The sequence below is a fragment of the Ictalurus punctatus genome, chromosome 23 (genome assembly GCF_001660625.3).
Source record: "Ictalurus punctatus breed USDA103 chromosome 23, Coco_2.0, whole genome shotgun sequence".
Taxonomy (NCBI): Eukaryota; Metazoa; Chordata; class Actinopteri; order Siluriformes; family Ictaluridae; genus Ictalurus; species Ictalurus punctatus.
Window position 1 is genome coordinate 14,702,409 of NC_030438.2, and position 144,179 is coordinate 14,846,587.

At 39.1% G+C, this 144,179-nt stretch overlaps 9 protein-coding genes and 1 long non-coding RNA gene across 32 annotated transcripts in view; 6 read left to right on the top strand and 4 right to left on the bottom strand.

The window, feature by feature from the left end:
• The window catches only part of itga8 (integrin, alpha 8), a 109,291-nt gene extending 109,101 nt beyond the window's left edge, over positions 1-190 (top strand). The window contains exon 30 of the mRNA XM_017453733.3: positions 1-190. This exon is cut by the window's left edge and continues 1,476 nt beyond it. The gene's annotated coding sequence lies outside the window, so the exon portion shown is untranslated.
• A 2,680-nt stretch (positions 191-2,870) lies between these two features.
• On the top strand, positions 2,871-10,919 carry rbm42 (RNA binding motif protein 42). The gene is made up of 11 exons (XM_017453792.2): positions 2,871-3,017; positions 4,816-4,883; positions 5,067-5,214; positions 6,452-6,521; positions 6,617-6,685; positions 6,826-7,001; positions 7,636-7,794; positions 8,408-8,545; positions 9,610-9,727; positions 9,990-10,184; positions 10,383-10,919. Exons 2-11 carry the CDS (start codon positions 4,825-4,827, stop codon positions 10,493-10,495), a joined length of 1,245 nt encoding a protein of 414 aa, XP_017309281.1. The 5' UTR covers positions 2,871-3,017; positions 4,816-4,824; the 3' UTR covers positions 10,496-10,919.
• A 963-nt stretch (positions 10,920-11,882) lies between these two features.
• On the top strand, positions 11,883-70,709 carry arhgap33 (Rho GTPase activating protein 33). 9 transcript variants are annotated; one of them, XM_053674938.1, is made up of 25 exons: positions 11,883-12,135; positions 29,352-29,420; positions 35,836-35,873; positions 37,849-37,940; positions 41,543-41,627; positions 46,978-47,064; positions 47,264-47,401; positions 47,648-47,740; positions 48,240-48,362; positions 50,591-50,668; positions 52,704-52,785; positions 52,868-52,936; positions 56,132-56,281; positions 56,366-56,468; positions 58,872-59,016; positions 59,130-59,212; positions 59,522-59,629; positions 59,956-60,101; positions 61,569-61,725; positions 61,822-61,961; positions 62,624-62,698; positions 62,897-63,648; positions 63,821-64,001; positions 64,410-64,771; positions 65,739-70,709. In XM_053674938.1, exons 1-25 carry the CDS (start codon positions 12,117-12,119, stop codon positions 68,100-68,102), a joined length of 5,739 nt encoding a protein of 1,912 aa, XP_053530913.1. In that variant the 5' UTR covers positions 11,883-12,116; the 3' UTR covers positions 68,103-70,709. The 9 variants fall into 9 exon arrangements, with proteins under 9 accessions (XP_053530913.1, XP_053530914.1, XP_053530917.1 ...); XM_053674939.1 differs by having other exon boundaries at positions 61,825-61,961; XM_053674942.1 differs by having other exon boundaries at positions 29,358-29,420.
• Positions 70,710-73,258: 2,549 nt separating this feature from the next.
• Positions 73,259-82,980, bottom strand: upk1a (uroplakin 1a). The gene is made up of 7 exons (XM_017453904.2): positions 82,829-82,980; positions 81,722-81,922; positions 81,546-81,620; positions 80,534-80,641; positions 77,027-77,203; positions 76,812-76,895; positions 73,259-73,752 (listed from the first exon to the last, which is right to left on the bottom strand). Exons 1-7 carry the CDS (start codon positions 82,889-82,891, stop codon positions 73,705-73,707), a joined length of 756 nt encoding a protein of 251 aa, XP_017309393.1. The 5' UTR covers positions 82,892-82,980; the 3' UTR covers positions 73,259-73,704.
• A 3,365-nt stretch (positions 82,981-86,345) lies between these two features.
• zmp:0000000951 (uncharacterized) lies at positions 86,346-89,728 on the top strand. The gene is made up of 2 exons (XM_017453902.3): positions 86,346-87,395; positions 87,519-89,728. Exons 1-2 carry the CDS (start codon positions 86,500-86,502, stop codon positions 88,282-88,284), a joined length of 1,662 nt encoding a protein of 553 aa, XP_017309391.1. The 5' UTR covers positions 86,346-86,499; the 3' UTR covers positions 88,285-89,728.
• A 115-nt stretch (positions 89,729-89,843) lies between these two features.
• On the bottom strand, positions 89,844-96,039 carry zgc:101716 (uncharacterized protein LOC492784 homolog). Its single transcript, XM_017453903.3, has 6 exons — positions 95,841-96,039; positions 94,934-95,029; positions 94,696-94,839; positions 93,160-93,434; positions 92,363-92,495; positions 89,844-90,151 (listed from the first exon to the last, which is right to left on the bottom strand). The coding sequence occupies exons 1-6, from the start codon at positions 95,946-95,948 to the stop codon at positions 89,975-89,977; spliced, it is 933 nt and encodes a 310-aa protein (XP_017309392.1). The 5' UTR covers positions 95,949-96,039; the 3' UTR covers positions 89,844-89,974.
• A 1,386-nt stretch (positions 96,040-97,425) lies between these two features.
• On the top strand, positions 97,426-107,190 carry dcaf13 (ddb1 and cul4 associated factor 13). Its single transcript, XM_017453877.3, has 11 exons — positions 97,426-97,635; positions 98,119-98,318; positions 98,531-98,638; positions 98,790-98,879; positions 99,683-99,838; positions 100,470-100,547; positions 100,641-100,723; positions 100,832-100,996; positions 101,646-101,781; positions 104,634-104,797; positions 106,782-107,190. The coding sequence occupies exons 1-11, from the start codon at positions 97,566-97,568 to the stop codon at positions 106,867-106,869; spliced, it is 1,338 nt and encodes a 445-aa protein (XP_017309366.1). The 5' UTR covers positions 97,426-97,565; the 3' UTR covers positions 106,870-107,190.
• LOC124626225 (uncharacterized) lies at positions 100,866-106,771 on the bottom strand. Its single transcript, XR_006980924.2, has 2 exons — positions 106,661-106,771; positions 100,866-101,132 (listed from the first exon to the last, which is right to left on the bottom strand). It is a non-coding gene; the product is annotated as an uncharacterized LOC124626225 (long non-coding RNA).
• A 3,732-nt stretch (positions 107,191-110,922) lies between the features above and the next one.
• Positions 110,923-118,150, bottom strand: LOC108256258 (mucin-2-like). Its single transcript, XM_017452906.3, has 4 exons — positions 118,048-118,150; positions 115,181-115,372; positions 114,830-114,887; positions 110,923-114,708 (listed from the first exon to the last, which is right to left on the bottom strand). Exons 1-4 carry the CDS (start codon positions 118,048-118,050, stop codon positions 113,927-113,929), a joined length of 1,035 nt encoding a protein of 344 aa, XP_017308395.2. The 5' UTR covers positions 118,051-118,150; the 3' UTR covers positions 110,923-113,926.
• Positions 118,151-125,152: 7,002 nt separating this feature from the next.
• rims2a (regulating synaptic membrane exocytosis 2a) overlaps positions 125,153-144,179 on the top strand; it is a 208,532-nt gene continuing 189,505 nt past the window's right edge. For 8 of the 15 annotated variants that reach the window (XM_053675000.1, XM_053675003.1, XM_047150365.2 and 5 more), the window contains exon 1: positions 125,154-125,377. In XM_053675000.1, the coding sequence (XP_053530975.1) occupies positions 125,241-125,377 (137 nt within the window). In that variant the 5' untranslated portion in view covers positions 125,154-125,240. Of the gene's footprint in view, positions 125,378-144,179 lie in introns of all 15 variants that reach the window. The other 7 variants (XM_053674994.1, XM_053674997.1, XM_047150371.2 and 4 more) reach the window with 4 other exon arrangements.

Genomic DNA, 144,179 nt, shown 5'->3' on the forward strand with positions numbered 1-144,179 from the left:
GACATTTTGGAGAATATACAAAATTTAAGACATACCTAAACTATGTCATTAGCTCTAACTGAAAACTTTGTTGGTGCCTGAACAGATTTGCTTACCACTGATTGTAACTGTAAGGCTAATAAAGAACCAAAATGCATACTAGTAAAGAAATATTAATGACACCTGCTAATAAATTTTGTATTTCACTTTTTGGGAGTTTTGTGTTATTTATGTGGAATTCTGCTGAGCAGGTTAACAGCTCTGAGACAGCAACCGAACTAAACAGTGCTTCCTGTATGAACTCAACCTGAAGCCGGCCAAGCAAATATAATTTGCCGTTAAGTTGAATTGCCTTTTCCTCCTTGCAGATACAATATTATGCCTGCAGTAGGCACTCTTTCATCATTTTTTTTTTCTCATGTGGCACAAGAGCGTCTAATGACCATAAATTCATAGACTCAAAGTAAACTAAGTCATGAAGCAATCACATGTGACTTATGCTATAGGGTGCTATCTAGTGGAGCCAATAATAGCAGTCACGATTTGAATGAACTAGAACAAACCTAATACAAACATTTATTTATTTATTTATTCCATCAAACATCATGTACATTACAAATACACCATCCAGTTTTCCATTTTCATCTACATTATAATAGTTTCTAGCTGTCTTCACGTATTCCATATTTTTACAAAATATATATGGGTTGTACCGTATATGTTTATAAGAATGGCTGACTGTTTCTTCAGGTTTGTGCCATTAAAAAGGGGTGTGTGGGGGGAGGGGGTGGGGTCACCCATCTCCGAGGTTGAGGGTTCGAATCCCGTCTCCACCCTGTGTGCATGGAGTTCGCATGCTCTCCCTGTTTCAGGGGTTTCCTCTGGGTAGTCCAGTTTCCTCCCCAGTTAAAAAACATGCGCCGTGGGTTGATTGGCATTTCGAAATTGTCCGTAGTGTGTGAATGTGTGTGGGATCGTGTCCTGCGATGGGTTGCTACCCTGTCCAGGGTGTCCCCCATCTTCTACCCCAAGCTCCCTGGGATAGGCCATTACCGGTTCCAGGTTACCCCGTGACCCTGTGTAGGATAAGCAGTATAGAAAATGGATGTATCACTGGGCTCCGTGTTTATACAAATGTAGGTTCTTGAAGTCTTAGCAAATATGTTATTCGCTCCATTTCATAAATTTCCCACACCTTTTGAATCCACATATGGTATGATGGAGGCTCTGCCTTAAGTGATGCACTTAATAACTGCTACCGGTAGTATTTCTAATAAGTGCATTTTATTCCTTCCCTCAAAACCTTCTGGTATTACTCATAAGATGGACCCACCGTTGGGTCTTGTGGGACTTCAAAGCGAAAGATCTCTTTAATTGCGTCAGAGATGTCCTTGCAAAAGGTTTTTAACTTGACCAAAAAATATTTTGTCATTATCTGCGGTACAAGCCAGTTTTCAGTGAGAGAATACAAAGATGTAGTCTGGTCTAGAAGCCAGCGCCCAAGCACAGACAAATAGTGTAACAAAAAGTCAAACAAAACAATACAATTCCCTTATCTGAACAAAAAAAAAAAAACTGCTACCTCACTGTTTAATTTGGCTCATTTGTAAAGTCGTTCAGTCGTTTTTCTTTATAGAAATCAGACTTTATCATTTTTCTAAACAATTGGTGAAATGATGATGGCTTATGGTTGCTGATAATTGCATTTCAAAGACACATTAACAACCTAGCTAGTTAGGTAGCAAGCTAGATTAGTGAGCATACTCACTTACACTCGTGCTGTAAATGATACTGTTGAAACACCATAAGATATAGTACAGATACAGTAGGATTTATAGTTCAGTAATAACTCATCTATGGTGAAAATCTAGTAAAAAGGTATTTTTGAAGATTTTAAGATATTGATGGTTGTAGTGGTTATTAGTAGATCAGCATTTTTTGTTCATTTTTCGAGGCAAGATTCATAAATCGATTATTACAAACATTTGCAATTGTATGGGACAATGTGTCATTTACTCCCTTAGAGTTACAGAGTGATCTGCAGCCCATCCTAGAGTGGGGTCACTTCTCCTTAAACTGTATGCTGGATGTCGGGAATATCTGCAGAACATGGATAGGGAAGGGATGGACATGCCAAGGAGAAGATAAGGTCTGGGAGGTGGGAGGAAACCAGAAAACGACGAGGATACTCATAGGGACACAAGATGAACACACAGATGAACTCCACACAGACGATAACCCAAGGATGAATCTTCTGGATCCAACCGGAAACCCTGGTGGTGTGAAGCACCAATGCTCCACCATGCTGCTGAATTTTAACATTTATATATAATATAGTTATTTAGTAATAATTTTATACATTCAATAGAGGGTGCACGGTGGCTTAGTGGTTAGCATGTTCGCCTCACACCTCCAGGGTTAGGGGTTTGATTCCTGCCGCTGCCCTGTGTGTGTGCGGAGTTTGCATGTTCTCCCTGTGTTGTCGGGGTTTCCTCCGGGTACTCCGGTTTCCTCCAGACAGGCTGATTGGTGTGTCTGTAGTGTATGAATGATTATGTGTATGTGATTGTGCCCTGCGATGGATTGGCAACCTGCCTTGTGCCTGATGCTCTCTAGGATAAGCTCCAGGTTCCCAGCGACCCTGAAGGATAAGTGGTATAGAAGATGGATGGATGGATGTTCAATACTACATGCACTTAAGCATGAAATTCATGTTTTGATATATTTATTTTTTTTGCAAATGACGAAATTCTATTTCAGTTCAATTCAAATCTGATGTTATGTCACAAACTCAATATAACGACATTCGATTTTCGCATTTCATTTGAAATTTCTAATAGCCTAACTCTACAAACACGAGGAATCTCTTCCGCTCAGCAGGGGGTGCTATACGCCATGTTGTAATCATGTTAGACTCCATTATTTCCACAGAAGAAGAGCAATGACGTCTTTCTAACCAAATATTTCTCGTCGGTTTTATTATTTTTTTTATATCAATAGTCTTTGCTTTATTGATTGGAATATTGGAGGTGTTTAAGGTAATGGTATCATTTAGCAAACCTTACACATCAGATAACATTTTTTTAATAGCTCTGGCATGTAGTTTTCAGTTTGAACATTTTAGCTAACTAGCAAGATTGCTAACTGCAGGCTGCTAAATTTCAAACCATGTCCACGAGTCAGTTATTTCTCCGACTTATTTTTGTTTAATTTCGTAATTATAAAAGAATACATATTAGCAGCAGTCAATTATATTTCTATTTAAAGTTTTCTAGGTTTATATGGCTTAGCTAGATAGAGTTAAGTTAAGCCAAGCTAGCAGTGAGCACACACATTATTGACGGTGCATTGGTACTGCTAACGTCTTTACTTGTTCTTCCTTCGTTGGTCTTAATACAGCCTGTTAAAGTACCCATTAGGTAATCATAAATAAATAAAAATACGATATAATAAAAGAGAAACGTTGTAAATTGGCAGTGAGATCGCGTCTGTCGGAAATACCGTGTAGTCTCGCGATATTTAGCGTCACTGGCTAACAACAACAGGTTTCTCCTTTCAGTCTTCTCTTCAGGAAGTGAAATACATGTTCTATTGGGTTAAGGTCTGGTGATTGACTTGGCCAGTCTACAACCTTCCACTTGTTTCCCCACTGATAAACTCCTTTGTTGAGTTGGCAGTGTGTTTTGGATCATTATCTTGCTGCATGATAAAGTTCGTCCTGATTAATTTGGATGCATTTCACTATAAATTTTCAGACAGGATGTTTCTGTAGACTTCTGAATTCATTCTGCTGCTACCATCATGAGTTACATCTTCAATAAAGATTAGTGAGCCTGTTCCAGAAGCAGCCACGCAAGTCCAAGCCATGATGCTACCTCTGCCATGCCTCACAGATTTGGATCATGAGCAGATCCTTTCTTTCTCCACACTTTGGCCTTTCCATCACTTTGGTAGAGGTTAATCTTGCTCCCAGAACTTTTGTAGCACATCTCTGTACTTCTTTGTGAATCCCAATCTGGCTTTCTGATTCTTATTGCTGATGAGTGGTATGGTCTCTATATTTCTGCTCTCAAAGCCTTCTTCAAACGGTAGAGTGTGATACCGTCACATCTGCCCTATGGAGGTTGTTGGTGATGTCACTGACTGTTGTTTTGGGTTTTTCTTCACAGCTGGCGCAGTGTTTGTCATCAACTGCTGTTGTTTTTCTTGGCCAACGTGTTCCATATCTGGTTGTTAGTACATGACTGGTTTCTTTCTTTTTCAGGACATTTCAAATTGTTGTATTGGCTATGCCCAAAGCTTGTGCAATGGCTCTGATAGATTTTCCCTCTTTTCTCAGTTAAAAAATGGCTTGCTTTTCTCCCACAAACAGCTCTCTGGTCTTCATATTGTTTTATCCTTCTTAACAACAAATGTGTAGTCTTCACAGACATAACTCAAGGTAGAAATTCAGATTCATTATTATTTTTTTTATTTTTTTAAATCAATCTCACAGGGCACACCTGGGTGACAAGAAACGCCAATCAGTCATGTGTTCCAATATTTTTGATCACTTGAAAAAATGGTTCAACGGAAGGTGCCATTTTATAAGTTGTTTAACGCATTTAGATGTAAATATGAGGAAATGAATCTTTCGATCTCGAACCCAAATATCTTCGGTGTATAGCAAAATAATTGAAATATGCTTGTGGTGAGGATAGAGTAAGCTGCTCACATAAAGAACATGATACAAACACGCAGTCACAGACTCCTCGGTGGTGCGGCCATCCCGGAAGTAAACACGAGTGTTTATATGAACGCAGTGTTGTTCGGTAGTTGACCATGACTCTCTTCTAGGAGTCCCTCATGATGGCACTAAAATCAGGCGAGGAGCGCCTCAAGGAGATGGAGGCCGAGATGGCGCTGTGAGTACCGTTCTGGTTATGTACCTTTCTTCCATCATCTCACTATCTTATGATTTATTTAGTAGTATGCGTGTTATTCAGGCTGGTGTTGATGGCCTAATATATAAACCTGCGTGCATGGCGTTTATATGTCCCGAATATTTGCACTCAATCTTCATGCACTAAAGCAGGTTTTGTGTGCAGGTTCGAGCAGGAGGTTTTGGGAGGACCTGTCGCTGTGACTGCAGGAGGCCCACCTGTAGTGGAGGCTGTTCCAGTGGCTCTGGCTGTGCCGGCTGTACAAGCTATGCCAGTGGTCCGGCCCATCATAGGCACGAACACCTACCAACAGGTAAATATGTAAACCAGCCACAAATTGTCTCGAAGCCAGTTGTTAGTGATGGTCACTCAAATTCTTTCCACCTGATTGAACATAATTAATTTACACTACCAGTCAAAAGTTTAGACATGCCCATTCTTTATTTATTATTTTTATTTTTTCCACATTTTAGAATAATAATAAAAGTCATCAAAACCCTGGAGTAACACAAATGGAACTGTAGGAATTATGTTGTGATAAAAAATCCAAAATAAATCAAAATAATTTAGTATTTTAGCATCTTCAAAGTAAACACCCTTTTTACCTAGAGTTTCCAGAAATGGCATTTTCTCAACCGATTTCTAGAGGAATTTCCCTGAGATGCTTTTTAAGCAGTATTAAAGGAGTTCACACCGACGCTGGACCCTTATTGGCAGCTTCGCTCTAAGTCATCCATTTTAAAAAATAAATAAATACATTTTGTAAATAAAATGTTAGTTTTCTAATGAAAGAAATGAAGGTCTGCACAATTATATTTTTTGTCTACAACACTGATTTCAAACATTTAATCATTCACCTTCAGATCAAAAGATTTTTAAGATCATGAGAAACATTTCATTTGAGTGTCTCCAAACTTTTGACTGTTAGTGTACTTCTACAAAAGTAAGTGAAACTGTATAAACCACCAGGTTGTTTTTAGATATGCATTGCAATGCAGCAGCTTCACTGAAACTGCGTTTATCACAGATGTAACTTAGATTGTTCTATATAGTTACTTGTATAAGTCGGATATACAAGGCATATAAAGGCATAACTATAGGCATTTATTAAGCTTTGTCTGTCATGTCATTCAGCAAATACTGCTGATAAAGCATTTCTTGATGTAGTTTTCTAAGCCGTCCATAGTCTGCGATGCTTTTGGGTGGAAGTTGCTCTTAAAAGCTAATCTGATCCTAAATAACAGTTAGGCTTATGTCTAAAAGTAAAAGGAAACCGTGGAATGACCGTGGGAACTGATTTATATTTTTAATTTGCTATTTCTTATTAAGTCATCAGGCCATTTAAAAGTTCAGAAGGCACAGGTCGCTCCATTAGACAGCTAAAATAATGTTTAATTTCTTATTGAATGCAGATCCACTCAGCTTTGGTTTAATTATTCAGACGTTCTGCTTTGGAATCCGAAATATCTGCATGAGCATCAGTGAACATCGGCAGCTCGTATTACTTAGTGTTAGCTGTTTGGGAAATAATCTTTCCCTTCCTTCTACAGGTCCAACAGAGCTTGGAGGCAAGAGCTGCTACGTTAGTCGGACCTCCACCTCCTGCGTTCGTTGGTCCAGGTAGGGCATGCATCAATGGTTATATTGCTTCAAGTGACGTTGCAGCATAAGCACAGAATTAACATTGTTTGCGACCGATCCTTTTTTTTTCTTAGCCATCCCTGCAGTGCGACCTCCGCCAATGATGCGACCTGCGTTTGTTCCACACATCCTGCAAAGACCAGGTAACTGGCCAACAACGTATATCACTTTAAATTTGTTTGGAACAATTTTACTGATGTTGTCTAGCTAGATCTTAGTGGCAGTTTGGATGTGTGTCATTCTCGTAATCTGTCTCATTCTGTTTCTGTAATGCATGTCTCAGGGGGACAGAGAGTGCCAATGATGCGTGGCCCTCCACCACAAGGTATGATGGCACCTCCGCTGCCCCGCCCTCCTCCCCCACCACCAATGATGATGGCACCCCCAATGGCCGGACCCCCTCAGCATCCTATGGCTCCCATCGGACCACCTATGGGGCCGATGAACCAAGTTACACCTGTAAGGGCTTTCATGTCCACTGCACAAATAACGCCACCAACCGAAAAGAATAAAAAAACCCACATCAACCGAAACGTGGTACTCGTATTGGTTAGTTCCCAATAGTATCATGAAACAGTGAAGAAATGCAGGATGTCGTTGCAAACCAAAACGATGCAGTACCTTTTACTGTTACTGTGACTCCAAAATTGGTATAAAATTAACTTTTTATCCTGCAAAAAAAAAAAAAAAAAAAAACACTTTAATGGCTTTAGCAGCTAACAGTGATTTTAGTGTTACTTTGGAATCACAAGGTGTGTCATAAATATTAAGAAAGTTTCTAAAACATTGGCGAAAGATGATGTTAATAGCTATTCTTGTGTAAACAAAAACAATACATGTTTAGTTTGTTGTAAATGTAACGATTTATGAGGAAAAAAAAGATAGGGTTTTATTGATTTGCCAACTTTTCCACTTCAACCAAGCTTCAAACGTTTTTATTCATATATATTTCTGGTGTTTTTATTCAGGTTTTGGAATACAACGCTTAACACATTTCAATAATATTAGTTTTACTAGTGACTAATGGCTGGAGAAATGAATGCAAAATCGAAAAGTTCATCATTATTATTATTTTTTCTCTCTCCTTTGGCAGGTTGAAACAATGAACCCAGTGGTAGCGGCCCCACCTCGGTCAGTGACGCATGCGCCGCCCAAAGTTACCCCCAGCGTTATACAGGCAGCTCCCACCGTTTATACATCACCGCCCGCCCCCAAGAGACCAGACATGAGAGCCCAGAGACAAGCACGCATAGTAAAAACCTTTCACACATACACAACATAACACTTTAGAAGATTCATCCTTCCATGTCTCTTTAGAGAAACTTTAGAGAATGGAAGATGTTAGCCGTTTGTAAATAGTGAGACACACGTAAGGGACTGAAGGTAAGGAATAAAACATGACATTGTTCCTTTTGTACGACAACAATTTTACAATGATTAATATATTTTTCATTTATTAAAGAACGACGTTGTACTTTTTGAACCGTTCGTAGTCAGGTTTGACTTTATTATTTAACACATTTATTAATGTGTCAAGTCTCTTTGAACTAATGTTAGCTTTACTAATATTAGCTTAACTTAGAATTAATATAAGCTATAAGCCTTACGGCCGGATCTACCGTCTAAGCTGCTGTTATGGAAAATTCTCACCTTCTGATGAATCAGATTTGAGAATTCAGGAGTGCTGTGGTATAAAATATTTTAATTAAAAGGGAAGAAAAGAAAAAAGAAGCCTCTCACAGCTGTGGCTGTGCAGTTATAAGCATTTTACCATATCTCATTAAACATGATGTCGATCAAAACTGTTAAAATAGTCGAGCTATATCGGTTTTGTTAATCCTTACTCTGTTTGTAATGAATGCCAGGACGAGCTGGCAGCATTAGTAGCCGAACAGCAGGCAGCTGTGATGGCAGCCGGGCTCCTGGAGGCCAAGAAGGACAGCGTCACGGACGACAGCGTCATCGGGCCGAGCATGCCTGAGCCCGAGCCTGTACACATAGAGGTACTGAACTTTACTCCCAGTGATCATAAAATTCATAAGCGTCCATTATTCTTAAAAGCATTAGATGAGATTTGCTACTTGCTTTGCAGGTATGTGCTGTAGGGCTGGGTGATATAATATCGATATCGTGCTAAACGATGACGCAATACACTTTTACTAGATATCGTTGGTATGGTGATGTATTTATTTATTTATTTTTAAATTAATAATTACAAATTAAATGGTACTGAATGGATGCCGTAGATTCGACATAAAAAATTTGTTTTACTTAATCCTCTTTGATTTTGTAAGCATTAAAGTATCTTCAAACTCAGTTTATTGGATTTTTTTTGTTTGTTTATTTTACTGCTGTTTTGTGGATAGTTTGTTAGCAAAGTTATATATCGTAATGCGCATCATGTATCTGTCCTCGAGTATCGTGATATGATATTTTTGTCATATCGCCCAGTCCTAATGTGCTGTGTAATAACTTGACAACGTCCTAGCCATTACTAATGTTAATACACTGTCATACAAATCATACATTTATTAGCTAGCACACAGGGATTGTAAAAGTTCCGGCGTGCTGCCTGAGTTGCTTAGATACTAACTAGGTCAAAACACACTAATGTAATTAATGTCTTAATGTAACGATGTATGGCGAGCTAGTTTGCTAGTTACGTGGATTAATACAGAATAAGGTAAACTAGCGACCATGAGTATTATCTTATCTTTGGCAAAACACTTCGGCTATGAGATTTGGTTTTCACATCGAATTTTCACGACAAACTTAAAAGATACTAATCGAGTCCTGCTGGAGTGTTTACCGTCTCGTTTTACCTTTTAACCGTGAGGTAACTGTGTGTTTTTATTATATACTGAGCTTTTATTCAGCAAAAGATCATACGTCGTGTATGTATGTCATCTCTGTGTGCTACTTAATTTGTCCACCCTGTAATGGTTCGAACAGTTTGGATAATTCTCTTCATGTCCATATCTTGATAAAAAAAGACATAAAACAATGTGTTGGAGCAGCCATTTGCTGATTGAATGTGTGCGCCATGTTTAATTCTCTGCTTGTGTAGCCACCTGAGAGCATCGCGGAGGATAAGAAGAAAGGAAAACAGGAGAAGGTGAGGAAATGCATCCGTACAGCCGCAGGCACCACTTGGGAAGACTCCAGCCTAGCAGAGTGGGAGACAGGTATAAGCATTATCACTGGTTAGAGTGCCACATGAACATGTATGCAGCAGTACATTTACGTTTTAAATCCAGTAGCTGTTTTTATTACATGTTGAATGTATCACAGCTGAAACTGGGACTTTTCATATGTGAAACAAACATGTTCCCATTTCTGCAAAACAACTCTCGACTTCCCAGAATGAGACCTCGAGAGTAATACACACACACACACACACACACACACACACACACACACGTTTCTTCCGGACTCTTCTTTATTCAGATGACTTTAGGATATTCTGTGGAGATCTGGGGAATGAGGTGAACGACGACATCCTGACAAGAGCATTCAGCCGCTATCCATCCTTTCTGAAGGCTAAAGTGGTACGAGACAAACGCACCGGGAAGACCAAGGGCTACGGATTTGTCAGCTTCAAGGACCCCAATGACTACGTACGTGCCATGAGGGAGATGAACGGTGAGTGGAGATACAGCTCTTTGGAACCATATTCACGATACAGATTAAGTCCTGACCCTAGAAAAAAAGTCACGTTTGTCACTGTAATTTAATCCAAGACTAGGTTTTGATATTTATAAAGGACAGTACTGCTCTTCCTGGAACTACAATTTCGAATATCTGTCTTTTGCTACATCAACGCTTTTTGTATGCTTACAGGGAAATATGTAGGCAGCAGACCCATCAAATTGCGAAAGAGCACATGGAAAGACAGGAACCTGGAGATCGTACGCAAAAAGCAGAAGGAGAAAAAGAAGCTCGGGCTTAGATAAGCTCTGAGAGACTGAGTCAAAACTGTAATGCAAGTGTGAGAGTGTGTTTTACCTCCATCTCCTGCTACACACCGACAGCCTCAAGATGGAGAAGACTGGAATTTATTGATGCTCAAATACACAACTGTGGTAGCAGGAGATAGGAGTGGATCAGTAACGCTTGTTACGTAAAGTGTGATACCTCCTCTATTTGTGATGATCTGAGTCTTTTACAGTGGCATTCAACAGCGACTTTCAAACATATGTAGTACAATTGTGTTTTATCTTGATTTTTTTTTTTTTTTTGCTCGCCCAGTTACCAGAAATAACTATCATGTTCTCTTATTTTGATGTTAGAAAGAGCTGGTAAACAATAACTTGTTATAACAATAACAAGTTTTACTTTGTAAAACTTGTCAATAAACCTCATGTTTTATATTGCGTACCATTTTGCACTTTTGTTTCATCGATGTTGTCTGAATTAACTCCTTAGATAAAGGAGTTCTTGAGTTTTGCAATATAATATGCTATTTACGAACCCTGAGTAAATCTGAGGTCATGTGAGGTCATTTTATCACAGCTGTTCATCCTTAGGAACTGCCTGGTCAGGGCTGCAGTGGTTGAAGAGAATTGAGCTACTATGTAGTTTAGCTTTTGTAAAATAGAACCAATTAAAATGATTGGAAATATCAAGAGTGATGTAGCTGATGTTTGGGGAACTATCCGAGCCAGAATTCATAGATCATTCTGAAAGTGCTGCCATTTCTACTTCTGGGTGTTTGTTCCTAGTGTTTCCAGGGGCATAGTGGTAGTGTTCATCCATCCATCCATCCCTTTTCCATACTGCTTATCCTACACAGGGTCACAGGAGAGCCTGGAGCCTATCCCAGGGAACTCGGGGCACACCCTGGAGAGGGCAAAAACGCACCAAAACTCACACACTGCGGACAGTTTGGAAATGCCAGCCAGCCTACAACTCGGATATTTGGACTTGGGAAGTGTATTACCTAGAGGAAACCCCCGAAGCACAGGGAGAAAATGCAAGCTCTGTGTGCACAGGTTTAAATATGAATACGATTAGAAATTTGGAGCGCTCGGGATCGAATGCGGGACTGTGGCGCTGTGAAACGCTCATGTCGTGCCACCCATGCCTCCATCCTGGTGACTTTGAGACTGGAAAATGTGGTTGTTAGAGGACAGATACAGTAAAATGTTTGATTTGTTGCAACAACAACAAAAAAAAAGCATATACGAGAATTTTTTTTTTTTTTTAAAGCACTGAATTTTTTATAACGTATTTTGTCATTAGGACTGATGACAATTCCTAACATTTCCACTAGGAGGCGCACCGACATTGGATTTTATTCACAAGTCTACATCTTAACAGCGAATACTCCTTACTATTTTTTTTTTTCTTTTTTTTTACAGGAAACGCTAACCGAAAATAAGTTGTTTGCAGATGGTTCCTCAGAAAACAAAATGTTTCGTTCCCTGTCAGACATGCACTGACTACGAAGATCATGTGTTTTGAAAAAGCCTCATTTCCTAATTTCGGAGTGAGAGTCCACTTTTGCTTCAGTATGAAGCGAGCGGTTTTGACTCTAGTTACCGAGCAAAACGAAAACACACCATAGAGTCCAGGATGCACAGAAGGGGGACTGGTAGGATTTCTCACCGCTCCTTTATATTATATCTATACTCTGTATTTCAGCTTGTATTTCTATGTTCATTCTTTTGTCTTTCCTATTTGTGCAATCTTGAACTTTTCTAATGATCTTTTCAAAGTATTTATTTGATTCACATCTAAAAATGTATGCTCATGTCATTCTACTTGCTTTAAGACGCACAAAGGGAAGAGTCAATATTTTGGAACAGCAATACAAGGGTTTTTTTATTTTACATTTTTATTTATTTTTTTTATTTTTTTTTGCATGTGACAAAAACTCATGCAACCTTATTATCTCTAATTTATGTCTGTGCCAAAAAAAAAACGAAAAACAAACCATGCTAGAACATGTCTGTGTGCTGCAGTTCTAGAAAATGGAGAAGTGACGATTTGAAGTAACATTTATTATTATTATTATTATTATTATTATTATTATTATTATTATTATTATTATTGTTATTATTATTTTAATATGCACAATGCAAGTGTTCGAGAAAGCTCAAGACCTCATGAGGGATAGTAATTATGAAAAAATATTACGTTAATTTATATGGCAATATAAGGATTATGCACTAATATAAGGAGCTGATGATTAATAATTTAAAAAAAAAAAAGGATAACACGTGGAAATGAGATCATTAACTCATGGCCAATACTTAATAAGGTGAGAGATCATTAAGACGTGGCTAGAACTTAGTAACGCATGGGAATGAAATAATTACGTTGTGGTCATGACAGTACCACGTTAGAACAAGATATTAAAGTCATGGTTACCGTTTAGTAACAGGCGAAAACAGGTGAAAAAAGATGATAAAGTCATGACCGTGATTTAGTAACACATGGGAACGAGGTAATTAATTAAGCCATGGCCATGACTTAGTAACATATGGGAACGAGATAACAAAGTTCAGGGTATAACTTAGTACCACGTGGGAACGAGATAATTAAGTCACGGTCACTATTTAGTAAAATGCGAAAACAAGATAATGAAGTCATGGCTGTGACTTAGTAACACATGGGAACGAGATAATTAATTAAGCCATGGCTATGACTTAGTAACATATGGGAACGAGATAAAGTAATGGCTGTGACTTAGTAACACGTGAAAATGAGATAAAGTCATGGCCATGACTTAGTAACATATAGAAACAAGATAATTAAAGTCATGGGGATGACTTAGTAACACATAGAAACGAAATAATTAAGTCATTCCCACTTCTTATTAAGTCTTGACCATAACTTAATTATCTCATTATGGCCATGACTTATCTCGTACCCATGTGTTACTAAGGATGTCATGGATTAGCCTTATAAGATGTGCCCATGACTAATGATCTCATCCCCATGTGTTCCAAAGTCGTGGTCATGACTTCATTATCTCATTCCACGCATTTGGACCCCGTCCCCAAGCGTTAATAAGCTGTCCATGCATTGTCTTTTTAAAGAAGGGATGTCACCAGCAAGGCTCCGTACTAATATAAATTATTATTATTATTATTATTTTAAATAAAACCATTTTTTTTTATTTTCGTTTGTGTTTGTTTACTTTAACAAAAATACTAGCAAAAAGAGACAAGTCGGACAGGTCTAAGTGTGAAGTATCCAAAATGCCGACCACCAGTGAGAGAACATCCTCATTCTTCCTCCGCCCCGCGCTGAGAAGCGCGCGCCTGGATTCCTTTTGTCCGACTGGGTACATCAAGGGACGAACCATTCTGGAAAACATGACGGGGGGAGCAGTGGGATTGTTTATCGAAATATAGCCACAGCTAAACCGCACTGAGTTCTGTTCAGAGTAAAGACGTTGAAAATGTTATATCCACGATGGTGGTTGTTTATTTTGTGTCATTTGCGCTATCGTGTTATATAATAAAAAACGGTGTAATGTGCGCCCCCCGAACCCCGCCGGAGCGTCCTCGGCAGTGTCTAACAGACCAGACCCCCAGCTTTCCTCTGATTGGTTCGTGTGTTTAGACGCGAAGGATGAGAACGCTCAGAGCGGCGGCTCACATGGCTAGAAGATGTCTGGTGTAACCATGCAGTCACCGCGGGAAAAATGGCGAATTCGCTACTGACTTCTTCGAATGAAGCGTGTTTCACAGCAGCGTGGCATTGTTTAAGGAAGTACTAGAGCTCCTGGACGACACCATGCCGTTTATACACTGAACAGGCGTTTCGTTTCGGCTTGCCTCCTCTGCCCGTTCCTCCTCCTCCTCCTCCTTCTCCTCATCCCTCCTCCCTCTGCGTTTCCAGATAGCGGGCGCTTCGTCTCGGTACGAGTTATTGCACTCGTTTGGAAAGATCAAAATGTAAGGCAAAACTTCGATTAATGTCGTCAGGGAAAGAAGAGGCTTCGCGATCGTACCGAGGACCGTTATCTACAGACAAACGCGTTGATTTGCAAACGGAGGTCCTCAGTTCGCAGCTCTCTGATCTGGATCCCGGAATGGTGGTAAGTGTGTGTGTGTGTTTTCTTATTCGCCTCTAATTTTAACGGATCATATGGGAGTGATTCAGGGACCTCAGTTGGGACGTATGAGTCAGTGTTGTTAAGGAGATCACTCAACTTGATGTCTGTGCAAATGAGTTAGTTCACTAATCTAACTGGGTTAGCTGCTGTCTGAGGCTTTGTGTCCACAAAGACAACCCTGGTTTGTTGTCTGTGTTGCCAGTTAACCATCGAGACTGTGTTACTGTAGCACACTGGGTTTTGTCCTCATCTGATGCTGAACACAAAGCCTAGGTGATGGTCTCAGAGCCCCTCCCTTTATTATTTACTGAGAGTGTGTTCATGTGTGTGTGTGTGTGTGTGTGTGTGTGTGTGTGTGTGTGTGTTGGTGGTGATGAAGCACATGCTTCCATTGTTTTGATTCCTCCACATCTTCTAAAATGGTCTCGTGCTCTAATCATGACACCTCTGGAGATCCTGCATAAAGTCAGCATAGCGTGATCTCGACGATATAACCGCCGCAGAATCTGACAGCTTCACGCCTGGTCGGTTTTTGTCATCTTTTCCGTTCAGATACACGCTTCAGGTAGGCTGACGTTCTGGGAACGCATCCACTATAGACAGGATGTTTGCCCTTGTGGATGGTTTGCTCAGAGCCAGTGGATCAGCCAGTTCCACTGGATATGAACTGGCCTGGAAATGCTCGCCAAGGCAAATGGAGCTTACGAAGAAGTATTTAACGAGCAGTTTGCGCTGTCCTTGTCGAAAGGCCCCTGGGATAGGTGCCAGGCTCCCACATGACCCTGTGTAGGATAAGCGGTACCGAAAACAGATGGATGAATGTATTTTTCAGACGCCTTCTTGTGATTACCGTATGTTGCTTGGTTACCGTCGGTTCCACTGACGGTTGACCTCGGATCAAAAACAAACGGCAGCTCTGCATCTAGGATATCGTCCTCGTTAAAGTCGACCGGCGTAGGTGAAGGGGGTGGTGAGAAGTCCTCCACAGCTCAAAAAAAGGCTCTCGTTAAACTCCTTCGAATATCTACATATATATCTAGTTCAGCAAGCTATTGTCAAGTTTCTTTAGAGTCGGCAGCGCTATTGGATGTTGTGTAAATCAGTTAAGAACTTTACCATGTGCCGATTCTTGCTTTCTGCTTGAAAAGGAAATACATCAACAGATTACCTCAAATCACATCCTTTTAAAATTAGGCTAGAATATACAACGTGAGCTTCCTCTCTTTGGATAGATTCCTCATAGATAATAGATCATCTGCTATCTTTCAGGCCTCCTACGGATGAGTTCTGCACCACCATGGTGTCAGCGGTAGGCAATGGAGGTGTTTAATTACCTGCACAGCATCATTGTTCTGTTAAACCAGCAGCACGGGTTTGTAAGGAGTCTCAGGTGGTGTCTGCCACCAAGACACAAAGCTATTTTGAGTGCTTTGGCTCCATTTTATAAAAACTGGCCATCATCATGGATGGGAGACCTCCTGAGGAAAACTAAGGTTGTTGCTGGAAGTGGTATTAGGGAGGCCAGCAGGGGGCGCTCACCCTGTGGTCTGTGTGGGGCCTAATGCCCCAGTATAGTGATGAGGACACTACTGTAAAAACAGCATTGTCTTTCGGATGAGACGTTAAACCGAGGTCCCGACTCTCTGTGGTCATTACAAATCCCAGGATACTTCTCGTAAAGAGTACAGGTATACTGCGGTGTCCTGGCGAAATTCCCCCATTGGTCCTTCTTTATCATGGCCCCCTAATAATTCTCATCTCTGAATTGGCTACATCACGCTCCCCTCTTTACGAATAACTGGTGTGTGCTGGGCGTTCTGGCACACTATGGCTGCCGTCACATCATCCAGGTGGATGCTACACACTAGGCTTTGCTGAACTTAGTGTTTAGGCCAATGTGTGTTGGTCATGCTTTGTTGAGTTCCTTAGTGTGTCTTACATAGTTCATTTAAAAAATGTAGACCTGCTTTATCCACGTATCAAAGCACGGCCATGGTTTTCTCATTCAGAAGCTTTTTCTCACGCTGATGTTCCTAAAATATTTTCAGAAAGGCAGCCATGTTAGTCTTTAACTCGACCTGTGTTAACCAATGCACACTTTGGGTTGTGTGTTTATAGCCGCCTGTTGATAATTAGTCTAATTGGGGACCAGTCACATCTGTGGTCTGGGTTGCAAAGTATGACTGTTCCTCTTTAATCTAGTGAGCTCTTTGCATTTGTACGTGTATTTGGCTTTGGCTCAGGACTGTAAAGTTCTGTCTATATGTGAGAAGCCCAGTACCCACTCTCTTGTACACACAGCCACAAATGTAAGACCTCAGAAATGAGCCTATGTGCCTATGTGAGTCAGAAATATCTGTTGTGTAACATTTTGACTTTTAATCATCCATTGCCACTCGGGCTGTTGCAATTACATAAATAAGCCCTGAATGCTAAATGAAGTGAGACAATGCGAGTGAGCATAGACACATGGGGCAATAGTATACTTCCCAGCCCTCATCTCCATTTTTTTTCTCTCCCGCTTCCTGTTTAAATGCACAGTTGTGTGCCCAAAGTCGTTTTCTCCTGATTGCTTTTTGCCCATTTGCACCAAGACAAGACTAATCTGTCTTACTCCACACTATATAGCAGTTGTTTGCTACGTCTTAGATTGTGAAAGTGCAGGGTGTTGAAAATAACCTTAAATATCAGTTTTAAAGTTGTTCTAAAGATATTAAACAAAATTAGCTAATGCCAAGGAAATGGATGCCTGTGTATTTAGTATCAAACATGAATAATGTGGACCACGCCAACTAAGTAATCAAAGACTATTGGTTAGCTGGAATTTTTAGTCTTCTGACCTTTAGCCACACCCACCTCACAAACCATGGCACTTCAACAAACATAGCATAACAATCTGAACCGAGCGCTTATCATTCTAACTAATATCCATTATACTACACCATTATTGACTTCTCCTCTCTGATTGGTCTGAATGTGTTGCTTTAATTTTCTATAACAGCAGCCCATAAAATAGTTCAAGCTGTGCTTAAAATAATGCATTAGAGTTTCTACATTTATGATATGGTGAAACTTTTCAACAAGAAAGTAAACATTTATTTACCGTTTAAGGTAGGAGTCTCCAGTGTCCGTGCTTTGTAACTATCAGAGCTAAAGCTGTTCATGTAAGTTTTCCTCCACACGAAAGTCTAAGGGTGGAAGATGGTTCCTTTGATTTCTCTTTTTGTCTTATTTACATCACGATCGAGATAAGAGAAGCTGATTAGGGGACAGCAAGTTGTGCGACATTAAATGACTATAAACAGATCAAATGCATGATGTTATTTAATGAGTTGTAATCATTAGCCAACATTTACTGTGGTAAAAGCAGAATGAAACACTTTGGGACTCGCTGTTCTAGGAAAGCAATCAACTTCGGGGTGATGGTCATAATTGCCATTTATTTCCCCAGATATGAGTATGCCATATTATAACTTCTTTCTGGCAGAGCAGATTGACTTCTAGCTAACCAGTGCTCATTTAGAAAATGGATTTCATTAGCTAGCTACCGAGCCGTTGATTCCAACTGTCACCAGTGACATTACTATTCTTTGGGGCAAGAAAATAAATGAACAGATAAAGAAACCTATACTATAATTGAAACTATAATGGTACATTTATAAAAAGATACAAGATTAACTTGGCCGATTAGCTTAGTACTCGTTAGTTTGGCCACAAATCTAGCATCCACAAACAAGACCATTGCTAATTATGTCTTTTAAGTTCTAGCTGTGATCGTGCAGATGTGCTTGGATAATATTTATCCCAATTTTTGTGTTTTGGTTCCTGTTGGTTAGCTAAGTATCTAAAGTATTGGTAGCTGACATGTGGTAACAAAGTGTATTTAATACAACACTACAGAGAAAGTATATTATAACACAATTATGTGGTTAAGCATACAGTTTGTGACCAATCTGGAGCTTCAGATTTTCCTGAAAGAGAAAACAATGCATTTTTGTGAATGCTGGTGAATCAGAGTGTCTGTTTGGAAAAACCATGTAGTTGTAACATGTATTTTTAGATTTGAAGATCTAATTTTGTTTGTGGACCTTTTTACTGTGCATCTTTTGGTCATTTGGGGGGAAAAAGGTCTTTCATTAAATTGAATTTGCTGATACCTGCAGGTACACTGGTTTAATACTTTTGGCACAAGGTTTGTGCAAGGTATAGCTGTTATTTGTTGAGTTTCCCAAAAGCACCATGTCTCAGTGGTCCCCTGAGATGGTAGACTAGCACTTTCAGAGGCCAGGATACTGTTAGGAACCTCACTCCCAGTTCTGCTTAAAATAAGGTGCCTTGTTTATCGCCTCGAGAATGGAGGGAACAGCATTCAGTTGCTATCAGTAGCCTTTCTTTCTCAGTCCTGGGTATGTTGGTTGGTTTATTGAGCAGGGAAAATGCAAAGCTGAGCAATGTCATGTGGCACATTCTTCATCCATGACTGGACATTTAATCATGTCATCATGTGTTTTGGTTTAAAATGTATAACCAAGAAATTTACTCTGACAATGATGTGTTGACTTGTAAGAGGAATCAGGTAGGGTGTAATTAGCTTCAGCAGCCCATTGAGGTTGTGTTGTGACAGAAGCCCCAGCCGTGTCTTTGACCTCTTTCCCAGCCTGAGAGCTCACGCTGCTCCCTCGGGTCAGAGTCAGGGCTTATTTAGTCAACGAGCCACCCTCATGCCTCATCAATCTTCATCTCTCCAACCTCACACTCTCTCTCTCTCTCTCTCTCTCCCCCCCCCCCCTCTCTCTCTCTTTCACAGGAAGGCAAATCTGTCTGTTAATAGTTTGTCAAGGTGATTTGTTTAATTGTAAAAGTCCAATGAGAAACAAGAAGGCAGGTGTCATATTTTCTGAAAAACCAAGATGGAAAACTGCTAATTAAGTAGCAATCTGACTGGGAACACCCTTATTTTCAAAATGTCATCTTGTTTATATCCATCCATCCATCCATCAATCTTCTACCGCTTACTCCTTCAGGGTCGCGGGGGAACCTGGAGCCAATCCCAGGGAGCATCAGGCACAAGGCGGGGTACACCCTGGACAGGGTGCCAGTCCATCGAAGGGCACGATCACATACACACTCACACACCCATTCATACACTACGGACAATTCAGATACGCCAATCATCTTGTTTATATGCTAAAAGTAAATTAGCTAGCTAATGTTACGCGTTCACGGAACCACTGTGTACCTTTTGGCCATAATCACCAGTTGTTGTTTTTTTGCTGAGAAGATAGTGTGGAGAAAGTCTGGTTTGTCTTCTGCTATTTTCAATGGAAAGAGTCTCCGTGTAGACGGAGATAAAACAGGATTTTTGCTATCTGAAGCCTTTTTTCTTTCATTGTTAACTCTGGAAATTAGACTTTATTCCAGAGTCAACATCTAATCCTACGGATGTCTTGATTTGGCTGGTTTCTTCTTTCTGCTTGGAAGATGAAGAGGAAGTTTCCTCCTTGTCCTTTTATTTTAATGAGTTTTTGTGGGTCAGCAAGGTTTGCGTCAGGGCAGCTCTTTCCTTCTGATTAATAATGCATATCCTAGAGGGTAAAATCACATAAAGCAAGCAGCAAGCTTATAAAAACAGTATTCAGCGCTTTTGAAGAGGACTGAATTAGTGTGTATGTAGTTATAACTCTGTGTTGCTACGACAACACTGTCCAGAAACCCAAAACCTGATTCTTCTGTGCTAGATTTACCAATGAGTTTATTTCAGATCTTACAAATCCTTAAGAGTTCTTCAGGTAAAATTCCTACAAATGAATTAAAAAGTTCCTGATGACTTTTTTTTAATGTTCTCCAAAAAAATTATGCAGACTGGACAAGGCTACACTTTAATATTAGGCACATTTTTGGGTTGCACACTTCTATTGCATCATACACTTCTATTCTCACCTACATGGTGGTGTCTAAAGTGTGAGACACTCATATAGAAACAGCTGCTTTGAACTTGTGCCCACATCACGCGGTGCCAGCACAAGCACTCTCGGAGTGGCATCATTCCTGGAGCCCCCCCCTTTTCACAGCAACCACATCATCCAGCTACTCGGCCAAAAGACACTCTTGATTTCTCATCTTTATTTCCCTTCCCTTTCTTAGTCACGGGAAGTCAGGCTTTCTCACATACGCACCTTGTCTAACCCTTCTATTGCTTAGTGAACGTCTTTCACTCTAATTCTTTGGTTTTCTGTATTTTCCCTCCACCCTCCTCTTTCCCTCCCTTTTTCTTCTCTGCTCTCATGTAGCCCCAGCTGGGATGTAGTGTTTAGTATGCTGCCCATGACTCTGTCTTTCCTGCCCCTCTACAGAAAGCCGGACAGGGTGTTTAGCAATAGGGGGAATGTGGGGGTGGGACGTGGCACTGTGGGAGCACAGTTTCCAAGAGACCCTCATCCGGAATGCTCACGTGAAGTTTCACCCTATAAAAGTCTAACCCCAGTGGCTCTGGTTGGTGCCCCATTTTAAGCTTTGCGACTCACAGCTACTGATCCTCATGGCCTTAAGCAATGGCTAGTGAGGGTTTTGTGTTAGCAGCAGGGAATTACATCACATGGGTCGGAGTGTAGTAATGGCCATGAGATGTTTGGGGACATATCCATAATATCAGTGGTAGATCCTTGAATGAGGGCCTTCAGGAAAGTGGGGGATGGGTGGGTTCCTAAAGAAGAGGCTTGGGGAAATATCAAGCAGTGGGAGGGGAGGTTCCCAGGGCTTTCAGAAGCCATGGGTGAATGGGAAGGCCAAGGTCTGCTTTGTTCCATGGAAGGTCGAAGGCCTTTGGAAAAAATGTGGGATGAAACGGAACATTTACAGGACTTTGTGAAAGACACTAACGTCTGAACCAGTGTCAGCCGAACAGGAATCAATGGAAAAATCTGTATCTCCTACATGTAGATTTGTCCAATGATGTTCAGGGTTTTTAAAAAAAAAATTCCATACCACTTTCTTTTTCAAGAGTATATTCACTGATTTAAGGACTCTTGGGAAAGGACATTATTCTGTTATAAACAAGACAAGCTACTTCTCACATTTACATTTGAAAATTACTGTAAGGGAGCTGGATACAATCCAAGTGATTGAGACTCAAGGATCTAGGGCACAACAGTGGCTCTCTGGCAGCATTGGGAGGTCTCAGGAGTTCGGGTTTGAGTTCTTCAGCAGTTCAGATTTGCATTCTGATCATCAACTCGGAGCCCTAACCATCAAGCTAGCATTGCTCTGCTAGTGCCACCACCACTGACTAGCCTCTTCTCACCTCTTCTGGAGTCCTTTGGCTAAGATTATACAGTACTTGGCATCTCACGAGCTCGTCAACATTTTGCCCCACTCGCATACTCCCACAGTGCTCCCATGATTCACAGTTCACTCTTCCTGCACTGTCATTCATTTCATTCGCTTCATTGTGGCCTGAACTATGATTGAGTGGTGGAGGGCTAGGGGACAGCAGAGGCGCATGAAAAGACTCAACTCTAACTTTGAACCAGTTCTTCCACCCTGGAGGAGAGGAAACAGTGGGGGAAGAACCCAAGTCGGAGAAAGAGACTGGGGTGGGGTGGGGGGGTGTTGCTTCTTGCCGACTTCTCTTACAAAACAGAGGGAATAATTAAGGGTGAAATCATAAATTTATTAGCTAGCCCACCGGGAAAGTGAAAGCTTCAGTGTTCTTGTCCAGGCCCATGTTTTGGTTGCCCATTGACTAGTCTAATGAATGGAGCTAACCTAATGTAATAAAGTGTCATGTTAGCTAGTTAAGTGCATTGATACAGACTAAGAGTAACAAATTCGTATATAATAGCCCTCTTCTAATAAAGTTTATAAAATGGATAGTTTCAGTACTAAAATCTGATTGGCTGAGCCATGTTTGAAGCCGTTGTACAATCCTTGATATATCTGTGACCGCATCCAAATAAGTTAGGCTAATTCTGGATTTTAAACAAGGTTTAAACCATTTAAACAGTTGTACTAATGCCTAGTGGACACTGCTTGGTTTTCAGAATCTCAGGAATCCTGTGGTGCTCACAATACACGACTTTCAACATCTCAACTGTACTGTTTTGTCAGTGTTTCGACATTTCTCCGTCTTCCTGATTGTGAAAAGATGGCCTGTCAACCGTGCACGGTAACGAATTCTCCTAAAAAATGTTCTGCCGTTTGCCTTATTTTGACCTGGACTATGCGTGTAGTGCAGCAGGTGGTGGGATTCGGAATGAGTAGTGCGTACTGTAGTTATAGCTTTGTTGCACCAGTGTGAAGCACATTAAGGTAAACTTTACTAGCACATTATCTATTGCCTTAAGTCAATTTAACATCCATCCATCCATCCATCCATCCAACCAACCATACCGGGTCATGGGGAGCCTGGAGCCTATCCCAAGGGACTCGGGACACAATGGCCTGTGTGCCAACTCATCGCAGGGCACAATCCTACACACACTTTCACACACTACAGACAATTTAGAGATGCCAATCAGCCTTTGGACTGGGGGAGGAAACCGGAGTACCCGGATGGAATCCCTGAAGCACAGGGAGAACACGCAAGCTCCGAACACACAGGGTGGTGGCGGGAATTGAACCCCCAACCCTGAAGGTGTGAGGCAAACATGCTAACCGCTAAGCCACTCCCCCTCCCAGTTAATTAAGATGCTAAATGAAAATATGTTTTGCCAAAGTCAAAAAGGGTAATGTTTTTTCTTTGTCTTTTTATGGTTGTTAAACCTGCTAGGAAGGAAAACGAATAGTTGGGACACAAAATCTGCTCATCCCTGGTGTCCAGGCTTCTGATTTGTCCACTCTTGAGAGTGTTAATTCTTTTACTTCTGACTCTTGTGAACACCTTAATACCTGTGTTTAACTAGTGTGTAAATGTGAAATGACATGTTTTCAAGAGTAATTTGACAGAAGCAGTCTAATTCTGCAAAGATCACAGTTTTCTGTGTAAGTTTGGGCAAAAAGGACGTTAATCTGTTAAGATATGAAAGACGGCCCAACATGACAGTTAACAATAACCTGTGTCTCTTCTGCTTGGGTGCCTTGTCTGTTGTTCTTTTGTCCTTTTTTTCGGGGTGAGACCAGGACGCCAACTGAGAGGGGGGTGTAAATCATAATGGCACACTCCAGTTTAATTAGAGACTATGGTATTGATGGGGATTTGTTAAATGCTTGTCGTGTCATTGTCTATATCCTAAATCTGTGTTATTGACCGAACTCTAACCCGTGACAGTCATCGACATTTTTGTTCAAAATGTCGATGACTGTAAAACTGTTTAGTAAAAGATCAACACTTTAAGAGAGTTTGTATCTTGACAGAGTAGAATGTAAGTTATATGTTTGTGAAGTTGCACACTGTGTGTAGATATGCTCAGTGCTGGTGAACTGTCAGTGCTGGTTAGAGAGATGTGAAAGGTCAAGGGTATTGTGGTGGCAGACAACAAATGTGCATGTATGAAACAGTATTGTGTGCATGACACATACTGAGATGTGTGTATAAATATACCACATATGACATATTGGTGAAGTTTTTTTCTTCTCTCTCTCTCTCTCTCTCTCTCTCTCTCTCTCTCTCTGCAAAGCACTGCAAGCTCATTTTAAGGTTTTATTCCTGTTTTGATCTGTGAAATGGTTATTGCAAGAAGTGTTTGCTCAGTTGTGTGCATGCAGCTTCTTGTGGCTAAAGCCTGTGTGGTTTCTATAGAGATGCAGCCCACATGATGGTAGATGCCCTGACAGCAGGCCTCTTCTATATTAAGACACTTCTGTCTGTGTCACCACAGTCATGCGGTAATCAAACAACCACTGACTAACTGTTAGAAATTACCAACTCCATGTGCAGGAGTGGACAAATTGTTATTCCGGGCACCTGAGACGAGCAGATTACAGATCAGTTTTTCATTCACAGGGCAAGCAGGTGGTGGTACGGTGTGTTTTCTTTTCACTCGTCTAACAACCTGAGAATAAAAACACTTCCTGTTAATCTTTGCATAATGAATGTTTTTATTTGATACATTTGTTAAAATGTAGCACACTCTAATTGGTTCATTATATTCCTTGTTGGTTCATACACACCTTGATGCTGTGGCACGTGCTACTCGTTTCTCAGCCCCACCAGGACGTGGTCTAGCTCTCGTTCGGAACTATTTTCACAAATCTTTCCAAAATCAGGAACATGAAGCGATGTGAAAACAGTGAGAAATCTAGGATAAATCAGTTTAGGTCTTTACATGTGACAGGAGAACCATATCTCACAGCCTACCCCTCATGTTGTTGCTTTGCTTGTCCATATGCAGTTTGTGAGGTTTCTTCCGCTAGCCCAAGAGTTTGGAGTCTATGGCTCAGCTAACTTGATTCACATAGAGTTCCATGTTACTATTTTAATACAACCCCAGTGTAAAATGTAAATAAAAACAGAATGCAATGATTTGTAAATCTCACAAACCCATATATTCTTCACAATAGACCTAGAAAGGCACCATCAATGCTGAAAGGTATACATCTTTTAGAGCAACATATGATTCCATCCCATCTTTACTTCTGAGAGACTCTGCCTCTCTAAGATCCTCTTTTTATACCCAAGCATGTTACTGATCTGTTGCCTATTAACCTAATTAGTTGCAAAATCTTCCTCCAGCTTTTTCTTTTTATTAACACTTACTTTTACAGCCTTTTGTTGGCCCGTCCCAACTTTTTTGAGACGTGTTGCGGCCATCAAATTAAAAATTACTTTGTGTTTTTTTGTTTGTTTGTTTGTTTGTTTGATTTTTTTATCTTAAAATGGTACATTTCATCATTTTAAACATTTGATATGTTTCATTGTTCTATTGGGAATATCATACAGGTTTATGAGATTTACAAATTATTGCATTCTGTTTTTATTTACATTTTACACAGCGTCCCAACTTTTTTGGAATTAAGTAAGACACTTTAGTTCTGCAAGCACTTAGACCCTTTTTTTGGTTTGTTTGTTTTTTTGTTTTGTTTTTTTGCTTCCCTCACGAGTCAAGTTAATTCAAGCAAAAGCGCAATGCCCTAACGTAAATAAAGTAATTTGTAATGTTTATCTTATTAGTATTCTGGAAATCGGTGTTTTTAGTTAAAAAAAAAAAAAAAAAGAAAAGTTAAACAAGTTGAATTGCTTTTCAGTGCGTATTTTACTTCCATCTTTGATGGCAACTTCTTAAGTGTTAACCGAATACCGGCACAGGCCTAGTATAGTGTATTAAGACACACTTTTTTGCACAACAAAAAAAAAGTCCCAAAAACGAATGACTTGCATTTGTTATTTAAGGCTGAGATAGTGGGATGAACATTTGCGCCTCTGATGTGGAAATCATATTTATGCAGTCGAACCCTCTGCTGCTTTCCAAAAGACCAGAAGCCTTTTCTGCAAAAATATGCTCTTCATCCAGTCATATTGCCAAGGAGGCAGCATACTCCCCATACCAGAGAATTCCTCCTGGACCTCACCCCTCCTCCCCTAGCTGTCTGATTCCAACCTTGATTACAAGTGTCTGCTTGCTGTCTCTACCACTTTTATTCAAAGAGGCTAAGACGCTAAGCTATCAGAATAATCGTCCTTAATTGAACTGTACTTATTTATTAAGGGTAATCATTGTTTTATGCTGAAAATAATTCCAGACACCATTATGGTAGAGGCATTGGCAGCTTAGGTGTTTACATTCTGCATTAGACCCTTAATCAAGTCGGCCTAGCTGTCAATATGTATGCTTCGATCAGCTCTTTGGTTGGATTGTAACATGCCTCACTCAAGCAAAAATTAAGATATTACAGTAAGCAATTTTTTTTTTTTTTTCTGAGAAGGTAGAGCTGAGCAATGCAGCAGTATAATACTGATTTATATATTCGAGGTAGCTGGTTTAATGTTAAAATTTTTCACTGAATCTTTAAAATCATACATTGCATTTTTATTGCTTAGATTTTATTTGTTGCAATTAAATAAACGTAGTGAACTCAGGTTTTCATACTGTTGCTCGCGGTTTGCTTGCAGTTCTCCATATTGTTGTATATTATTTATCGTAGAAATTGTGATCACTGTGATGCGACAGTTGTCATTTTGCCCCCACATATAATTACAAGTATTTAATTAGTTACAGTTACACGTATTTCTGTACTTGTCTAAAAACATTTGTATTAGTTATGATCATGCAATCTGTCGCTTTAGAAAAGGGTAAAGCTGCTGAACAAAGCATAAATAGTGGAAGTTTTGCTTCAACTGACAACTCGGCCATACAAAAAAACGAGGTACTATTCATTATATTAAAATTTTTAGATATACAAACGATTAGACGTCCTAGCGTGTTTTTGTTTTGTTCATCACCAAGCTGCCACTCTTTGGCCCTTGATTAAGACCGTCTCTGCTCCAGGAACACCGTATCATGGCTGATCAATGTTCTGACCCCAGTGTCCTAACAAGCTGGGATATGTGAAGAAAGGAATTTGACTGTACTGTAATGTGTATATGTGACAAAATAGAGTGCTTCTTCAAATGTTTTTTGTGAGACCGTGATAGTGTAATTATATATTGGCTTAAGGCATCTGACAAATAAAATGCTTATTTATTGAATTAATCAATTAATTTAGTTGTTTTGTTTTACAAAAAGATTTCCTCAAAACATTTCTAATCAGGTATCATTAAGGAAGTGAAACACAACCCTGTACGATGTGGTGTTTACGCTGATGTTTTGCATATTTCAGCAACATACCGCTCAGTACAAAGACCAGTTTTTAGATTTGTGAAACTATGCTTCAACTGTACTAAAGTTCATATCTGTGTCTTGTACTCATGGAGAGTAAAGCTTCTTTTTTCATTTTGTTGTACTGGAGTTTCAAGTTTTACAATGGAGCAAAATTCTAAAGTAATGAAAGTTTATGACCACCAGTTGCCATAATCCAAACTTAATCATCTGCTTCACAAAACACTTGGACCAGACTGACCCATGGATATTTATTGAAGTTGAAGAACCACCAAAATGGCAATATTGCAACACTCCCTTGACCATAAAACATTTTTATGTAGCCTGCTTCATTTATAATGTCATGAGACAACGCCTCTGATCAGGTCAAACTTCGGAAAAACTTGTTTTGTTAGATTGAACTGAGGGGAAACTTTTACAATTTTTATCACAAGCAAGTCATGTCTGACTTTTTAAGCTGAATTATGTTGTGATTTTTTTTTTATACATTTTTTTAAATTACTTTTATTATTACAGCATTTTGGTTTATTTATATCTGATCAATACCTGTATTCGCCATGAAATGGCCATTGAGGCTGGTATGACAGTAAACACAAATACAAACAAGCAAGCACAAAACTCTGGTGTCACAACGTTTGTTTGCTTGGTAATAGGATTTGTGTGTAAAAGACGGTTTACGTTTATCTTCCACGTACGTTTATTAGGAACGCCTTATTATTACACACCTGCACATTCATGCAATTGTGTAATCAGTTGATCAAGTGACAGCAGCACAATGCATAAAAATCCTTCAGCTACAGGTTCGAGAGCTTCAGTTAACGTTCACGTAAAACACCAGAAACTGAACAGATAAAAACATCACCCAGTCTTTTTTCCAATCTTCAGCTGTCTTGATTTGGTGCGCCTGTGCCTGCTGTAGTCTCGGATTTCTGTTCTTAGCTGACCGGAGTGGAACTTAATGTGGTCTTCTGCTCTTGTAGGCCATCTACCTCAAGGTTCAACATGTTGTGTGTTCTGAGATGCTTTTTTGCTCATCACGGTTGCAAAGAGTGGTTATTTGAGTTAGTCTTCTTGTCTGCTGGAACCAGTCTGGCCTTTCTCCTATGACCTCTCATCAACAAGCGTTTTAGTGAGCAGAAACACCACCTCACTGTATGTCTTGTGGGGTTTAAAAAAATATTTTCGCACTATTCTGTGTCAAATTGTAGAGACTGTTGTATGTGAAAATCCCAAGAGGTTATCAGTTTCTGCAATAATCAAACCAGCCTGTTTGGCACCAACAACCATGCCATGGTCAAAGTTCTTTTGTTCACTTTCTTTCTTTCTTTCTTTCTTTCTTTCTTTTTTCTTTTCATTTTCCAAATTCTGATGTTTGATGCGATCATGAACTAAGCTCTTGAACTGTATTTGGATTTTATGCACTGTATTGCATGTATACAAGTAGTAAAACTGTATAATTGAAACTTTTTTTTTTTTTTAATCCTGTAAATCAGTTCGAAGGTTCAGAATGGCTGCCATTATGGCTTTTGGTATCATAATGTACTTACTCATTTTTTTTTTTTTCATAACAGTAGGTCGTTCTGTTCATGAAACCAGAAAACGGATAGACTATAGCCGATTGTCTGTATGTAGATCTGTGTGGATTTGATTCCCTCAAATAAGTCCTTTCTGTATCTGGACCTAGACATTTGTTTATTTAAGGTCTCTTATCAGTAAGGAGACTTTCAGCCATGGTCACGTGACCTCTGAACATTTCCTGTTACCTCTTTCTTATGAATGCAATTTCTGCCCAAGTAGTGTGACATACTCAAAATGATGCATGTCTGGTTCACTGTGTAATTCATTTTCACTGCCATAAATGGTCTGCTTGGGGGTTGATTGCTACATCTTTTGTCTTTACATTTGATCTCACAGTCAAATCCATGGCATTAAAATGGCCTTTATTCTCCCCCCCCCCCCCCCCCCCCCCCCCTTTTTTTTTGTGCCAAGTGTCAGGACCCCACTGGGTTCGGAAATGCGTCGTGTTTATGCGAGCAATGAGCCTGACAGAAATGCCTGGTAAGTGTACCTTCCTCTTCACTTGTACTCCATGATCGCAGACTGGGGTTCAACAACTCAATTTACAATCATCAGCAACTGAACCAAGCAGCGGAATTTCTACATAGACTAATTATCATCCTGTGCTCAGCATTTTCCACTATATGGGTGATGGGGGGGAAAAAAACTGGTTAAAGATGCAAATGTCCGTATTCTACAGGAAGCGGCGTTCATACAAAATTCAAATTTATGCTATATAAAGCTGGTGGTATACTTTTTAAATGACCAAAGAACAAAATACAAGCGAACCACTGCCGACACTCAATCCTCATTATATTAAAAAAGAACCATGCTGAATGGGTTTGAAAACTAAATCAACTTCATAACACAGTTTTAAGCATGCTGTTCGACTTTAAAAGCAGTCCAGATGCCAGCATCTATGGTTTAGCCATATCATTTACAATTTCACCAGTACAGCAATACAGGAGACACTTTAAAAGCTATGCATTTTTTGCTTTTTCAGATAAATTTGCCTGACGTTCACTGAAACTGAAAGGACGCAGGAAATGAAAGGCATTTACTTCCAGTAGCTTTTACTTTCACTTTGCTTTAGGTACATCTAGACTTAATCTAGGTGAACTTTGACCTGTGAATTCTTGAGGTTTGCGCTTGTCAGCCAATAGTAACCAAGTGGGTGGGACTGTGAGCTCTTTGCTCAGTAAAAAGTAAAATTGAGGAGACTCGCTGTCTTCTTAGTGTTGCTTGGCAGACCTCGTTAAAAAAAAAAAAGAGCCGTCTCATCCACCGACATTGCTAGGATTGTCTCGTTTGCAGTGTTCAAATATCTGGCAATGCAGTAGGTTTGGAAGGAGTACAAAGAGATACGTGGTGTGTGTGTGTGTGTGTGTGTGTGTAAAATATATATATATATATATATATATATATATATATATATATATATATATATATATATATATATATATATATATATATATATATGTATGTATAATATATATATTTTTTTTTGTAACATAAGAACTAGAGAATATGATTGTATCACTTTTAGTGGTATGAGGTTTTCCTCAAATGTGTTTTGCTGCAAACATTGAGGAAAAACCACCAGAAAACCAACGGAACCTGGATTCAAACTGCCACTCCGTCTAGTGACGCAAGAATCCATGTGATCTATTTTGACCAATCACAGAATGGTGGATGTCCCAGAATTGGCATTTATCGGTTTTCTTTTCAGGTTATCCCACACCGAGTTGATCTTAATGAATTGCTGCTTTAAGTCTTTTTCATTTAGTATACCACCAGCTTTTCATTATCTAAGTATTCACAGCCACTGCTTTAAAAAAAAAAATAATAATAATAATTTGCCAAACATTTCTTAGACTTTTCATAAGACATTATCTGGAATATTGACACTATGTTTTGGCATTCATAATGTTATGGTTACTGATTTCATCCCTAAGCTAACAGTGCTCCTGAATTTATGACGTTATAATGACTCCGATATTGACTTAAGGTTCACTTGCTGTCCCGCTGAAATTTGAACCCAGATCTGCCCGTGCCTGTTGATGTGCATGTTGTCTCTACATATTTGTATGATGTGTGTGTGTATGTGCATGTTTGTCACTTGTGAGTTTCATTTGTGTGTGTTGTGCTTGTGCTCCTGCAGTGTGCTGTCTAATCCCTCCAGAATGTACAGTTGTTCTATAGCAGTACTACCAAGTTCTCTATATGGGCCCGTTTTGAGGATAAGGCTTTGTGTATATTTAGCATTGAAGCGCTTCCTTGTTTCTTCTAGGCAAAGGTATCTGTGCTTTATTGACTGGAAGTGGCTTTTGTAGTGGTTTTATAATGGGAAGTTAGGGACGTGGAGTAGCTTGAGCAAGAACATTAGCTGCACTACAGGACCGAACACCAACAGTACATCTTTTATTTTATTTTTAAAAAATATTTTACTCAATTTGCCAACAACTAACATGTTTATTAAAAGATCTAATTTAGTAACGTTTACCCAACAAATTTTTTTATATTCTTTTACAGACTATCACAAATTTGCCATCTTGTTTCTTGATAACGTTATGTTGAGTATTATGCATTTTCTAATAACTGCTTTAGTACTCATATGCTACAGCGATTTGCTAACCCTAACATTTGTAACATGGAACATCAGTGAAACAATGTGGTCTTGCCAATTCCCACCCCGTTTCATGTGACAGCTACCAACCGAGGAGGATTGGTACAAACATGTAGTTCCACCAAGACATATAAAGCCAACCTCCACATCTGTTCGAATTGGTGCTCATGCTGTGTCTCAGGGCAGGTAACACACTTGAAGGAAATTGCTACCTGTCCTCTTCCACATACATGAGCTCACACTCGCCCACGATTAGCTAGTGTCACTGTGATTGACTGGGGAGAATTTTTACTATAGAAGTGCTAACATATTATAACAAGCACTATGGTCACAGCTGTGCTGTTCTAGATAATTGCTCAATAACTTATGAATAATTAGTATAAATATCAAATCAAGCACTTCCTAAACTTACAGCCAGTCACCATAGAGTAACGCAGGGATGATGTAATTTTTTCATGCCAAAAACCGGAATTGAGTTAGCATTTTAGCCATTCGGTTCCATCGTCCCGAAGTCAATGGGTTGTTGGAATGGGATTTTGGTTAAAAGCCTGAAATAAGTACTGTCTTGAACACAAGCTAAAAATATTTTCACGTTTTATTCTATGACCTAAAATATACAAGTAATACCCCACTCGTGAGGTTTTCATTTTTAAAGCATTTATGTGTATTGAAAAAGGCGATTGTTAACAAGTTGCTAAATGGGACTACAGAGGTTGTCAGGGACATTAAACGTCATCATGCCGAACAGGAAAAAACTTTGCAGATAAACTAGTTCGGGTATGCTGTGCACAATTCCCCCAAAAAAGGTGGATGAAGATTCATCCACAGACTTAATCCGTATTATGGAAAATGTTCTAAATCAAGTTTGGAAAAGTAATTGGAAGCTTGGTAATGGTGAAATCGTGTGACCGTGGTGTAGTTCATTTATAGCATACAGTTAGCTTTTATTTCTGCTGATTGTATTTAGGCTTCAAACTTCATAAAAGTACAAAACGTGTTAGTATTGTAAACTTTTGTTAATCAGAGTTTTTTTTTTTTGCAATAATCCAAAAGCCTGTGGGAAAATCCTATTGGGATTTTGTCGAGGGAACCGGTGTGATGTTAACTTCCGGGTTCCGGTACAAAATGACGTCGTCCCTGCAACACTCTATTGGGTGATTTTGGCTGCGTCTCTCCTCCTGTAAACACTGTTATTGCCTTTTCTGCATAGGCCTGAATTGTTTTCATTTAGTTGCATATTGTTTTATTTGATTGCGTATTATAATTTGGTTGATGGCATTTTTATTTTTACTTATTGTATAATTTGGTTTAATTTTATTTATATTTTGCTTCTACAAGATGATGCACTTCAAGGACCAGTCTAATTTGATGCACCGATTTGTACATTAGCAGGAATGTAGCACAACATGGAGGTGAAAGCAGCGGTCTGTTTATTCAAATGTGAAAGTGCAGTAAAAATATGCTGTCCCTAAAATCAATGCATAATTGTGACCTCAGTATTGATCAAAATAATCGTGATTATGGTTTTGGCCTAATCGTGCAGCCCTGCTTCAGATGTTATAAACGTATAGATTTCTCGGGTTCCACAGCAAGGAAAGTGTCATATGAGCGACTCCACCTCATTTCACCCAGAACAGCTGAGGAGCCACAATTGTGGAATTGACCCCAGTTCAGATCGCACTTCATCACATCAAATATTCAACAGGTGCCTGGGCGTGCGTCGGTGACGGCAACAAGGAGCAAGTGAAGGAAAGCGGGGCATTTGTAAAGAAGAAAAAAAGAGAGTTTATAAGAGCAGACAATGCCATCACACTGAAAACGGTGTACATCTTGGCTCCAGTAATGTAAGTCAGGCGATCGAGTGTAGAGTAACAATGGCGGAGATGCATGACGAGATGACGACAGAAGGTGGATGACACAGCGATCGTGGCCACTGTTTCTGACCTTTGCCACCAGCCTTCAGAATGTTCAAGAAGAAAGGGCTGCTCAAGGTACCACTCTAGGACCATTAGGATTTCTCTTTTTAGTGTAATTTAAATGTTAGTGGATTGGTAGTGAATAGTGTTCGTTTACTATTATTGAATACTGAATAATATTAGTGATGTTTGATTTAGTATTGTGAAAGTTGTGAATTATTATCGGACATTATTATCCCAGGAGAAATCTCTAGGTGGTTAAAAAGCTCAAAAATTCTTAATCAGGTGTGCAGTGTAGTGTAGTGTAGTATTAGAAATACCTTTCAGACATGAAGCATATTTCGCATCATTCTTGTGCTTTTGGGATGTAGGTTAAATGCTGCTTGTCTTCTTGAAGGTGGTCTAATTCAATCTTGTGCATTTTATATGGAAAATAGTGTGTTAACAAATGAGATCTGGCACATAAATGTATGCTAATCATATCGCTCCGGTCTGCAATACAGTTAGTGTCTTGTTTTTGTGGAATTTTAACTCCATGCAACCTGTAGCAGCTGTTTAGTGAAGACACATTCCAGTAATCCACTGTACCACAAAGCCTTACTGAGAAACCCGAGCTAGCCACAGCGAACGGGTGTGGGGTTACTGCATGTACTGCAGGATGCCAGCTTACACTGTGTCCTGGCACGCTGGTAAAATGGCTTTGTACTTTTTACAATTTGGACCAATTTAGATTCAGTAGACCAATCTATAGAAGGTTGCTAATTAGGCCGACTATATCCAAAATTGCCAACTATAACCATAGAAGTGTTGTCGGTAGTGATCTCCACCATCATTATGCTATAAAAACTGCAGAAGCTCAGCTCGTACGTTAGGACTCAGGAGAACCCTGACCGTTTGCAACCATACTAACTAGTCAATATTAGATGTTTGCCTCAGAGCGATATTTGAATTGGTGTATCGATAACAGATACTCTGGGGTGTACAAATGCCTGTCAGACAAGTGGAAAACCCAGTGTGCTACCCAGTCCCGTGTTTTGGTTGCCTGAGAACGTAATTGGGTTTGGGAGATTGATCTTGAGAGCTTTGGCACAGTACGACTCAACTCAGCTTCTGTGTTCTCCACAACAGTACCCAGGTATTCAGTTTATTGGAGCATGGCAGATTGTTTGGCGTAAGCCATTCTCTGCTCGCTGCACGTTTACATACCACTCTGCCCCCGTCCCATGTGTTTTGGTAAGAGTTGCAGATGGCAGTTGGATTTTATTTTACCCTCTATTCCTGCTCTGGTTGGGCAACGAAGACTGAGAAAAATGTTACTAAGAAGAATGTCCCCTGTTCCAGTGCACAGATGTGGGATATTCCAAGCGCATTAACGGGCACCATTTGGCAAAGTGATTCCCGTGAGGCTTGACATGAATAAAGTAAAGTGAATTCGAGAACTGTCATGAGAATGAGTGCTCATCCGACTTTTTGTGTGGTAATGGTGTTAAGTCATTTCAATGTTCATACAGGGCATTGTCCTTTATGTAGGACTGTAGTGTGTCGTCTTTATTTTGTAATCGTCAGTGCATACTTTGCTCCACTGTGTATGTCTGATTTATAATTGTGTATGAACTCCTAACTCCTATATGACTTAATTGCCTTTTCCCCCCAAGCCGTGAATTCACAAAGACGAATGTAACGCTAGTATTTCTGGACCATTTTATAGATTCTGGCATGTTGCCATGCTGGAATTGATTTCTTGTCTCTCTCCTACTCTTACCTCAGCTGTTGCTAGAGCCATTGTGAACTGGGGATAAATGTGATTATCCTTGCATTATATTTGAGTAGATAATTGCCATTTTTAGACAGAAAAGTATAGCCATGCTTCTTTTATCCAGATGCTTTCAGCCTTTTAAATGTGGTCAGATCTGTTACACTGGGGAATGGAGAGCTGGAAGTGAAATATAGACTATGTTTCGGGATAGATGTTATGCCTACAACCTGCTCTGCTTCCGTATGAGTGAAAATAGCCTGTAATGCAAATTCGGATACAAGCCAGTTCAACTGCTTATGAATGACAAAATTAAAGGTTTCAGCTCTTGCTGAAAAGCCGGTAAGCCGGTTTTGTTGTATTACATGCAACAACAGCTATAATCGGTTTACCTTTGGATGTGTTGAGACGCTTATTTGTGGTTTTCCCTAAAGCATAAACTGGACTAACTAGAACCGGGATGCACTGGCAAATGGTTGATGTACAACGTTATGACATAACTGTACAAAACTGAAGGAGTGGCAGCTGTCTAACTTGCCGTTGCTTAATTGCAATGTGGTTACATGTCACTTTAATCCCTTTTAATGAAAGATGTAAACTTTGTATTGACCATTTCCAAAGGTTTCTCCTTGCCCAGTGCGATGCAGTTGGCTTTGCCGGTAAGTGTGACAGGTATTTTTTTTATTTTTTCCCTTTTCCTGTTATGTCCTCTATTTTAAGGTCAACCAATCAGCTTGCAGATATTACTGGCTTTATATGATTTGCCTTTTACTAATAATTGGACTGTGCTGCTTAAGGCTTAAAATTTTTCCTGTCAGAAAGTTCCAGTGACTGGACCGAGTTGTAGGGAAATGAAGTGAGCTTGCATAGAGCTGCTGATACCCTGAGGGGAAATAGCCTAGTTTGCACAATACATCCATAAACATGTCAGAAGTTGTTTTCTCCCAAATGGTGGCATGTGGGCGAAACTTCACAACCTCAGACTAGCCACTACAACACCGTTTAGCTTAACCAGTGTTACCAGAACCGGCATGAATGTGCTTTATAAGTCATAATGCAACACTACTGAGGCATTTCCTTTGTCAAGAATAGCGTAATGCTCATCTGTGTGAGCTACGCAAGGCACAGTCTAATCCCGTCACCCCAGAGCTGAAAGCACACAGCGTGCGCTGATATCAGACTGAGCAATGCTTGAATCAGCCACACAAAGCGTGCGTAACATGGTATGGTGCAACATAGACATGTGCCAATAATGGGTTCTCATGATGTATCACAGTTTTCAAGATGGAAATATTGTCAGCAGACTTTAATGGCACTGACTTTCCTTTGTTTTATATATGGGTGTATTCTAATTCTGCATTACTCTCTAACAGGTGCTTTCACATATGCAGTGTTTAGTCCATTTGAATCGAATCCTGGTGTGTGTTTGTTTTTGTTTTTTTCTTTTCCTTTTCAGTGAAGTTTGTTTAGACTGGTAATTGCACTCGGGTGTGAACCAAAACACCAGGCAAACGTGTATTTTGGGCTGCAGGCGACATTTTTGTCTAGACGCGAGCCGCTAAAATGAGCCTCAAGCTGCAGATTGAGTCGAAGGACGAAGCTGTAGTGCTTTTGGACGAGAAAATATGGTAAAATCAGCCAGTGAGAACCAAATCCAAAAATCTCACAAAACATTCTTACGTGCTCAGATAATTTTACAAAGCAAGAGGGATAAAGGGACTGGAGTAGCTGCCTTTTAAGCTAATGTAGCAGCAAGCCAAACACAAAAAGACAATTCACTGAAGGGGAAAGGACACGGGACGTAACTTTGCTTCTGGTAGCAGTTAATTACTTTTCATGCTGTGTTTTATGTCGGTGAACTTGATCTGTGAATTCACAAGCATCAGTCTTCTGAACCAATAGATGCCAAGTAGGTGGGACTGTAGTCTCATTGGTCAGCAAAAAAAAAACAAAATGCAGGAGTCACAAATTATTAAGTAGCGCTCGGACGGGATGTTTGTCTCACTGTTTTCTTATTGTCGGTTTGTTTACGTCTGGGGGACAGTTTAGCCGTCTCATCTACCGACATTCTTCACTCTCCCTCTCTCTGCATGCTAGGTTTTTTTTTTTATCATCAATGTTGGCACTTTTGATATGGCTTAAACCCCAGCTGATGTCTATCTTTCTGCTTGATCAAATATCCCAGAAGCTGATTTACCCTGCCCTAGCACCTTTCTCGCTGTGATCCAATAGACAATGGCCAAATCTGTGCTACTGTGGCTGACTTGAAATAGAGGAAGTTAAATAGCCCACACTTCCCAGGAGAGCAAATCCAGTTAGAGTGCTGCTAACAATATGGGAGTTGTAGTTTCTCTCTCTCTCTCTCTCTCTCTCTCTCTCTCTCTCTCTCTCTCTCTCTTTAAAAAAAAAAAAAAAAAAAAAAAAAAAAAAGTTTAGGAGAAGTTAATGACTCTGACAATGGTTTAACAACTGAATTTCTTCATCAGGTCATGTTCAAGGGGAAGTGTGTGTGTGTGTGTGTGGGTGTGCGTGCGATTGTGGAGAACTGGTTCCGTACAGCGGCATGCAGTATGAGAGTAAACTTTTCTGTCTGAAATGTCTGATATATCCCTGTGTCCTCTTTTCTCTCGCCAGGCTCGGAGCACAGATAATCTGGACAGTTCTGGGGAGCCCGCCACCCGCTCCGTTGGCACCTCTGCCAACTTAAAGGGGAAGATGAGCAAAAGGTGAGAAGCTGTGGCAGAAATATTTGCTGTTGGCTCAGGGCACAGTTTTTTAAATTGTAAATTGTTACCCGACACATTGAACCCATCAACTGAATCAGAAGCCAAGTTCTCACACACGTTGAAATAAGATACACTTCCAGGCTAAAATATTTTAAAGACCCTACATTTTTTTTTTTTTTTTAAATGTTTGTTGAAATAATAGAATTCTCTATGAAATTTTTTGAAAATCTAACTGAGGATTAGGTATTTAGGTAAGTAAATTGAAAAATCTTTATTATTAAATGTTTAGTGACTTCTTATTTTATTGTCTAATCTAATTGGAAAAATGCCAAAAGCTTGATCACTCTAATTAGACACCTGTAGCACACCACATATTTATGTATAACAATTAATACTAGTTCCGCCTATGAGGGATTTTTTATTTTATTTATAAATCTAGTGTCTTAACAGTTTTACCTTCCAGATGCGTCTTTAAGAAAGCACTCAGTAGCTTTACTCAGTAGTCGTAATATATAATATCCTAATGATTTGTTACCAATTCAGTGCTCATAGGAATAGAGTAAGCCAATTGAGGCTGAATGAAATTTCTATCCGATTGAATGAGGTGGGTAATCCTTTTAATAATTCGTTAAATAGAATAACGTGTGCCTGTGCATTTGAGTCACGATGCATGCCATGTAAGAAAATAGTTTGTGTTGCAGATTTTCATTTATTTCAAATGAGTTGGCTGGACAGTGCGATAGGCATCAAACTAATGTTCTAAGACGGATGAAGGACAGGAACTGACATGAGTAAAGGTTAACGTTTAATATTCACCAGACACTTGCATGTGGTACAAACGAAAATCTTTATTTCTTGTTATTCCCAAAAATGACCTTTTGAAATTGGTAACATTGGTAGATAAGTAAAGGCAGTAGCCTGTTTATCTGTTTACCAACGGTTAAGCAGTCAGTACAGGATTTCGCCAAGTTGTTTTGCGATAGTTGCAGCCAAAAAGGATCGATTTTGCTGCAGTTTTTGAAAAAAAAATTGTGAGGTAATTTTTCTTTTTTGCAGAAAACTAGTTGAATTGGCAAAATCTCAATTGCAGGAAATTGTTTAGCACGGCCTTGAGCAGTGATGTTTGTTGGTAAATGAGACCTTTTAGCTGTGCGCATGTTCGACGCACATGATTCGAAGAGAGCTTTGGCCGAATGCACATTGTGATGTCACATGATGCGTCTTGGCCCAAATCTGCAGTAATTTTGAAAAATTGCACGCTCCTCTGAATGCCCTGGAAGGGACTGGTTAATGTGTGCATTTTTGGGTTATTTTGAACAAGCAGAGCATCTTTATTCCTGAAGGTCAGGCAAATATTAAAAAGCTGAGTAATTTCGCTGCAACTTGACATTTGTGAAGCAACTTTTATTTCACAAACGCTTTTTCTACCTGTTCGTTGTTTAATCGCTCTTGGATGATGAAATAATTTAAAACTCATTAAAAACACAAGCGACTTGGTTTACGAAGCTGATTTGGAGATCACGAATTAGGCTAAAACTCGTAACTGGGAATTTCAGACGTCCGACTAGGAGAATTCCTACCCTGAAAGTCGGGAAGGTCTCCTCAACGCCAAGTTCAGCGCAGTGCATGATGTCATGCCAACATGGCCGCTCACACTGTCAAAAGTAAATAAAATATCACTAAGATCCATTAAATTAATTTTTAGTAGTGTTTCCTTTATCAAGGAACATAGACATTTGACATTGACATATAGCAATATAATATATATATATATATATTTATTTATTTTTTATTTTTTTTAAGAGAAAGTAAATACAAACTCATGACCATTAATGTTGGTTGGCTAGCATGTTGCTAACAACACGCTTTCATGGAGGCGTCCATGGTAGGTGTTGTTTTTTTTGTTTTTTTTGGTCGAAATTTGTGTAATGAGTTCAGACTTCCCACTTATTAGGATTTGAGAACGACTAGATAAGCCCAGGTGATCAGGTTTCTTTATTTCATTGCTATTTTATATAATTTTTGTTTGTTCTGTATCAATAAAAGTAATTTAAACTGCAATAACCCATAATAAATTCCGGGTGCTGAGTGACTCTGTATGTCCAGGGTTAGTTTCATGCATGCTGAATCCAAAACGATCTTTTCCCCAATGAGCTGCTCTGAATTCTAAAACAGGAAGCATTTTAGTTTCAGTTCCTTTTACAAAACTGAGAGGGATATGCAAATATCACTCACAACATCATGGTACTGTTCCACTGTAGTATGCATGTCGATACTGAAAGGCCTCATGCTAACATGATCGTGCACTTTTGTTTGTTTTTGTTTGTTTTTTACTAAAGCCGTCTACGTAATGTCGCACTATGATATTATGACTATGGCTGCGTCCAAAATCATGTACTACCCTACTAAACAGTAGGTGAAAAGCAGTACGCCAGAGGGGTGGTATATCTGAATTCTCAGTTTTCGAGAAATACCCGGATGGTGTACTGCTTCCGGTGAGAGAGGCTTAAAACATTTTGTTTGTAGTTTTTCGAATAAAGGCTTGAAAGAGTGACGAGCTTGTTTTATTCCTAAAAATAGTTAAACGGAACAAATATTTTAAGCTCGTGATAGGGTTTCGGCTCGCTATAGACTCTTCCATGGTTTAAATTATAATACGTCGATAAAATGAACCATGACATCAGAGAGACACTTCCGGGTTGATGGACTATCCCACATAAGATAGTCTAATTTTTTAATTTTTTTATTTATTTGCCACGCTGCTCGAGCCGAATTAAAGCGCCAGTACACCGCTGGAAGATTTAAATGAAGATGAGTTGACAAAAAAGTATACGTTGCACAGAAATATATATTTGTAGAGTAGTATATTTCATATCCAGTTAATGTTCATATATATATAAAAAAAAAAATTATATACCACCAGTTTGATGTTCAGTGTTGAAGTAGAAATGCTTGTGTTTGTGGAGAGTGAATGTGAGACTAACAGGAGTTTTTTTTAGAATTCAGTCAATGTTAATATGAATTAATAACATTCAGTGAGTTAAGAAATCTTACTTTAATCTTCAGAATTTAGTCCATGTGTTCATGTTAATTCGAGTAATATGTTAATGTTTGAGACCAGTTACTGTGAAACAACTTGTTGAAATGGAGAGAATAAAGTTTTATTTGCGTTTCCTTCAGAAATGTGGAATTAATTATTATTAATTTAAAAGAAGGTATAAAAGGCAGAACTATCGGTTATTGGTATCGACCGATATCACTCTGAATAATCGGTTATTGTATCGGCTGAGAAATTTAGTATTGGTGCATCTCTAATTATTAGCCTGATGCCAGCTTGGATTTAACGTGATCTATAGGTGGAAAAGTCAGGAATATAATGTTTTTTCTCTCTCCTAAATTACCAAATTATGATGGTACACATTTAAATAATGAGCTAAATATTTGTAGAGCTGGATCGTGTCTCTGAAACTGTACTGAGGCAGTCTGTGGAATTTATTTGACAGCAAACTCTTAGAGGTTCCTCGTGAATTCAGGAGTCCCTAGAGGACGGTGTGCTCAATCGCTCTTTTTACTGACCATTTGTTCTCTGGTTTCGATCTCAGGCTGTCTGTCGTCAAAGGCCACTTCCCAAAGCTCACTGACTGTGCCCACTTTCACTATGACAACGTCAACTTTGGTTCCATTGAGGTAAGCTTTATTAGCCTTGAGTTATTAGTAGACATCTATATCATGTCAAATTGTCACAGCTCTTTTTTTCTTTTTTTTTTTTCTTTTCCCTTTTCCTCCATAGGTCTGTTTTACTCTCTGTGATCTGTGTGATGGTTTTGTGGGCTGCAGTTAAACTAGTTCTGCTACTTGGTAGAAATTCAGACAGACGATGTGTCATTTAAGCTGTCTGTGAGCTAAACTGTTACTTGATGGATCAGTGTAGGATCAGGTTTTTATTGTTTTGTTTTTTTGTGAACGTCAGACATCTGAAAGTTGAATAGTCTGTGCGTTCGTCTCATATGTATTCACCAAGACACACTCGCCCACACTCGGTAGTTTCTGCTTCCGCTTCCCTCATGCACCTTGCTGGTGATCTCGTCGCTGTTCTAGCACGAGCGCCAGCTATCTGCCCTTCCTGTTACCCATCATGCCCTTTTTAGGACACAGGTTTGTATGAGTAAGAGAATGTTTTGGTTTTGTGCTGATGAACATCGGCAAGGTCACTGATTGTAACATTACTGACCTGATAATGAGCTCCACCGCAGAAATGGAGCTCCAGAGCTCTATAATACAAGAATAATGCACATACAGGATCGTTAATGTTTCATTTTTCCGGTCCATACAGGATTTGGCTGTATTTATTTTTTTTTTGTGATTGTTGTGGCCAAAAAATACTTGATTTTGCTGCGACTTTTTTCAAAATTTACGATGCAGAGTTTTTTGTGCTGTTTTTTTTCCCTTCTTTTCTACAAAACTATTGAATTGTCAAAATCGCAATTGCACAAATTATTTTGCACTATCACAAATTATTCACAAATTATTTCACAAATTATTTTGCACTATCGCAGTGATGTTTGTTGGTAAATGAGACGTTTTTTCTCCCATTCGACACACGTCAATCGAAGAGAGCTTTGGCCAAATGCACGTTGTGGTGGTCACGTGACGCGTCTTGGCCCAAATCTGTGGAAAATCTGCGTTCATTTTGAAAAATTGTAAGCTCCTCTGAATATTGTGCGTTTGCTTTATTTAATAATTCAATTTATTTATTTTTGCGTTCATTTCTGCGATCGCATAATCCCAGAGGGACTGATTCTTCATTATGTTTCATCGGACACTTTATTTGGTCAAAACTTTGGGAGAATTTATACATTTCATATTTATTTTTAAGATCTGGTGAATCTGGTGTACAATTTGTTCACGATATTAACGTCTATTCATAGCAATTTCTGGTGCATTTAGTTTTATACGGAATAAAATGCACATCGTTTTGCATTGTTTATGATTCAGAAATGATTTATTTATTTTTTTTAAAGTAGTCTTGTCAGTCATAATTTTTCTTCATGCAAATCTTGTTCAGAAATATTTTGCGAATCGCATTGACTTGCAGTCGTGAATCCAATATTGTGAATCGAATCGAATCGAATGATTAACCCTAACTATCATCTCCTAGACCGTTAACTATCTGAACCGAGTCTCTTCCCTAACTGCAGCTGTGTCATATAGCACGGTCTTTCACAATGGTGTTTGTTGGTAAATGAGACCTTTTTAGCTGCACTCATATTCGATGCACATGAAATCAGAGAGTGCTTTGACCGAATGACGTGTCTCTGCCCAAATCTGCAGACAATTTGCAGTAATTTTTGACAAAATGCAAGCTCCTCCAAATATTTCCGAGTTTGCTTGATTTTGTGTTCATGCCTGTGATCGCAAAAGCACGAGATCCTGGAGGGACTGGTATAGCTGTCGTCTCGTCTACTTCTTTGCCGGAGGTCTTGTTAATATGACATCGAACATCATCAGAACGTAGTACACTGTAAACCCGGATAGTTCATTTAACTCAAAAAATTCGAGGAAACTACCTCAAAATTTGTAAGCTGACGAATCAATTTCCTTAAGCCAAATACACTTAAATATAACAAAAATGTAACTCAAACTTAATTAAGTAAATTAAAATTAAATTAATTAAGTAAAATTAATTTTTGTTATATTTAAGTGTATTTGGCTTAAAGAAAATGATTTATCAACTTAAAAATTTTGAGGTAATTAGTTCCCTCCCCTTTTTGAGTGAAATGAACTATCTGGTTTTACAGAGTGTGTGAGAGACAATAAGCTCTTGCTCTTTTTTTTTTTTTTTTAGGAAGGAGCTAGCATTATCCGGACTACTTCATGTTTTAAGATCTCACAAGAATTTCAGTACGAACGTTATTTAGCGTGTTTCAGGGTGCAGTTTATCCTTAACGCTACAGGATGAAAGGTTTTGTTGTTCCCAGACCAGTATTTCAAGCTGCTGCAGAAGAGCGCTTGTAACGCGCACAGCTCCAAATGCACACGTTTACGCAGACGTGTCAGGATCTCTATCCGAATATAGAATATCAGTCTGTACTTTCCCTAGATATACATTATTGACGTTAAGGTTTTGCATGCCGTTTCCAAGCAACTTTGCAGATCTAAATTTAAGTGTCACGTCTGTAATGCTGGAATTGCTCTTTTGAATTAGGGTTGGGTATTATTTATTTATTTATTTATTTATTTATTTATTCATTCATTCATTCATTCTATTATTTATTTTATAAAAAAAATTTTAAGGATGCATGAATGCGTGTGTCAAGAAATGTCAGGGCTAGAGGCTTGACGTGGAGAATGTTCAGTGAGGGAGGACTGCGCTGCAATGTAGAGGAGGAACATCTCCAGGGCTGATGCACATTGTGTGTCTGACACACACACACACACACACACACACACACACTCACTCACTCACTACATTTGAAAAGGAAGAGCATCAGTCTGTATTCGCCGCCATTTGGCATAAATGTGCTTTCTTGCTCAGAGGGACTGTGTCATGATTACAGATGTACACTACAGGTCTGTGTGCACCCCTGCGGATACACACACACATACACACACACACACACACACACCAACGTGTAGATGTAATACTCTTTTAATGTTTTTAAAGGTTAATTCCCTTTAACTGAAACCACTCAACCCTCCATAATGTTTTTTTTTCAGTTCCATTAAACGATAATTAAAGCAGAAGAGAACGTTATTCTGTGGATATACAGATTCTGAGGTACTACTTCTAGCTTTACACGAATCCAGCGAGAGAAAGTCAGGGTCTCGGGGTGGAACAGCGAGAGCAGTCGGATTGCAGGCATTTCTGTCATCTCGTCTTTCCTCGTCTTCTCTCTGCACTCTTCATCTATTCTTGTCTCTTCTTTTGTCATTTCCTTTCATCTCTACTTGTCTCGTTTTGTTTCTTCACGTCTCATCTCTTCTTTCTTTTTCTTCACGTCTCTTCCTGCTCTTTCTCACCTCTTATGGCTTCTTCTGGTCTCATCCATCCTTGCCTTTTCTATCTCTTCTCCTCTTGTTTCTCCTATTTGTTATCTCCTTGTCTCATCTCATCTTGCCACTTCTCGTCAATTCTTTTATTTCTTCTCTCTCTCTCTGCTCTTCTTAGCTTTTCTCTACACTTCTCCTCTAGTTTCTTATCTCCTTATCTTGCTTCTCATCTTGTCCCTTGTTTCTCTTCTTGTTGTCTCAGCTTGTCTCTTTTGTCTTCTTGTCACTTCTTGACCTGTCTTCTTTTTCTTCTTGGCTGTTCTCATCTATTCTCGCTTTTTCCATCTCTCCTCGTCTCTTCTCAGCTTGCCACATCTCATCTCTCCTTTTTCTTCTTTCCTGTTCTAGTCTCTGATCTCTTCTCTTCTCTCCGCTTCTCCTCTAGTTCCTTATCTTCTTGTCTCTCGTTTCTTCTCATTGTCTCATCTTGTGTCTTATGTCTCTTCTCTTCTCACCTCACTTCTTTTCCTCTAGTTTCTTCTCGTCTTGTCTCTTCTTGCCTTTTCTCATCTCTCCTTTTTCTTCGTTGCTGTTCTTGTCTCCGATCATCTCGGCCCTTCTCGCCACTTCTCCTCTAGTTCCTTACCTTCTCGTCTTGTCTCGTTTCTTCTCGTTGTCTCATCTTTTCTTATGTCTCTTCTCTTCCCGTCTCACTTCTTGTCTCTTCTTGCCTTTTCTCACCTCTCCTTTTTCTTCTTTGCTGTTCTTGTCTCCGATCATCTCGGCTCTTCTCGCCGCTTCTCCTCTTGTTCCTTACCTTCTCGTCTTGTCTCGTTTCTTCTCGTGACGTTTTCTTTTTGCCTCTGCTCACCTCTTCTCTCTCGTCTCTTTTCTTCTCCTCTAGTTTCTTCTCCTCTCTCCTTTCCTCCCTTTTTAAAATCGTTTGGTCGAATCCTCTCAAACTCACTAGCTTCCCCTCGTAACCCAGCGGCCAGAGCAGAGAGTTAAAGGAAACATTTGACTGGATTGCTTTTGCTCACTTCACGTGCCCTGCGCCAGGATGACCGCCACTTGCTTCTTGAATTTCAGCGCGGGAGATTCCACCGCTCTGCTTGGGGTTTTTTTTTTTTACAATTTTATGCCACAGCTATTTTCCCCGCTAAGGAAGAAGTTTTTGCTCAGCTGTTTCATGTCCAGGAATTCGTCAGGGCTCCACAGACCTGTAGAATCCTGATTCACTGTCATTCAGACCAGTCCATTATGTGGTGTTCTGTTGATAAAATCAAAATGAAATGTAAAAAAAATAATTATAATCTCAAATTGAGTGCTTCACAGGCTTGGGTGATTAAGAGGAAGCTGATAAGGCCAGAAGGATGTGAAACAGATCACTGTGTGTGGTGTTGTTTTGCAGGGATCTTCCCATTTCCTCAAACCGACTTTTGATTTTCAGAATGACTTGTATTCTAAAAGATTATTGCGAACGAACAGAAATCTACGGAAGCCGTAAGAGGCCATGCATTATTATTATTATTCTTTCTTGTTTTCTCGTATTTTTAACACGAGAAAATCTGGCACCTTTTGAATGGGACTGTTTTTTGCGTGCACATTGGCATCTTCACCGTCATAAATTTAATAACTGCCCGTTGTAGACATGGGCTTTATCCCCGCATTAAGAGAGAGAGATGTCCCAGAGGAGAACCAGGGTCACTGTATCGTCTCAGACGATGAAGTTGTAGACCTGACCGCCGCCTTCTCAAGTGTCCGACACTAATGTGGAAATCGTCAATGACTGAAAGACACGGAGCTATTTCAGCTTGAGCGAGTCCCGGATCAAAGTTTGTTTTTTCTTTTGTTTTTTTAAAAAAGATTTTCTTCATCCACGATGCTGTGCGATTGCACTAAGCTGTTGCTGCCTCCAGAAGAATAAAAACATGTTATGTAGAGATCACGAGAAAAAAGAAAGAAACAATATGCACAATCTCTTTTAAGGCTTCCGGAGAAATCTGGATTTTTGGACTCTTACCTGTGTGTGTCTGTCCCCCATCAGCTTCAGTTTGCTAGTGAACAAAGCGATGCTAGCTGGAGCTCAGCCAATACCAAAGACCTCATCTTCCTCGTGCAGGTCTCCTGCCAGGTGAGAGCTGATGTACATACTGTTTATTTAGCAACATTTGTTAAGCTTCTCATCTTTTTTTTTTTCTTTTTTTTTTTTTCTTCCAACTTTAGTTTAACCTCGGTCAATTCTTTTAGCCGCACTCGTTTATGCACACTTAATATTCATTTCTTTCTTCTCTCTTTCCTCATTTCTCGCCCTTCTTCCTCTCTGTATACAGGGTAAGATGTGGATGGTGCGCCGCACGTACGAGGAGTTTCGCACCCTGGATGCTCACCTGCACCAGTGCATCTATGACCGGCGTTACTCGCAGCTCCTGCCCCTGCCATCACTTTGTGAGCTCGGGGACAGAGTGGAGGTAAGAAGCGAACAGATGGCACCCTTTAACTTGCTAACAGTTTATATAGGCCGGGTTGTATGGCACCAGTATTTGGTCACGTGACTGTTGGGGTTATGGATGAAGCATCGCATTTCTCTCTTGTGTTAATCGTAATTTTGTAAGCTCTCTATACATATCTCATCTCTTCCTTTGCCTCGCGCTCTCTCTCTCTCTCTCTCTCTCTCTCTCTCTTTCTCTCTCTCTCTCTCTCTCTGTGTTCCTCAGCTCTTCACTCCCATGCTCTCCGAGTACCTGAGCCGTCTCTCCGTGATTGTGGACAGTAAGCTGAACTGTGGGCCCGTGCTCACTTGGATGGAGGTGAGGCATTGCATACTGCTCTGTACATCACATGAGCTCATGGGCTGTGTTTTATAGTAATGTAACCTTTATGGAAGGAGTCTCCAGTGTCAGAGGAAAAGCTGTAGTAAAAATAAAACATGTCACAGCACTCAGTCTTTGATTACTTTCCTCTAACATCAGCCTTGTTGTACTCTTTTCTCTAGTTATTAGAAGGATTTGGGGAAGAAAGAGAAATGTTTGTTTCTATACATAATAAAAAGAGGTAGCGGAGGTCCTGATAATTTTGCATTTCTGCATTTTGTTTTTTTTAATTATTTATTTATTTATTTATTTTATTTTTCATTCGTTTATCTGGTAGCCTGCTGTAATTTTGCCGTTTATCTATAAGTGTATTTTATTATAGTAGTGGTATTTATTTTTAATAAATGTATTTATTTATTGGTGAAGTGCCACAGCATTTAACTAATCTCCTATAGACCGATCATATCATATATAAGGTGTCATCGGTGTCTTTCAGATCGACAATCATGGCAATCGGTTTATGCTAAAGGAAGAGGCGTCTTTAAATGTCCCAGCGATCGCAGCAGCACACGTCATCAAGCGCTACACAGCGCAAGCCAGTGACGAGATTTCTATTGAGGTAAATGTGCATGTTGAAGACCCCATTCAGTTCTGTTATAATTTATCCAGAGGAAAGAACGCAGAGTTTAAAGTCCCCATGAAATCCAAGGTGAACTTTTGTGGCTTTTATTATAAACATGTCAGCCTTAAGGTTATCTATAAGCTAGTGTGCTCCAAAACAATGACAAGATTCACATTTAGAAGATATGTACATTTCAAAATTTAGTCAGTCTCTCTCTCTCTCTCTCTCTCTCTCTCTCTCTCTACCACGAATACGGATCGACATTTTTGATGACCTCATTCTGCACTTCAGCTTCTGATCAGATTTTCTGTCCAATCAAATGCTCTCTAGAATCTGAAGTGTCCCGTCCCCAACATTATAAAAATCACCAAGTTGTCGTTGTTGAGCGAGTGAAATCATATCAACAAGCATGGGTCACGAATGTGTCTTTGGCTGTACAAACGTGCGCATTTTATTCAGTTCCCTAATTGTTGGTTAAGAAGGAAACGGTGTGAAGGAGGAGGTATTTGTTCCAGCTCACGAATTTGTGACTAACTGTCAAGTAAGGCTGAGCCTGGGCTGTGAGGTAAGCTAAACGCTGCTGGCTATTTAAAAAGGGGGAGGAGCCACTCAATATGTCCCACCCTGACTTCCAGTTTCAATGGAAATTACGTCAATATATCAAATAGCGCTGCACGTTTCAAGCTACTTCAGGGGGACTTTAAGCAATGCCGTAGTTGTACAGTGATATTGGTAGAAATGCCGGAAAATTCCTAAATGGACAAAAAGGTCTACATGATTCAACTGGAGGGGGAAAAAAAGCATAAAATGATGACTTCAGTAGTTCTTCTCATGTTTTTATTTCTTGATGCTTCTTTTCAGAATATTAACATAGCAGTAGTTGATGGAAGCTTGGGAATGATTATTGCTGAAATTAGCTAAACGTTGAAAAGAAACGTACAGTAAGGTTCACCTTTTCAACATTTCTTTCCAGGTACTTGGCAGGCTGTATTTCAGTGCTTGTGTCTCTGCCTGATTCTTCACTTCCACACTTTGCTGTTCTGTCCCACTCCTCCTCTTCTCTTCTCCTCATCACCACCATCATCATCCTCTCATCTGCTTTATTCCTGTTCCCTCCCCAGTCTCTGCTCTATATAGTGGCTCTTTCTGGGCCAGAGAACAGGGTCACCTGGCACATTTAGGACTCTTTTCTCTTTTTATTCTCTCTCTCTCTCTCTCTCTCTCTCTCTCTCTCTCTCTGTCTCCTACTATATTGCTACCTCTTTCTTTCTTTCCTGCAACTGACTGTCTTTCTTTTTGCCTCCTGTCTCTATCTCCCATTCTTCATTTCCTTAACTCCCTGTGTCAGCCTTTCTTTTGCCTGTCTGTCTGTCTCTCTTTCTCTCTCTCACTCTTTCATCTTCTTTTACTCCTTGTCTTGTTCTTTTTTTTTATTTTCTATATGCCGTCTTTCGGTCTGTCTCTCTCTACTACTCTATCTCTTTGTCTCACTTACTTTTATTCTCTCTACTGTCATTCTTTTTTTCTCTTTGTCTCTCTCCCCACTACTCTTTGTCTGTTTGTCGCTCTCTCCTTACTCCCTGTCACTGCCTCTCTTTCTTCTACTGTCTGTGTCTGTACTACTTCATCTTTTGCCTCTTTCTCAGTCTCTGTTTCCTTCGCTCTTGCTTTCTGTCCTTCTCAGACTAGTTGCATGGCATATTTTCCCCCTAATTTCTTTTCGTGCATTTTGTTTTTCTCCCTTTCTTTGTCATCTCCCCATAATCTCTATTTAATCCGTTTTTTTTTAATCCTTCCCTGTCTCCTTCTTTTCCTCTCTTGCTTAAACTCTTTCCACCCCGTCTCTCTCTGGCGAGAAGTGGACACTACTTTTTTTTTTTTTTTTGCTTCATTCCTTATCTGGGTCAGGGAGAAGTTCCTGGGCAGGACCGGGCGTGTAGTGAAGCGTGTTTTGGCTCCGCTCACAGCTGTTGTGGCTGGATAGTTTGGGGTCCTGTTTTGTCTACAAAATCCAGATTCATGCGTACGGATGTTGTGAAGCTCACATTAAAGCCGTTTGTATGATTTGTATATACCACACATGTAGCTGTACAAATTCTAGCCTGGTCGTTTACAAACAGCGTCTCAACTTGATTATCAGGGTGGAGATGATGTTCTTGCTGAAGCACAAACATTCACCTTTAACCTAAACAACTCTAACTGAGACTTTGTCTCTGATTTTGAAGGTCGGTGATATTTTGTCTGTGATTGATATGCCACCCAAAGAGGAGACCACCTGGTGGAGAGGAAAACATGGTTTTCAGGTACCAGCTTAAAGCATTTAATTCCTAAGATAAACCCTAGTTTTCTCAGTACACATAAAAGAAGAAAAGTTGAAGCACAGCAGTAACACAAATAATTGTTTGAGGATTCGGAAACGTACCTTATGTGCTTTTCAATAAGAACAGAAATGACCGTGTACATGAAGACTTCATAGTAAATATTACAATATAAAAACGGCATGGGGGAGGTTTAGGAATTTAGATACTTAGGTGTCACTTTGGACCCCAAATTAAATAAAATGCACAAATTATCCAAGGCTAATAAAAAGTATTACAAGGCTGTAAAGACAGTAGGACATGATTTTATCACATTGCGGTCTGGACTCATTATTTATAATTCCATTTATACAAGCAAGCTTTGAAGATGATGGATCAGAAACAAGTGAGATGGCTATACAGTCAACGTTGAACATACTTTTTTCATTTATGAAAAATATTTTTAATGGTATAAATAGGCTTGCCCCAGAAACACTGTTTTACCTTGATGACGTTTTACCAATGAATACACACATTTTTACATTTGTTCCGATTCATATTTGCAATGTTTGCATGAAAAAACAAAAAAACAAATCGTACCCTGTTAAAATTGTAGGGGTTTTTTTGATGTAAAAAAAAAAAAAAAGAAAGAAAAAGAAACCAATAAACCTTTTTTCCACCTTTTAATGTGATACTACAACCAACAAAATTCAAGCGAAAAACTACCTGTAAGAAAAACTATTACTTGGTTGTATACATGTGTCCACCCTTTTATAATGTGGCATGTGACTGTGGTCAGAATTAACCAGTAGCATTCAAAAGTGACGATCATGCTCCTGTCATCAGTAAAGTTGTTCTCATTAACTCCAAATAAAGATCAGCTGTTTCTGTAGGATTTTCTTGACATCTTTGTTTAATCCGACTGCTGAAGCTGTGGGCCACAAAGAGCTCATAAATCGTGTACGGGATCTCATTGGCAAAAGTTAGCGATCAGGAAAGGGGTACAAATGAATTTCTGTGACATTTAGATGTACCATGGAACACTGTGAAGGCCAAGTAGAGAAAATGCGGCACCAATGTGATCTTACCAAGGGCAGGACGTCCTACCATCATTGACAGAAGGACAAGAAGGAAACTTCTCCGGGAGGCTGCTAAGAGACCTGTGGCAGCATTAAAGGTGCTGCAGAAATATCTGGCGACTAGTAGGCAGTCCTACACATGTCTTGGCCATGGGATAGGGTGGGTAGACGGAAGCCCTTTCTCATTAAAAACCATACAAATCTATCTGAATCACCCTAAATCATGGGGCAAAAATTATGGTCTGTTGAGATCGAGGTAGAGAAACATGGTGGTGGCAGTATCATGCTATGGAGCAGCTTCTCTGTAGCTGGCATTGGGGCACTATACGGGATGACGGGAATCATGGATAGTTCTATGGCACAAAACCTGCAGGCATCTGTTAGTCAGCTAATCTACAATTATAACCCAAAGCATAAATCCAAGTCAACAAGAATCTATGATCTATGTAAATCCAATTAAAAACCTGTGGAATGACTTGAAGAGGGCTGTGCACAGGAGATCCCTTCACAATTTGATAGATTTGGAGCATTTTTGCAAGGAAGAGCAGAATTAAATTGTCAAATCAAGATGTGCGAAGTAAGTAGACACTTATTCAGAAAGACTGAGTGCTGTATTACAATCAAAAGGTGCTTTAACAATGTATGAGTTAAGGGGTGTGCACACTTAAACAACCAGGTTTTTGTAAGGGTTGTTTTTTGTTTTCTCCTCCGTGAAACATTTTGTTGTAATAATATTGCTTAAAGGTGGAAAAATGTCTCTCATCAATCTTTTCAATTAGCTATGGCTAGAAGCGATTACGTTGCATGTAAAATGCGAAATAAATAAACAGTGAAGCATGGGCCATGCTGACTGATCCCCACTATGCTTCAATCATTGTTAATCTTGGTAATATATTCAGATTAAGTGTGCCATTAAGCGAGATCAGATTCTAATTCAATCATTTTTATGTTTTATGCTGTAGGTTGGCTTTTTTCCCAGCGAGTGCGTAGAGCTGATCAATGAGAAGATGCCTCAGTCTGTCAGCACTCCCGCTGCCAAGACAGGTACTGCTCATCATTCTTCATTCATCCATCTTTATATGCTCCACCATTTGTTCATAATTACTAATTGCCTTTATTATTACAGTAGAGTGTGATGCAGGCAGCTCTAGACCTGGAGTCGCCAATGCGCCTGGTCCACCTTCTCCCACATCAGGTAAGAGTTGTATACAGTACCAGTTATTTCTAGCAACTCCTGGTAAATCTCTGGTTTGCAAGATTTCACTTTTGGTTTGCCTTCCAAATGCTGCAAATTGAAACGTTCTTTTGTGACCTTTAGTTGGAATGTTTTAAGAAGGCCAATAACTTTTTTTTTGCTGCTAGGCCGCTTTCAAAAGCACTTTTTGATATCCTTCAAAGACAAACATGTTGAGAATGATGTACGGAAATAATGCTGTGTTGGCCATTTAAAAAGTTGCTAGAGTTTTGACAGTGTACACTTATGTGGCTATAAGTCAGCCAATAGGATAGCTAATCTGGGCAAGGCTTCAGTCATCCCCATAGATTTTGAGCAGGGTGAAGAAGACAGTAATTGAAGTTTGGCACAGCAGATAGTGTTGCCTCACATCTCCATGGTCCCAGGTTCAAACCTGAGCTTGGGCTCCTGTCTGTGTGGAGTTTCACATGTATTCCCTGTGACCACATGAGTTTCCTCAGGGTTCTCTGGTTTCCTCCTACCTCCCAACAGCATGCCAGGATAAAGTGGTTACTGAAGATGAATGAATTCACATGCAGAGCTGTACGATACAATAAGAAACACCTATAAGCCCAGTCACTATTTGCAGAAGTATATTGGACACGGTGGCCAAGAGACGAACTACACTACATACTTACCATGGCAGAAAACCAAATCCGACAACACAGGCAAATGTACTCTACCACAATATCATCAGAAAACAAAAAAAAAACAAGTCCGGCAACAGAAAAAGATGCAGGGAAATGACAACGGAAATATTTCCTCACAACAATTCCAGGCAGTTCTGGAGAACTAGAAGTACAACTGAAGTATTTGTCTTAAAATGTTACTTGATGCTTAAGCAGAATATCCAGCAATGTGTTTGAAGAGGTGTCGAGCGTTTGTTTTTGTTTTTTTGTGATTTAACAGTTTTATTGTATAAAAATAAGCAAATATGTAAGAACTAGATGTCGACCGATAGTGGATTTTACTGATACTGATAACTAAGTCGGGCAGTACCTGCCTATAACTGATTATCAACCGATCGTTATTATAATGATACTGAATGAAAACATAACACTCAAAGTGAAATATTGCTGAACTTTATTAAAGAAATGAACAGTACTGACTGTAACATGAAAATATGCTGTACTTTTTTAATGGAATAAATATACAAATATTAATATACAGTTGTAATCAAAATTATTCAACCCCCTTTGCAAATCAGGTTTGTTGTCAAAATTTACAGGCTTTTAGCTGTTTGATGAACAAATCAAACAAAAGCAACTGAAATAGTTCAACACTATTCACAATAGATTCAAGTGGTTTCCCCAAACTCAACTGAAAATGCAACTTATAATGACTTTGCTATTTTCACAATGATTCAACCCCCTGAATAGAAACCCTCACAACACAAATATGCAAAATGGGTGTTGTCTCAAGCACACCTGATGCAACTAATCAAGGGCTTCATTAGTTGTCTGTAAATGAAAGTCTGTAAATGTTGACAATAAACCTGATTTGCAAAGAGGGTTGAATAATTTTGATTGCAAGTTTATATGAATTATTAATAAATGTTAAAGTAAATAAATGATACCCATCCAAACTGAACCAAAAAGTAATACTCCAAATAAAAATAGAGACATCCAAAACCCTCTAGAGGCCGTTCTTGTACCGTATAATGACAGCAGACGCTCCTCAGACGCAACCGGGAAAAACCATCGATGTGAATTCTTGCCAATAACCAATGGTTTCGGCAATCAGCCATCGGCGCCGATTGATCGGTTTTGTCGATCAATTGACCTCTAATCAGAATATTAATATAATGCATTACCTGTTTCTTGATTTTATGTTAAATAGATTTAGTTTAAGATTCTGGTATAAGAACACAAACTCTCACCCCCACAACCTGGTGTGCTGCGGTTAAGAAGTAATACTGTGGTGGTTTTTAAAAAAAAATTAAAAATTTGTTGTTGTGTGGTTTTTTTTTTTTGTTTTTTGTTTTTTTTTTGGTACGGTAGTAGAAAGAGGAAGCATTTTCATTGTTGTTTCCCTAAATTGTTCTGTTGTCAGATTTGTTTTTGTGTTGTGTTGATACTGTGGTGTTGTGCATCTCCTGTATTTGTGTTTTTGTGTTTTGTTATTGTAATTTATGGTAGTCTAAGACATCTTTCTGCCACTGTGAGCCCAAAATACCTTTCACGATTTCACAGACCATCTACAAGAAGGCCTCTGTATATCCAGCCACGCATATCCGAGACACCAAGAAATCTCTTGTGGATGTAGTCTTGGTCCACTACAACACTTTATTGGCATTGCAACGCATTTGTTTATAGTAATTGTGATTTGATCTGTATGTAGCTTCTCTCTGAGACCTGTGCTGTATCTTTAGACCGTCTGTCTTTTTCTCTCTCTGTATCTCTTTCTCTCTCAGTTTTTCAGCCATGGTTCCTAAGACTTACTGGTAACACCTTTCGAGCGGAAATTAACACTCCTTCTCTCTGTTGCAAAACAAGCCTCTCCTCTGGCTTTCCCTAACGTTTTGTTTTGTCCTTAAACCCAGTCGAAGTGTGCAACTAGAATTTGAGCCATTTATACAACGAGCAGATTGCGTGGAGAGCAGGAGTGGGCGGCCGAGTGGAGTAGGCATAAAATCATTACGAAACGTCGTGACTATTTCCCTCTGCTCAGGCGTCTCGCTGTATAAATGAGAAGCTGTTGTTCGGATGATCAGTATATATATATTTTTTTATTGGGATTTTAGCTGAATCCTGATTTCTCTAACTCATTCCACTGATACTCACTTAAAGGGATTCTTCACCCAAAAATGCTATTAATGAGCAGGGGGCCAGCACCTGCTGTCTAAACGAAATGGTTGCCTGTTGTCTTTTATTCAATGTTGGCATTTTTGGGTGAAATATTCTTTTTAATCGTGCTTAACAACATACATTAGCTACCAAAAGCTGGATTAACACTACATATGTTGTATCACCATCTGGTGTATAATGTCGGCATTACGCATATACACACTCCACATACAAGCGTTTTCTAACTCTGACATTGTGTACATTTTTTTTAATCAGCCATCTCTTCTTCACCTGTCGTCGCATTCTAGAAAGCTAGACCTAAAAGAACACACATTTGTTTTATCATTCCTCTGTCGCCCCCTTGTTGCAGTTTCCAAGAAGCACGGCAAGCTGATGGGTTTCCTGCGAGCCTTCATGAAATCCAGACCCAGCAAGCAGAAGCTGAAGCAGAGGGGCATCCTGAAGGAGCGGGTCTTCGGCTGCGACCTGGGAGAACACCTTCTCAACTCGGGACTAGATGGTAACAAGACACACAGGCTTCAAATACGACTTTCAACACTGCTCAGATTGTTATATTCAGACCCGTTTCTGTTCGACATTTTAGTTCCAGAGGTCTTAAAAAGCTGCTCGGAGTTTATTGAGAAGCATGGCATTGTAGACGGCATCTACAGGCATTCTGGGATTTCCTCCAACATCCAGAAACTGAGGTTTGTCTATCAGAAATGGACTGCTGGCCCAACAAGAGAATGTTTGATTTATACAGCGGTCCAATTCGTTTCCAAGTTACTGAAACTTTATACGTGTGGGGTTTGTTTGTTTTTTGCTTATAACGTACTTTGATATATCTGCTGTAAGAAGAAAAAACTATATTTTATCAAAATGTCAACAAAATGTTTTTATTTTGGCTATTTTATAACCTGGCCTTGGTAGACTGCCTGCAAAGATCACACTGAAGCAGCCATGTGGCAGGAGCCAGTTTAGCAAATACTGTGTGTGTGTGTGTGTGTGTGTGTGTGTGTGTGTGTGTGTGTTAGCTATGTGTGATTTTTTCTCTCACAATTATTGTGACACTTTTCTCAAGTTGTTGGATCGCTATGTGCCATAGCGAAATGGACATAAGTCTAATCCATGTAGTTTGTAATCAAAAGTCCAGAAAACTCCTGCACCATTGCATCTTCAATACAGAGAAGAGTACTTGCACACTCTGTACACACTTTTTTATTTTTATTTATTTATTTATTTTTTTAATGTTTAAATGAACTAATAATAAGAAATGAATGATGAGAAATTGAGCCAAAAGAACAGAACTTAATACATTATTTCAGTTATTAACAGTCAAGTTAAGAGATAATGGTGAGGCTTGTGCAAATAAGACACCAATTTTAGTACAGGGAGCTGTGTAGTTTTCAGAACTATATATACTTTTTTGACCATATGGAGGGTTGTCCCTGGTTGCCACATATTTGTCAAACATTTTAAAATCCTGAAGCTTGGATGCATGCATGTCTGCCCTTTATGTTTAGTGATCAAGGATAGTATTATTAATGTGATTATTACACCACAGTCACTCTTGTATTTACAGTGCCCTCCACTAATATTGGCACCTTTTGGTAAATATGAGCAACGAAGTCTGTGAAAAAATGGCTTTATTGTTTAAATTTGCGATCTTTTGTTCAAACAAATTCACAAAAATGCGCTGCTCTCATGGATATCAAACATTTGCATACAAAATACAGGTTTATTTAAAAAAAAAAAAATTGTTAAATATAGGTTTGCAACAATTATTGGCACAATTTTAGTCAGTACTTTCTGCTACCTTCCTTTACCAAGATAACAGCGCTGAGTCTTCTGCTATAATGCCTGATGAGGTTCTAGAATACATGACAATGACCTGAGACCATTCCTCCATACAGAATCTCTCCAGATCCTTCACATTTCGAGGTCCATGCTGGTGGACTCTCCACTTCAGTTCACCCCACAGGCTTTCTATGAGGTTCAAGTCAGGGGACTGGGATGGCCATGGCAGGACCTTGATTTTGTGGACAGTAAAAGATTTTTGTGTTGATTTTGATGTACATTTTGGATCATTGTCCTGCTGCAAGATCCGATCACGGTCCATTTTAAGCTTTCTGGCAGAGGCAGTCTGATTTTCATTTAATATCTGTTGATATTTGAGTCCATGATGCCATGTATCCTAACAACTAACTTCTGCAGTTCTCCAGCTGTGATCCTTGGAGATTTTTTTGGCCACTCGAACCATCCTCTTCACAGTGCGTTGAGCCAATATAGACGCACGTCCAATTCCAGGTTGATTCATAACATTTCCAGTTGACTGGAACTTCTTAATTATTGCCCTGATGGTGAAAATGGGCATGTTCAATGCTTGTGCTATTTTCTTACAGCCACCTCCCATTTTGTGAAGCTCAACAACCTTTTTGCCGCACATCACAGCTATATTCCTTGGTCTTACCCATTGTTATGAATGAATAAGGGAATTTGGCCTATGTGTTACCTCATATTTGTACCAATGGTTGAACAATTTCCTGTTCCTAGTCACCCAGGTGTACTAAAAAATGTAAAATTTCAATGGGAATATACTTCAAATATATTTTTCTCATATGAATTCTTAGGGGTGCCAATAATTGTTGCACACGTATATTTAACAAAGATGTGTGGGGGTTTTTAAAAAAAATTTTTTTTTGATAAACCTGTGTTGTGTTTGTAATTGTTTTATATCCATGAGTGCAGAGTATTTTTGTGAATTTGTTTGTACAAAAGATGAAAAGGTTAAACAGTAAAGACCATTTTTCACAGCCTTCTTTGCTCATATTTACCGAGGGTGCCAGGATTAGTGGAGGGCATTGTATATCTGTGCATGTAATGGGTCACCTACTTAATGAGTCACGTGGCTGTAAATTCAAGTCATGATTAAAATGGGTCAGTGCCATTCCCTACCCAACATGTGCTCTATTTTGATTTGGGTTTAAGGGATACTTCTTCCAAAAGATAACTCTTAACTGACTTCTTCCTTTTTTTATTTAAAATGAAATTTAAAATTATTTGCTAAATTGTTGTTGTTGTTTTTTTTTGTTCCTTTTATTGATGTCCAGGCATGAATTTGACAGCGAGAATGTTCCGGACCTGACGAAAGACGTGTACATGCAGGACATTCACTGTGTAGGCTCCCTCTGCAAGCTCTACTTCAGAGAGCTGCCCAACCCACTCCTCACCTACCAGCTCTATGACAAGTTTGCCGTGAGTTGGCTTTGTGTTTGTGATTTGGTGTGCTGTACAAGCCCGGTCTGCTTACTTGTAAATATTGAGCTTTAAGTTACACGATACTCAGTTTGTGGGTATCTGGTTTTTAGGATTGCATGGGGGAGATGACTGAGGATGAGCGCATGGTGAAAGTGCACGATGTCATCCAGCAGCTTCCTCCTCCTCATTACAGGTAGATTGCTGGTACTGAATTTTAAAGCCTCTGGTTTAAACTGCTTTGTGATAGTGACGATGTTGCGATCATCAGTACACTTTAACCAAGTGTAGATTTGAGAGATGTATAGATTTTCACTACAAGTTATCAAAATGTTCCAATTAAACATTCTCTTTTGAGAATATGGAGAAGTGTGTACTGGAGGTGTGCCAGATCACATCATTTACTTCAGAGGTTATGAAATTTAAGTTGATGGATTTTGAAAAGCTGCATCAAATCACATTCTCATTGTCCATGTTGATAATGATGATGTTGTGTGTCTTTCAGGACTCTAGAGTACCTCATAAAACACCTGGCTCGTCTAGCCACCTTCAGCGAAGAGACCAACATGCACATTAAGAACCTGGCCATTGTCTGGGCTCCAAACCTGCTCAGGTAAACATGAAACTTCCCACATTTTCTGCCATTGTTTATTAAACTCACGGTTTCAACTGGAGAAAATGAAAACACTACAGACGTACAGTATTATTCAAGGAAAACCAAGTATTATAATATAAGCAAACTAAATACAGAGTCAAGTTCAGCAGTTATTTAATTGAATTGTTTGCTGGAGAGTTTATTTGATTTTCATTCTATTTATCCTTATTAGAACGATTTTGTTTGGTTGTAATTTGTAGTTGGAGGTATTAGGAGTGGGTTGAATGTGTGGTCGGCGGGGGTAAAACATATCCTGAGGTGTATTGCTTTGTTGTTTGTGCTAGATCTAAGGAGATCGAGGCAGCGGGGCTCAACGGTGCTGATCCGTTTAAAGAGGTGCGCATCCAGTCTGTAGTGGTGGAGTTCTTACTCACCAACGTGGAGGTGCTCTTCAGTGATTCGTTCACATCAGTGGGACGGTTTGCTGCAGGTACGTTTCACTTTAATCCTAACAGATCTAAGCCCTGCATCTTTATTTCTGTGAAGAAAGTCAAGAATCGTTAAATCTGATGGGTTTTACTCGTTCTACCTCACGTATATCTTTTCACGTAGCGCATACGGACTTCATTTAACAGCACAAAAAATGCAGTCTATTACATCTCACATAGCCCAGTATGTATTTCATCGTACCACAGTAACACCACAATATAGGTACATAGGAGTGTTGTGTTGTATATTTTTAACATTCTTGAACTGTTTTGTAACAGGGTTTTATATCAAAGTAATCATTTCTAAACCATGATGATAATGACATGAGTCCATTCTACGTTGCACACTGAAGCTGAGCTTTATTTATGGTAGTATATGGTGAAACAGGAAGTTGCAGCTTGTGTGTTTCCATAACAGCAGGAGGGACAGAGCGCAAGATCCCACGCCGGCCTCCGAGAACACGGTTGGTTAGTCTGCAGGAAGCGCGGGGGGAGGCCCCAGAACCAGGCCCCACCTTTCCAGACCTTGACGCAGACCAGCGGCGTTTCTCAGTCATATGAAACCTTCCAAAGCTTGGACTCATTGGCCATAATAATGCCTCAGATAGCCAGAATGGTGTTTTGTAATTTATGGTGCAGAGTACATACTTTTACAGTTTCTACTCCTGCCTGGTTTTAATGTGAAGGGTATGAATTTTGAATTGTTTGCAGTTGATGAGATCCAGGTATTGCAAAGGCGACCTTAACTCTTATGTAAAGAATAATTCATGTTTGTACTGTACAGTCTGAAGAAGCAAACGAATACAAGATAAATAAATTCATTTTTGACCCATTTTTAAATATTTGGCTGTGGTCAGCTTGTCATTTTAATGCTGTTATTTCTATTTATAGTTTTCAGCATTGTTGAGAAGTTTTATTTCAGAAATCAGTGGGTGGAAAAAAAAGGTGTGGGTCAGTGTTCAGTATTGGTGTTTTTGAGACAAACGAGGAAGGTAAATCATTTATATCTCAGTTTAATGTGTGCTTTGTTTGTCAGCTTTGCTTATTTGTGCATTACTGGTTTAAAAAAAAAAATCCAAATCAAAGTAAGAATTAAATTTAGGCTTCAGAGCAAATTGTTTCAAAGCCTTTTGCTTTTCCTGTGTGTACTGTAGCAAGGAGAAATGATATGCTGATGTTCAGTGTTTATGCAAGCTTTGAGTGTGATCTTTGAGCATCCAGGTTAGGCGACCCTGGTTTTGTATGTCTGCTCGCTATTTTGAAGAACTCTAAAAGGCTTTTGTGCAGTTGTATTGGATCAGGATGTGATCGTCTTGATGTGCCCTCACTTTCTAGGCTTCTTATGGCTCTCTATGTTTTACTTTTAAGGATGAAGTCCGTTTCCATTACAGCTGTTGCACTTGGGCCGCAGTCTTCTCACATTCCACTTTGGCCCGATCTGACTCTCACTCCTATCCGTTTCTTTCCAGCTCGGCAGTCCCTGACCAGGCCGAAGTCCTTCGTATCCACCAGGCTGCTGTCTTTGGAGGAGGCACAGGCTCGCTCCCAGGCTCCTCTGCTCCTTCAAGGATCATCTCACCCCCTACAGGATCGTTTCCACACAGTGCTGGACCTCCCTACTCACAGGTGAGGCTGTCAGATCCAAAATAAACCATGTTTGCTACTTAGCACACACTACTACTCTTCTACAACATGCAAGTAAAATCTTTCCATCTGCGTTAGAAGAAAAAGAGGGCCGAAGGTGCGGAAGGCAGCTGGAGGGAGCTGGAAGACGTTCTTTGCAATCGGGAAGCCTGCAGGCTCAGGTCGTCGCAAGCCCATCCGGATCACCTCGCTATTCCAGCCCTCCACCTCTCACGCAGGTAGAGAAGTCGTCCAGATTACTTTTAAGGATGATCCATGGGGATCGATAGTTGGATGGATCCTATATCCCACATTATGATTATGAGTAGGATGTAATTAGGTTGTAAGAGAGTTTTCCATTTTCAGTTGCTACATGTATAAGTATGTAGCAATGGTTTAGACGTTTAGCCTTCTTTAAACCAAAATACCTTTAATATTCAAGCCTGCTGCACATGTACCTTTTCACATGGGGATTCTTAACCCAAGAAGGGATTCAGTCCTGTGAGATTTACACAACAAATCGAACAGGACAAAACCTTGAAAATGATCAGGCAGGATCATGTGGAAACCAAAGCTTAAACTGGTGGTGTAGATACCACCAAATCAGTCATGTTGGACATCATATCAGGTATAATGGGACTTTAATGATAAATGTGAATGTGTAAAATGTATCCTGGTAAAATACAAAACTAGAGAAACAAATGTGATCCATCAAGCATGCTTTGGTTAATTGACTACAAATGTCATTAGCAGCAAATATATAATATATTGTTTTCTATGTTGCTTTGAGTATCTGAAAATTATTCTTGTTCCTCATTCTTGACTCATCTGACTGGAGGCTAGAAATGAACACACAGACTGCGTAATATGTTGATGCATCAATGTTGTTGTCATGCTTTAGGTTGCAGAGTGGACAGTGTCACCCTGAGGTCAGCTAAGAGTGAGGAGTCTCTTTCTTCCCAACACTGTGGAGCAGGTAAGAACAAATAATCTCGTACAATGAAGCTCATTTATTTAAAGACATAATTTGCGTGAAAAATTAAAGCTTCTGAACTAGTTTGCCTGTATGTTAACTAAAGTTGTTAAGGTCATCACAGACTGGGCAGTGGGGAAGTACTGTCTCCAGAACAGTGTATTAAAGAGTCATTTGTAACGCACTGTCTCTTATGCTCAGGTCATGGGAAGCTGCAGCGCTTACGAAGACCTCGTTCCAGCAGCGATGGTCTCTCTCTGGCTACTTCTGTGGACCCTCAGCTCCTGGCTCAGCCAGTTCCTTCGCAAATCCCGCCCAGCCGCTCCTACGACAGCTTGCTGCCTGATGAGGCCCGCGCCGCTAATGGAATGGAAGACGACGAAGATGATGAGGAGGGAGTCTATATGCTACCCGATTTCTCAGAAGACCCTGCCCGATCCTGGATGGCTGAGGACGTGACTGACTTTAGCCCCACCTTCCCAGATGAGGGGCCAATTGGAATCGGAAGCAGTGGCCCCATTGCCCCTGGTGATAGGGAATCTCCATCTGCGGCCACTCCTCCTCCCTACCGTTGTCTGAGTCGCCAAGGGCACGCCCGTTCTGGAAGTCAGCGCTCAATCACAGAAGACCCAGATTCGGTGCTCAACCAGTCAGAAGCAGCAGCACGTAGGAGCCTGATTTTGGCCGCAGCTGCCCCAACTCAGCAGGTGTTCTGTCAGCATAAACCTCCTGCTGTTAATACCCCTGCCTCCAGCACCACCCAGCCTGGAGAGACCAACCTTGGTCCCTCCCAAAGCCAGCCCACTGCCCTTCCAGCGCCTGTACCCTCTGCTCAACCTCCACAGGAAAAGCGTTCATTTACAAAAAAGGTGGTGCATGCCCTTTCACCGAAAGCACCAAAGTCGCCTCCACTGGACATATCTGACCCCATCGCCATCAGTGTGCCTGCCAAGGTTAATTTCACGGGAATTGTGTAACTAATTAATTTTAATACAACATGCCACTCTTGATATTAATGCAATTATAATGGCTTTACATTGACCATGAATAAAATATTGTCTAGTCTATTGCCTATATATGGACACGTTTATGCAATAGTCATAGCGATGACTCATTACCTTTCAGGTGCTGGAAATGATTGGCGGGCGAGCTGGCGAATTGCAGTCTGGGAACCCAGGCGGTGGACCCTCCCAGCCACCCCAAATGATATCCATGCTGCTGAAGTCTTGTGATTTCCAGCTTACAGAGAGCTGCCAACAGGAGCTAAACAGCAAGTTTGGCCATGAGGTTAAGATCAGAGGCCCCAGTGAGTATACAGTCATTCTGGCCCATTCTGTGTTCCAGCATCATATCTATTCATTGTATGTGGTGGATATAGCAATTTATTTAAGTTTATGTTTCAGCTCAATGTTGAACGTTTGGGAATAGGGTCTAGGGTCCTTGCAGAGTGCATAATTATTTCCTTTGCAAGACAGCAGAATCTATTGTTGTATATAAAATAAACACGAGGGAGACCTACTATGAGTAATGTGTAATCTTATTGAGAATTCACTGGGCTGGTGGACTGTATGAACGGATGTTCACCTCCACATTTATGCCTAAATGCAGCGTTTATTATTGACACTCTAAAATTGGCCAGTATTGGCCCTGTGTTTTTAATATAATTGGATTCCTAACTGCTAAATTCTGTCTGTGCAACTCTCTGTTCCCTCAGGTATTATTGGTCCAACTGGTGCTCTCCTGCCCTCCCAAAAGCCCCCTCCACCCCCTCCTAAAAACCCAGCACGCCTTATGGCTCTGGCACTGACCGAAAGTGCCAACAAAGCTCTTCGGCAGGGTGCCTCTCCTCCCTATCGTCCCCGCCAGGTTGGGAGTCCCCCTGATGCTGACACCCGTTTCCAGCGGTCCCTGTCTGCTGACACGGGGGCTATGCTCTCCTCTGATGCAGACCAGCTGTACTCCACTGTGCGTCCCTTGTCTGTGTGGATGTCTGAGGGCGGAGGTGAAGTTAGCGCTCCTGAAAAGACGACAGACTTGGTACAAGAGGAGGAGGAGCCAAGATCACCTCCAGGCCAGGTGTGTGTGTGTGTGTGTGTGTGTGTGTGTGTGTGTGTGTGTGTGTGTGTGTGTGTGTGTGTGTGTGTGAGAGAGAGAGAGAGAGATAGAGAGGGAGAGAGTATGAGGGAGAATGAGTGAATGACTGCATGTGCCCATAAAATAGATGGTTCTTGAGTGGCACAACAGAAAAATGTTTGCCCTATCCTCTGGAGATCGCAAATTAGAATCCCGACGAGTTCCGGATCCCACAGCCTTTCATGGCTGTGAGTCAAGGGAGCAAAATTGGCATTGCACTCTGGGTGGGAGGGATGGCATACACTCTCTCCCCTATCAATCACAGCGACACTAGCTGTGAGTTTGCAACTGTCTGTGAGCTCATGTATGTGAAAAATTGGCTGTGATCTTTGGGTGGGAGGCATGGCATACACTGGCATGGCATACACTGTCCTTCAACGGTGTTACGCAGTGCTATGTTGAATGAAGCAACATGAGCAGCAGTTTGAAAAGATCTGGTTGGTGGCTTCACGTGTCTCGGAGGAATCATGTGTTAGCCTTCTCCCTCCCAGGTAGGAAACTGTCATATTATTGGGGAGAGCTGGCTGGTGGGTGGGAATTGGTCAAGACTAAAATAGGGAGGAAAAACCCACTCATCAGCAACAAGCCTCTTTGTTTCTGTTATATTATACCCTGGTAGTCTTAAAAAAAAATTCATGATGTGTTGAATGCAGCTATACCTATTACATCAGTGTATTGCTTCTGGGAAATGGTAGCTCAGTGGTTGGACTACTGATGAGAAGGTTGTGACTTCAAATCCCAGCACTGACAAGCTGCCACTGGTGGGCCTTGAGCAAGGCCTTAACCCTTAAATGCTCAGTTGTATGAATGAGATAAATGTAAGTCTCTCTAGATAAGGGCGTTTGCTAAATGCCATAAAATGTAAAAAAAAAAAAAAAAAAAAAAATTTAAATGCTTCTTTGTTTTTCAGGACATGGGTACACTCTCCTCGGATGCCTCAGTTTCTGAGTCTGGAACATCAAACAGTGAGCTATCTGCTGGTAGTTCCTCTGGGGACAATGAGAAAACCCCAAGCCCCATCTACAACCAGAAGCCACAGATTCCTGCACCCCCTAAATCCAGCCCACCTGCCGCTAGTGAGGTTCCCTCTCAGAGGAAACCCCCAGCGTATGGCCGGCAGTTCTCTGCTCCACACCTCCAGCAACAGATGTCAGGCACTGAGTCCAAATCCCCCAACCAGGCTCATTCCCAGCTTCTGCATTCCAGGTCAGAGAGCTCCCCGTTGACCCACACACATGCCTTCCAGCCCACACGCCCCAAAGTGCCCCCCAAGCCACTGGATTCTGCCCTACCTAGGCCCCCGATCTCCAAGACTGACCGACATGACTTCATGCGTCGTTCCTTGGATGCCGGTCGCATCCGACGCATGGTGGGGCCAGCTCAAGGCAACCCACCACTTTCTAGAGCTTTTTCTGAGCGCATTAGCAACACATCAGATGCACTGTCTCGCTACCATGCAACCAGATTGGCCAACCAAGTGGCACAGGTTGTGACAACTGCTCAACCTGTCATGCAGCAACAGCAGCCCCAGACATCTCATATCCGACCTGCATTCTCATCTTCTGAAGATCCCTCCAACGTGGAGAATTTATACTATGAGATTAGTGCCCCTGATCATCCACCTAGCTACTCCCAGCACAGCTACCAGAACATGAGGTTAGATGTGGATGGCAACTACCGGCTTTCAGATCCAGCCAATCAGAGGCCCCAATCTAGGGGTCATCACCCACCCCCCTACTCACAAGTGCCAGCAGCTGCCAGGGTTAGTCAGCTTTGGTCCTCTGAGGCCACACGTGCCTGGACTGCAGCTCACTCGCACTCCTCCTCCTTCTCTCATTCCCATTCTCACGGTCATTCTCACAACAACCCACCAGGTCCTCGTGGTCACCCTCGGCTGCAGCGTCAGACCTCCTCCTCTGTCAGACTGACCCGCAGTGAGCTGCACCCCATCCATGCTGCCTCTGGCTTCTGCTCATCTGGGGGCCTGGTGCCTCTGTCTGTGCACCAGCGTAGCCTACACTGTTCCATGCGCTCACCCTCCTCCAGCCTCACTGCCTCCCAGCTACATCCATACTTTGAAAATGGGAAGGTGTGCTATCGCTATTTTGAGACCTCTGGACATGAGGAGGGACCACTGAGCCACCTTCAGCCATCAATGTCAAAACCGCATCAAGCCTATTCATCCCAGATCTCCCCAATACAAGCATACAACCCACCCTCCAAAGATGAACCCATTTATGTGAACTACCCTTTCACTAGCCCTCCAGGTGCTGGGGTGAACACTAAGACTTGGGCCACCACAGACCTGGATGGAGATGTCCACCAAGGGGCAGAACCTGTCAAGCACCCTGCTGAGGCATCTACAGAGGATGAGCAGCAGTCTACGGACAAAGCTCTAGATCAGGAGTGTCCCACAACTAGTTTTGAAAGCCCTACCCAAAACGATGGTGCCACAGATTCCAAGGCACTGGAGATGCCCACAGCCTCTGATGCAACGCACTTTCGCAGCCACTCTGACCCACAGAGCTCAAGCTCAGAACCCAGTCAGGCTCTTACAGGGAAGGACATTGCTTCGCTGCTGATTGAGAAGCTTGCAGAGGATGAAAGAGAGGGTCTAAGTGTGGTCACTTCATCCTCTGCATCTTCTTCGCCCCATGTTGAGTATCCCCCTAACCCATACCCCAGCCAACATCATAAGCGCCCACCCCCTGCCTACAACCCAGGATCCTCTCGGGGTCATTTTGAGAGCCAGGGTCTGCCACGAGAAGGCTCAGGAGCTTTTCAACGCCAAGATCCCATGCGCCGTTCTTCCAGTGGCCAGTACAGACAAGCCTTTGATGTTATGCCATCTGGTGACCAAGTTCTTAAGTTTTTCAGAAGCCAAGACTTTATCCCAACTCCCCAGGGAGAAAGCACAACACCAAACCCATACCCAACAAGACCTCACTGTCAGGATTCCACCAGTCACATCCTTCAGGCTCACCCAGACACACCCCATTCCTCTACTCCTCCTTTGGTGGCCTTCTCAAACTTGGCACTAAGCACACCAAGAGGATATGGGGCTCAAATGGAAGTTAATCCATATAACCAGTACCCGTACCAGGCAGGCCCAGTGCTTCCGCCCTATCCCAATGCTCCCAGGAGGGATGTGATTCTAGATCCTGCTCTTCGACCTACTGGACTTCGGAGCCAGAGGGACTTGAGCCGGCAGGGCAGTCTGTCTGGTCCCAACTGGTCCATTCACACAGAGGGTCAGACTCGCAGTTACTGTTAAAGCACAAACCAATGGCAAGGGTAAAGGTTCTTTGGACTGGAAGTGAAATCCATTGGGAGGAATGTCCTAAAATAACCCCACTGCTGTGCTCCATAACTGGACCTTTAGAGTAAAGGAAAGAGAAGTAGACAGAGAGGGTAGGGCATGATGGTTAAGAAAATCAAAGAAGTGAACCATATAGTGGCTTAGATATGTAAACATTCCAGTAGACACTGTGTTGTCCAGCAGAGGTCATCAGAGAGTTGTATGGCTGCTGTCCCTCTGAAGGGAGTATCAGGTATTCTGCGTGGTGGCGTTTTTCTGCTTTAGGTACTTTCTGGGTTTAAGTTTATTGCTAGAACACTAGGTGACAGGACAGAGAGTGGTGTCCAGGGAAATAAGCTTAGTATGTGTTTTTTTGTTTTGTTTTGTTTTTTTTTGTTTTTTTCTTTTTTAAATGCTAAAATAATTTGACGGTAACCTTATGCTGCTGGCTGGTTCTAAAGAAGCAACTTGTTTCATTTTGCCTTTGTATTTTTTTTTTGTTGTTGTTTGTAGTAGTCAGTTTAATTTTTACAGCTTTTTAACATTTTAAGTTAATTTAACTTCATTACAAAGAGCATTTAAGATATTTTTTGCTGTGTTTCAAAGACTGCGAAGAATAGGAATGTTATAGTTTTTAGTCATTGGTTTTTGTTTGTGTGTGTAAGAGAGAGAGAATGGGCATGTGTTTTCATTTGTGTATGGATGTTTGTGTCCCAATAATCTTTGTCCTGTGAAACGTACATGAAAGAACGTGAAGGAAACACTGCCATGTGCTTAAGGGATAATGTGTATGTGTGCATCTACGTACATTTTGTGTGTGTCCATATTTATTGGAAGGTACTGCACATGTAATCATAACATGTACTGGATATGGGATTTCATAGCTGAACTGTCAACCGATGTGCTAATCAATGCATCAGTCATTACATTATTGGTAAATACAGAGGTTTCCTCAGACCAATCAGTTGCACTGTAGGAGTTTTTGCTGCATGGCCCATCAAAGGTTTCATGACATCTTGTTGTTATTGTTGTTATTATTATTATTATTATTATTATTATTATTATTATTATTATTTTGACTTTGAGAGGAAGGAAGAAGTGCTTTGTGTAATGAAACACCCTGCCCAGTCACCAAACTTTAAACCAATTGAGATGCTCTAGGAGGAGTTCAGATGAAAGGCTTGCGTCATGGCAGATCATCTCTGATGAATGCCTGGAAAAACTGACTGTTTAATAAAGAATGTGTATGCAGTAGTTGTAGTTGCTAAGCATTTTTTTAACAAGCCTATAACATATTTAATATTTTATTAATTATTATGCTGAATATTTACACAATATTTGTCTTTAATACGTTAAATCACTACAAACCAACAAAGAAAATGTTCTGTTATTGAAGCATTGTAAGAATCTAGATGTCTCCAAATTTTTGATGGGCAATGTTTGTCCAGTTCTGATACCTGTTGAATCTGTTGTCTTTCTGAGGAATTGTTGAAATGTTCTCACAAATCTGTGTTCACATAATGATTATATTCTTACCACAACAAAAGTGTGCGACGTGTATCCGAGGTTCTTAGTTCAGTTCGGTTAGTTTAGTTCCGACACTAATACACCTGTACGTTTTCCCCCCTCGAGACTTATCTAAATATTGGAGCCAAGTTTATTAGGTAGTTCTTGCATACTGCCAAAGTTTAGTTCAGCAGAAACAGGGTTGGGCAGCTCAACACTACTGTAATGCAATATGACAATGTGAGGATTCCTTAGGGCAAGTGAGCTCCTGGTGATCTACCCTTAACTTAAACACGCCTGACTCTTAAAAAAAAATTTAAGCACGCCCGAGTAGATCTCCAATGAATGGATTTGGGCGTGATGGCTTTTTCGGTTGTGTTTCATTTCTGTAGGAGGGTAGCGCTCCGGGAACATAGTTGCACACCTCTTAGGGTGGAACAAGGATGACACCTATAGTGGTTTCCTAGCAACGGATGCCTTTCCTTGAGCACTTGTTTTGTAACGTGCCGAGACTTGAACATTACCTCTTGAGTCAGTGTTAATAGGGATACATGAGCCTTTAATTGCTCCTTTCTCGTTAGCAGTATGTCTGGTGTCCTTAAATATCTGGCCCTAAATGTTTAAGGTGAATACATTGCACATTTTAATTTTTTTGTTTGTTTGCTGCGCAGGAGTGAGCAACTTTGTTGAAGCCTTTAAAGTACAAAGTTTAGGTGTGTGTGTGTGTGTGTGTGTGTGTGTGTGTGTGTGTGTGTGTGTGTGTGTGTGTGTGAAGGCTCTTGTCTTTTTTTTTTTTTTATTATTATTTTTATTTTTTTTTATCCATAACTATGCAGTGAAGTACAAGGGAAGATTTCCTACAACATAGTAACTCTTTACTCCAAATGTATGTATTCCAGTAGTGAGGGGTGTGGGTGTGTGTGCGCGCACGTGTGTTGGTTAATGTGCTTTAAACCTAAACATCCTGTTCAATGGTCTCTTTTTTGCCTTGTAGCAATTTGCAAAAGGCAATTCACCATGTTTTGTAATATTTACCGATGTGTGAATAAAAAAAAAAAAACTTGGATGCATCAGTCATGTATAGTGTTTGTTTGATATTTTATACAACAAAGGTTCTGTTGAATTCTCTAATCTGATTGGTCAGAAGCCATTGATTGATTAATTTTCTGTAACAGCAGCTCTAATAGTAAGGCCAGCTGCAAGACAAAACACGTTTATGTTCATGCACCTGTTGTAATGCGTTATTGTTTCTCTAGCAACAGCTCACAGGGATTGATAATAACAGTGATTTTATAACAAACATCTTTTTTGATATGGTGATGCTTTCTGTAAGGAGATTTATTTAATATAATTTTTCTGTGAGGAGTTTATTTAATATTTATGGAACGGTATTATGGTCTCCAGTTTTGACACTTTGTAACAGTAAGTTTTTCCCACCACACCGAAGTCTTCAGGTAGAGGACTTCCTATGTAGTGTGTCAAGATGTTTTTCTTTCTTATTAACGTAACCATGGAGGGGGGGAGGCTTGTGAGGGAACGACCGTTTATAATTGCTAGAACTAAAGTGATAAAAGGTATGGTTATATATATATATATATATATATATATATATATATATATATATATATATATATATATATATATATATATATATATATAAATAAATATAACCATACCTTTTATCTCTTTAATTATATATATATATATATATATATATATATATATATATATATATATATATATATATATATATATATATATATATAATATGTATATGTATGTATGTGAGAGAGAGAGAGAGAGAGAGAGAGAGAGAGAGAGATAACCTTTTAAATGGTTAAAAGTATGACATGTTGGTCCTTAATAATTAAAAGAAATGTAATTATTGACAAATTGCTGTGATATAATCAGAATAACACTATTAACATTATTAACACTTATTAATAATCAAGTTTAGGGCATCACACTACATGGTTTAATACATTATTTAATTGTAACACATCTCCTGTGCACAGCCCGTTTTACGCATCGCCCCACAGATTTTTATTTGGATTCAGGGCTGGGCTCTGGCTAGGTTGTTCAAAAACATTGATTTTCTTTTAGTTAAGCCATTCCTTTGTTGATTTGGATGTATGCTTTGGGTCATCGTCTGCTGAACGGTGAAATTCCTTTTTATCTTCAGCTTCCTAGCAGACTCCTGAGGGTTTTGCACTAAAATTGAATGGTGTTTGTAGCTGTTCATGATTCCCTTCACCTTGAAGAAAGCCCTAGTTCTGGCTGAAGAAAAGCAGCTCTAAAGCGTGATGCTGCCACCACCATGCTTCACCATGCATATGGTGACCTTTGGTGATTGTTTTTTTGCACCAAACATACTTTTTGGAATTATTATAGCTTTTGGAATGGGTCTCATCAGACCATAATACATTTTGCCACATGGTTTAGGGCATGATTTAGTTGAGCTTGGATGTTTGTTTTTTTTTGTGTGTGTGTGTGAAAGGACTTGCGTCTAGCCACCATACCCCATAGTGCAGACATGTGAGGAATATGAGACACTGTCAGATGCACTGAGTAATCAGTACAGATCAGATTTTCCTGCAGCTTCTTTAATGTTGTTGCAGGTCTCCTGGCAGCCTCCCTGGTAAGCTTTCGTCTTTTCCTTTTATAAATTTTGGAGGGACGTCCTGTTCTTGGTGATGTCACTGTGGTGCTCCATTTTGTCTGTTTGTTGATGATGGCCTTTATGGTGTTTCATGGTACATCTGATGTTTTGGAGATTCATTTATACACCTCTCCTGATTGATACCATTCAACAAGTGAGACACCATGCGTGCTTTGTAAACTCTTTGCAGACCAAGGCTTCAGCAGTCCGATGAAACCAAGAAAATGTGAAGAAAATCCAACAGAAACAGCTGATCTTTATTTGGGGTTAATCAGAATGATTTCATTGACAGCTCTACAATAATTACTTTTGAACATGTGATCATTCTGGTTCATTCTGAACAGCCACTTCCCCATTATAAAATGATGTGCACACTTAAGCAACCAGGTTATTGTGACCCATCCCCCCCCCCCCCCCCAAAAAAAAATGTTTTTTGTTTTTTTGTTTTTCACGTGTTTTTTTCATACACTGTAATTTCACATTAAAGGTCAGAAACAATCTGACATGATCTATCTTGGTGTCTTTTACTTCACAAAACCTGCCATTTTAACAGGGGTGTGTAGACTATTTATATCCATTGTATGTATCTGTATATAATGAAAACCAAGCTGTTCTCACTGATTATTGAGTCAGTATTAAACTCTGTGCTATTCCTTTGGAGTTATAATAATAATAATCTGCTATAATAAGATTTATTTTGTTTTCAGCTATAACATGAGCATGAGAGAGGAATTCCTCTCTATATCTCTCTTAGAGGAATATCCTGTAAAACTAGTCAGCCTCTCTGTCACAGGATCCACTCCCAGATACACACAGACATGACTAAGATTAGACGCCTTTTAGAATTCAACTCCTGTGTGGAATCAGGTATCGGTTTGTGCTGTAGTTTCCTGGGTGTAACCGTCACTATGGTGAAAGTCGTGTTACATAGTGGTTAGATTCAAATATGGAATAAATAAAGGCAAACTGGTACTTCATTGTTTATTAACACAGTTACAAACAGTCACATATGCACACGTAACTGATTAAAACATAACATAAATATATTTTTCTGTAAATCTGCAATTTGTCATAAGAGGAAAAACCCTGAAATTGACTGCTTTTAAAGAATGTAATGAAATCTATAATAAAAGCCCATGATAGTTCAAAAGGAACAAAGCCACTATCATGCCAAACACAAAACCCACTACAAACACACACACAAAAAAACTGTAAATGTTGTGCAATCAGTAGCGATGTTTGCCTCGAAGGAAGATCTTGGCAGCAGGAGGCAGAAATGGCAAGTTCATATGTGGCATTGTTCAAAGCCAAGAATGTAATAAATGAACAAAATCTAGCAGGTACTTATTACACTGATAAATTTCATTTGAAAGTCATATTAACATTTTTGGTTGAAAAATCTGCTTAATGTTGTTATTCCAGGAGGAGGAAGTACACAATGGTGATCAGCAGGAGGAAAAACTGAATGGTAGAGACAGAAACAATACATTAGCAAACATCATCTTGCAACTTTTTCAAATGTGTGTATGTATCTGTATGTATGTAAGTCCTAAAGGGGAAAACATGAGTAAAGTCCTGAAATCATGAGTCAATTAGAATATCGTACTAAAAACCATGAGAAAGGCATGTGTGGAGGCCTGGAAAAACACTTCAGATAGAATTTATTTATTTATTTTTTTATCTATACCACCATATACAGCGCTGGAAAAAATGAAGAGACCACTGCAAAATTATCAGTTTCTTTGGTTTTACTATTTATAGGGATGAGTTTGGGTAAAATGAAAATTTTTGTTTTATTCTATTCTAACTACTGACAACATTTCTCCCAAATTCCAAATAAAAATGTTGTCATTTTCTGCAAATAAATGCTCTAAATGACAACTGGTCAAAATAAAACAAAACAAAAAAAAAATTCAGTGTTGTCAGACCTTGAATAATGCAAAGAAAATAAGTTCATATTCATTTTTAAACACAATACTAATGTTTTAACTTAAGAAGAGTTCAGAGATCGATATTTGGTGGAATAACCCTGATTTTCACAGCTTTCATGCGTCTTGGCATGCTCGCCACCAGTCTTTCACATTGACGTTGGGTGACTTTATGCCACTCCTGGCACAAAAATTAAAGCAGCTCGGCTTTGTTTGATGGCTTGTGACCATCCATCTTCCTCTTGATCACATTCCAGAGGTTTTCAGTGGGGTTCAGGTCTGGAGATTGGGCTGGCTATGACAGGGTCTTGATCTGGTGGTCTTCCATCCACACCTTGATTGACTTGGCTGTCTAGTATGGAGCATTATCCTGCTGTAAAAACCAATCCTCAGAGTTGGGGAACATTATCAGAGCAGATGAAGGTAAGTTTTCTTCCAGAACAACCTGGTACGTGACAACCTTCATGTGTCCTTCACAAAGACAAATCTGCCCGATTCCAGCCTTGAGTTGGCGATCATCACGGTCAGTGGAGAATTGTTTTCGCTCTCTGCCAGTCTGTAGCTTTGTTGTCCCCAATGTCTGCTGCTTGACCTTGTTCTTATGAACCGCCGTCTTTGAAATTTTAAGGATGGAAGCAACGCGACGCTCACTGTATCCCTCTGCCAGTAAAGCCAGAATTGAACCCTTCTTTTCCTCACTCAAAACTTTCCTTTTCACTTCTTTTGGCATGGTTTTTATTCCAATTACTTTTGACATACTACTAGCACTGTTTTTGCCATCCAGCTGGTCCTATAGCAAGAGGCTAGTGATGACTTTTATACTCTTCCCCGTTAAATAAGATTTGGTTCAGTTGATCGCCTAATCACTACTTCATTCAGTAGAATGAAGTTTGCAAGTGTTTGAATTCAAGAGACATTGGAATGGAATGTCTGTCATAGATGTAGACATGCTGAATAAGAAAAATTTACAGTGGTCTCTTAATTTTTTCCAGAGCTGTTTGTGGTCCTCAGCAACAAATAACCTCAGATGACGACAACAACAAAAAACCACAACAGAGTTCAATAATTAGTCATTTTTCCGAAAGTAAAACAACATTCAGAAACTAGATGGGGAAACAATAAGTTCACCTGATGATACAGTAACATATACAGCCACCTTAAGCAACTAAAACTTGTAAAGCAAATGTTTTCTGTAAGAGTTTAACAGTCTCAAATCATTAGGAGAAATTTTGGCCCACTCATCTTTACAACACTGCTTCGGTTCATTGATGATTGAGGGTATTTATTTATGCACAGCTCTCTTAAGATCCCACCACACCATCTCAATTTGGTTGAGGTCTGGACTTGGTCAACGCCTTGACTTTTATCTCCTTTAACAATTCAGATGTTAATTTGCTGGTGTGCTTGGGATCATTTTCCTGTTGCATGTCTCAATTTCAGCCAAGCTTAAGCTGCTGGACAGATGTCCTCACATGCTATATTCTGATATAAACTGGAGTTCATCGTAGTCTTAATGACGTCAAGTTTCCTATGACTGCAAAACAAGGCCAAATATTCACCCCTCCACCACCATGCTTCAGAGCTGGTATGAGGTGTCTGTGGTGATGTGTTTGGTTTTCACAAAACATGGCACTGTGCATGATGACCAAACTCTACCTTTGTCTCATCATTCCAACGGATATTGTTCCAGAACTTCTGTGCTTTATTCAGATGTAATATTGCAATCCTAAGTCGTGCTGACATATTCTTTTGGAGAGAATGGTCTTTTTCCTAGCCACCCTTCCATGAAAGCCATACAGTACTTGTTCAGTCTTCTTCTGATTGTGTTGTCATGAACATAAATATTTAATGTGCTTACGGAGCCCTGTAGGTCACATGATGTAGCTCTTTGGTTTTCCTTTGTTTCCTTTGGTTTTTCAGGTCACAGCCATTCACAAACTCCAATTCCCAGCAAACACCACGGCCTGCAAACATGTCCACCATGGACTACTCAGCCCAAAACACGCACACACTAGCCCATCCTCAGTTGCCAAGGTTTTGATTGAACACACCTGTGTTCAATCAGCCACACACACACAGGACTCTTTAAATCTTTTGATTAGTGTTTGTTTATCTGGTTTTAACCCTGTTTGTTTCCTGTTTTCCTGTCATCCCTATTTTCCTTGCCTTTCCTGCGCCAACCAGTTTGCATATCGCCTGACCTTGAACCTCATTGTCGATTTGGATTTGTTGCACTTGATTAATCTGTTTCACCTGCAATCATATCCATCTTTGCCTCTGTTACATAACAGTCAGAGTATTTTTTTTTTAACAAAAAAAAAAATAAAATTGGGTTCAAAACCAAAACACTGTTTTCTAATAGGTTTTCCCAGACCACCACACATTTATGCTTTAGTACCTTAATCTCAAAGCTAGTCAGGACAAATAATAATGTGGTAATTACTTATATGGTGTTGCAGTAGAGTATACTATTTATCAGCTCCTAATAATTCTGACAGGTAGTGATCAGTTCTATTAAACAAATGTATCCTCAGGACATTGACATTCAATACTATTCATTGGAGAGAAAAAAATCTAAGGTTTAACACTCACCACAAACATTTGCACAGCAAAGCCATACCAGCTCACGGACCAGGTATAACGATTTAACACAGTCTGGATGTAGTTGAAACAACCCTGCAGGAAGAGGTGCAAATAAACTCGCTTCAAATACAGTGTAAATCAGAAAATGACTTGCTATAGCCTTTGGCTAAATAGCTATCATTGGACACTAGTTTTCTGGTCTGTAAAATTTTGGTTCTGCCTACCTTGCTGAATACTGCACTGGTCTGGCCAAACATGCAGCCAACTGGGTCAGCTGGATCAAAGCTGTTCTGGCGTTGGCAGCAGTTGAGGGGCCAGGTGTATGTGCTGCCATACGTCTGCTTGAAGGTGGAATTGTACTCTATCCAGTCCATTGGGCTGTCTGTCCCGCAGCATTGAGCCTAGACACAGGAAAAATAGATTGAGAATTAGAACATTAAAATGACTTCTTCAGTAAACCCAATGTCTAGCACTTAGTTAATACCAGATATTTTGGAATCACAATGCAAGATGCTACATTAATTCATTCAATCATGTTCAGTAACTGCTTTATCCTGCTCAGGGCCACAGTAGATCCAGAGCCTATATATAAACTGAATGGTATGCAAGTCCATGACAGGGAACCATACATATCCACATTCACACTAAGGCACTTTAGTCTAGCTAATTCACCTTCAAGCAAGTTTTTGGGATGTAGGAGAAATAATGATGAGCAGAAAGGGGCAAACTTAAATCCCACACGTTGTTGATCCATTAATTTGGAGTCCAAAACCTTAACTACTTAGCTTATGGCATGCTGTCTAAAATGTTGCAATACATTTTATTGTTTTATTATTTATTTATTTATTTTTATCCAACCTGTGCATTAATAGCACAGACACATTTGGGTCATACTAATTTTGCTGAAACTGATGTTGTGGAAAAGGTTTGAATTTTTAATGCCTGAATTAAAGACATGCCATTCCACCACCGGTGTTTATAACATAAACATAGTTTCATGTGAGTGAACAACTGAGCCTGACTCTTTCGCAACCAACAGTATGAGCTACACAGACTTGTTTTGGGTGATGGATCTCAAGGCTTCTTCAAGATCTCATGAGACTACTTCATTAATCTACTGCCAATGAATCAGTGTTGTATTTGAAATACTGTATATCCTGATGTCATCTGTATGGCTAGCAGAGTAAGCTTTCCATGTTTCCTTTTATAAGTATTTGCAGGGGACATGTGGCTTAGTGGTTAGCATGTTTGCCTTGCACCTCCAGGGTTGGGGGTTCGAACCCCACCTCCATGGTCCTCTGACAACTCCCCCATGTGGTGTCAATGTGTGTGTGATTGTGTAGCCTGTCTAGGGATAGGGATAGGGATAGTCCCTGAGATAGGCTCCCCTGTGACCCTGTGTAGGATAAGTGGTATAGATGGATAACAAAAACAAACATCTAAAAATGGCTTCAGTTTATACCTGACTGACTCAGTGGCTGTCAAAATTATACAAGGAATAGAAGTGGGACTTTGGGACATGCTGTTATAATAAAATAATCAATTTCACGGTGAAAACATCACACTCACCGTCATGTTTTATTCATCTTAAAGCACAACAATTAGCCCTTGCTAACGCTTGTTTTGTTTATTAAAGAACAGAGCTTTTTTTAATCCATTTTGATTACATATAATGAGGTGGAATGTCTGCAAAACAAGTTATTTCCTGTTATCACTTATGACCGCAAGAAACAGACATTAATAAAACTTTAAAATGCAGCTTGTCTTGTTACCAAGAGACCGCGAAACCCTCTGCCCTGAAGACTTTCCTGTGGTGGAAAACAAAAAAACTACAGCTTTACCTCTGGCTGTTACAAAGCAATGACACTGGAGACTCCTTCCAAAAAATGCTAAATAAACATCTCCTCAAAGTATTGAACGATTACCCACTTTTTTAAAAATTATTTTTATAAATTATCCTTGGAGCGGAGTGCTCCAAGTGCAGAGTAGAGGTGTAAGTGCCTTTTTTTTCTTTTTTTCTTTTTAATTATGATGAGTTGGTTAGGTGTTCATGGAAGAGGTGGGTCTTTAGCTGTTTTTTGAAGATGGTGAGAGATTCTGCGGTCCGGATTGAGATTGGAAGTGCATTCCACCACTGAGGAACAGTAAGTGTGAAGCTTCTGAAGGTTATCTTCACAAAGCTGATGCAAATATAATTTGGTTTAATGAGTATGAACGCTGAATTATCGAACATCGGAAGAAATTATGGTCTCTTTTTATGCACTGGAAAGAACAAAGAGAGTCTGTAAGTTACATTACCGAACAAGATCCTGGATCCAGAATCCAGTTGTTGTTGTTTTTTTTATTCCCTGAATTTTTCCCGAATTTAGTCTTAGTCAATTCCTAACCACCAGTCAGGTCTCCGCTATCATATGACAGATACCAACCAACTTCCTCCAAGAGACAATGAAGCCAGTCGTTTGCATCTTTTCAAACTGCCTTGCATGCTGTGTCACATGGTGGCTTAACACACTCAGAGGACAGCGCTATTCATCCCACTTCTGCACGCATGAGCTCATAGAAACCCATGATTGGCTAGTATCCCATTATCAATTTCCAGTTTATACTTAGTAAAATGGTACTTGGACATTTAAGAGATCTTTGCTTCCTAAGGTGGTCCTATATAGAACTCTCAATGATGGGGAAATCCTCTGGTGTAGGGTTAAACATTGAACCTTTAAGGGTTTCCTCAAAACAGCAAGCCAAAAAAAACTTATCTTAAAGTGTCTTCTCTAATATATATCCTATAAAAATGGCTATATCTACCATGCTGAAAAATCCAGCTTTGACTAACCAGCTGCCAAAACACAGTCCAAGCTGGTTGAACTGGTAGCCCATCCTTGCCAGCTGTTCTGGCAGGCATCCTGGTAGAAAGGATACACCTTCTGAATTACTGCTACTAATTCTTACATTGTAAACAAGTTAATATTACGATTTTACATTTACAAATATTTACTGATAAATTTAGTCAAGTAATAAGGAAACTGGAAATGAACTCCTCTGCACTACTCTGTACTCTGTGCACGTTGCTTCTCTAGAACTCAATTAAAAATCTTGTATGGTAGCACCTACTTACATAATATTTATGTAATTTGGCAGACGCCTTCATCAAGAGCAACTTACAGTTTATACATCTGAGCAGTTGAAGGTTAAGTGCCCAGCAGTGACAGGTTAATAGTGCTGGGATATGAACTCACACCTTCCAATCAGGCGTCCACTGTTTTAACCACTGAGCTTGTATTGTATTGTATTGTTCTCCGCTTGATATATCACTTTGCTAATATTTCCTCATTTGGCAACCAAGTCAGAATTTCATCTGGGTAGATTTACCCTTTTAGAGTATATATTTTGTACAAGAGAAATATTGCATATCTCACAAAAACACTAAAATCAATTACACTTAATTTGTATATTTATTATAAATGTGCACATTTTCTACTTTTACTGTATTGTTTCCACACTGAGAGCTTCCTGAATGGTTCACACACAACCTGAAGTTTGTATAACTAAAAAAAGGAGGGGTCAAACATGCTGTATCAAGCCTGGGTTGAAGAAAATCCAAGCTAATGTGGCTCAGTTGTGTGAAAAGCCAAACCATGGTGAGTTTAGTGTGAAATTCACCAAAGCATGATTAGGACTGTGGCTCCCAACAGACTAAAAACAGAGAATTTTCCAGAACAGGGTGTACTTACATCATTCATCACTTTGTTCCAAGTACCGGTTATCTGCCTTCCTTGGTTACTGTCCTGTGCGTAGTACTTCAGCATCTGATTCTTCACGAGGTTACTGTTTCCAATCAGCTACAAAGGAGAGAGAAATGGACAAAAGGATAGTTCAGCTAAAATGCTAACGTGGCTAAAAGTGAATGAAAAGATGAAAGCTAGCAAAACTGTTAAGTATTTTTATGAAGTCCATGACACAAATGATTAGCATTAACCTTTTTTTAATGTTTCCTTCGAAAGAAGTATGAATAAAGATAAGGAATAAATGAGATGTCACAGTAATCCTGTGTTTAAATACTGTTTATTGTATGCTAGTTAGCCTCCCCTAGTAAAAGGGGCTTTTTTTTTCTTTCTTTCTTTCTTTTTTTTTTTAAATCAACAAACATTTGTAGTTGACAGAAACTACAAAACATATGTCTATTTGTGCAGACATGTTTTATTATTAATTTTAACACGAACAGCTAAAAAATATTTCATAGCAAGCTAACTAGTTACAATGCTATCTCCTTGGCTTGCTACCTAGCTTGAAGAGCGAAGCAATGAAGCTATGCTAGTTGTAAAAACAGTAGCTCCCTAGAGTAAATATGAATATGGAAAGTCAAATGGTATATTTTTGATGTATTTTATTCCTCTTCTTTACATTTATAATGACATTTCACAATTTTCCTTCTTTTTTTGAGAATTCCATCACACTGGGCAATTCATGATTACTGTAATTACTAATATTGCTGATAATATTTCCCATCTTGGTCTTTTGCCAGTTCCCACCCAGATAAATTATGTGTAGAAGTAGGCAGTGTGTACTAAAAAGAGTGTGTACTAGACCACTAGACTGTCTGCTCCTGTACATTTACATAGTTCTGGATAAATACTTTAGTTTTCTCCTTTTTATTAGCATATCCAACCATTTTTAACAGAATTAAGACTGACAATAAAGTAAGACCTGATGTGTTACAGTGAGTGTCTGCTCCTGTACACTTACATAGTCTCTGTTGGTGACCGCTGTGATGCAGGATGCACATTCGAATATGAAGATGATGAACATGAGGATCAGGTACTGTTGAGTAATGTAAGTTAAAGTTTTTTAGATACATTTTTTAAGCACATGCTGTTTAATCAAAAAACGATGATTATTTCTTTTGCGATAGAGAAACATACCAACAGCACGAGTGACCGCTTCCTTTTCAGAGCAGCGTAGATGCCAAAGATGGCAGTGCAGAAGTAGGCAAAGCCAGTGAAGATGGCTATCCAGGCTGCTGCAAAGATATCATCCTTCCCCGATACAGCAGATATTGGGTACACTTTATATGGATCTACAGCTACCCAAATGGCTAATGCACATAACGCCAGTCCTGCTGCCTAGAGTGAAAAGAAATATTGTCACCCAATAATACAACAGAACGATGATCAACTTGCATTATCTTATTGATTAAATGATAACATGCTTTTATTCTCATACATTTATGCACTCATGCACTGTAAAACCAGATAAGTTCATTCAACTCTGAAAATTTGAGGAAACTAATTACCTCAAAATTTTTAAGTTGATAAATCAATTTCTTTAAGCCAAATACACTTAAATAGAGTTAATTGAGTTAAATTTTTGTTATATTTAAGTGTATTTGGCTTAAAGAAATTGATTTATCAACTTAAAAATTTTGAGGTAATTAATTTCTTCAGATTTTTTGAGTTAAATGAACTATCCGGTTTTACAGTGTGGTTATACAGAATGTATCACATTTTGGCATTTTCTCTATATGTATACGCATATACAGAATCTTTACCAAAGTAAAATTATATTTAAAAATATATTAAATCTGGCTACTCCCAAAAGGGAGAAAATCACATACTCTTATTTACTTACGGAAAAATATTACTACTAAATTTGAAAGAATGATATGTTTACTATGGGAAATGAGTTATCACTCTGATTAAAAATTTGGGATTTGGGATTTTGTCCAGGCATAGCAACTTCTGATGGGTATTTCCAGGCTGCCTCACATATAATTTCAGTGTATACCATGGTTGTTCCGTCTTATAATTCAAGGAATAGAAGAAATCCTCAAATTATTTTCCATTTATTATGTCAGGAAAGACAGTCAGCATAGCGAGACTGAAAAATATAGATAATCATTCGGCCTAGAGGGCCAAGAAGAAAATTTCTAATTACAATGGGACATTAATTATACAATTACATCACTATTGTATTTCACTGTATTGTATTATTATACACATAACTGATATCACTTTATTTTATAGACTCACCGCTGCAACGACATTCAATATTACAACAACGACCATCAGGGCAATGATGCCTCCATTCGCCATGGCTGTAGTGTCTCTGTAGGTCTTCTTACAGTGGCAGAAAAAAAATCAAATGATGTGTGTCACAGCTTACTGCTAAAGAAAACTTGAAGCCTGGGATAGGGAGAGGCGTGATCTGTTTACGCTATCAGTTATTCAGCGGGAACCAGGAGGAGAAAAAGTAAGCAAACCAGTTCTGCCTCTATCCTCAAAATCATCACAATACTTTTCTAAATCAGGGTTGAGGTCAAGATCTGTTTGTTCCCTGTATGTTACATGGACAAATACATTTGAACAAAGTTATTAAGAACAGTAATGTTTAAGAACGAATACGAATTATGAAAACCAAGTGGTGTTCCATTTATAGTTGTTAAGTGATACCCCGTTTATAATTATTTTAAAAATGTACATCATTTCTCTCCATTTTCAATAGTCCTCTTAAAGGTGTAACTTTATGAGTAATGGAATATAATGTGGGAACAGAGTAACAATGAATGATATAAGACTGTTGAACATGAAAGGGCGTGTTTCTCATCCCAACAACAAACTTGCTCCACCTGTACTGACTCCTGAACATTTATTCTCATAACATCAAAGTGACTTTCTGTGTTTAGCACTAGGATTATATTACAGTGAGAGTAGTAGCACTGCTATATTATCTTCTACCGGTCTGAAATGAAAAATGAAATTTACCAAACATTATTCTTTCTGTATCTATTTTACTTGGTTTTGTCAGTAGAGTTTTACTGGGTTTTGGGTTTGTCAGTGGAGATTCATATTCATCATATCAATTAAAAGCGAAGTCAGGAAGACACAAAGAACTAAAGGGCATGTCTTAAATTGCATTATTATCTGGTTAAAAGGGTGAGGCGAAACCTATTTTTAGCTTGGTGAATAGTATTTACAGTCAATGGCTTATTTATTCATCTATTTACTCAGATCAAGTCTGCTGTAAAATCCAGCTGATTTTGTTTCATGTAAAGTGACGTGGATTGCTGGCATTATAGTTAGAATTCATAATCTAACAGTGTCTTATATAACAGAGTGCTTGTGTGATTAAACATACTGGGATTGTTTTAAATATTATAATTTGTGTCCAAATCTGAGTTCACCACCAATTTTTATTTAATCCCTTATAAGAAATTACTTATGATAGATAATAACATTTATAATTAAGACACAACTTGGCACTATCAAGTCGTTTTTCAACAATCAATTGTTGATACTGACTAAATTAGAATGGTTCTCAAAAACATTTTTTTTTTTTAGTTTTGTCTGGAAGTTTTTTGTTTTGTTTTGTTTTATTGTTTTAATTTAAAGAACCACCTACATGATTTATTTTTTACTGATGTGTGATAAATATTTTTATCTAATGTAGTTTCACTATGGAGTTTAATAGAGAGGTATCTGATTGGTTTCTCACATTTAGATAACTTTTCTATTTTTTTAATTTATTTTTTAGACCTATAGTGTATTGGGCAGTGAAATACTACAGGATTAGCTTTTACTACTTTAATAGCTATTAGGTATTGTAAGGCAAGGCGAGGCAAATTTATTTACATAGCACAAGGCAATTCAAGGTGCTTTACAAAAGAAGAAAAAAGAAAGCAAAAAGTAAAAAAAAAAATGGAAGTTTTCAGTTAAAAATATCTAATGTTGGGGTACCTCTGAGACTCTACAACAGCTGGTTCCATCTAAGAGCTCTTTGTGCTTAGTATTTACCTAAATGAATAGTTCTGATGACCCGAGAATCCTGTTAGGCTCATATTGCTTATGCTTATCCAACACGTATGTTTCTAATCTGTGTAGCGTTTTATAGATAGGTAAGAATACTCTTAAGTCAATTCTGTATCACACTGTAAGTCAATGTAGGGATTTAAGAATTGAGAAGATGCATTACTTTTTCTAGTGAGAACTCTGGTGGCTGTGTTTTGAATCAATTGAAGTTGTTTGTCTTATTGGGAAGTCTGGTCAAGTGACCATCACCATTAGTAGTCAACCCTGCTAGAAAAAAATGTATGAATGAAGCCTTGTTTTGACAGGGAATCTTTGCTATACAGTATGTTTAATATGATAGAATGATGATAGATATAGTAGAGTAATGAGTAGAAATGTACATAAATAAGCAATGTACTACTGTCACTTCTTTTCATATTGATACAAACCTGAACAGAATTGATTCACTGTCAATCAAGCAATATTGAAATGCCATATCAACATGGAAAATAGCTTGGCAACGCTAACATTTTTCATTCAGTTGGAGATTTCTTGGATAAAACACATAAAACAACTATTTCCACTTTACATGTCCAATTAAGAAAAGAAAATAATAAAAGCCCAAAACTAATTACATGAGATTCCACAGCACTGCAATTCTGACATCTGCTGGAGAGCTCAGTCTTTACTTCTATATTCTTCATTTTTTTTTTTTAGCAGGTGGTGTCAGTCATACGGGTCTGTGTTTTTACTATGTGGTAAGTTGAGAGGGTTTCTGCTGGACTGCAGAACTGGTTTGTGTTTGCTATGCAGTTTTCTGTGTACAATTCAACAGGTATTTGGCCATAGACTGACACAGAGTTAGCGACACAGTCCTTCTGACATCACTTAAAATGAACAAAACATTCTGGTCCTTACATTGTAGTTTTGTTGTAATATCACTTAGGAAACCCAAAATAAAAAAATAAAAAAAAAAAACACTTTCTATGGAATTATTAGAATATAAAAGCTGTACAAAATATGGCAAGGATAAGTACCTTCTAACATTTTTTATTTTTTTTTGCAATATTTTTCAAATGAAAATTTACCCAACTTTCAAACTATACCAAGGTCTTTATGAACATTTTAACTTATCCAGTACAGATGTTTAGATTATCTACACTATTCATATGTTCCTGGACCTGGATCACCAAAAAGCACTTATAGGCAGATTGCCACACATTTCAGAAAGAACATCCTAAGAATGGGCTAAGGATATGAAAAGACAACCAACAAACTAATATAGTTATAGAGTCACTCAAATGAAAGACATCTAAGATTTTTTATTTGAGATTATTCCATTCATTCATTCATTCTATATTTTCATTAGTTACTTATTCCAAGTCAGGGTCGCGGTGGATCCAGAGCTTATCCCAAGAACAATGAGAACACACCCAGAATGGGATACCAGTTCATTGCAGGATAAGTAAATAAAATAGAATGGCTAAAAACAAACATACTTTTTGCCTTACTCTGTATACTACACTTTCTAATGTTATTCTCACATAAGGCAGTGAAAAAGTAAGAACCGCCAGCAGAGTTTAAGATCGAAAAGAGTTGTTCGGGTATCGTGTCACAAAACTGTTCCTTGTCTTACTTTTGTTTGCTGAGAGTAATTATCCACACCATGTAAACTTTAAACGCCCTGCTAACAGTTTGCATTGAATTAATGCCAAAAACATATTGACTAAGTGCGGTATCCTGTGTCGCACTTTGACTCAACTGCATTATGATACAGACAAATTTTGTTGCTCCTTCGTGAAGGTGGGATACATTTTAGCTCCTTCAGTGAGTGCATAAAACTCTAGACAGCATTTTTCTGTTTTGGTAAACGCAATATCGATAGAGGGTTTTTTTTGACAGAGTTTTTCAGGAGAATGGAAAGGAAACTTCCAGAAGATCAGATCAAATCTGTGCTGGCTCCATGGAGATTTTCTTGGCAGTCAAATGGATTTAAGAACCGGCTTGTGACAGCGCTGGAACTTTATGAACATTACCTGTTAGATATAGCTGTCACTGGAGGGACTAAGTCAGCAAACGCAAGGCTCGCTTCTGTTATCTGTGGATTGACAGATGAACAGGATGAACAGGAAGATGAAGAAGAAGAAGAAGAAGAAGAGGAAACTGATGAAGATGAAGGCAGTGATGAGCAAGATGATGAAGATGAGGAAGATGATGGATCAAGCGTTAACCTTTCTGCTAAGATCTGTGTTGAGAGAAAACCACTTGTGAGATTTACAGATGACTTTGCAGAAGATGGTCCTGACCCTGCTCTAGTGCTTTTCCACCCTCAAGTCCCCAATGTCCGCATTTTGACAGTACAAGGAAGTTCTGGTCCGGCTCAGGACAGCTATGATGTATTGGTGGTCCTCACGACAGAGTTGCACCAGGAGGACCATGTGAGGCTCACTATGGAGCAATCTGAGAAAAACAAGCCCTTGTATCTGGTTAAAACTGAACAAGAAATAGATCTTGTCCGTGAGAAGCTGGATGGACCATGTAAGACCTGTGCATGGGAACGAATGAGAGCTCGCACTTTGGAATTTCAGAAGAAACACAAGGTGGAATTTGACTCTGCAGAGAATGCAGAGCAGCAACAGACTTCCCAAGGTCCTCTTCCTCTACACCAAGGTATTAAGCTCTGGGAGCCTGAAAAGTTTGCAGAAGTTCTGGTGAAAGCTATACCTGAATTGCGCAAGAAGGCTTTCAGTCAGTTTTTGGTGGATCTCACAAGTGAACTTAGAGGCTTCAAAACAGAGAGTAATGGTACAGGGTAAGTAGTCAATCTGTGAACTTAAAATGACTTTAGTTAAGTCATTTTTCTGGAATATCACTGAATGTCTGTGTCCCACATCTCTAAATTTATGTATGCATTGCCAATACATTTACTCCACAGACCCCTTGCAAGCTCTGCTTTTAAAAACAGCAAGATAAGCCAGGAAGACCTAGGCAGAATTTCTGTGGTCTTTCAACCCCAGGATCTCACTGACCACCCGTCCAAACTGCTCTCCATTTTCAATGCCTTGGAGTACTTCCGACTGGATGTGGGTCTACTAGGGGAAACGGGTTGTGGCAGCTCCAGCCTGTTCAACTCCCTCCTGGGCCTGAAGAATGAGGACAAGGGAGCTTCCCCTACTGGGGTCTTTGAAACCACAAAGAAGCCTGTGACATATCTGTACTCAGAATACCACAATGTTCTTCTGTGGGACCTCCCAGGCTTGGGACATGTGAAAGATTTTAAGGCTGAATTTTCTGCCTCCACATTGCACCAAGTTCCTCCAATACCTCCAATACCTCCCTGTGATGTCTTTATCCTGGTATCACCCCTGAGGCTCAATCTGCAGTACATCCAGCTGTTGAAGCACCTTTCGTCACAGGGAAAAGCTTGCTATCTAGTGCTGTCGAAGGCTGATTTGATTGAGGAGAAATCAGTTGAAGAAGTGAGGAGATGGAATGAGGAGATTTTGGATAAGCTAGGTCTGAAACAGAATGTCTATCTGGTCTCTGCACTCCATCCAGAGACCTTGGATTTGCCCAAAATGAGAAAGACTCTCAATGATGAACTAGAAAGCCATAAGAGAGTCGCACTGGCCAATTATGTGGCAAAACTATTGGAAGAGAATATGTTTTGGAAGAGGGCTGACCCTTGCAAAATAAACTGACTTCATGCAATGAATTACCTTTACACCACTTTAAATTGTAGTCTTCATGCAAAGTGATTGATGGTGCTTCATACGGTTTAAATTGACACAAGTCTCTGCTGGACTGTACAAATGATAAATGATAAATGATAAATGAAATTCTATTTAGTAAAACAATTTGCATATCATGTTGGGAGTGTGTTTTTGTACTGGATCTTCTGGGTGTGTGTATTTGTAATAGAACTTCAGAGGTGCCTATTTAACATCTACAGTTTAGCCATAGCATTGCAATGACAATTTGAGAGACATCTGAATCTGGCTGGGTTCAACAAAAAAGTATTTTCCATTATCATCAGGAGATCGTGAGTTTGAATCCACAATGATGGTGCATCCATCCGTGGCTAGGATCGTGGGTGTCTGTGAGCACATGTGTCCAGAAGAGGGCAAAGGGCAGAAAGCAATTTCCTCTCACAGCATGAGCAGCAGTTTGAAAAGAAGTGATTGGGTGGACTTCGTGTCTTCGAGGAAGCACGTTACACTCAGCTGTTTGACTGTAAATCCAAACATTTCTGCAGATTGCAGTTAAATATCAGCTTAACCAATTCACATTTCATCATTTATGGAGTGAGCCATCATATCCATCGATATGCTAGGGTAAGATTCTGCTTCTTTTATTTTTATTTTATTTTTTTTGTCTCCTGCTAGGATTTTCTTGTTGGCAATGGTAGGGTTGGCTGTCATTCAAATCACAGGTCATTTCTATAGTAACACCTAACTCAGAGACTTTTATGGCTGACACTCCACATACAATTCATTTGTAAATTTGTAAAACGTGTGTAGTTATTTATGTAAAGTATTCTGTGAGGAGATTATTTAACTTTTTTTGAAGGAATCTCGAGTGTCAGCACTTTGTAATAGTTTAAGGTAAAGCTGTACGTTTTCAGACATGGGAAAGTGTTCATTACAGTGGGCACTGTGGCTTCTCGGTAACATGACAGGCGTTTTCTTTTAGTCTTATTAACTTAAAGAAAAAAGAAAAAAGGCTGGTGTGGGAACGACTGGTTATAGCTGCTTATAACTTAATGGATAACAAGAACTAACTTGTTTCGCAGATGTTCTACAACATTAAATGCAACAATAACTTATTAAAAATTATATGTCTTTAATTCTTTAATCAATAGATTGTTAGTGTTGGCAAATTGCTGTGGGATAAGTGGAATACAACACTTCTTTCTGTTATTGGAAAATAATCCATTTAGGAATGGTAACTCTGAACCACTCCACCCCATGTGTCCTAATCCTTATTTATACATCTCTATTATTTAATCTGCCTTTACCTGGAACTACTTTGTGGTAAAACTAAACAACAGAAGCCACATCTTTTTCCTCTGAAGCCCTGTCTTTTTAAACAATGATTAAAGCTCTTGTTATTGGAGTCTTGCTTTCCTAATCAAGAACACTTTTAGCTTTGCTCTTTACATTGCAGTCCTGGACACAGCACGTGCAAGGAAACTCATTAATGCTTTCGGTTATCCGTCAGTATGTGAGAATACACACAATTATACAGTATTCACAGCTCATATAGTAAACATTTAAAATCTTTATTTGTAAAATCCCAAAACATTTTTCATAACACCAAACCATTAAAACCTGCATCACTGTACAAATCGATTAAAAGGCATTTTTATAGTAAAATCCTTGGTGTTCATTTTCACCCCGTCTCCAGTTCCTTATCACTCGATACAACTGTATTCTCTTTCATCAGCAGGCAGGCATGTAGTTTGTTCCACCACCTTTCCTCAAAGTCCTTAATGGTAAGACTCGATAAACCCTCACCATCCTGGTTCTCTTCACGCATCTTCTCTGGGTTCAGATCTTCGGCCATTACCTGCATTTACAACATCAGAGCAACCTTTTAAACACACAGTCCTCAAGCCTAAATCTGAGGTAGAAATACAAAAATTGAAGCTTGATGATAATAATAGTGTAATTATATTGATTGCCTGTAATACACCATTGCTTGTTCATGCTTGTATACATGTGCCATATTAAATTAGTCTGCTTTTAATCACTGTTTATGATATTATCATGGAATTGTATTACACACTGGAATTGTATTTTGTCCATATCTACACTATATGGCTAAAAGTTTGTGGATACCTGAACAGCACACCTTGCTGGTTGAACGTCTTCTTCGAGATTTAGTCTCCACTTTGCTGTTATAATAACCTCCACTCTTTTAGGAAAGCTTTTGGAACATGGCTGAGGGGATTTTTGTCAAGTCAGGTACTTATGTTACGTGAGGAGGCCTGAGGTGCTTCAAATTCATCTCAAAGGAGTTCAGTGGGGTTGAGGTCAGGGCTCTGTGCAGGACACTCGAGTTCTTCCACACCATGTCTTCATGGTGCTGGCTTTGTGCACAGGGGCATTGTCATGCTAGAACACGTTTGGGCCTCTTAGTTCCAATGAAGGGAAATTGTAATGCTACACCATACAAAGACATTCTATACAATGGTATGCTTCAAACTTTGTAGCAACAGTTTGGGGTGAGGTCCATGTATGGGTGAGATGGTCAGGTGTCCACAAACTTGGCCATATAGTATATCTTTCTCATATATTTTCTCCCTGTAGTCAGGCTTGGGAGAGTAACTTTAAAAATGTATTCAGATCAGTTACCAATTACTTCATGAAAAATGTAATCAGTAACATAATCCAAGTATCACAATATGAAAGTAATGTAATCTGATTACTTTTAGAGTACTTTTTTTATGTAAATAAAGTCACGAGAAAAGCAATATGATCTAAAATACTTTTATTTAGAGCTTTCTTAAGCTTAAAACATGTTCAATGTTCAGGTTTGTTTTTCATAAAATAAATAAATAAATGAATAAAAGATAACTGACCCTATTGCGGGTAACATTACATCACAAAAGTGAGAGTGACCATATTCTGGTTTTCCAAAAGAGAGGACACTTTTTTTTCTATGAATACAGACTTTAGTACACTGAAAAACTCACACTATTAGCATCACATAAATATATATAAATAAAATTGGTTTCACTCTGCCCACATTTTACAATTATTCCTACATTCTTTTGAAAGTCCATGGAATAAATCCCAGATGCCACGAGTGTACCTTCTGCCATCATTTACACGTTTGAATGACCATGGAATACGAAGCAATGTGATATCATGAAATTAAAAATGACCTTATATGGCCATGGGCATTGTTTTTGACGCAGTACAGAACAGCGCTTCACCTTCATGCACTCGCTCAGAGTACGCTAATGGTTAAGAGGCAGGAATTTGGCCAATAGTTGCTGCAAGCCTTTTATAATCGACCGATTGGTTTGCGAGAAGGCGGGAGAGGGGGGTTAAAGCGATGCAAATATGCGCACACAATTTATTTGTGCATGCACCAGGAGGTTGCTCGTGTGAGTCACGATTGGCAAGAGAGAAACAGAAATATAATCAAGAATCTGTCTATATTGTGTTATGTCAAGAGATTCATTTCTTTGATTTTCAATGAAAAAAACTGTAATCCTGATAGTATTCCCATTTTTTCCCCAAAATGTACCTGTAATCTGATTACTCTGTTTTTTGACGTAACTGTAACGGATTAGTTACCAGTTTTTTGCCTCCTGATTACGTAAAGCTGTTACATGTATTCCGTCACTCTCCAAGCCTGTATATGATATATCTAGATCAGAAGGTCCAATTAAACAGAATGTGATCAAATATAAGGGTGTTCAAAAACCTTTTGACTAGTGGTGTAGCTACCAAAATAAAACTAGCTAACAAATTCTACACACCTATTAAACTAAGACTATGTTGTGTTAGCTAGTTAAATTTAACTATGGAAATGAATACAAGTTACGTACAAACAAACACAGCTCTTCAAATAATAAAAGAACAGCTTTGTTTGTTTTTCATTTTATTATGCACTCTTTGCTGAGGGAGAGAACTGCACACTTTCTCTTTGAAGAGAAGGATACATGCAATGTAGTCTTCAAAAATAACCAAATATTACATCACCAATTATAAACACGCACTCCAAATATACTCAAGTTGTTACCAAATGTGCAAGTCACTGTCTCACCTTGGAAATGAGTCGGAGTGTTTCCTCTTTGAGCTGCATCTCCTGCAGAGACGCCTCAATGGCCTGAAGGGTTTTCATGCTCCTTTCCAGGATGAACGAGAACTGCTGAATCTTCAATATTTCAATCAGCAGCCTTAAACGACAAAGGATGTAATGTCAAAATGGCATGCTGATCCATTCACATATAACAAATAGGTTTCAGGGTTATTAAATAGTATTGATGAGAATTACGGTTCTGTTCGCTGAGTCAGAACAATCGACTCAGTTCACCAGTAAGATCTGACTCATTTGGCTCTTAAATGACTCCTTGCCAATTTTCAAACTAGCTAAACATTGTTTGGTGCTTTCTTAGATACAGTAAGTATTCCTTTGTTAATCTTATGTTAATATTATAATATTAAATAATGTTATGTTAATATATTATGTTGATTAAACGTTGCTAGGATTCAAATGTTGTACTGTGTCTTTTATAAACAGCATTAGATAATTACGAATACAGAACACTTTCAGCTAATGGATATTACACTCCCCTCTGAAAGTACTGGAACAGTCAGGCCAATCACCTGACCTTAACCCTGCTGAGCAGCATTTCACCTCCTGAAGAAGAGATCAAAGGGAGAAATGATCTATCGTCTCATATCTCAATCCAATCGTCTTCAACGTATAGCGAAAACAATAAAATTGCCCTTGCTGTTCCAATACTTTCAGAGGGGACTGTATGTACTCTTTAACGTTCACCTAAATGATTCGACTCGTTTACAAACGACACATCACTATTATGTAAGCTACATACTGACCTTGTTCTAATAAAACACATGCAGGCCTTCAGCCGCGCCTCCTTCTCCTCCTGCTGCTGCTGAATGAAGGCCTGTGGCGTCTGTGATGTATTTTTCTCCAGCAGGCTTTGGTAGCTCGTGGCCAGGTTCAGCCAGTACCAAGGGTTGAAAGGATGAACAGAGCAAAGCTGTTTCAAACTAGAGATGCTGCTCATGACGTCTCCACAGCCCTCGTGGATGCTCTGTTCCAGCTGTAGGACGCAGGTCAGGTGGCACGTGTTGGTCGCTTCATTCCTCTGCCAAACCAAAATACAGAATCAGTAGTGGGTCATTTTAATGTGAACTTTAATGTTTTAATGTTGTTACTGGAAACAATCACTCGCTGATGATTTTCCTATAACAGCACGTTTTGTTATGCTTTATTCCTTACATAATAAATGGGTCTACTGGTGACCGGCCTGTCATGATAACTACTTTTGTCGGGTGATATATTGTCCTAAAAATAATTGCGATAAACAATATTATTGTCATTTTAAGAACATTTTATGCCACTGATATAATGATAATATAATAGCATAATAATGCAAGTACACCCTGTCAAAGACCAATCAACTTTTAATTCTTAAGAATATTCAGACATTGGAATATCGCCTTGATTAACATATTTCTTCACCTATCGCTGTCCGCTCTGTGTGTGGAGAAGCTGCTTGAGCCCCGGAGAGCAGACTAGCGCTGACAACAGGGCTGAAAACTCAATTTGAATTATTCGCTTAAATATTTCCAAATATTTCAAATTATATTCGAATTCTAAAGACTTTAGTATTTAAATCTTTATATTCAGTGACCACCAGATTTTTTTAATCAACAGTCCACCAGAGGGCGCAAAGAATAAATACAAACAGCTCTGTTATATTGTTCACTGCAAAGAACAAACCTGGCTGTTAACAAAGTGCATTTATATTTTTAACTAAAGTGCATAAAATTATGAAATCAAAAGCTTTCACCTAGGCTCTCAGGCCGGTTCTAGTGTTAATTTTCACACAGTTTTTAGGAAAATATCCTTTAAATTTAGTCAATATTTTGTCATGTTATATTTATTAATTTTAGTTAATTTTACTCTGACTAAAATGGCATCGAATATTACTCAATGGTCTTTTAATTGACCAAATATTCACAGATCTTACATATTATCTTAAACATTTATCAGCAAAAACGTGACTTTTTTTTCCAACAGTGTTTTAATTCAAATGAGTAGTTTTTGCATTCGAATGTGCATTTGTATCTTAAATTTGACAGCCCTAGAGCAGACGAAAGGACTAAAATGGCTAAAACGGTGGTGACATTTTGTAAACAAACACATGTAAACACAATAGGCAATATCGAGGTCAGCAAAAATGATCGAGGTCATGTCCGTACATCGTACGATAAGTCGATAACATAATTATCGTGACAGGCCTAACTGGTGACTCTCATTATGTGCTCAGAAAAGTGATACATGTATTCACAGCACCTATAAAATATCACTGTATCAGTTATGCAGGACCTGTTGTAGCCTACCAGTTTCTCACAGATCTCTAGGGCCTGTCCGCTCTTTCCCAGATGTCTGTAGCACCGTGCCATTCCCTCCAACACATCTCTTTTCATAGACAGATTATTATTAGGCACCAGAGGAAGGCACACTGTGTAGTCGTCTATAGCTTCCTGTGAAAATTCAACCAGAAACCACAGTGTGTAAACTGGGACAAAAATCACATGATATAAAATAGATTTGTTCGTTCGCGTATCGATGACTCACCTGATATTGTTTTTTCCTGTATTTCAGATCCGCCCGGAACTTCATAGTTTTCTGTTCATCTAGCTCATCTTCGAATTTTTCATAATGACAAAACCACTACAGCCAAAAGACAGGAAGTAAATATGCACAGAACATTATTTAAAAAAGAAAAAATAAGTGAAAGTATTGACACAATACTAGCTGTTCATAAACAAGTTTCCTTCCAGTGTCACTAAATGATACATTTATATACACATACTGTGTGTTTTTCTTTGTACAAGTCCTATATAAGTCTTTCTGAATGAGCTGTTACTATAGAAACAATAACCTGTCCACAAATATTAAAGGAAAAGTCATCACTGTCCCCAAAAATGAAAGGAATGGTGTTTTCTGCCCCCAAATATCGGTGATTACTGCTCCCAAATATTAACTATTCATCAGTGCCCCCAAATATTAAAGGAATAGTGTTTACTGTCTGCACATGTTAAATACATATCCATCAATGTCCCCAAATATTAAAGGAATAGTATTTACTGTCCCCAAATATTAAATAAATATTCATCACTGTCCCCACATATTAAAGGAATAGTATTTACTGTCCCCACATATTAAAGGAATAGGGTTTACTGTCCCCAGATATTAAAGGAATAGTATTTGGAATAGTATTTAGAAACCCCACCCCCCAAATATTAAAGGAATAGTATTTACTGTCCACAAATATTAAAGGAATAGTATTTACTGTCCACAAATATTAAAGGAATAGTATTTACTGTCCACAAATATTAAAGGAATAGTCATCACAGCTGCCAAATGTGTTTTGACACGTGTCTTTAGACCGAAAGGCATTATTGGTGAGGAGAAGATTGTCTAAATGTTGCTGTTTTGAATTATTTAAGTAAGATGTGCTCTATGTGCTGCAGTTGCTCACCTCTGGCTCGCAGGTTTTAGGTGTATATGCGGGAAGATCGGTGAATAAATCCCTGTTTCGCGATTCCTCAAATACCGAATCATCAAACGTGCTCCCGAAAATTTCCATGATCTAAAACACAGTAAAGTTACATGCTTCCTCCAGTGTTTACTACACCCTGCCTGCGTGAACTGGAGCTTCTTCTGCGACAGACAAACACCGGCTGAATAACAGTTCAGTTTGTCAGAGCGCCCTCTAATGGACGCCACGCGGTTTGTACATTACACGCTATAACAGGAATACAGAATATTTAAAGATGTATGCTAAAGACAGGAGTTTAAAAAATGCATACTGTGAAAATATGTCATTTTAAGATAGGCAAAGGTATGTGGATATCTTACTATTACCACCATATGTGATTGGAAACACAGTTGTATAGGATGTTGTATATGACTTTTGGCCATATAGTGTATTAACAAATAATGAATATGATATAAATATAGGCTTTTATTCATTTTGCCTCTTTTTTCAGGTCTCCTATCTTGCTATATTATGAGTGGGTAATATAATGCTATTATATTGATATCATGGTAAATTATGTCTGAATATACTTATATGAGATATTGCTAGAATGGTGATGTCTCTTTTTAAAACATTTTTTAAAATAATAAATATTACATACCTTGATTGGAAACAGCTGATTTGATAGTAAATGTCATACTGAATCTTTTAAATTGTACTGTAAAATGTATTTTTATTTCTTTATTTCATTCCTTCTTGTTAAGTTGTGTTATTTTAAAGTATTTAATACACAAGACACGCACACACACACACACACACACACACACACACACACACACACACACACACACACACACAATGCATTTTTCTATTCTATTCTATTATTATTATAAATAATCTATTTTTCTATTATTATTATTTTTAATCGAATTCAGCTTTTCAGTTTTTAGTTGTAGTGATCAGTTGGCAGGTTTTTTCTATATATCTATCTGTCTATTACAAATATCTTCAAGTATCATATGGTGTTTTTGTTAATGATATGCTGCATATTTAGGCTTTGTTCGTGTATTTGTGTTTCTTCCATTTCTGAAAACACAATAACGCATACGTTGTGGTTCTCTCGTAAATGTGTGTCAGAGATCTATGCAGAACTGAAGATATTTTGTGATATTTTGTGCACACACAAAGCATTCCTATCATTTCGTAAAATTGGGATTAAACCACCAGAGTCAAATGGATTACTTTCACGATGGCTTTATGAACTTTTTAGAGCTTGAACATTTTGGTTACTGGACTGTAAATGGAGGGTAAATCATCCAGGTTTCATTAAAAATGTATTTATTTGTGTTCCAGTGTTTGAACGAAAGTCTCACGGGTTTGGAACGACACGAGGATGAGTAACTAATAACAGAATTTTCATTTTCGGGTGAACTATCCCTTTAAATGTAGACTACATTTTGCACTCGTTTTGTGTGGGGAAGCAAACTTTTGCACCCTTTTGCAAACATAAAGCCCTTTCCGCCACTCCGACAGCAGGGGGCAGCAGCGCCATTTTGTCACCCGGTCTATCCCATAATGCGTTCAGGGCACCACGTGACCAGCGTGCACTAACGCGTCACCACGTAAACACGCACGTTTGGTTCGTGGTTGCGTTACTTCATTATAAATTATACGCTGTCTAATAATTCAGCGAATAGACGCCTAATAAACACTTAATAAAGCGTTATGAAGGTGAAAGTGCTTTGTCGGAACCCGGACGATTATGTTCGAGAAACTTCAAAAGATATACAGCGCGGTGAGTGTACTGCTTATGCTAAGCTAATGTTACACGAGGGCTGAACCCTCATAGAGGGTGCACTAAATAAATAATAATTTAGTGACTGAAGGTCAGGGTGGGAGCACTAACTCTTCTTCATGTCAAGCTGCATCACAGCATCCTGTCGTTGATTATTTCCCTATAACAGCACATGCTGAAGTGTATTAGTTCTCTTATACAGTCCCTGTTCTTATTTACATAAGAACAGCAGCTATAAACACTAACCAACCAATTTCTTTGTATATTTTGAAAAAAAAAATAGATAGATGAAGGAAAAATACACCATGTCATGTTACTGAGACACGGCAAAACGCAAACCCCAACCTTGTATTAAACACTGACATTGGAGACTCCTTCCATTAATATTAAATAAACGTCTCATTGCAGAATACATCCTTTCAGCGTGATAACTTTATTAGGATCGGTTGAATTTGAATCTGTCATTTTCGTTTGTTTCTATAGTTCCCAGGAATTACGATCCTACTCTTCATCCGTTTGAGGTCCCGAGGGAATACACCAGAGCCCTGAATGCCACTAAGCTCGATCGGCTGTTCGCGAAGCCCTTCGTGGCGTCACTGGACGGCCACAGAGACGGCGTCAACTGCATCGCCAGGCACACCAAGAGTCTCTCCACTGTGCTGTCCGGAGCTTGTGATGGACAGGTATACCACCAGTTGACGTTATTATACAGACTTCAGGGACTACTCCATCCGGAATGACTTGCACACTAATCTTTATAACCAACATCCGAGCTTTAACGGTGTCCTAGTTGTAGCGAAATTTAAAACACTTGATCTGTTAAGTTTCAACTTGGATCGTGAGTGATGATTAACGTTTTCTCGTATTGCTCATGCTTTGTGTTTTTTTATGATAGGTAAAGCTTTGGAACCTGAGCAAGCGGGAATGTCTGCGAACGATCCAAGCGCATGAAGGCTTCGTCAGGGGAATATGCTCACGCTTTTGTGGAACTTCGTTTTTCACGGTACTTCAGCACGCTTTCCTGGCACTGTGTCTGTGCGTTTATCAATCTGCAGATCTTTCTGATCTCTGAAATTCATTTGTATATATCTACTTTTTTGACATAACATGTCGTATCCATCGCAAGAAGTCTTATTCCGTATTTCCTGTGGCAGGTAGGAGACGATAAGACCATTAAGCAATGGAACATGGAGGCCCCTGGTTATGGGGTGCAGGAGGAACCACTGACTACTATACTTGGGAAGGTATATGATTTCATTCTTTAAATTGGAAGTAATCTATTCGTCATACTTTATTTGGCCATGTTGAATCAGTTTTTGGGACATCTGTTGCCACTTTATTATTGTTCTCTTTATTAATGCAATTATTCCAATTAGCCAATCATGTGCTAGCAGCACAGTGCATCAAGTCCTACAAGATTCAGGTAAAAAGCTTCAGCTAGTGTTTATATCAAACATCAAAATCGGCGGGGTGTAGGATTCTCTCATTGACCTTGACCGTGGCATGGTTGTTGGTGCCAGACGGGCTGGTTTGAGTATTTCAGAAACTGCTTTTCTCCTGGGGATTTATAAATGTCACAGTCTCTAGAGTTTACACAGAATTGTGCAAAAAACAAAAGGCGGGGGAAAAAACCCATCCAGTGAGCATGTCCTCACTGTAATCTCAGATTCCTGTTCTGTTATTGTAACCTTCAATATGTTGTTTGTCCAGAGATGCTTTTCTGCTCACCACGGTCGTAAAGAGTGGTTATTTGAATGGTCTACAGTGGCTATGTGACAACAAAGACAACCATTCAGTGACCACTTGATTAGACTATTTTGATTTTCTCATCAGATTTGCTCCTGTGTCCTAAACCATTTTGCATATGCATGCCGAGGAACCCGACAACAAAATGCGCTTTGTATTTCATAGGCCGATTGTTTGATTTTATTTGTCGTGTTTATTATATGAATTGGTAGCAGGCCTGATAGAGACTCATTAAATCATTTCTTTCACTGTGCATTGACTCCTGCGGTAACTGTGCTGGGTTTATTTATGTTACGTGCAGGCTGTGTACACAGGCATTGACCATCACCAGAGTGAAGGCACTTTCGCAACATGTGGCCAGACGGTGGACATCTGGGACGAGCAGAGGAGCAGCCCCATTCGTTCTTTCAGCTGGGGTGTGGACAGCTTCAGCTGCGTTCGATATAACCCCGTGGAGGTGAGACATGAATGAATGAATGAATGAATGAATGAATGAATGAATGAATACAATGTGAACGTAAACTATATGACCAAAAGTTCATGGACACCTGACCATTACACCTATTTGTGGTTCTTGCTGAAACCGTTGCCACAAAGTTGGATGCATAAAGTTTCCCTTAACTGGAACTAAGAGGCCCAAACCTGTTCCAGCATGACAAAGCCCCTGTGCACAAAGCCAGCTCCATGAAGACATGGTTTGCCAAAGTCGGACTGGAAGATCTTGAGTGGCCTGAACCTCAACCTCGCTGAACACCTTTGGGATGAACTTGAATGCCGGCTGCATCCCCAGGCCTCCTCACCTTCCTCAACATCAGTGCCTGACCTCACTAATGTTCTTGTGGCTGAATAATCACAAATCCCCACAGCCAAACTCTAGTGGAACGCTTTCTTAGAAGAGTGGAGGTTATTATACCAGCAAAAAGGGGGACTAAATCTAGAATGAGGTGTTCAAAATGCACATATGGGTGTGATGGTCCGGTGTACGTACCTTTCGGCCATGTAGTCCATACTTCCATCTCAATTGAAACATTTTTCTTTACGATGCTGTGAAGATATTTAAAATGTTACCATTGCGAATGCGTTTGCAGACTGAACTCCTTGCCAGTTGCGCCTCGGACAGAAGTATTGTACTGTATGATACGAGAGAGTCGGCTCCACTTAAAAAGGTATCGACACGCTCTTCGCATTCATGCCTGTTGCTTTTTTGTTTTTTTCCCTCTTGATGATGATGATGATGATGACGCTGTCCACTATTTCAGGTTGTAATGCAATTGAGAAGTAACACACTTTGCTGGAACCCCATGGAAGCATATAATTTCACATGCTCCAATGAGGACTATAAGTGAGTCACATGACGTTTAATATTTGATGTAGAGATAACGACGAAATGCCGAGCGAGCACAGAGTGTCGTATTCATGCACGGAGTAATTATTACCTCTCTTCATTCAGTCTGTACACCTATGACATGAGGCGTCTGGACACACCAGTTACAGTACACATGGACCATGTCTCCGCTGTGCTTGATGTGGACTACTCGCCCACGGGAAGAGAGTTTGTGTCAGCCAGTTTTGACAAGACGGTTCGCATCTTCCCCAAACACAGCGGCCACAGCAGGTGAGTGAGGAGAGTCGGATCGTCCGTCCTTATACAGCTGTACAGTGCGAGCGGTCTGTAATCCATACCACCGTGGATTCTCGAGTCTGATCGGTCACTTTTCTGTTACAGCACTTCAGACAGGGTTTTCAGGTTTCTGTAAAGAGATAAAAACGGATAAAAATGTGTGTAATCATTGATATGGTGAATTTTTCTCTCAAGAGATGTTTATTTAACGTTTTATGGAAGGAATCTCTGGTGTCTGAGCTGTGAAACAGATAAAGGTTAAGCTGTAATTTTCCACCAATCAGGATCATGGGTCATTGGCTTCAAATGAGATAAAGAACGGTGAATTATAAATGAAAGCGATGCAGTACTGTTGCTTTAAGAAGACATTTTTACCCCTCAGTAGTTTTATCAAAACAATGTTGCTGCTCTGATAGATGTACTGTAGATGTTTGAATAATTTTTGACTTTTGATTTAAAAAAAAAAAAAATTCTAGCAGTTCCTTTAATCAAATGATTTAATCAGCGTATGTAATGTAGTGTATGTACAGGATGCAGTCTCAAACTTTTATAGGCAATATAATGTAATATAAAGTGCATGTTGCTTTAGTTCAGTTCATCAATAGTGTTTTATCTTAACAAACGATTTTGCCGTTTTGTCCAGGGAGGTGTACCACACCAAGCGCATGCAGCACGTCATCTGTGTGAGATGGTCAGCGGACGACAAGTACATCCTGAGCGGCTCAGACGAGATGAACATCCGCATCTGGAAGGCCAATGCCTCGGAGAAACTGGGAGTGGTGAGAGCTTTTACTACCGAGAATTAAACGAGGGACGAACTCCTCTACCGTACTTTCGATGTTTGACGCCAAGCAGTTTCTGCTGCTTCAGAAAAAAGATTTCAATATCTCTTGCATTTTCTGTAAGATGGTGAGATAGAAAGTCGTTAATCTTGTGATGATTTGGCCGTCTCGTTTGACAGCGCACATGAATTCAAGTAGTTAATTCACTGCTAAAACTCTTCTACGTCGTACAACTGGATTTGATCAACGAAGTTTGCGTTTTCCTCGGCCGTGGCTCGAATGCCAGTTTGTTGAACCCTGCCAGGATCAACAGTAGATGCTGCTGCCAAGCATTTAGAATAATGTGCAATAAGAAACAGCATTACTCTCAGTAAGTGACTTTATGGCAGTGTGGCCACTGTTCAGCCTTTGCCAAGTAAGGACCTGGTTTCTCTCGTCAAAGTGCTGTAATGCGATTTTATGATACAGATAACAAAATGAACACTACAACTCCGACATCAAATTTCCTACTGCCAGACCTGCTTTAAAAAAACAGATACAGAAGCTTCAGTATAATAACTATGTAATTATAAGTTTATATCATTTTATATTGTGCATATATTCCCGTATGCATATACACACTACCGGTCAAAAGTTTTAGAATATTGATAATAAAGTCATCAAAACTCTGGAGTAACACAAATGGGACTATGAGAATTATGTTGTGATTAAAAATCCAAAATAATTTAATATTTTAGCTTCTTCAATGTAGACACCGTTTTTGCCAAGAATTTCCAGAAATGTATTCTCGGCGTTTTCTCAACTGATTTCTTGAGGAATTTCCCTGAGATGCTTTTTAAACAGTATTAAAGGAGTTCCCACAGACGCTGGACTCTTATTGGCTGCTTTTTCTGAATATTTTGCTAAAATCAGCCATTTAAAAAAAAAAAAACTTTTGTAAATAAGATGTTAGTTTTCTAATGAAAGAAATGAATATGTTGGTACAATTATATTTGTCTACAGCACAGATTTCAAACATTCAATCATACACCTTCAGATCAAAAGGTTTTTAAGATCAGGAGAAACATTTCAGTCTCCAAACTTTTGACCGGTGGTGAGTGTAATATAATATTACAAACATTTTATATTGATGAAGGAGCACTGTTGAGCGAGTCCCATATTCATCATAAAGCTCTCTCCATCCTCCTTTAGCCTCATGGACTGGTCTCGAATTTGGCTCCTCACAGCACTATATACGTTAAATAAGCTAAGATTTATTCTAACGATCTTAACTGCACTGGACAAGCAGTGCGCTCATCAGCACTTTAAATCATCCAATCACTTAAAGTAGAGTCACTCTGAGGGGAAAAACATGAAGCATCAAACTATCAGGATGGTTTTTAATTAAATGCAGAGGAGACGCTGAATCAAGCCTCGAGAGTTTTCTATGGATGACAGGGCAGTGTTGGGAAGTCAGGTGACTTGCGTGATTTAGCAAAATGTTAAACACCAGCTGTTCTTCTTTCTCCAAAACGCACACGAAAGAATTTGGATGACCACTTTAGTTGCAGGTTTACATTAATGCACTCGTTCTAACACAACAGCGTTTCTATAGTAACAGCTCACTGACAGCGACTTGTATGGTGAATGCTCCACAAAACCTGACAGTCCATTCTGAAACTATTGGGACAGCAAGGACAATTCATTCATTTGATTTTAATCCCCCCCGCTCTTTTCTCAGCTTCAAAATGGCTTGGGGTTTCTCCCATAGACAGCTCTCTGATCTTCATGTCTGCTTATCCTTTTTACCAACAAATGCAGTCTTCACAGGTGAAACTGTAGGCTGAAACCAAGAGTAAATGTTCAGAGCTATTTATTGTTTAAACAATCAATCTAACAGGACAAACCTGGGTAACAAGAAACACTTGTCAGTCGCATGTTCCAATATTTTTGCTCGCCTAGAAATTGGGTGGTCTGATACAAAATGTGCCATGTTCTATGGCGTTTAACACGTCTACATAGAAATTCCAGGAAACTAAAGCTGAAATTCTAAACTCTCTTCTCATACCCAACCATGAATCCATGGTTTCAAACCCAAATGTCTACAGTGAAAACAAATGAATTGACATTGCCGATCCAATAGTTTTGGGGGGGACAGCATGATGAAATTTTCTATGAAAAGAGACGTTTATTTAACATTTACAGAAGGAGACTTCACTCTCATGGCTTTGTAAGTTAGAGTAGCAGTTTCCATGTGCTGAATGCTAAATATTGCAGAGGTTAATGTTAGTACTCTGGTTTATACAGGCTTCACGTGCTTGTTGATAAGAACAGTGTAATTACGGTTTAACAGGCCTCTTGGTTTTGTCGAGTGAAGCAGAGCATCAGCATCTGTTAGCTTTAAATGAATTGCATTTGGTGGCGGGTAAAGAAATCATTGCTTTTAATTAGAATGAAAGCTTTCAGCTGAGGGGCACTTGGACGTGAAACGAGAGGAGGGGTTTATGGGACGCTGAAAGAAAGGAGACGGAGGTGGTGTTCTTGGTGTTGTTAGAATGAGCAACTTGTTTTTTTAGTGAATTTTTATTTTTATTTTACTTTTAAAAGCATGTCAGATGTAGTACACGTGGTTTAACGGTACATGCTTCAAATGCAAAGGACAATAATAAATGAGTTTAATGATAAATTAAATAGGTTATTGGTAGTTTCTTTCTGGCAAGTGTTTGTCTTTAGCATACCAGTTGTTTGATGTCAGAAGCATCCTTTACTGTTAGCGCCAATGCAGAACTATATTAATCGAAAAATTCCCACCCACCAATTTTTGCGTAATGGACCTAAATTAAGCAATGCTACTGTTTCTCCTTCCACAGCTCACAGCTAGAGAAAAGGCCGCCATACACTACAACCAGAAGCTGAAGGAGAAGTTCCAGCACCACCCGCAGGTGAAGCGCATCGCCCGCCATCGCCACCTGCCCAGAGACATCTTCAAACAGAAACGAGAGCTACGGGAGATGAAGGAGGCCAGACGCAGGAAGTAAGTCGCCTCCTCAACTCAGCAACTTCCTTTTTGGTGCTAGCTATACACTGATTTAACATACGAGTTTGGCTGAACGTTGTTTTGTTCCATGAATTATATTGTGTAATAGATTACGGCTCTTGACTATACACCAACCAGGCACTTTATTAGGAATGCCATACTAACACTTGGTAGGACCCCTCTCTGCTCTCAGAACAGCTTAAGTTCTTCATGGCATGGATTCCACAAGGTGTTGGAAACATTCCTTTGAAATCCTGGTCCATGTTTGCTGCATCAGATAACTGCTGCAGATTTGTCAGCTGCACATCCATGCGTTTTAGAATGAGGCCTGGGGACCAGGAAGGCCCTGTATTACACTGTACTTACTGTCATGTTCACGGAACCAGTTTGAAATGGCTTGGCGAATTATTATGTTGGAAGTAGCCATTATATGGTGTGTAAATTGTGGCTGTGAAGGGATGCATGTCGTCAGAAACATTCCCCGTACTATTATACCACCACCACAAGCCATAACTGTTACCATAAGGCATGGATTCATGCTGTTGATGCTAAATTCCGGCCCTACTGTCTGCTTGAAATCAGACCAAGTGACATTATTCCAGTCTTCAGCGGGCCAATTTTGGTGAGCTTGGGCTCGCTGTAGCCTCAGATTCTTGTTCTTAGCTGACAGGAGTGGAACCCATTATGGCTTTCTGCTGTTGTTGGCCAAGATTTGCCTTTTGTGCGTTCTGTGCATTCTTTTCCGCTTACCGTAAAAAGTGGTTATTTGAGTTACCGTAACCTTCCTGTCAGCTCGAACCAGTCTTTTGAGCTAATTGTCTTCTGAGCTCTCTTATCAACAGCAGAACTGGTGCTCACTGGTGGTTGTTTTTTTTTTTTTTTTTTGGTAATGTCTAGAGAGATAATATTTTTCCCCTCATTCTGATGTTTGATATAAACATTAACTGAAGCTTTTGACCTGCATCTGCGGAATGTTATGCATCGCTCTGCATGAATATGATTGGCTGGTTGGATAGTTGCATAAACGAACAGTTGTGCAGGAGTTCCTATTAAAGTGGCTAGTACGTGTACAGATGAGTGCAAAATTTATTATCCCCATGGTTGGCAAATTTCAAGTGTAAATCTAAAACATATGTCAAATAGTATTTGGTATTCATCCTTTCTTGGCAAAGCATCAACTTTATAACAATATACTATATTTTACTGCATTTAATGTAGTATTAACTTATTACTTCTGTCATGATATCAAATGAGTATCAGATTTTTTTTGTCCATATTTTACAGTCCTAATGGTTATTCCTACAGAAGGCTAGTATTCAAGTGGTAGTGCTTTATCCGTTTTGGCACACACCGCTTTGGCACAGGAGCACCAGCAGGCAGCAGAAAGGTCCTCGCGGATCTCCTAGCTGTGTGCCAGGCTTTATCGCTCCCTGTGAGCTTGCAGGGGAGCGGAGAAAGCCTTTGCCAACTCTCGTTTTTCTGAATGCCAAGTGCAAGCACAACTAGGGCCGAGTCCGAGAATTTGAGAGCAGTGCAATTAATTAGTAACACGTGAATCAAATCTTTTGATAACGGTCAATGTTGAGTTTCATTTATTTATTTATTTATTTTTCCTAAACGACATTTTCATAGTAAATATTTTTCGTATAACATGCATCCAGATCAGCTGTAAAAAAAAAAATATAAAATATCACCCAGGCCTGGTTTTGTGTATGTTGCTGTTCTCTTGGTCCTTCACCAGATCTTCATAGCGACCAGGATTTCTATGTTCTTGCTGTAAATGTTTGCTCAAGCTTACTCAGTGCATGCCAAAACAATAGTTAGTGTTATAGCAGCATTATACGAGCGTGTTTGACTCACCTGTGCTAAGGAGAAAACGAAATCTGTTTGAGTCATGCATCATTCTCACTGTCCGTCTCTCTTTGTCTATCTTCTCTCTCTCTCTCTCTCTCTCTCTCTCTCTCTGTCTGTCTCTCTTCAGAGAACAAAACGTACGCAAACACAGCAAGCCGGACTCCGTTCCCTTGGTGACCGAGAAGGAGAAACATGTGGTAACTGTAGTGGAATAACACGTCACTGCCTAGAGGAGCTTCAATCACACACACACACATTCATATAAAAAGACTTTTTGCTCCATGCAGCTGTGCGGTGTTGCCATTCCGAGACATTTTCAGCAATTACTGCTGGTTCAATTTGTCTACATTGTGGTGGACTGTCTCGAACAGCTGCAGCAGTCATGTTCATTAGGGGGCGTCGTGTTCTTTACCGGGATATGATTAGCGATTGTTAACTTTTGAGAACTGCTTGATGTCATTAATCTTATTCAAGAACATTTTTCGTTTTCCACTCAGCAGGATGTCAAGTAATAAAATATTGACTTTATATAATAATTTACCTTGGCATTTCTTTTTCTACATCTCAGAATTTAATTAATTAATTTATTTATTTTGGATGCCTAATAATTACCTTAGCGCTGAAACGAGCTTATCCCTTTAATAAGAGCCATTCTCAGTCCTTTCTCTGTTAATCCAATCATTTCAGTCTCCTCAGCTTTATCTCTAATCCCCAGTCTGCCTTTAATACGACCTTTATTATGACTTGTGTATTGTTCAGCATTACAACAATTATAAGATGCATGTTGTTCCGATTTAAGTAGCGCACAGTTTAAGTGACTGTTTACTAGTAGCATTTATGAACACTCGTTAAAACAATTCACTGAAGGGGATAGGACATGGGGTGTGAAAGATGCACTTTTCCTTACAGTAGATTAATATCGGACAACTTTAGCATAAATACACAAGCCTGTGTGTTATGAGCCAATAGAAATCAAGTGGGCAGGACTGTGGTCAAATTGATCGGCAAAAAATCAAGGAGCTGATAATTATTAACTAGCAGACATACCGGTCCTCTGCCTCAGTGTTTTCTTACTGTTGCTTGGTGCACAAATATACCCCCTGGCAAGAATTATGGAATCACCACACTTACAGGATGCTCACCTGGCTTTTTTTTACTTTGTAGCAAATAAACAAATCACAGATATGACACGAAACAAATAGCTAAACATTATGGCTTTGTGAAACTTACCTCAAACAGGTTAAATTAAATTATTTTAATTAATGGGGTTTTTTTCCAGATCAATTTGAGGAAAAAATTGTGGAATCACTTTGTAATTTGCATTTCTAAAACAAATACCAGCACAAGTAAAAAAAAATGCAGATTAGTCTGCAGTTAAAAGAGAGTGCTTACAGAATTTAACCTTGGACTTTTTGAAAGGAAACATGGCCCCAACAAAAGAGTTATCAATTGAAACAATGGAAAGGATTAAAAAACTCCTTCAAGAAGAAAATCCAACATGGAGTGTGGCAAAAGATGTTAGTTGTTCCTAGTCAGCTGTCTAAAATTTGGTGCAAGTGTAAACAAACTGCATTGGCCAAGGAGACGTTGTAATGAAACAAATATGAGTGCCTGAAGAAAACAATCTAGTTTCCCCACTCATTTATGATATGTGGTTGCATGTCAGGTAGAGGACCAGGGGAGACCTCAACAGTCAATGCAAAGGTGTACACTGAAATTTTGGGCACGTTTCTCATTCCATCAATAGAAAATAGGTTGGTGATGATTAAGTCACTTTTCAGGATGATAATGCATCTTGCCACAGAGCAACAAGTGTTAACGCTTTTCTTCAGGAAAGGCAAGTCAAAGACATGGCCAGCAACCTTTATGGTGGAAATGAAAAAATTGGTCCATGACAAGGCTCCATCCTGCAAAGCTGATCTGTCAACCGTTCGAAAAAGATGGAACCGGCTTGATGGAGAATATTGTTTTTCATTAGTGAAGTCCATGACTCAAAGAATTCAGGCCGTCATAAAAGCCAGAGGAGGAGCATCAAAGTATTGTGATTTTTTTTTTTTTTTTGACGATTCCATAATTTTTTCCTCTACTTGATCTGGAGAAAAATATGCCATTACTTAAAATAATTTAATTTAGTTTGTTAGAGGTAGGTTTCACGAAGCCTAAAAAATATAGTTTTGTGTCATATGTGTGATTTGTTTATTTATTTAAAAAAAAAAAAAAAAAACTGAGTGAGAATCCTCTAAGACTCTAAAGAGTTTTTGTGGTAAAATCTATTTTCTCTCTACAATTTATTTTCTTGTTACTAATGTTGCTGTTTTTATAGGCTTTTTGGTAGCTCTCAAGTGTTCACTGTGGCATAACTGAAATTTGTACTTGTTACCAACTGGTTTTTAGATCATTTTTAGAGAATTGCATCACTCTAAAATATGTTGTGAATGAAATATTGTGGTTTCTAATTAGTTTAGCAAATCCAACCTATGAGTCAGAATGATAAGATTGTCAAGATCTTTCAGACAATTGTTAACTCTGCTTTGGAAAGAGCTCCCCTTCATGCCTAATTATTTTGTGGTCTAATGGTAATCATACATTTGTATTGTAATGGTCACCTATGTTACACCCTGTTGTGGACCATGACATTTTTGTAGGGAGAACCTCTGGTCTAAATTCATATCTTGCATTATATATACAACAAACAATTCATTTTCAACAAATTAATTTCACAAATTTAAGGCTATATCACTTTTTTTATACACTCTTTTTTTGTGTACAAGTAATCTCTCTACCCACGTTAATCTCATATACATGGCTTCTTTTAGTGGAATTGGAGTAGAATTGATCAACCTTCAGTAACCGCTTTATCCTGGTCTGGGTCGAGGTGGTCTGAGTCTATCCTTGGCAGGAGCGCAAAAATGGGGTTTTGGCGCCATTGTGCCATAATCATTCTTTGAACATCCATCCATCCATCCATTATCTACACCACTTATCCTACTAGGTCACAGAGAACCTGGAGCCTATCCCAGGGAGCATGGGGCATAATTCAGGGTACACCCTCGACGGGGTGCCAATCCATCACAGGGCACAATCACACACATTCATACGGACACTTTGGACATGCCAAACAGCCTACCATGCATGTCTCTGGACTGGTGGAGGAAACCGGAGCACCCAGAGGAAATCACTGCAGCATGAGGAAAACATGCAAACTCTGCACACACACACAGGGCCACTGCGGGAGTCGAATCCCCAATCCTGGAGGCGTGAGGTGAACATACTAAAATCTTCCTTCATAAAATGTTATAAATTATGTGTTATAAACGTTTTTATTTAACTTCTGTTTAGCATTTTACATGAGTTCAAAAATGTATTTTATTATATCAGGTGATTGCATATGTAAGGCTGGTGCCAAGATGTCTGAACCTAGAGAGAACTACTCTCTGAGGACAAAGGACTACTTTGAGAATGAACACTCAATATTTCTCAAACAGAATTAGCATCCACACCTGAGATAGCACGTCATTCTGAGAAGAGACCAGGAAATCGTCACTACACTGTTTCCTCCTTCCTCTCCTCACACCCTTCTCTCTCTCTGTGTCAAGATCACCCTAAACACACCCAAAGTCTAAATACATTGCATAACATATTTCAATGCGAATAAGATGTCACCTACACATGTTTACTGTGTGACTGGAAAATATGGTCTCATTCCCTCACCAGCAGTTTAAATAAAATGGTACATGCCGTTAAAGGCATACCCTCTCCAGGTCCCTCACTCAAATTACCTCCTGTATGTAAATAAGGTACATCCTTCCACAGACATCAAATTGTCATCACAAATAGCACCTTTTGGTGGACCCACAGAACATCTCGGTATTTAGGGGAGTGCTGGCCAAAGACTCTGTAGACAGATCTCCCACATGATCACTGTGTGTAGTTTTTCTCTACCAGGTATGTAAGTTTTGTCTCTCTTATGTTGTATTATTATGTTTTGAATTAGATTGTAATGTAATGTTGAATATAATTCTTTCTTCTTATTATCAATAGTAGTGTTGGATTTGGATGTTTTCATACCTGGTTAAATAAATTATTAGACTTGATTATATTCTGTATTATTCTCAAATTATTGTCTCTAGTAGATTACGGTAAGTCCTTGTTACAGCAAATCTGCGACCAGGTTAGTACAGGCTAACAATTTGGCATTAAGTTAAGTTTACTTAGAGTGTACTTAGAGTGCTCGATAGGAAATATCCGTTTAGGACAACATAAAGTTGATCGAGCGAGTGTAAATAGGGATGAAGTCTAAACCTCTGATTACTGTAATATTCTTCTAGTTAATGTGTACATAGGAAACTATAGCATGATTATATAAAGCTAATTTTACTCAGATATTATTGGTCTATCTTTGTAGATTTAATGGTCATGACCTCTGGCTAGAAATAACGTTATTGTAATTAAGTGTTACTAACTAAGGGAACTAAGAGACCAGGATAATGACTTGGCTCTAGTTAAGTGTACTGTGTGTGTGTACAGGCTCGATATGAAATACCCGTTTAGGAAAACATAAAGTTGATCGACCAAGTCTAAATAGGGGGAAGTCTAAACCTCTGTTTATTGTAATCTTACTCTAGTTAATGTGTACATAGGAAACTATGGCATGATTATATAAAGCTACTTTTACTTGGATATTATTGGTCTACCTCTGTAGATTTTAGTGGTCATGACCTCTGACTAGAAATAACATTACTCTAAGTGTTACTATATAAGGGGACTAAATAAAGTGCTATTTAGGAAAGGGCAAGCATGGGGCGGTCGTGTAAATGGTATTAGTCAATTAACTCTGGCTAATGACCAAGACTGACGAGTTTGTGACCATGAGATCCGCGCACACGACCGGTGCAGGACTCGACACGGAATCAGAATAAATGAGCACAATTTAAAGTATAGAAGATCAAAAGTATCAAAATATGCATAACTAAGAAATAAATACAACATCGAGGTTTTTATGATTGGAATCAGATTTAATTTATGAGAGAATCAAGCAGAATTGGAATGACAAATTTAAATATATTCACATCGCTTCAAAAAGACAGGAACACGTGGGAATCCTTCTACCACGTCCTTAGATACCGTCGTTGGACTAGTGAGTTGACCCCTACACATATCACTTTACAGTGCATCCGGAAAGTATTCACAAAGTGTTTTTCCACATTTTGTTATGTTACAGCCTTATTCCAAAATTGAATTAAATTCATTATTTTGATAAATAATTTCATTATATAGATCCTTCCCTGAGGGTCTATGAAGAAAGGCACATGGTAAGTCCACTGTCTCTTTAGTTATTAGAAATATTGTCATTTATATCAAGATTTCATACGAAGCTTTTGGTTGAGGTCACTGGTATGACCTACATTATTCTTAGGGAAATGTAAAAAATAAATTTAAAAAAAAATAAATTTTAATACAAATGGATTAAATTACATATTTTAGTGTGTATGCCATGATTTACAACATGTGGCTTGAGGCCCTGTAGCAGCTTTGTAAAATGTATTTTTCATGAAAATTGTCACTGGTGTTACCTTACTTATAGGTAACACTGGTGACTCCTATGTAAATGGCGCACTTATATAGCACTTTTATCCAAAGCGCTTTACACTGTCTCATTCACACACACACACACACACACACACACACACACACACACACACACACACACACACACACACCCCAATGGTAGCAGAGCTGCCATGCAAGGTGCTAACTTACCATCGGGAGCAACTTGGGGTTTAGTGTCTTACGCAAGGACACTTCGGCATGTGGAGTCATGTGGGCCAGCAATCGAACCGCCAACCCTACAATTAGTGGACAACCCGCTCTACCACCTGAGCCACAGGCCGCCCTATGTATAAATAAACTTTATTCAATGCTGTTCCTTGAGTTCTTTTGCATAGAACAGGGGTGTCCAATCTTATCCAGAAAGGGCCGGTGTGGGTGCAGGTTTTCATTCCAATCAAGCAGAAGCCACACCTGAGTCTACTGAAAGCCAAGATCAACTGATTAAACAGGAGGAATCAGGTGTGGCTCCTGCTTGGTTGGAATGAAAACCTGCACCCACACCGGCCCTTTCCGGATAAGATTGGACACCCCTGGCATAGAATATCACTGTTTTCAGGATTATAACGTCTTTCTCATTGTTAATGCTCTTTTGCACAGTTATGGCTAAATTGAGTGCAGCTGAGAACTAGCGGCAGTACAGGCAGCGTAGAGATGCTGATCCCAAATGATAATGGTCTTTTTTGGACCTTTTTAGTTGTTACTCTTAATTGAGTTCAAGTGTGCTTAAGCTCTTATTTATGAACGTTCAGGTGTTTTGACCTATTGTCAATGAGTTTGACTGCATGCCAAATGAAACCATTTTCTTAATTAGATTTGAGGAATAAGGATCTTTGGTCTTGTATGTCACTGGTGATTCATTGTGTCACTGGTGTTACTGTGTGTTTTTTCTTATCATTTTCTGTATCATTGTGTGTATCATTATGTCTCATTTACGGATGATGGAGGCCACTGTGCTCATTGGGACCTTCAATGCTGCAGAAATGTTTCTGTACCCTTCCCCAGACCTGTGCCTCGATAGAATCCTGTCTCGGAGGTCTACAGACAATTCCTTGGACTTCATGGCTTGGTTTGTGCTCTGACATGCTTTGTTAACTGTGGGACCTTATATAGATAGGTGTGTGCCTTACCAAATCATGTCCAATCAACTGAATTTACCACAGGTGGACTCCAATCAAGTTGTAGAAACATCTCAAGGATGATCAGTGAAACAGGATGCACCTAAGCTCAATTTTGAGTGTCATGGCAAAGGCTGTGAATACTTATGTATATGTGCTTTTTTTGTTTTTTTATTTGTAATAAATTTGCAAAGATTTCAGACAAATTTATTTCATGTTTTGAATTTTGAGGAAAATAATTATTTTAATTCATTTTGGAATAAGGCTTAAAAAACATTTTTTTAAAAATGTGGAAAAAATGAAGCACTGTGAATAATTTCCGGATGCACTGTATTTGCACAATTTGGAGATGCAGTTTTTCACAGATTGTTGAACCTCTTTACTTCTGAGAGACTCTGCTGTTCTAAGATATGCTTTTTATACCCAATCATAGGTGTAGGAGTCGGGGCTGTGGACGTCTCTCCCTCCTCTGCCTCCATAATCTCAGCCCAAGTGAGATGTGTAGGAGTTGGGGCTGTGGACATCTCTGCCTCCTCTTCCTCCATAATCACACCCAAGGTGGGAGGTGTAGGAATGGGGGCTGTAGACGTCTCGGGTTCCTCTGCCTCCATAATCTCAGCCCAAGTGAGACTTGTTGGAGTTGGGGCTGTGGAGGTCTCTGCCTCCATACTCTCTGATCGAGTGAGATGTGTTGGAGTTGGGGCTGTGGATGTCTCTGCCTCCATACTCTCTGCCCAAGTGAGACGTGTTGGAGTTGGGGCTGTGGACGTCTCTGCCTCCTCTGCCTCCATAATCTCAGCCCAAGTGAGAGCTGTTGGAGTTGGGACTGTGTACGTCTCTGCCTCCACTGCCTCCACAATCTCTGCCTAAGTGAGAGGTGATGGAGTTGGGCTGTGGATGTCTCTGCCTCCACTGCCTCCATTATCTCACCTCTTGTGAGAGGTGTAGGAGTTGGGGCTGTGGATGTCACTGGCTCCACTGCCTCCATTATCTCACCTCCTATGAGAGGTGTAGGAGTTGGGGCTGTGGATGTCATGGGCTTCTCTGCCTTCATTATATCACCCCCTGTGAGAGGTGTAGGAGTTGGGGCTTTGGATGTCATGGGCTCCTCTGCCTTCATTATCTCACCCCCTGTGAGAGGTGTAGGAGTTGGGGCTGTGGATGTCACAGGCTTCTCTGCCTTCATTATCTCCCCCCCTGTGAGATGTGAAGGAGTTGGGGGTGTGGGTGAAGATACATCAGGCACTGCATCCCTGCGTTGGCCAGGAGGCAGATTGGAGGTGAGCTGACGCTCAAGCGGTAATGTGGACACAGGTGCCATTTGTTCATCTGGACAAAATGCAGGACAAGAAGGAAATTAAACAGAATTTAAATACAGAGAAAATTGCATAGAAACTTTACAACATTAAAAGTATCAACAGCAGAAAACGTTTATTTTAATCTTATTTACCGCGTGTGAGCACGTCAGTGGCAGGAGCCCGAGGAGTGATCATACTGCCATCTTCAAACTGAAAGAGAAAAGGAGAACAAACTCAATTAATTTTCTTGTGAAATAATACTCTGATGAGCAGCATTAAATGAATGAAGACAATCTGTGGAAGTCTAAAGGTGTGAAAGGTTATTTTTATTATTTATTATTATCGGGATTAAACATGAAAAGATGTAAAAGACAACCCTTTACATTATTGTCTTCAGTCTTAATCACTGAAGAAATTATGATTTGTTTATACAACACAAGCAAATGTTATATTTAGACTTGAACTTGAATAGCTCGTTGACTGGAATAGAAACAGTGTTATACCTGGACAGGTGGGATGAAGGAGTGGTGTTGATTCATGACTGGGGGTGGGGGGTAGAATCGGGGTAGCATGACGAGGTGGGATGAGGGGTAGAAATGGCGTGCCTGGATTTGGTGGGACTGAGGGTAGCCGCGAGGTAGGAGGACATGGCGGGGTGCCCTTGTATCTAGCACGAAGCGAGAACCTCTCCGATACTGGAAAAGAAAAAAGATGGATAAATAAAATGTATGTACACTGATTTTTTTAAACCAGTAAAAAGGTTGAAACTGAAACAGTAACACCCTCTCCTGCTAAGCAAGAAAACAAGTTGTGTAAATGTCTATATGTACGGGAGCCCTAAGCGGCCATGCATTCATTATTCATTTTTTTCCTTTGTAGTTTTCTCGTGATCTCGATGTATCAAAAGCTGTTTTCTCATGACGTAATAATTATATTTCTCTGAATAAACAGGTCTGGATATATTACTTATTGTACTGTGTTAAATCATCGTGTCCAAGGCTTTAGCACTCCCAGGGTTCTACAGTGTGACCATTTCACTCGCATCTGCGACTGAAAAGTTGTTTGTGCGACTGTGAATAAATATTTATTCACACCGGTGCGAGTGACCTGTTCGGAGTTGTATAATGCAATCGGAATAAAAAATGCAACTCCAAAATGCATCTACACCGCACAACAGTTACTTTCACACTGCTTTTCTTCTCCTCAGTCAAACGAACAAGTGTGTAAATACTGCAAAGAAGCCATTATGATGACGAGAGTAACTCTGTACATCATCTGCTTCTTTCAAGTTCCCGATCTCACAAACCGCCATCTTTTATTGATCCTGCAAAATGCCTTGCACCTGCGACCTGCTCATGTAGACACAGCGGTAAATTAATAATAATGCTAACACTACAAGGTGGGTTTAATTCAAACTTATTTATTAAATAATTCATCACCAAATCATAATCAAGATTAGCAACTGTTCAGTCTGTAAACATACAGCACACTGCTGCTCTCCCTTCATTAACTCTATAAGCGCATTCACTTTATTTACACTCACAGATGACAGATATCACTAGAAAAGTCAACTCCAGTTTCCATGCTTCGATTTAATACGCCCCAAAAACGCAATATATTTAGCAGTATTATTAGCAGCCATGGCAACACTTTACTGGAAGAACCCATATAAAATTTATAAACAAACAAACAAAACTAATAAAATGTAAAGACAGAAAATGTGCTTAGTTATAAATAAATAATTTAATATAAAAATAGATATTATAATAACTTCATAAAATATAAATAAAATGAGAAATTAAATGGTGTTTAATTACTATGGGTTGCATTTAATATCAATCAGTGCGTTTACATGGACAACAATAATCCACTATTGACCCGATTAATACAATACTCTGATTAAGAAACTACCATGTAAACAGCAATTATTAATTACCTTAATCCGATTAAGGTCATACTCGAAGTAAACTCAACCCTCGGGCGCGCACCGCGTTAAAGATGGGTTTATATTGGACATTCGCTGTACATTCGAGCTTCTCTCTTCTATTTCTCAAGAAATAAACACACAAAAAGAACATAATGTGTATTGTCTTAATAATGTGTATTGCGTGGACATAGAACCAATACGACTGAATATATTTTTCAATTTTCTCCCGTTAAAGGCTTTGGGAAACGCAGCTCATAAGCGCCTTATTTTAATTGAGTCAGTAAGGGACAGTCTAAAAAAGTGGATAACCTGGGCAACTCTATAAGATTCTACTAAGTTTATAGTCGTCTACTTAACAGGATATCTAACTTATTGCAGTGTTAGGATACAGTATGGATAAAGAATTTTTTATAGCATATATATTATTAATGATCTACCTTTATATTACACATATAAACTTATATGTGTGCCATATAAAAATCTTATTCAGTTGCCCAGGTCATGCACCTTTTAGACGGTCCCTTACTGACTCCAATACTATAAGGCGCTGATGAGCTGCGCTTCCCCGCTTCCGCGGGTTTTAACGGGAGAGAATTGAAAAATATATTCAGTTGTATTGGTTCTATGTCCAGTCAATACACATTATTAAGACAATACACATTATGTTCTTTTTGTGTGTTTATTTCTTGAGAAATAGAAGAGAGAAGCTTGAATGACCAATATAAACCCAATTTTAACGCGGTGCGCGCGGATTGCAAAACCGAGGGTACGGATTACACATGCTGTATTTTTTTTAAATTACCTGACACTAGGAGGGCTCCGAAGTATACGGTACCATAAGAAGACGTATATCCATACGTGAAATTCTGGAGGTACGTCGGAGGGCGTGGCGCGGTGACGTAATGACGTGCTGTTAATCGGACTATGTTTTATTAACATGTAAAACATACATGAAAGGAGTATTCTAAAAGCGACTCATGTAAACACCTTAATCACAATATATTGTCTTAATCAGAGTAAGATCAATAATTAGATTAATGCTATCCATGTAAACGTAGTCTTGTTTACAAGGTGGAACAGGTTAACGGTTGTTGTTTTTTACATACAGTCTAAAATTTACTGAAAATTTTACATTTAGTTTATCAGAAGGTAAATTCGTTTGTCACAGCTCACACTATGTTCCTGAAGTCTGTCATAATTGACCAACTCAAGTTTTCTCATGCCTACTTGTGTGTTATACTGTGGCACATTAACGTTACCATCTCTAAAAAAAACTAAGCTTCAACTGTGCTCCTAAATTTTTGTAATTGTTACCGTAGAGTCCTGGCTCCCGAGCACACAGTAGGCTACTTGTGCTACTGAATATAAAACTATAAAATATAAGTGGAGCCATAATATAAATCAGCATAGCCATATTCGGAAGGATATCTGGTTACAACTTACCATTTTCCAAAGAGGATGCTGTAAAATATAGACTGCAAAGTGTGAAATAATTACTGGCAGTAGCTCGCTCTTGCTAATCGCTTGGGGTGCAAGTGATGTTCAATGCTTCCCCCACATTGTGATGTAATGTTCTACGATTCTAAAAGGGTTCTATTCCATCATTCCGGAATGTATGTTTCCATAGCACCAGACAAATCACACAATGTGCTAAGAATTTAATGTATCAGATATTTCTTATACCGCTAGTTATGAGGGGCTCAGCCCTAAGAGGCCTCAGACAGTTTTTTTTTTTTTTTCAAGCTGTTTAAGTGCTTTAAAGTAATTTGACATTGGTGTCATGGTTTAATCATGGCTAACACATCTGAGTGAATCTCATGATTAGCTGATTTCAAAGAGCAACAGTGTGAATTCAATTCATCAAGTGAAGTTATGTTTTTGGCTTTCTTCCGTCCTGATGATTCCTGGACAGGAAAGATCTGCTCATCCACCACTCTTAACATTTTAAACACTGTACTTTTAACATCCTTGTTGAAAACACTGCCCCTGGGTTTGTCAAAATGGCTTAGTAAATAATAAATAATAAAAAAAAAAACGCTTAATTTCTTAATAGGACAGAATATACCTTGGTGGTGTACTCTGACAGGCAGTCTAAGTGTAATCATGTGTTTTATTAGATATGGACGACCTGATGAGGTCAGCCTCACTGCTTGTCCTGTCTAAAATGAACAAAATGACAGAAAGACAAATCAATTATACAGTATGTATAAACGAGAACTAATATATAAATGTCCAAATCTTTTTTTTTTTTCTTTTTTTTTTGAGTACATGAAAGCTATGTTGTCTCACTTTGGCTATTTTCTCATTTAGTATTTTTGCACACTTCCTGTAAATGAGGAAGCTTGTAACCATTTAAGGCTTTAAAGGCTGATTGGCTCAATTTATTTCCTTCAATGAGGCTAAAACTGTACACTTGACTACATATTAATAGAAAAATTATTGTCCTTTCCATAGGAACACCTGTACACCTATTCACTACTCATTCATTTTGTTTGTCTTTAACAGTGGGACCTAAGTCTCTCGAAATATCAACCAGGCCTTGGTCATTGGTCACAGAGATGGTAGAGGATATATCCATACCAGTTTTTAAAACACAATTAAAATCCCCCTTGCAGTATTCAATAAACAGTAACACTACATGAGAAATAAAATGTGGGTTATCTTCATTTGGTGTGTATATGTTTAAAATGAAAGGCACCAATGATAAATCGATCAGTCACATTGTGCTTGAATTCCAGAATTTGAATTTAAAAGTTCAGAACCTTCTTATGTCATAATAGTTAATAATAATAATAATAGAACAGAGAACATCTTAATGATATGTTCACTGGACCCATTCATAGTCTTTATGAAGACACCGAAAGTTATCAGCCATTATTGTTTACATTGTGTTAATTGAAGCATAAAAAAATGCTTGCGCGGGCTCTGATCTTTCTGTCGTGGGTATTCACAGTAATACAGGGGTGAACTTATACTAATTTATTCAATTGAGCATCATGAACATCACTTAAATACTGAAAACTCACAGAATATACATTATACATCAATCTCAACTTGAATATTATTAATTACTAATATTATGATTATTATATCATTATATTAATATTAGAGCAATTACTAATGAGATATGTTGAAGAAATTTGACAGTAAGTTAACAATGAAATTCACTCAGCTGGGCGTCCACCATTACTCAAAGCCTATAGGCTGATTTCGGTAAATTGACTGGACTGTGATCATTTTTCCATAGCATGGCTTTATTTTAAATGGAAAATTCTGTGACCCTGATCTTTCTATCCTCCAAGTACATTTATGAGATCATTCTTCAATGCTCAATCAACAGCCGTGGATGCACAACTCCAGAAATACAGTTTTGTGACTCTGATCGTTTTTTCATTGTGGTCTTCAATTGTAACATATTGTCCAAATACTGCACCAGTGACCAGGATGTATCTATCCTCAAGGTCCTGTTCCTAGTATTCCAGAACAAATGGAATATTTTTGTGTATTAGTATAGTGGTGCCTCTTCTATTTGAACTGTATGAGGATGAATAGATTTGATCAACAGTTTTAGTCTTGTTCAAGTTGCAAGTGTTCATAGTGTCTGTATGGTGCCACAAAACCTTTTTCTAAGTGACCCCAGTATTTCTACAGCTACTCAGGAGTTGTCCCAATAACCTCCAACTTGCAATGTCCATCTCCAAATCTGACCCATGGGTGAAGGGAACATCCACGTTCGAAAATAATTTAGTCTGAAAACATACGCACAACGTCCACTTTAATAGGAACACTTGTACAGTGCATTCATGCAGTTGTCGAATCAGCCAATCATGTGGCAGCAGTGCCATGCAAAACATCCAACTGGTCTGAGCTGTCAGGAAGTCTATAGTAACTCAAATAACCACTATTTACAATCATCGTGAGCAAAAAAATAAGTTAAAGTAAAATAAATGCAGTAACTGCTGATGCCACTAGATGGCGTTTACCTCTTTTTTTTGAGAACACATGGTCTAATCACGTTTAGCAGATTTTCACCTTCAGAGAGTGCAGACCTACCGATTAACCTGCTGATTAATCAATTCAAAGCAAATCATTTAAAGTGTAAAAAAATCTGAGAAGCATGTTTAAAGTGTTTATTTTCAGAGGAGTTGTCTGTCTTTGAGTATTTCGCTTCAGACAACTCTGGTGGGTTTGTTTTATCTGAGTTCAATTTTAAAGTATATAATCCCTGCTTTAATGGTTATAATGGCAATTTTAATGGTATTAATGGAAACTGTTAATGGTCTCTGTGGGTCTCTACTGGCAATTTGTCACCTTCTGTTGGTTGCATGTTATGTCTAGTGGACACCATTAAGGACCAGTAATGGTTAGCTGATGGTTTGTAATGGTATTTGCAGTGGAAACCATTAGAATTTCTGTAATAGTTTATATTGTAGTTTTTTTGTTTGTTTGTTTGTTTGTTGTTGCTTTTTAGCAGGTTTGTGCCTAATTTACATTTGTTAATTTAACGACATGGGCCACTAATAATTTGTTTTGGTTTCTGTCCTGTCTCTGCCCCTTTTATGTTATTGCTTCTTTCCTAATGTCTCAGCTGTTTCGTGTTATGCCCTTTGATTATGTTTTATGTTTAAACCCCTTGTGTGTCTTTGTTCTTGAAGTACTGTGTACTTGAAGTATTGTATTTCTGTGTTTTGCCAGCAGTGCGTTACCACGCCTTAGTTCGGTGTTCTCGTTTCTGGCTCATTGATCTTGTTTCCAGTTTCTTGGTTTTTGTGTTCTGCCTTTGCCCTGTCTACCCTGTTTGCCGATATCCTGACCCCTCGCTTGTTTTGACCTTGAACTTGCCTTACTATTTGGATTTGTCTGCCTGCCTCTCTTCATTAAAAGCTTTAACTGCACTTGCATCCATCTCCAATCCCTGTTTACATGACAGATTGTATGTTTTGTATCTTATTCTGCACACACACTGGGGAATTATTTTTTTAAAATACAGTGTTGTCTTTTTCCAATACCTGTTTTAAGTGCTGTGCCCAGCTGATTTAATTAAAATGCATAGATTTTTAAAAATCAAGTACACCACACAGTGGGGTGGCTGCATAAACCTGGGAGAGAAGGTGTCACATCAGAATATGAATATGCCTTTTAGCAGTACTATCAGATACTTAGGGAAACTACATGAAATTCCTTAGGGTGATGCAAATCCGTGTTGTAACAAAAGTCAGTGTAGTTAAAAATATTTCCATGATGATCTATCATATCAATCACAGAATAAACCATTTTTCATAGAATAAAGATTTATTACGGTGTGCAATAAAACAATTATTCCAAATAGAAGTTTTGTGAGGGCTGAAATTGGGTGAATATGCCAGCTTCCAACATACTGCTGATGGAAGTTGGATCATTTCAAAGGCAGCTTTGAAATTTCAAAAACACACTTCAACAAAAATTCCATACCTCCCTGTTTCTCAAACACTGAAGACGAGATAGTGAACCGTCTCAATGATCTCAACCACTGAATAATGAGCTCCATTCATTATTTCTAAATCGGTTACATTTGAACCCCCATCTTCATAATTGCGTCCCAGATCATTTTTGTTTACATAGTGAGATTTATTTTTCCAAATGAAATTAAAGCTAGCATTGACGAGTTTTTTTTTAATAAGATGAGATGGGATAGCTGAAGAAGAGGCAGTAAATGAAACTGAAGAGTAGTTCCACTTTAGTCAACAGAATTCTTCCAAATACTGTTATATCTCTTTGTATCCAATTATTGAGCATAGTTTTGGCTTTAAGGAGTTTGTTCTTTCTTGAATACTCTGATCGTTGTCCCTTGTAATAGTTACACCCAAATATTTTACACACGTTTTGATAGGGATATTATACAAGGAACTGAAGACACAACCATGAATTGCTATTGACACGCATTTATTTATATTTAAATATTAAGCAGATGCTCATTAAAAAAAAGTGCAGTTTCATCAGCTAATTGACTACTTCCAATCTGTTTAGCGAAAACACTTAGCTTCTCAACATTACTGTCCTTATTAACCAAAATGGCAAGCATTTCTGCTGCTAAAATAAATAAGAAAGGGGAAATAGGACATCCTTGTATTATTACTTGTAAAATATTAAGTCTCTGGGATGTTCCATGTGACAGTGAGACAGAGCTGTTCAAATTTTTGTATAACACTTTTATAAAGGAGGATAATTTTTTTCCAAAGCCACATTTGCAAGTGATTAGAGAATGAAAGCATACTCAATTACATCAAACACCTTTTTAAAATCCAGGAACAAGATGTAACCATCATCTGCAATCCATTCATGGTAATCTGTGATGTCTAATACTAGTCTAATGTTATTATGTTTTGATTTACCTTTCATAAAACTAGATGGTGATTTACTAATTATTTGGGCTAAACCTATCTTGAGCCTATTGGCAAATATAAGTATTAAGAGCTTATAATCACTGTAAAGTAAGGTAATGGGACGGAGGTTATTTATTTGCTTTGTGTCTTTGCCTGGTTTGGGTATAAGAACAATTAATCCTTGCGTCATAGTGGAAGTTAGGGAATTATCACGAATACTTTCAAGAAAGCCTTGCAACAGAAAAGGTGCATTCACACATAGGGGTGCAAAAATGGGGTATGCAGCATATGCTGTGCAAAGGGGGGACGCCATTGTGCCAAAATCATTCTTTGAAAATCTTTCATTTTTATTTAACTTTTGAAACATTTTTTATTTAACTTTTGTTTAGCATTTTAGATGAGTTCAAAACTGTATTTTAGTATATCAAGTGATATAATATCAATATCTCCGGCATTGCTCTAAGTCTGTCACAGACACAGTCTCATGACCAAAATGGATCGAGGAGGGAAGCGTCCTGGGCCGCAAAACAGAAAAAGAAAAATGGGGAATGAAAAAACAGTCACTCAAAAAAATGAAAAACTTGCGGTATGGTTGTGAATGTGCGTTCGATTTACATTCGAGAGAAACTGAGGAGATTGTTAAAATTGAGCCTCCCGACCAAACACAACCTGGTTATTGGGCTTTTCGCCTCTTCCTCTGTTAATGCAGACGAGCATGTTATGGACGGTGGCCGAGAAGTGCAAAACAAATCACAAATATGAAAACCAAATAACAAGTCCAAAAACAAAACAGTACCATGGGAAGTACCGTGGTAATTCCACCACATATGCCAGCTTGGCAGTTGTGGACCACATGACCATGTCCTTCCAGAGAGTTGTAATTAACATGTCTGGGGGAAAACACAAGCTTTTTATCCAAATCCACGTCCATTTTCCAATCTCGGGCAATCTGTAGAATGCGTGCATCAGTTAACGCTGCGTGGTTCTCTGGAGGTTGGCCTGCCGTTAAAAATAGTATAACGTGGACATTTCTTTTTGCTATTTGTTATAAATGCAATGTTTTCATTGATTATACATGCAGTGTTTACTTTTGGGGGGTAATCCTGAACATATTTCAGTTCAGTCAAGTCATTTTCTGAACTGTGTAGTAGAAAATGTCATGCTGACCTCATTTCAGGCCACCACACAGATATGATAGTGACAGACCTTTCTAAATAACCTTTTGAGTTTATATAACTGGACTCATCCATTCAGAATCCTGGTTTTGAATGCAGGTCTGTGCTGGCGTCACTGACCAATCAGAGCAGGGCAGATCGCTGAGGGCGTGGCTTTGGACTAGAGTGGTTGTTATTTTTAGCTCGGGGTCTTTCCGATCCCGCAGTGATCCTCCTCCAGTCCGCGTTTTCCTCTCTCTCTCTCTCTCTTTCTCTCTCTCCCTCTCTCTCTCTCTCTCTGGTCGTCAATGCCCGAGCGCCGGTGCTGAGCTCTGCGTCCATTTTCCCCCTTCCTTCCATGCATTTAAGAAACATTGAAGAAACACACAACCCTGGAAAAGAGAAGAAGAAAACCTCAGGGATTCAAAGCGCACTGGATGTTTTGTTTTTTGTTTGTTTTTACTTCAAGGTACGACGACGCTTTTTTTTAATTACATTTTTTTTTGAGCGATGGGTTAGGACGGATTTGAACAGGATGGCAAAATAACCGGGCTCCTTCTGCACATCTGCACGTCCGGAGAGGGTGAGATTAAGCTTCATCCTCCCCCTGAATACACACTTCTGTCATCAAAGGTTTTTATGATCCATATAGTTAGACAAAAAGAATCCATTGCATTTGCCATGTGTAGAAATGAAGCATGGGTGTAAGGATGGATTTAAGCATGGGTTTCATGCTCATGAATTCCAGTTTTGTTGCCTTAACCAATTCCTCATTCTCTCCATCTATTATCCATCTATTATCACTATTATTATTACTAGCTGGAGACAGTAATACTCGCCAGAAATTCTTGTTCTTTGTGTTTTGCTCCAAATTGGAGCCTTGAATATTGTGTATGCATTTCAGTTGTTTTTTTTATTTTTAAAAAAAATTTTTTTAAAGAAAAAAGATGCTCTTTAATAATAGGCCTCTATTCTAGCAGATTACGCACGTGCACATGAATTTACCCGGAATAATAACTGTGCACTGATTAAACCTGACTTTTCGTGTGTGTGCGCGTGTGTGCGTGTGTGTGTTGTAGCGTGTGTGTGTGTGTGTGTGTGTGTGTGTGTGTGTGTGAATATGGCTGCTCCGCTCGCGCACCGGGGCCTGGCCGACATGCCGGACCTGAGCCACCTCACCGACGAAGAGAGGAGGATCATCCTCGACGTCATGGACCGCCAGAAAAGAGAAGAGGAGAAGGAACAGTCCATGCTGAAGTAAGACAAGCGTAAAAAAGGGATTCTCGACCTCTTCCAATGCACTGTTTTTTTTTTTTGTTTTTTTTTTTAATCCTAAGAGTGTGCTGAATAGGCTGTGTGAGAGAAGCTCACGCTTTTTTTTTTTTTTTTCTAACGCACTTCCTGGATTGATCAACCTGCATCCTGACTGCCGGGTCGACACAGACGCCATATTTTTTGATCCCTTTGTACGTTTAAATCAGATTGGCTTGTAATATGTGTTGCTGCAGATCCAGGTAGAACTGAGCAGCAGCTGGGTGTGCTTTCAGCACCACGGAGCTGTCCATGTACTAAGTCTATTAGCTCGGTTTCTCAGTCCTACTGTAGCACAACTGCACATCTGTCTCTCCTAACACACCCGAAATATTCAAATATTCAGGTCAATAACAAGTCCTACAGGGTGTGTTAAGGTGTGTTAGAGCATTACTTGTATGTTTACACCTGGTCGATTCATGCATTTTTAATCTTTGGATTGTATCACGTTTACATTTAGTCATTTGGTGTGACTTGCAGTTAAGCTGAGCATATGAGGGTCGAGGGGGCAAGGTGACGCAGCATGTCGCCTTATTGCCTCACAGCTCCAGAGTCCCGGTTTCAATCCTGAGAATATAAGACAGACAGGAACCCAAGCTTAAATTCAGATCGAATCAGAAACTCCAGAACTGTGAGGTGCCAGTGCTACACCCTGCGTTATCATGCCAGACTATGCCATTTTTAATTTCCTTTTGGAGGTCATAGTCCAGGTGCCTTCTGTTGTATTGTGTTGTTTTGTATTGGGGGATTTTTTTTTTGTTGTTCTCAAACATGGCTTGGAGATTAATATATTATTACCCTTGTAAACATCTGGGTCAAATATACAGCGTCCCAGACGTCCTGATTTCCTGGAACTGCCTGCATCCTGGCATTTAAAACTGACTCTGTCAGAGCAGGTGTAAATTCATAATGCACTTAGAATCCTGATACTCAAGACGCATGAACTGTCTGACCAGGTGTAAACAACGGTGAAAAGTTCAGGATTTGACCTCATTTCTACACCTTAGAGGATACATTTACACTGTAGACCTACTTTCTCCTGCTCTAATACATCAATTTCAACTCATCACGTCATTAACAAGCTCATCGTGATGTTCTAATCGGTGATTTAGAACAGGCGAGTTACTAAATTATACCGTGTAAGGTTACTGCATGAGTAGGATTGAGTAACACTGGAGCAGTCGCTCAAGCAGTACTTTAGTCACCCGCTAATTTCTTTTATGGAATCTTTTGTGCAATATGTTAGTATAAAGTGAAGATATGGATGAGCCATTTGTCACCATGGGGGCTTGCTGAATAAGATAACATTTTATAATTAATATTATCCAACACTATAATATAATAGATTTGAATATAACCTGACACAAACTGCAGTGTATATACACTATGATTTTAAATACTTGGCTTTGCTCTGGTTTAAACACGCTCTACCCTGGATTTATGGACCATCTACAAAGCTGTTCATGATATGGTTCTGATTATGGAGTTTGTATGTTTATATATGTCTTAGGAGTGCTCTCAAAGCTCAGGCCTGTTGATTAAAAAAACAAACAAACAAACATACAAGGTCAGTTTCCGAAGCTGAAGACTAGCTATTCATCTGTTAGGTTATGGATCATGTTCAGAATAGTTTCCAAAACTTGATGTATCTGAGCTCACACTCTGAGCTCATCTGTACCAGGATTTGTTTGGTTTAGCATTCAGAACCTATTGCAATAACTTTTTTTTTTTATTTACAGCAGAGCCATCAAGGGGCCTGCGTAATCACGGTTTCCCGTACTGAGTTAAATATTAACGCTGTGTGTGTGGCAGCAGAGCAGACCTATGGTTGAAGTGACTCATCGACTTAAAGCCTCAGCCACCGCAGTGTCGCTGTGTGAATCATCCATACGCGCATATACACACTTCTACGCCATTAAGCTATTTATTGAGAATGAGCGCGTGAGAGAGATACACAGTGAGAGAGAGAGAGAGAGAGTGGGAGTGGGAGAGGGAGGAAGAGAGCGTTTAGCATTCGGATGACACAGATGTCAATCATCGATGCTTAGCACCACTACAAGCACCGGCTCAAGCATATTGTGTGTACGCATTGGTGTAGAGTTACAGGACAACTCTGCGGCTTGGTAACTCCCAACTACTATGCAGACTCATATGTTCTCTTTGTCATTGGCCTGCTGTTGGGTTGGGTTAGTCATGAGCTTTAACTCAGAGTAAGCTATTCACGTAACATTGTAAAGTACTGCAGAAGCAGTAGGCTAATTTTGACCATGCTGGTATTTAATAATAATAATAATAATAATAATAATAAATATGACTACTTGACCTGCTGCTGCTTTGCTCCTGAATAATTCTAAGTGAGTATCTTATTTCATGTTAAAAACCATTTATCAAGTCATCTTTACTGATGACTTAAAGTATTTCATAAATAGTCCAGACCCACCAATCATTCCACCAATCGAACTTTTCCTACAGTGCTATTAAATTCTTGAATCTGATTCTTCAATCAAGAAGGTGTTGATTCATTTTAGTTTATAAGAGCATTAATTCAAATCACAGGTTTATATTAATGCTCTTGTTCTAATATGTTATTGTTTCTATGGTAGCAGGTCATTCACAGAGACTTGTATAGGAGACACTCCATATAATCTAAGAATAATAATAAAAAACTAATGAATTAAAATCGTTATGGATTGAGTCTCCAGTGTCAGCGCTTTGTAACAGTGAATAAAATTTCCTCTCTTGAAATGTCAGGACAGAGAAGATTTTACTCTGTAAACATGGCTTTTTTTCTTTTCTTTTTTTTTTTTTTTTTTTTTTTTTTTTTTTTTTAGAAAATAATCTAGGCTGGCGAGGGAAGGATTTTAAATTCTTTTTTACATAGCTGCTATAACCTGGCACTAAGTTGTCTCGCAGATGTTCCACAACATTAAATGTAACTATAATTTTGTACAGCATGTACAACTTTAACGAATAAAAAGTGTTTTATTCCTTACTTATTGTGATTCTGGCTCAGCACGATAACTTTTTTTTTTTTTTTTAAAGAGGTAGCACTGCATTGTAGCATTGAGATAAAAAGTCCATGTTAATCTTAAATCTTAAAAAGTCACTTCAAGAAACATTATTTGATGTTAATTTTGTGAAATGCAAATATATTGTTTGTCTTGTTATTTATTTATTTATTTATCTTGACATAAAACAGATAATTGCCAAAAAAAGCCTTGGCTTCCTATCCAACATCAGGAGTAAAACATGAACTTTGCCTCAAACAGGCATGCCTTAGCTACTCCGTGTTACACCTGGAAGACTTGTTGCTAATGTTAGCGCTGGTATTAGTAGAGACTTTTATTTATTTGATTAATGAGCCTTTGATGATTCCGTATCTAGGTGTATCAGCGTCATGAAATTTGTTTACTGTTCTGTATTTGTGAATGTTCTGTATTTTGTATGGGTGCAACTGTGGTCTTTTTTGGATAATAAATTTCTCTCAGTATGTGCATCATATAAAATACAATACCATATACAACATATGCAATACAATATATATACAACCATAATACAATCGTAATTATACTTGGTTATGCTATTTTCCATACCTCTGTAACCAGAAAAAAGATACTCCAGATAGAGAACCCACACACACACACAAACAGGCTGTAGTCCAACCTGAGGAATCCTGGGAGAGCGGAGGCAGGAAGAACCCTCAGTGTTTGCCAACTTACTGTCATCTCGCTGGAAAAGCCACAAAGAGAAAGATAATAACTCAGCGGAAGCTAGACAGAGAGGAAAACACTGGGGCAGTGTGAGAGGATGATGGGTGTGATGGTGATCATAGCAAAAATATATTCTATGCAATGTTGCAGTGTCAGAAGTAATGCAGAGAACAACTAGATTTGCATTTCCTGAAGGAAATACTACAATGTGCACCTGAGCGCTGTGTGTATGTGTGTGTGTGTGTGTGTGTGTGTGTTTAAAGCAGAGCTGCTGAATGGAAAGGCCGTTGTGACATCATCAGTTTATTTTTTATATTTTTATCAGCGCTCAGTATAAAAGCCTTCTTCTCTGATGGTATGGGGGTGCATTAGTGCCTATGGAATGGTCAGCTTGCACATCTGGAAAGGTACCATCAATGGTGAAAAGTATATACAGGTTTTAGAGCAAAATATGTTTCCATCCAGATTCCATCCCATCTTTACTTCTGAGAGGCTCTGCCTCTGTACTATACTCTTTTTTTTTTTTATACCCAATCATGTTACTGATCTGTTGCCAATTAACCTAATTAGTTGCACAATCTTCCTCCAGCTGTTTCTTTTTAGTAACACTTACTTTTCCAGGCTTTTGTTGCCCCCATCCCAAATTTTTTGAGACGTGTTCCGGCCATCAAATTCAAAATTACATTTGCTCAGTTTAAACATTTGATATGTTTTCTGTGTTCAATTGTGAATAATGTATGGGCTTATGAGATTTGCAAATCATTGCATTCTGTTTTTATTTACATTTTACACAGCGTCCCAACTTTTTTGGAATTGGGGTTGTATATACATGTATATATTCATAAATTTGATCAAAACCATAATTAGATTTGCTGAAACGCTCTTTAAAACGGTAATAATAATAAGAACAAGACAAAGAAGACAAATAAAAATAAGAATAATAAAAAGGGGTATGATAAATAAAACACACTGCTTGTTTTACAGTTGTTGCTGTTTACAGTGGATAACAACAACAACAATAATAATAGTAATAATTATCATAAACAGTAACAAGCATAACCACAATAATATTGATGATTAAAAAAGTATCAACAACAAAAACCAGAAGAGGTAGCAGGAGAAGTCTGATAAATACAAAATACAGTACAGTCCAGTTGTTGCTGTTTTACTGTGGATAACAACAACAATAACAACAACAATAATAATAATAAGATGATGATGATGATGATGATAGTAAGAGTGAGGAAGAAACATCTGTAGGACTGAACAAGACAAAACAACATGGAGGTCGTTGTTAGTTGGGTTAATGCCTTATGAGTGATGTGTTTGTCTTGAAGCCTCCATAGGCATAGATTTTCCTCTACACCCATGATCAACAGGTTCCAAAGGCCATCCGCTGAGCACACACCGCCTCATGAACAGTGTGTAACAGTGTGCTGCTAAAGTTTAATCTAGGCTCAGATCTATATGTACACAAGTGAAAGATCAGGAGACAACGGGTGCTTATTTGCTGACCGAATTAGCTTATCTGCTGCGGTTTCTCCACGTGCAGTGTTTTGTAAGCCTGTTGGGCAGCTGCTTGGGTTCAGAAGCAAGGGAGGTGGAGGTATTGTGTTACAGAGATCGTTTAACCAAACATGGCTAATGTGGGTATCAGTGAATGTAAACTATAGTGCCTGAAAGTAGGCTTTGTAAGTAAGGCTTCCGCTTGCCTCTGAGCACTGGTGTTAAATCGGATGTAGTAGTTGAGCAAATAGTGCTGTATAATGTGTTCCATGCATGTCCGTCCATGTTTTAATGTTTAATGTTGTAACTTAATAATGAGCAGTATAGTTTAATCGTTATTCTTTGTACTAGGAACTATTTGTAACCACACCAGATCACAAACCAACTGAGCACCTATGGGAGTTATATCTTAGACAGTGTTCTTCACCACCATCATCAAAACACCAACTGGAAGAACGATGTTCATCACTCCAGTACAGTTCCACTTCCTTTAATTTGTCGCCCATCTGTATGCTTTTTGTTGGGTAACACAGCAATATTTAGTGGAGTTGTAGATAACAAGATAGTGTTTGCTCTAGTTCAACTGTCCTTATATATTATACCATAGTGTTGTTCGAATGCTTGATTCTGATTGGTCAGAAGATGCAGCAATGTTTATATTAATGCTCTCGTTCTAAGAAGCGATCTTTTCTATAGTAATGAGAAAGACATGGGAAAGTGTTCTGGATGGAAGGCTTTGTGGTTTCTTGGTCACATGACAAGCTGTGTTATATTTTGTCTTTTTAACTTGCTGAGGACACGACTCTATAGCTGTTATAACATAAGGGATAACAGGAAGTAAGTTGTTTCGAGGACGTTCCACAACATTAAATGTAGCTTTAAACAGATAAAGAATATGATGTGTTGTTCTGTATTTAATAATAATTGTATTCGTAAGCAAATCGCTGTAGTAAAAATAAGTGAAAGTGTAACAATTTAAAGTTAATTTAATGCTATTATTAATTATATTATCAGCAGTGACCTGAGTTGGAAATATTTACAGGAATTTCAGAGTTTATTTTTCTGATATTTGATATTTCTCACTTTTGCTATAATGACAGCACATATGAGCTGGCATGGACTCCACAAGTTTGTAAAAACTCTTGATTTGTGTTATATCGAATCCATCGGCGTGTCATCTGAACACATGCTATAATGGAAGGGATAAGATTCAAGGAAAACTTGACCATTTGTGCTCAGCAGTTAACATGGTCAGTATGACAAATTGCTTACATTTAAATAGGGACCGAGAAATTGTGCAGAATCTTGAATATTAAATATTCAGACTGCTGGAAACAAAGCATTAGGGCCATTTAGCAACTACGGATAGAGCAGACCAGCGCAGCACAGAGCGTCCCGTGTTCGGGACAGCACTCCTGTTACATAAGAGCATTGAAGCATGGACAGAGACAGCCAAAGAACATGAGCATTTAGTAGCCATGTGAAAATATAATACCAACAGTGGGGCTGTAGATGAACGAGTCAGCGCCTTCCCTAGTCTGATCAAACATTAACTCACTTCTGAGCAGTTTTAATAGAATACTCTACACAGACGGTTGATATAAAAATATAATAATCTTGTTTTTTAATCACATTATTAATATATTATTAATGCATTATTATTTTAGAAATTATTATTTTATAAATAAACTGTGTGGGAAGCTCATTGGAAGTTAAACTATATTTTCAGTGCTATTTCCCCACCAAATATTCACAGACAGGTAATGTGATAATTATTTTTGTGATATATTTCCCACTCTAAAAATAAAAAAAAAGGGGTGTATGTAACCCAATTGGTCATTTCTGTAACCCTGGACCTGTGTAGAACTCACGTCTCAGCAGTAAACTTGTTTGTTTAGTGAGCTTGTGCTTTAATTATAACTGTTAAAATTAGCCTCGCCCTTATATTGAACTGGGTATAGCTAACTTTAATGGTGATAGATGATGTTATATAAAGCCTGATACACTGGATATCTAACTTGAGTACATTCAAGTAACGTTGCTAGCTATCAATAAATTACGATATTGCTGTGAGGAGTTAGAGAACAAAGACTAGCAAACTGGTCTGATTAGGGGAAAAACAGACTAATGTTAGCTAGATGATAGTTATATAGTATTATATAGTTATACAGAATATTTATTAAGAGAAGAATTTATATATATATATATATATATATATATATATATATATATATATATATATATAAGGCTTTTGGAGTATAGCTATGGATTTTGATGTGGTAGATAGAAATCAGCTTAAAAATGCTTGAGTATGCCTTTAAATTATTATTATTATTATTTTTACTATTTATTGATCTATCTATTGCTTTGTTTGTTTATTGATTGATTGTTTGATTGACTGGCAAATGCTATTTGGACCTGGGTAAAAATAGGAATTGCTCCAGTTTGGTCATTGCCATTATAACAGGTAAACCTGTTATATAAGGATTTTATTTCCACAATGTAAATCATTTACATAACATTTAGTAGCTTTTTACTAAAGTTTCCTACATAACATTAGCTAGTTTGCTATTTCTAACCTGGCTACCGTTTTTAATATGCTACAATGACACCATATGCTAATTTGCATTAACTAGCATGTTAGTGAACTAAGCTAGCTACTATCAGCAAATAGCTACTTCCAGAGAGATAACATTAGCTAAGCTCCTTTTCCTTTCTTAATTATGTTGTTATCATATTAGTTTTTACATTGATTGTAATTATTTTTTTTTTGTCTTAGTTTTAGGAGGGCATTACACAGGCCACTAAATTGCTAGCTTTCTGTGTTATTCAAATTCCACACATGTATTTTGGAGCGAAAACCAAATAACAGTGAATGAATCCTCTAGGAAGTAGATCATACAGAAAAGTATTAAGACTTATGCTTTTTAATTATGAGTTTATAGTTATGATAACCAGATACATAGTTCTGAACAAGAGCTCACAATCAAGTACTATGATGATAATAGTCTGTGGAAAACTGTGGGGATTGGGGACATATAAGATCAGTTGTCCTAGGGTTATTTGCTTTGGTAAGAAGTCTCATGGGGGCAGTTCTGCAGCCACAGAAGGGTAATCTACATGATTTTTTTTGTGTTGCAACACCACCACTGCTGTTGATATCTGGTGATCCCACGATTTGACTGAACACTGGAAAGGAGCAGAGATTTGAGAAAGCAAGATGGTGGGTGTTTGAAGGTGGATTGTGGCTGCAGTTCCTTTTGAATTGGACAAACGTCTCTGTCATTGGTCAAGGATCATTATTAGTTGAAGCACAAGGGATGAGCTAGAAATCATCAAGAGTTCAGGTTCCAGGATATATTGAACGTTCTGAGAAAAATGGTTCCTAGAGGTTTCTTGGAATGGCTAAGGGTTGTAGCTTACTAAAAATGGAAAATTTTCTGAAAACAAAACCTTCTGTTTTAGGTTTTCAAATAGAATCCTAAAAGGAAAACCTGAAGAATGCGCTATAATTCTAGATTTAACTAGATTTAAAAATATCATGTTGCTTGCCACCAGTGGATTCAAATACAGGAAGGTACAATAAAAAGCTTCTTTAGTTCAGTGCCATCCCTAATGAGAGATCATAATCATTGCTCCATACAGAACCTTTTGGACCATGATTCTTTAGAGATTTTTTGTTTTTCCCTCGGTGAATGGAATAATCATTTCCCACCACAAACAGCTTTCCATATGCTAGTAACATTTGTAGTGAGAATTGTTTTTAGGTTCATGTTGCACCAACACTCCAAAGAACCTTTTCTGTCACCTTTATATTTTAAGAGTGTACTTCTAATTACTGAAACTAATAGTCTGGCATTGATTTCTCTTCACTAATCTATTTGTATTGATTTGTAATTTTATGATTAAGTGTGACTTTTATTTATTTTTATTTGAAACATTTTGCATTTGATCTTTTATTTCATATTGTATGATTGCTGGAAACAGTGATTTAAGGTAGCATCGTGGCACGATGTTACCGCTTTACAGCTCCAGGGTTTTGGGTTAATGTCTGTTTGGATTTTCTCTCAGTGTACATGTAGGTTTCTTTTGGGTTCTCTGGTTTCCTTCGAGTTCCCAATAAACATGCCAGTAGATACATTGCCTATGCTAAATTGTCTCTAGGTGTGAACGTGTGTGTGTGCCTTGTACCCAGTGTTCCCTCTGATAGACTTATATGCGGATCTCTGACCAGGATAAAGCAGTTACTAAAGTTTTACCTAAGTTTTCTTACAGCTGTGGGAAAAGGGTTCTTGCTTAAGACCCAGAAACTCACAACCTTCCCTTATTCAGTGTTAGAGCCTTGCACTCCAGGGAAGGATTTCTGCATTTAGGAATCAGGCAAACATTGTCTGAGCTAAAAGGGGAATTTGTTGTCTTTTAAATACTAGATCCATAAAGTTAAACCTCATGTCTTTTTATTCCTCTACAGTTTTGTTAGGTTTGACACCCACATTCGGTTTCTTTACTGCATCACCTAGGTGTTATCTCAGTACAAGCCACAAGGCAGCTTATGAATAGTGCTCAATGCAATCACATCAGAAAAATCCAATGCCCAAATCTGTAGAATTGTTAACATACAGTAGCTCTCCAAATACCACATGCATTAAGTTAATGTTTCTTCTTAAGTAGAAAAGCCGTTGTGCTTATGATGTAATGCTGCTGGTCCACATGGATTATGAGCTCCGCTGGTAAACGAAAGCATGAGGAGATAATGCGTTAGAGTTCAGGCACAGTGTACATTATAGGTTTTAAAAAGTAGTTTCTGTGGTGTGTGTGCGCACTCATATGAATGGACATAGTCGGTGAATATGTGACACTTCATATAAAAAAAACCATAATGAACTTTCTTTTACTTTCACACTATGTGTTGTTACCCAGATGAGGACGGGTTCCCTTCTGAGTCTGGTTCCTCTCAAGGTTTATTCCTCACATCATCTTTTTCCTCACCACCGTCGCCACCTAATTGCTCATTAAGGATAAATTCACATACTTAAAATCTGTATCCTGTGTTTATATGTTTCTGTAAAGCTGCTTTGAGACAATGTCCATTATTAAAAGAGCTATACAATAAAATTGAATTGAATTGAATTGAATTGAATCCCACATTCGTTACACAGTGTGAATTCTGCTATCAGCTGGGATAGCTGATTTGAAATACTGTATTCTTTGAGTGTCAATGGAAGATTTTAGTGTTCACTGTAGCAGTCTTATCGTGTCCCAGAATTCCAGCGATCTTAGCATCAAATGCCAACAAAGTTGGATAATTTTCCTAGTTCCTACATGATTGTAAGTTGTCATTTTCCCAAGTCCTAGTGCTGAGAAATAGGGATTCGAGTTAGGTACTCTGACAAGATGTAGGTGAAGACTTGCTCATTATTAACCTGGTTAAAAACCTAAAGAAAAATGAATAATTGGGATCAACCTTAACTCTTGCCGTAATAAACACGCCTTTCTTACCCAACCTAACATGAGCAATTTTGTGACTTTATGTGCAGTAAATTATTGCAATTTTATTTATGCGCATTCTGCAGCAGAGCTTTGAGATAAACCTAATATGACCAATTTCTGAAACTCAGATCTACATTATATCTATACAGAGAGGCATTCTGTTTATTTTTACATGATGGATAAGTTTAATGCTAACATTTACTGCTGGAAAAAAAAAAAGACCAGCAAATTAAATTTGAGTGTTTTAACACAGGATTTACAATGGGGTGTGATGTTAGAGGGATCAAACCAACCGGAGTGTGTGATGAGGCTCGACGCAAAGCAGTTACCATCCCAAAGTGGAATATTTTCTTATAAAATTACGCCCTGAATTTACGGCTGGGTGACCAAAAAAAAAATTAAAAATCTAGAGTCTTGATTACAATTTTGTTTTTGTTCTTAAATAATGCAACTGAAAAATTTAAAAAAGTTTTTTTTAAAAATTTCTTTTATTAAACGTACAATCTCAATTAGAACATGTCTTAAAACATTCATTCGAATGAACCGAATTAATCGTGAAAATCACCCAGAACGCCCTAAAGTTAATTATTCCTCTTACACAGAAGTGATCCAGAGTGTCCATGAAACAAGTTTACTAAGACAAATTGTTGATGTTTTGTTACTGAGGACCTGCAAAGTACAAACCTCCTCTGTTCTGAAGCGTCTGCTGAGGAGGAAAACTCCATTACTGTTACGAAGCAGTGAAACTAAACCTTCTGACCAATCAGAATCGAGAATTCAGGAGCACTGTGATATAAAATACATCCATGAAGCTGATATAAAGACAGCACACAATGCATACTCATGCTCTACATGTAGACGCATTCCTGTAGGACATTGTCTGACCATCGTCCATGATTTCTACTCTGTGCTCTAATTCCCTTTTGCTTGCTTGCTTGCTTAGTAGGGAGAGAGCGAGGAAGGGAGGGAGCACATCTGCTTGATTGATGGCAGTGATGTGGAGTAGAATGGCTGCTGATTGGCACGCATGATGTGAAGTTAGTTAAGCTCTGGCCTGTAGTACTGAGACCTGAACACATGCATATGGAGTTCTGCCAGGAATCATTTGGATTGCCCTTTCTGTAAAGAGTAATGGCTTTTTTTTTTTAGGCTTTTATAGAGTGAAACCTTTTTGTGTGCTAGCGTGAGTGTGTGTGTGTGTATATATATGTGTGTGTGTGTAGGTCAGTGGTTCTGCTGGTATTCAAGCAACGCCTGATCTCAACCATATAGCCGTGTAAGCATGTCTAGATTTCAATCTAATGGTCAACATGTTTCTGCATTAAACATGCATGCGGTTTATTTTCCTATCCGCGGCAGCTGTGTGTTTCGGCCACTTCTGCATGCTTCATTTCAATTCAGTTCAGTTTGACTTTGTCATCAAATGTCATTACGTTATCGTTATATCATGGTTGTAAGTATACACAGGTGTGCAGTAGAATGAAGTGTTTTTTTTGCTAGCTCAGGTGCAGGTCAGTGTTGAACATACACCATGCAGTTACACAACGTAAGCAGACGTGTAACTGCATGGTGTATGTTCAACACTGACCTGCACCAGACCTGCACCTGTACCAGAAACTACGCACACTTTAAACAGAGGACAGTGTGGCTGTCAGCACCAGGACTGCAAAATTGTATTTAGAATGCGTTCATATACTGCGACTTTTTTTCTTTTAAAAACAAACAAACAAACAAACAAACAAACAAACAAGCTCTGCCTACAGGTCATATGTACTGCTATAAAAAAAAAAACATGCACAACACCAGTCCTAGCTAGATTCGACTAACTAACTAGCGTGACCTGATATCTAAATGAGATTTATTACAATCAGTAATATAGATTTAACTCTTTAACTCTGGCGATGAAGAAGTTTTTGCCTTTGCTGTAGGTTTAGAGGCAGAAAATCAAGAAAAAAACTAGCTGCATGTGTACTGCGACTCGACTGTACATAGTTTTTTAAAGTCCCCATGAAGCGCCTTGAAATGTGCAGTGTTATTTGATGTGTTGACGTAATTTCCACTGAAACAGGAAGTCAGGGCGGGACATATCGAGTGGCTCCTTCTCCCTTTTAAATAGCCAATAGCGTTTAGTTTACCTCACAGCCCGGGCTACATGACAGTTAGTACCATGAAAAAATGCCTGTCTCGAAGCCGTGAGCTGGCACAAATACCTTCTTCTTCAAAGTGAATGAATTCAAGCCGTTTCCTTCTTAACTATATAAGTAATAATAAAACATGCATGTTCGAACAGCCAAAGACACATTTACGACCCATGCTTGCTGATATGATTTCTTTCACTCAAGAATGGCAAAGCGATTTTTAAAATGTTGGGGGCGGGACACTTCAGATTCTAGAGAGCATGTGATTGGACAGAAAATCTGATGATTAGCTGTAGTACAGAATTATGTCATCACAGTTGTTGTAATATTCACTTCAAACATGATGTCAGTAAGTTTGACAGTGGCATGGCTGTTGGTGTTATACAGACTCCGAAACTACTGAGCTTCGGGAACTTCACACAGAAAGTTTTTAGAGTTTACACAGAATGGTTAGAAATGCTAAAAGGAAAACCTCCAGTGAGTGGCAGTTCTGCGGGCAGAAACACCTTGTTGCTGATCGATGGTTGGTCTGAGGAGAATGGCCAGACTGATTCAAGCTAACAGGAAGGCTATGATAACTCAAATAACCACTCTTTATGACTGTGGTGAACAGAAAAGCATCTCAGTTCCTGTATTTATTTGACATTTTTGTCACTTTGAGAGGGCATGATATTGGTTAAATTTGATGAGACTGAATTTGATGATCATATTTTATTACTTGTTTTTGCTTGTAGTCTTTCACTAATTTGATGGTTATTGTATATTGGGGGATGATTTGCTAGCTGGTAATTTACTTTCAGCCCATATTCTATTTTCCAGGAAAAAGTCTTAATAAGCAGGTGCATCCTCATACTAAAGGATGATTTCAGGTTTTCTACAATCTCTCTTTCTCTCCTTCTCTCTCTCATTCTCTCTTTCTCTCTCTCTCTCTCACTCTCTCTTTCTCTCCTTCTCTCTCTCATTCTCTCTTTCTCTCTCTCTCTCTCACTCTCTCTTTCTCTCTCTCTCACTCTCTCTCTCTTTCTCTCTCTCTGGCTCTTTCTTTCTCTCTCTCTCTCACTCTCTCTGTGCATATGTGTGTGTTGTTGTTGATCATGATCACCTGCCAGCCGTACTCACATACATCTACACACCCACACCCACCCACACAAACACACACACACACGCACATTCATAAAGCCACTCATGTGAATTCATAAAACACTTCCTGTCATGTGGTGAGTGCCACCTACCCAACATGTCTGTACACACACACACACACACACACACACACACACACACACACACACACACTCACACTTTCATACAAATGAAGCACCATGGTGACTTTTTGTCCTGCATTAACCCCAGCCAGTGCCATACTCTAGCCTGTAGATGGACACGGCAGCCGTGCAGTGAAGTCTCGTGACTATCAGGGACCCGCACACTGGCAGCTGTAATTGCAGGATAATTATCCCGGGTGCTGGAATTCAGCCTGGCATTTACACAACAGGGGCTTTTTTTACCCTCTGTATCCTGCTGGTAAAGGAGCTCAGTGAGTGCAGAGAGAGAGAGAGAGAGAGCGAGAGAGAGAGAGAGAGAGAGAGAGTCAGGATTAAATGGGATCATTAATAATTTGACTAGAGTGTGTACCCTTGTGTTTAATTATGTCTCTCTCTTCATCACTCTTGTCTCTTATCAGTCTTGTTGTACTTATTTCAGAGCTGTATGCTTGGTGTAGCTAACTCCATGACGTTTTCTGTGAGGAGATGTTTATTTAACGTCATTTTTTGGAAGGAGTCTCCGTGTTTGTTCAAGATTTCTGACACGGGGAAGTCTTCAGAACAGATGGCTGTGTGATGTCTTGGTTTTTGTTGTACTTTTAAATCCAAGAGAGAGAAAAAGAGAGGCTGGTGAGTGAACAACCAAACCAATTCAGTTCAAACCGAGAGAGAGAGAGAGAGAGAGAGAGAGAGAGAGAGAGAGAGAGAGAGAGAGAGAGAGAGAGAGAATAAAACAAAGAGAGATAAAGAGAGAAAGAAGTAGGAAAGACACAGAAAAAGAGACAGATGTAGAGGCTGTTTTGAATTCTGACTAGCCTCAGATATGCTGATGATGATGATGATGATGTGACAAAGAGAGACAAACAGAAAGGTAGAGAGAGAGAAAGACAAACAGAGATAGACAGAGAGAGACAGGAAGACAAAGAGAGAGACAGAGTGACTGAAAGAATGAGACAGAGAGAGAGAGAGAAAGAGAGAGGGGGGCTGAGAGAGAGAGTGAAACAGAGAGAGAGAGTGACAGAGAGAATAAAACAGAGAGATAAAGAGAGTAAGAAGTAGGAAAGACACAGAAAAAGAGACAGATGTAGAGGCTATTTGGAATTCTGACTAGCCTCAGATATGATGATGATGATGATGATGATGATAATGATGATGATGTGACAAAGAGAGACAAACAGAAAGGCAGGGAGAGAAAGACAAACAGAGGAGACAGATAGAGACAGAAAGACAAAGAGAGAGACAGAGTGACAAAAAGAATGAGACTGAGAGAAAGAGAGAGAGAGAGAGAGAGAGAGAGAGAGAGAGAGAGAGAGAGAGTATTTGAATTGGCATTTCGACTGGCCTCACTTATGACGAAGATGACTATGTTGATGATGATGATGATGATGTTACAAAGAGAGAGACAGAAAGACAGAGACTGATGCAGAGAGAGAAACGGAGAGAAAGAGTGACAAAGCGAGAGGGAGACAGAGAGATAGGCAGAGACTGGTCTAAGTTCTGTTGATGATGATGATGATGATGATGTGACAGGGAGAGAGACTGGCTTTAGTTCAAATGATGATGATGAGAGAGTGAGAGTTAGAGAGACAAACAGACAGGCAGACAGACAGAAACACCGACAGACGGCGACCAACGCCGACAATCACCAACTTTTAAAAGTTGTCTGTTAGATTTAGAATGTTGGGAAACACAACTGTCATGTTCACACTGCTCCAGCAGACACCAACAAAGTTTTTTTTACGGACAGTCAGACTGGTTTAAAAATAGATGATCCTGTTACCAGAGAGATTTTTCTCTTTAGCCCCGAATAATTCTCCATTTAGAGTGGTTTGTCACTACGTAACTGAACGTCAGTAAAAGAAGACTGCGGTGTTGTAATTCTGTATCTTCAGTGAAAGGAGTGTTGTATTTTATCTTCAGTGAATGGACGCGAGACCAATCAAACAGGGTTTACGGTAAAATGCATGGAAATACACGTGTCTTATTGGCTGACAGTTCTCAATTCTGCCACACACTAGTTCACACAGTCAGTGTGAGGGGAAAAAGGATATACGTTGTTTTTTTGTTTGCTTGTGTTTTGTTTTTTGTTTTTTTTTACCAGTAAAGGGGTTGAAACTGAAACCCTAACATCCTCTTGTGTTTACTTGTGTGTAAAAGTCTATATGCGTTCCAAGTTACGTGAACATGATATGAGCAGAGCATAAGGACGGATAACTTACTTTGCATGGCACTGTAGCAGCTGAACCCATACAATGAGAGCTTACTTGTGCCTCCCCTTGGCTAGCAACACTAAACTAGCCTAGTCTTGTGTTAGATAGCCATAAACGTTTTATATTTTAATGGTCTGCAATCCTGCAACAGTGATAACACCCGAGGCAAGTTTTATAATAAATCCAACTTATTTGTCCAATTTTGCGTTCTTTATGCAATTAGCCCTCACATTCAAGAAAAAAATTGCATGGAATAGACTGTTATTTAGATGTATGTGCACCTAGCGCACAGGCTTTCGTTTCTATGGAGTTTTCAGGGACGCTTGCCTCATTGTCATTGCAACGGTTCGTGCCCAGTTCAGATAACGGCGGAGTTTGTTGGAAAATCATACCTCACTGCTCAGATTTTAAACGATCCGACGAATGTCGATTGATTGTGTTTAGTCGATGAAAATAAACGGCAACAGACGCTGACAGAGTTAACACACTGATCAGACAAACCCCGACAAACGTGTCTGTTGGCGTTGGTCGGCGTCTGTCGGTGCAGCGTGAACTGGGTTAAAGAGAGAGACAGAAGGACAGAGACACAGAGAGAAAGAGAGAGAGGGATTCAGATAGAGACCAGCCTCAGTTCTGATGATGATGATGATGATGATGTTGATTAGAGTGTGTGAGAGAGAGAGAGAGAGATAGTTGTGTGTTTTTAGCACTGGAGAATGTGATGACTCAGTGCTTCCTCTGGATTTGCTGCATCAGTGTAAGTCCTCCTTCAGTGTTTTAGAGAAAAGTGGTACTTGATAGATTTAAATGTTGAGATGAAATGAACTTCTCAAACTGAAGAGTGCCAATGAATTGTCATTAACGTAATCAGTTTTAGAACTGCGCTACAGTCTACGGTTCAGAATTTCAACACATTTCCCTGTACTGAGAAAAAAACCCCCAGCAAACTGGTTTTCAAAACTAAACCTAATTTAACCTTCCATATATAAACGCCAGTTAACTGAATCTGTTTGTCTTCGCAGTTTTGTAGGAGATTTATTGTTGTCACCTTTCTGTCCATCCAAACATGGGACAGAAGGTGGAGCTTGCAGGTTGCCATCCATTTCTGACGGGTCGAGTTTGCGTTACAGCCTTCAGTCTTAGAACATCTATAGCTAACATTTCTGCTTTCGTTCGTCCCATATGCATTTTCTTAGTGCTGTTTAACCACTTTAACCAGACAATCAGTACTGTTGTATCTCAGCCCGTTTTTAACCGTGTAGTACACTTACAACACTTAAGCAACAATTCATATTTGCAACCAAGAACGGTTGTCTTGTGCATGATGTGTCAGGTCATTTTCTCCTCCATGGCTAATGAATAACTCTCAACCACATATAGTACAGAATTCTTTGGTTGGATCGTCACTCATTTTAGTTGCACTGTCTTTTCTTTTTGACAAGCCCCACCATATTATGATGTGTTGGACAGGAAAGCAAGTTACATTTATTCTTTTAGCGGACGCTTTTATCCAAAGCAACTCACAAATAAGGAAATACAAGCAAAGCGATATATTAAGTGGAGAACAATACAAGTAGTGCTACTGTACAAGATCTTTTAATTGAGTTCTAGAAAAGCAAAGTGCACAGAGTAGAGTTGTAAGAGCCAGAGTAAGTAACTTATTTATTTATTTATTTATTTATTCTTAAAATGGATAATGTGGGGTTGGCGTTTTAGGGGTTAGTTAGTTCAGTGGTTCCCAAACTTTTCCAGGGCAAGGCCCCCCAAATGGCATTAACATTTGACCAAGGCCCTCCTTTTGCAAGATGTCTTTAAAACACATTAAAAATATAGAATTCTGAATATATCCCCCTTTTTTTATTATTAATAATTGCATCTTACATCTTTACGTTACATTATATTAGGAATCGATTGTGTGTGTGTGGTTGTCTGAGAGTGAGAATTTATTTTTCACACCAAATTGTTGAGGCCCCCCGGGCGCCTCCTGGCGGCCCCCAGGGGGATCGTGGCCCCCACTTTGAAAACCACTGAGTTAGGTGCTCACGGAAGAGGTGGGTCTTTAGCTGTTTTTTGAAGATAGTGACAGATTCGGTGGTCCGGATTGATGTTGGGATATGTGTGTGTATGTGTATATGTACATGTAAATTATGTGTGTGTGTATGTGTAAATTACAACATGAGTGCATTTTACACTGGCTGGATATTTCAACGTTGTCGCGACAGACGCATAAACCCGATAACGCCCTCTAGCAGTGATTCCAAAAAGTTCACTTTAATGTTACTTTTTAAAGTTTGGTGTTGTATTGCGGCACAGTAAAACACTAGTTCCTGACCTACGCCTGTTTTGTGATCCTGATCTTGCTTGACATTTTTAGGCTTTGTCTGCCTGCCTTTAATAAAATACACTCAACTGCCTGCAACTGCATCCGTTTC

Coding starts and splice junctions, on each gene's coding strand:
- rbm42 (XM_017453792.2), top strand. CDS start 4,825: ATGATGGCACTAAAATCAGGCGAGGAGCGCCTCAAGGAGATGGAGGCC. Junction 6,522..6,616: donor TCCTGCGTTCGTTGGTCCAG/GTAGGGCATGCA, acceptor TTTTTTTCTTAG/CCATCCCTGCAGTGCGACCT. Junction 6,686..6,825: donor ACACATCCTGCAAAGACCAG/GTAACTGGCCAA, acceptor TGCATGTCTCAG/GGGGACAGAGAGTGCCAATG.
- arhgap33 (XM_053674938.1), top strand. Junction 41,628..46,977: donor TCAACTTTGGTTCCATTGAG/GTAAGCTTTATT, acceptor GTCCCCCATCAG/CTTCAGTTTGCTAGTGAACA. Junction 59,017..59,129: donor AGCTCTATGACAAGTTTGCC/GTGAGTTGGCTT, acceptor TCTGGTTTTTAG/GATTGCATGGGGGAGATGAC.
- upk1a (XM_017453904.2), bottom strand. CDS start 82,891: ATGGCGAATGGAGGCATCATTGCCCTGATGGTCGTTGTTGTAATATTG. Junction 81,621..81,721: donor AGCGGTCACTCGTGCTGTTG/GTATGTTTCTCT, acceptor ATTACTCAACAG/TACCTGATCCTCATGTTCAT. Junction 76,896..77,026: donor CCAGTGCAGTATTCAGCAAG/GTAGGCAGAACC, acceptor CTCTTCCTGCAG/GGTTGTTTCAACTACATCCA.
- zmp:0000000951 (XM_017453902.3), top strand. CDS start 86,500: ATGGAAAGGAAACTTCCAGAAGATCAGATCAAATCTGTGCTGGCTCCA. Junction 87,396..87,518: donor ACAGAGAGTAATGGTACAGG/GTAAGTAGTCAA, acceptor TTTACTCCACAG/ACCCCTTGCAAGCTCTGCTT.
- zgc:101716 (XM_017453903.3), bottom strand. CDS start 95,948: ATGGAAATTTTCGGGAGCACGTTTGATGATTCGGTATTTGAGGAATCG. Junction 93,435..94,695: donor TAGAGATCTGTGAGAAACTG/GTAGGCTACAAC, acceptor TTGGTTTGGCAG/AGGAATGAAGCGACCAACAC. Junction 92,496..93,159: donor ATGTGTTTTATTAGAACAAG/GTCAGTATGTAG, acceptor TTGTCGTTTAAG/GCTGCTGATTGAAATATTGA.
- dcaf13 (XM_017453877.3), top strand. CDS start 97,566: ATGAAGGTGAAAGTGCTTTGTCGGAACCCGGACGATTATGTTCGAGAA. Junction 100,548..100,640: donor AGTCGGCTCCACTTAAAAAG/GTATCGACACGC, acceptor CCACTATTTCAG/GTTGTAATGCAATTGAGAAG. Junction 101,782..104,633: donor CCTCGGAGAAACTGGGAGTG/GTGAGAGCTTTT, acceptor CTCCTTCCACAG/CTCACAGCTAGAGAAAAGGC.
- LOC108256258 (XM_017452906.3), bottom strand. Junction 114,888..115,180: donor CCTTCATCCCACCTGTCCAG/GTATAACACTGT, acceptor TTTCTCTTTCAG/TTTGAAGATGGCAGTATGAT. Junction 114,709..114,829: donor CACTGACGTGCTCACACGCG/GTAAATAAGATT, acceptor CATTTTGTCCAG/ATGAACAAATGGCACCTGTG.